The sequence below is a fragment of the Pristiophorus japonicus genome, chromosome 10 (genome assembly GCF_044704955.1).
Source record: "Pristiophorus japonicus isolate sPriJap1 chromosome 10, sPriJap1.hap1, whole genome shotgun sequence".
Taxonomy (NCBI): Eukaryota; Metazoa; Chordata; class Chondrichthyes; family Pristiophoridae; genus Pristiophorus; species Pristiophorus japonicus.
In genome coordinates, this window is record NC_091986.1 from 90343304 (window position 1) to 90487482 (window position 144179).

A 144179-nucleotide genomic window follows, 5' to 3' on the forward strand; every position below is an offset into this window, starting at 1 on the left:
TTCAGTGCTGGGACCCCAGCTCCTTACAATATATATTAATGATTTAGATGATGGAATTGAGTGTAATATCTCCAAGTTTGCAGATGACACTAAACTGGGTGGCAGTGTGAGCTGTGAGGAGGACGCTTAGAGGCTGCAGGGTGATTTGGACAGGTTAGGCAAGTGGGCAAATACATGGCAGATGCAGTATAATGTGGATAAATGTGAGGTTATCCACTTTGGTGGCAAAAACACGAAGGCAGAATATTATTTGAATGGCGGCAGATTAGGAAAAGGGGAGGTGCAGCGAGACCTGGGTATTCATCAGTCATTGAAAGTTGGCATGCAGGTACAGCAGGCGGTGAAGAAGGCAAATGGTATTTTGGCCTTCATAGCAAGGGGATTTGAATATAGGAGCAGGGAAGTCTTACTGCAGTTGTACAGGGTCTTGGTGAGGCCCCACCTGGAATATTGTGTTCGGTTTTGGTCTCCCTAATCTGAGGAAGGACGTTCTTGTTATTGAGGGAATGCAGCGAAGGTTCACCAGACTGATTCCAGGGATGGCTGGACTGACATATGAGGAGCAACTGGATCAACTGGGCCTTTATTCACTGGAGTTTAGAAGGATGAGAGGGAATCTCATAGAAACATATAAGATTCTGACGAGACTGGACAGGTTAGATGCGGGAAGAATGTTTCCGATGTTGGGGAAGTCCAGAACCAGGGGACACAGTCTTAGGATAAGGGGCAGGACATTTAGGACTGAGATGAGGAGAAACTTTTTCATTCAGAGAGTTGTTAACCTGTGGAATTCCCTACTGTAGAGAGTCGTTGATGCCAGTTCATTGGGAGTTAGATATGTCCCTTATGGCTAAAGGGATCAAGGGGTATGGAGAGAAAGCAGGAAAGGGGTACTGAGGGAATGATCAGCCATGATCTTATTGAATGGTGGTGCAGGCTCGAAGGGCCGAATGACCTACTCCTGCACCTATTTTCTATGTTTCTATGTTTCTATGTAAAGACTTTCTAGAATGTGCCTCTTACTGAGTTGTATCACTTCTTAATTCTGCCTCCAAAAAGCTAGGCTTCAGCTCGTCGAACAGGTCTAGGCATCAAACAGATATTTCCCCAGAATAGTTGGTGTTTCCAATCACCCTGTGCATTCTGTGCATGTGCAGTTTGTCGATTTTCTCAGCATGTATCAGTTGGTTTCTGAGTTCACGTCAAAGGCTAGCTTCCCTTATCTTGAGAGTTTCTTTGCTTTTTCCAAACAGACCTTGAAACAAACTAGCAAATTCTGAAAGTTTTATTTCAGGCAAATCTCAAATTTAACATATCAACAACTGTTCCTTTTCTATTATGACTGACAGTAAGATAATGGGACTAAAGGCAGATAAATCCCCTGGACCTAATGGCTTGCATCCTTGGGTCTTAAGAGAAGTAGCGGCAGGGATAGTGGATGCATTGGTTGTAATTTACCAAAATTCCCTGGATTCTGGGGAGGTCCCAGCAGATTGGAAAACTGCAAATGTAACGCCCCTATTTAAAAAAGGAGGCAGACAAAAAGGAGGAAACTATAGACCAGTTAACCTAACATCTGTGGTTGGGAAAATGTTGGAGTCCATTATTAAAGAAGCAGTAGCAGGACATTTGGAAAAGCAAAATTCAGTCAGGCAGAGTCAGCATGGATTTATGAAGGAGAAGTCACGTTTGACAAATTTGCTGGCATTCTTTGAGGATGTAACGAACAGGGTGGATAAAGGGGAACCAGTGGATGTGGTATATTTGGACTTCCAGAAGGCATTTGACAAGGTGCCACATAAAAGGTTACTGCACAAGATAAAAGTTCACGGGGTTGGGGGTAATATATTGGCATGGATAGAGGATTGGCTAACTAACAGACAACAGAGAGTCGGGATAAATGGTTCATTCTCTGGTTGGCAACCAGTAACTAGTGGGGTGCCGCAGGTATCAGTGCTGGGACCCCAACTATTTACAATCTATATTAATGACTTGGAAGAAGGGACTGAGTGTAATGTAGCCAAGTTTGCTGACGATACAAAGATGGGAGGAAAAGCAATGTGTGGGAGGACACAAAATATCTGCAAAAGGACATTGACAGGCTAAGTGAGTGGGCAAAAATTTGGCAGATGGAGTATAATGTTGGAAAGTGTGAGGTCATGCACTTTGGCAGAAAAAAAATCAAAGAGCAAGTTATTATTTAAATGGAGAAAGATTGCAAAGTACCGCAGTACAACGGGACCTGGGGGCACTTGTGCATGAAACACAAAAGGATAGTATGCAGGTACAGCAAGTGATCAGGAAGGCCAATTGAATCTTGACCTTTATTGCAAAGGGGATGGAGTATAAAAGCAGGGAAGTCTTACTTCAGCTATATAAGGTATTGGTGAGGCCACACCTGGAATACTGCGTGCAGTTTTGGTTTCCATATTTACGAAAGGGTACACTTGCTTTGGAGGCAGTTCAGAGAAGGTTCACTAGGTTGATTCCGTGGATGAGGAGGTTGACTTATGAGGAAAGGTTGAGTAGATTGGGCCTCTACTCATTGGAATTCAGAAGAATGAGAGGTGATCTTATCGAAACGTATAAGATTATGAGGGGGGAGCTTGACAAGGTGGATGCAGAGAGGATGTTTCACCGATGGGGGAGATTAGGACTAGAGGGCACGATCTTAGAATAAGGGCCTGACCATTTAAAACAGAGATGAGGAGAAATTTCTTCTCTCAGAGGGTTGTAAATCTGTGGAATTTGCTGCCTCAGAGAGCTGTGGAAGCTGGGACATTGAATAAATTTAAGACAAAAATAGATAGTTTCTTAAATGATAAGGGGATAAGGGGTTATGGGGAGCGGGCGGGGAAATGGAGCTGAGTCCATGATCAGATCAGCCATGATCATATTGAATGGCAGAGCAAGCTGGAGGGGCCGTATGGCCTACTCCTGTTCCTATTTCTTATGTTCTTATGTTCTTATAACCCCATAAGTGCTTAACACATATGGGGGTAATTTTTCATCTTCACCGTCTGGCATGAGAATCGGGCAGGTTGTACAACAGACGGGTGATCTATTCTAACAAACTCTGCCCAGGTGCTTAGGACAAAAGTTTCTTTGTTGATGTTTAGAAAACGAAACAAAGACTGTTTATTGAGAATAGACATTTTTTCAGTCAGAAAGTTGAAGAAGATTTCAGTTTATTTTTCCAAATGATTTAATCCCAGCTGATGCTGAATTTGGAATTTTTATTTATTCATTCATGGGATGTGGGCATCACTGGCAAGACCAGCATTTATTGTCCATCCCTAATTGCCCTCGAGAAGGCAGTGGTGAGCTGCCTTCTGGAACCGCTGTTGTTCGTGTGGTGAAGGTACTCCCACAATGCTGTTAGAGAGTATATAAGTGTTAATCACTTCTCCTGATTGGCTGCTATCCATGTCAATCGTAGGAAGCCACGTCCCTCTTGAATTTGTTTGAAATTTCAGTTTCAACAATCTTTCTTTTCTGAACCATTTTTGGGTCTTAAAAGTAGATTTTTTACGTAAGAACTTGCAAACTGCATTAAACAGTGAGAATACTGGGGTGATTTATGTTTATGAAGGCGGGCGAGAGGGAGAATTAGGAAGTGAAGGACAGGGAGAAGCGATGTGGAAAGGGAAGTGGCAAAGGGAAGGGAGAGTTTACCTCAATAGGGTCTGGGGTTTATGAGGAAGGAGCAGGGATGTGATTTTTTCCCATGAACTGGGGTGTCACCTTGTGAATTTTGCTTCAGAAAAGGTTTGCTGTGGTCCAATTTCTGTTTCAGTGGAACTGGGCCCGGGGCAAGGGGGTGGCAAGTAGGAATGCTGATGTTCTGTGAGGGGGTTGTTAGCCTTTTTGCTGTTTTACTGTTCTCTTCCTCAGCAGTTGGGTGGATTGGATTTCTCATTTCTACCTCACAGGAATGGAATGCTGTGGCCTGTCTATGTGTGCTTCATCAGGGATGATTTCTAGTACAGAAATTCTGCTTCAGTACGGAGCAGGGGAGAAGTGGCAAGTGGGAGGAGCAGAGAGCAGGGGCATACTGGTATGCTTCTTGGAGTTAGACAGTTCATTTCTGGTGTGAAGGGGTTTTAAAGATGGTCATTATTATCCTCTGTGAGATTGTTTTGCTGGTTTCACAGAAAGTAGATGAATAGTGACATTAAAAGGCCATGCCAGTTTAAACACATGTCCACCTTATCAGCTAAACATCAGAATCATGTTCTAGACTCTAAATTTCCTATGATTAGTGTCACAAGACATCACCTAAGGCTAGAAATGACTATTGCTGACGTTAATAGATATCTGGTTAATGTGTAGGTACGGCATCCCTTTGTCCACTATTTTAACACAGGTATTTTAAATGAGACAGCAGGCAAAGGAATGTCATACAAACATAATAAGCATGTGTCTGCGAATGTCAACAACAGTTTAAAAGTTTAACTTGCTGTCCCTGATTTAAGTGATCTTGTTTTTCCATTAGCAACTATGAGCCTGTATATTTCTTTGTAAAATTAACAGTAGAGGAATTTCATAGATTGTTAGAGCACAGTAATTTTCTCCATTGGAACATCTTTTAGTTTCCTGTTTTGCTGATAGTCAATAAAGAGATAACTGACTTAGAAAAGTCAAACTTTTGTTTGATAAGTGCTTTGTTAAATTAATGTTATATTGTACTGTTCTGGAATCTAAATTGCAAACTCCCATTATAGATTAGGACCTGACTGGAAACACATTATATCTCTAACATTATGATCATTATCTGCTAATATACAACTTCCTTATTATCTTATTGTTGTGCAGTGCTTTATTATAAGCATTGTGCCTCGCATTAAATAAAACTTTTCTGTTAAAAGATCAAACCAATAATAACGCAATGAAACCCCATGAGTAGCGAGTTATTAGAGAGTATTCAATAAATAACTTCGGAGAAAGCAGGAATAGCATTATCGGTTCTTGGAAGGTATTGGAAATGATCAGAAATGTATAGTGCATAGAATAGCACAGATGGTGTATCCAGTTAGGAGCCAGGAAACAGAACATGTGTGCATTGACAACAGTTAGCTGGAATAATGCATAGGAGATGGGGGAACAAGTCCTATGGTTATTACTTTACACAGGTTATAACTTTATAAGACATAAAAGGAGTGAAATCGATCTTTGGTGGCAATGAAAAATGAGCAATAACGAATCGGCAGCCCATTTCATACCCTGCCTGGTTTTCTTTTTCATTGACTTCAATAGAAAATAAATTTGGGCTGGGTGTAAAACTGGCTGATGATTCACTATCACCCATTTTGTGCCATCGGCAATGTCCAATTTGACGCCCATAAAATATTGGTCCTTGAGAAGTTTCTCCTCCCCCGCCCCCCCCCCCCCCCCCCCCGCCACCCCATGGATTAATGATTTAGCCAGGTTTATCCCTGTTACTCCTCCAAATTCTATAATGCAAGTTGAGCAACATGCAGTTTGACCCCAATAGAAAAGACAGCAGTTTATTCACCTGTGGAAAATTGCTATTAAGAAGGACTCATTTTTAGTATATGGTTTCTATTTCAGTCTTTCTGGCCTATTTCAAAGTATCACAGTATAAATGTTCTATGCCGCATTAAGTTGTATCATAACCGTTAAGAAGGATAAACGATCAGATGAGTGCATAATCCGTATCTGTACGATAAAAGCATTCAAGCTATCAGTGCCAGGTGCAAAGGAAAGGGCGGAGGGAATGGGAATGTTTGAGTTGTTGAGGAGAAGATTAGAGTACAGTGGATGGAACAAAGGTGGGTCAAACCTGTTATCAACAGGAAATTGCAAAAACTACCAGTAATTACAACAAAGAGAATCATGGAACAATGTAAATCATTTCAGGAGGGGAAATCCAAGTTTTGTGAGGAAATTAAAATTAGGAATGACACAGTTGATTTTTATTTAAAGGGAATTACATTCACCTGTATCACCACAAAATGTTATGAAGTGAAATATCTGTGTACCCTATTGCCCCTTACTTGCCAATTTTTACCATAATGTTTCCTTTAAAATTATTATTTAAAGATGCCTTAACAACAGACACTCTGTGGAGCTCCTGTGTTGTGACATTATGACATTCTGTTCCAGAGAAACCAGGAATAAGAGGTTTAGGCAGCACATTTTATGGGCGTGAAGAATTTAAATAAATATCATTCAGTGTTCAAATATCCTTTATAAAATTTATTATGTGAAAATTCATCAAAATACAACATATAATCCCTTTTAAAACTGGACTGTGCAGTGGGAAAAGTGATGATTGGGGCACACTGGTGCATCAACATAGAATGGTAAGACATCACTACATATGACAAGTTGAGTTCCCAATTTTGGTCAGGTTATTGGGTGGAGGTGTGAAAGGCAGCAGGGCCAGTGTTCCTGGGTGGACGCTGTTTAGGGGCAATGTGTATCGGAAGTGCGATGTGCCCTGGGCTGCACTGAAGTGCCTGGATTTCCTGGATGTACCCATTAGAATAGAGAGGACACACTTTGTTTCTTAGTGAAGGCACACAATTGGAGCAGGTCACTCAAATAACCGGACATTCAGGCCCCAGGCTGATTAAAGGAGCATGGAGCAACAAGAAGCAGGAGCAAGGAAGAGCAGCAGAAGAATTAATATTGATTGGCCCTGAGGTTTTTGCAAGAAGTTAATTGGACATCTTGTCTGCTCCTGAAAGTTTCAAAAGTTGAAGCTGTCTGAACGTTTAGTGTAAAAACATTTCAATATATTAGTGACTGATGTCTGCCCTGGAATGTAAATGTTCTTGCTGCTTTTCAGTTTCAATCCCTTGACATGGTTTTTATGTTTTTCTGGCAGGATAGGATGTCCAAAGCAGGAAAGGAAATGCAAAGGTCGCCACAGTTTAACAAGGTGAGCAAAGAAATGCTGCTGTAGGCTGTACAGTGGTGGAAAGCAATTCTTTACTCAACCTTGAGCAAGACATCTCAAAACACAAACAGCTTTCTCCCTCCTGTTTCCAGCATTTTCTCTTTTTATTTCAAAGTCTCAAAAACCGTGGCACTGTACAAAGCAACAGACAGCAGGGATACTGAAATCCGGCTCTTATAACACACTCGGATAGAGTGCTGGAAGATGTTCACTGACCTTATTCAAAGGGAAAAGGCAGTATATTGGAAGCCTATGCTTCTCACCAACTATAAGGTGTTCATCTCAATGCTATCCTTCACAATTGCTATTTTGCAAGTATGCGGAAAGCCTCTTGTCTTCATTCCTCTAAATCTTTCAACACCACTCACTCTCACATTAGCAAACCCATTTCTAGAAGCTCACAAGCTTGTATGTGTCTTCATCTGTATGAAATGTTTCTTCCTCATACCAGCCCCCTTCTGACATGGTCTTCTTCAATGTCACTTCTCAGTATATTATTACCATCATCCCTGTTTCATTTCTCACAGGAGAACTTAGGACACAACAGAAGACAGAACCTGGCAACAGGAGGAGGGGAAACCTCCATAAAGGACATTATCCCTTTGAGGAGCCATCCAAGGGAACAAAATCCTGGAGGTTGCGGGAGATAGAGGAGAGCATGTCCAACCAGTGGTTGGTATTCCAAGAGTCCTTCCAGAACAGTACAATATAACATCGGACCAGAAGGACTGTCACACAATTGAAATGCTTACCTATTTCACATTAATATGACCATTTTTAATTATTTGTAGTCACGCTGTCCATCTTGTATTTTTTGCAGTATCTTCACAGCCTTCCAGAGCTGGCCCCTCCAAGGCCATGTGTACATCAGCTCCTGGAGAAGTACATTGGAAAATAAAAATGGCTGATCTGTACTGCAACTTTACTTACACGCATTTGCTCCATATCCCTTGATACCATAGCTAACAATAGTCTATCGACCTCAGTCTTGAACATTTCAATTGACCAGCAACCACAGCCTTTTGGGGAGAGAGTTCCAGATTTCTATTATACTTTGTAAAAGTGCTTCCTGATTTCACTTCTAAGTGGTCTGTATCTAAATTTAAGATTATGCCCCATTGTTCTGCATTCCCCCACCCGAAGAAAGAGCTGTTCTGTATCTACCCTATTGAATCCCTTTATCATTTAAAACATATTAATTAGATTATTCCTCAATCTTCTAGGCTCAAGGAAATACAATCTGTCTTTGTAATGTAACCCTTTAAGTCCTGGTATCATTCTGGTGAATCAGCGATGTACCTCCTCCAAGGACAACATATCTTTCTTGAGGTTTGACCAAGGCTCTGAAAACTGAAGTATCACTTTTGTAATCAAAACCTTTTGAGATAAAAGCCAACATTCCTTTGACCTATTGGATTACATGTTGTACCTGTGCACTAGCTTTTAGTGACTTGTGTACCTGAATACTAAAGCCCTTTGCTCCTTCACAGTTCCTTGTCTCGATTCTGATTGGATGACCTTGCACTTCACCTACACTGAACTCCATCTGCTATATTTTGCTCATTCTGTCTAATTTCCTTCTCACATCTACACAACATACTATGCCTCCTATCTTAGTGTAATCTATAAACTTGAATATACAACTCTCTATATATATGGTGAAAAGTTGTAGTTCCAATAAAGATCCCTGAGGGTCAGATCCTGCCCATCAGAGAATATTCCCTTTATCTCTACTTTCTATCTCCTACCTCCCAACCAATTGCCACAAGGTTACCAAGAATTCCAGCTATGTCATCAGCTGTTGTCACCACAAATTTACCCAGACACTTTTTTCAGCAAGAATCATTGAATCAGGAGCAGGAATCCTGGCTGATATCTACCTTCCCTAGCTCAGAGGACAAATGTAGCATTTCCCTACTCCACCTTGGCTGCGATCAGCTACATCAACACAGAGCAGTGGAACATTCCATGTCTGTATAGTTCAGCTCCACATAATGTCAGAAATCTCTGACCCACAGAGCCAGTTTACTGGTTATTTAACAGTCATAAGTTAGTACTTGTGATTTCTCAGATCTGTCCTACTAGTAAAATAGGCTTTTTCAACAGTACCCAATTGTACATTTCCTATGTAACATTCTTAAAGCTCTTAATAAATCATGTTATATATGTAAACTTGTATTTACTCTGTATAGCCACCAGAGGGCTCATCCCCTGGAGTCCCAATGGATTCCATAATCCCTTGGGAGCACAGATATTTAAGGAGGCCTCACAGGTTGGAGAGGCACTCTGGAGACCTGCAATAAAAAACTAAGGTCACACTTTACTTTGAGCTCACAGTGTTCAGTCTGACTCTTTCTCCATACATAACAACTGGCGATGAGATACAAAGAGCGAACCTAAAGATGCAGAGAACAGTGGGCATCCTGGAGAAATTCTCGGAGGGAGATGATTGGAAAACTTTTGTGGAGCGACTCGACCAATACTTCGTGGCCAATGAGCTAGATGGGGAAGAGAGCGCTGCCAAACGAAGGGTGATCCTCCTCACCATCTGTGAGGCACCAACGTATGGCCTCATGAAGAATCTGCTCACTCCAGCGAAACCCACGGAGAAATCGTACGCCGATTTGTGCACACTGGTCCAAGAGCATTTGAACCCGAAGGAAAGCGTTCTGATGGTGAGGTACCGGTTCTACACCTACAAAAGGTCTGAAGGCCAGGAAGTGGCGAGTTATGTCGCGAGCTAAGACGCCTTGCAGGACATTGAAAATTTGAAGGACATTTGGAGCACATGCTCAGAGACTTTTTCGTACTTGGCATTGGCCACGAAACCATACTTCGCAAACCTTTGACTGTAGAGACCCCAACCTTGAATAAGGCCATAGCGATAGCCCAGGCATACATTGCCACCAGTGACAATATGAAGCAAATCTCTCAGCACACAAGTGTTGCTACAAGTACTGTGAACAAAGTGATGTTGTTTTCGAATCGTAACATACAGGGCAGGTCACACATACCTGCAGCTGCACGTCCGCAGATGTCTCAGAGTCCACCATCAAGGTTGATGAATGCAAGGCCATTAACACCTTGTTGGCGCTGCGGGGGGTGATCATCGTTTCCATTCAAGCCAATACAAAGGGTACGTTTGCAAGGGCTGTGGAACAATGGGACACCTCCAATGACTATGCAGGCGAGCTGCAAATCCTGTTAAACCTGCAAACCACCATATTACAGAGGAGGACAGATCCACGGAGGATCACGACGAACCAGTGCCTCAGACCGAGGAGGCAGAGGTACATGGGGTGCACACATTCACCACAAATTGTCCCTCGATAATGCTGAATGTTGAACTAAATGGACTCCCAGTGTCAATGGAGCTAGACACAGGCACGAGCCAGTCCATCATGGGCAAAAAGACTTTCGAAAGGTTGTGGTGCAACAAGGCCTCAAGGCCAGTCTTAACTCCAGTTTGCACGAAACTAAGAACTAACACAAGAGAACTGATTCCTGTAATCGGCAGTGCTACTGTAAAGCTCTCCTACGATGGAGCGGTGCACAAGCTACCAGTCTGAGTGGTACCAGGTTGTAATCCCACGCTGCTCGGCAGGAGTGGCTGGGAAAGATACGCTGGAACTGGGATGATGTCCAAGCGCTATCGCCCGCTGATGACACTTCATGTGCCCAGGTCCTAAACAAATTTCCTTCACTGTTCGAACCAAGCATCAGGAAATTCCAAAGAGCAAAAGCGCAGATCCACCTAATTCCAGGGGCGCAACCCATCCATCACAAGGCGAGAGCAGTACCGTATATGATGAGCGAAAGGGTAGAGATCGAGCTAGCCCGGCTGCAAAGAGAGGGCACCATTTCACCGATCGAGTTCAACGAGTGGGCCAGTCCTATCGTCCCACTATTCAAGGGAGATGGCACCATCAGAATCTGTGGTGATTACAAAGTAACTATCAATCGTTTCTCCCTGCAGGACCAATACCCACTACCAAAGACCGACGACCTCTTTGCAACGCTGGCGGGAGGAAAGATGTTCACGAAGCTGGATCTGACTTCAGCCTACATGATGCAGGAACTGGAGGAATCATCGAAGGCCCTCACCTGCATCAACATGCTGCAAAAACAGATACCCATTTGGAATCCGATCAGCGATGGCGATATTCCAGAGAAACATGGAAAGTTTACGGAAGTCGGTCCCCCACACCGTGGTCTTCCAGGACAACATCTTGGTCACAGGTCGGAAAACAGTCGAGCATCTGCAGAACCTGGAGGAGGTTCTTAGTCGACTCAACCACGTCGGGCTCAGATTAAAATGCTTGAAGTGCGTTTTCCTGGTGTCTGAAGTGGAGTTTTTGGGAAGGAGGATTGCGGCGGGTGGCATCAGGCCCACCAATGCGAAGACGGAGGCAATCGAGAACGCACCGAGGCCACAGAACGTGACGGAGCTGCGGCCGTTTCTGGGACTCCTGAACTACTTTGGTAACTTCTTACCGGGTCTCAGCACACTGTTAGAACCATTGCATGTCTTACTATGAAAAGGGGACGAATGGGTTTAGGGCAAAAGCCAAGAAAATGCCTTTGTAAAAGCGAGAAAATTGTTATGCTCAAACAAATTGCTTGCATTGTGTGATCCATGTAAGCATTTGGTACTAGCATTTGATGTGTCGTCATATTGCGTCAGGTGTGTTTTGCAACAAGCTAATGATTTCGGGAAACTGCAACCAGTTGCTTATGCATACAGGAGTCTGTCTAAGGCTGAGAGAGCCTACAGCTTGATTGAGAAAGAAGCGTTAGCGTGTGTCTATGAGATAAAGAAAATCAATACCTGTTTGGGCTAAAATTCGAATTGGAAACAAACCATAAGCCACTTATATCCCTGTTTTCGGAGAGAAAAGGGATAAATACTAACACGTCGGTCCGCATCCAGAGATGGGCGCTCACGTTGTCCACATACAACTACGCCATCCGCCACAGGCCAGGCACAGAAAACTGTGCCGATGCTCTCAGTAGGCTGCCATTTCCCACCACGGGGGTGGAAATGGCGCAGCCGGCAGATCTAGCCATGGTTATGCAAGCATTTGAGAGTGAGCAATCACCTGTCACTGCCCGGCAGATCAAAACCTGGATAAGCCAGGGCCCCTTATTATCTCTAGTCAAAAGCTGTGTGCTTCACGAGAGCTGGTCCAGTGTCCCAGTGGAAATGCAGGAAGAGATAAAGCCGTTCCAGCGGCGCAAAGATGAAATGACTATACAGGCAGACTGCCTTCTGTGGGGCAATCGAGTAGTGGTCCCCAAAAAGGGCAGAGACACCATCATCAATGACCTCCACAGTACCCACCCAGGCATCGTAATGATGAAAGCGATAGCCAGATCTCACGTGTGGTGGCCCGATATCGATGCGGACTTAGAGTCCTGCGTTCACAGATGTAATACATGCTCGCAGTTAAACAATGTACCCGGGGAGGCGCCACTAAGTTTATGGTCTTGGCCCTCCAAACCGTGGTCTAGGGTACATGTCGACTATGCAGGCCCGTTCTTGGGTAAAATGTTCCTTGTGGTTGTAGACGCGTACTCCAAGTGGATTGAATGTGAGATAATGTCGGCTAGCACGTCCGTTGCCACTACTGCAAGCCTGCGGGCTATGTTTGCCATTCACGGCTTACCCGATGTCCTGGTGAGCGACAGCGGGCCATGTTTTACCAGTGCTGATTTCAAAGAACTCATGATCCGTAACGGGATCAAACATGTCACATCTGCCTCGTTTAAACCAGTGTCCAATGGTCAGGCAGAGAGAGCAGTGCAAACTATCAAGCAAGGCTTGAAGAGGGTAACTGAAGGCTCACTGCAGACTCGCCTATCCCGAATCCTATTTAGCTACCGCACAAGACCCCACTCGCTCACTGGGATCCCACCTGCTGAACTGCTCATGAAAAGAGCACTTAAGACAAAGCTCTCGTTAGTTCACCCTGATCTATATGAACAGGTAGAGAACAGGCGGCTTCAACAAAGTGCATACCAAGATAGCGCAAATATGTCACGTGAGATTGAAATCAATGATCCTGTATTTGTATTGAATTATGGACAAGGTCCCAAAGAGGGGAGCAGGGTGTTTTGGGACAAACTTTCAAATGGACTCATTCACTGGAAACACTTGGACCAAATCAAACTCAGATTCACGGACTATCCTGAGCAACCCACCTTGGACCCTACCTTTTTTGATCCCCCAACATACACATCAGTGGCAACCGGCATCACGGTTGACCACGAAGCAGAACCCATCATCCACAGCAGCCAAGCAGGGCCCAACACACCAGGCAGGCCAGCAAGGCCAGCTGCACAGCAGCCCAGCGAGGGCCCAGCAAATGATTCAACAACACCAGCTTTCACACCGAGACGATCAACCAGGGCAAGAAGAGCCCCAGATCGACTCACATTGTAGATAGTTACACATTGACTTTGAGGGGGGGGGGGGGGAGTGTTGTTATATATGTAAACTTGTATTTGCTCTGTAATCCCTTGGGGACACAGGTATTTAAGGAGGCCTCACAGGTTGGGGAGGCACTCTGGAGACCTGCAATTAAAGACTAAGGTCACACTTTACTTTGAGCTCACAGTGTTCAGTCTGACTCTTTCTCCATACATAACAAATCACTTGTTTTTTTTATACTTCCAGAGACCTGCAAATCATTTGCGGTCAAATTAGTATCTTTATTGCAACAGTACTTGTTTAGACTGTTATCATCTTCCTCGGCTATAAAATCAACATTGATGTACTCTCTCCCCTTCCCTCCCACCCTCTCCCTAGCTCTTTCCCCTCCCTCTCCTTTCTTCCCCCCTCCCGCTCCCTTTCTCTCACCCTGCCCCTCCCTCTATCTCACTCCCTCCCACGCCCTCTCCCTTCCACCTTCGCTCTCCTAACACTCTCCCTGCTCCCCTCTGCTTCCCCCTCTCTCTCTCTCCCCTCTCTCTCCCTCTCCCTCTATCCCCCTCCCTCTCTTCCCCTCCCACTCTCTCTTCCCCCTCCATCATCTCTCTGTCCCCCCTCTCTCTCTCCCTCCTCCCTCTCTCTATCCCCCTCCCTCTCTCTCTCTATTCCCCCTCCCTCTCTCCCTCTTCCCCTCCCTCTCTCCCCCTCCCTCTCTCCCCCTCCCTATCTCTCTCTCCCTCTCTCTCGCTCTGCCCCCTCCCGCTCTCTCCACTCCATATCTCTCCCCCACCTCCCTCTCTCTCCCTTCCCTCTCTCTCTCTCTCTCCTCTCCCTCTTCCTCTCCCCCTTCCTCTCTCCCCCTCCTCCCTCCATCCATCTCTCTCTACCCCTTCCACTCTCTCTCCCTTCTCCCTCTTTCTCTCTTCCACCTCCCTCTCCCCCCTCCCTCTCTCTATCTTCCCCCCTCACTCTCTCCCTCTTCCCCCTCCCTCTCTCCCCCTCCCTCTCCATCGCCTCACCCCTCCCTTCCTCTCTCTCTCTCTCTCTCGCTCTATCCCCTCCCTCTCTTCTCCACTCCATATCTCTCCCCACCTCCCTCTCTCTCCCCATCTCCCTCTCTCTGCTCAACTCCCTCTCTCTGTCTCTCTCGCTCCCATCTCTCTCCCGCTCCCCCCTCCCCCCCTCTCCCTCTCTCTTCCTCTCTCCCTCTCGCTCCTCCTCTCACTCTCTCTCCTCCTTCTCCCCCTCCCTCTCTCTCTCTTCACCCTCCCTCTCTCTCTCCTTTTTCCCCCTCCCTCTCTGCCTCTCTCTCCCACTCCCTCTCTCCCCCATCCCTCTCCACCACCTCACCCCTCCCTCTCCACCACTTCCACCCTCCCTCTCTGCCTCTCTCTCCCCCCCCATCTCTCCGTCCCTCTCTCCCTCTCCCCCCCTCGCTTCTGCATCTCTCCCCCCTCCAACTCCCTCTCTCTCTCCCCCCCCCCTCCCTCTCTCTCTCCCACTCTGTAATGTCTGTAAGCTTGTAATGTTTGTAGCCCTACACTGTGGATGTGGACGTATTATGTACTGTAACTGCAGAGTTAATAATAAACAGAACCAGGCTGTTCCGGAGGCTTCCAACAGAGCTGCCTGCCATGTTAGGAGCTGTGTGTGCTGTGTTCTGTAAATATATCACATTTGGCAGCGAGATGGGATTTTTCGGATGATTTAAAGCTTAAATTTTGTTGGTGAAGAATTTAGCCAGCCAACAGAAAGACTTTGAAAGTTTCTGTCTTTGGAAAAAGCTACAAAAATCCAATCTAAAATACAGCACACGGTGTGAACAGCTAGAGATTAAAATGGCAGGAGTAATGGGTGAATATAGACACGACCGGGAACGTTTTAAAGTGTATGTGGATCGGCTAGAAATGTATTTCACTGCAAATAATATAATCGAAGTTCCAGACAATGCAGTCCAGAACCGGGCTGTGTTGGAACGTAAGAGAGTGATCTTTTTATCGGAGGCAGATCCGGCATTGTATGAAACGCTGGTAAATCTGCTTGTGCCTGACGAGCCAAAAGACACAACGCTGAAAGAGAATTTAATGAAACTGGAGCAGCACTATAACCCCAAACCATTAGAAATTGCTGAAAACTATCCTTTCGGGATTCGGAATCAAAAAGCTGATGAAATTATCAGTGATTACATCGTAGCATTAAAAAAGCTATCGATGCACTGTAACTTTGGAAACTTTCAAAACCGAGCATTACGGGATCGTTTTGTTTGTGGGGTGAAAAATGATGCGATCAGAAGGAAGTTATTGACGACAGTTGACTTGACTTTTGAGATTGCTTGTCAGACAGCGAGGTCGATGAGCATGGCCGAACAATATTCCCGAGAATTAAATAATAATTACAGTCGTCAGTCAACTGAGGTAAATCACCAGCAGGTTCAAAGTAAAAGACAGTGGGAGCCCAAAGTCTAAGAAACTGGAAATTCTAACAGAGCATCGAAGTTGTGCTGTTGGTGCCTGGGACAACACATTGCTCAAAGTTGTCCATATGTGAAGGCAGGGTGTTTCCCCTGCAGAAAGACTGGGCATCTTGCGAAGGCATGCCGACTGAAGGGTAAATCAGCTTTCAAAGCTATGAGTCCAGCGTTCAAAGCTATGAGTAGAAATCCCAAGAGACTACATAGCATGGAAGAACAACGACACGAGGTTAACGGACAGCGATTCGGAAAGTATCAAAATCCAAATAGCTGTTGCGGGATTCAAGATACCAATGGAAATCGACATGGGTGCATCCGTGAGTGTGGTACCGGAGTCACTATATCGCGACAAATTGCGTGATTTCCAACCAGAGAAATCCAAGATAGAGCTGCGAGGCTACTCGGGACAGAAGATTCCTGTGGTAGGTCGTATCACCGTACCGGTGAAATATAAAGATCAATTTCAGAACATGCCTCTAATAGTAGTGAAAGGAGACAAGCCTGCCTTACTAGGAAGAAATTGGTTAAGCTTACTGAAGCCGGATTGGAGTGAGATTTTCTGTGTGGCAGTGAGATTTTCAGCAACAGATGAGGTTATCAAGAAGTATCCGAAGGAGTTCTGCAAAACGGGCAGTCCGATCCAAGACTTCAAGGCGAGTGTCGGGGTACAGAAGGACACGAGATCGGTTTACTACAAGCCACGTTCCATACCATATGCACTCAAGGAGAAAGTTGAGAAAGTCAAAAGACTAGAGACTGAGAACATTATTTGTAAGATAGATCGATGTAATTGGGCTACACCCATTGTTGTTGTACCTAAGTCCAATGGTAAGGTAAGATTGTCTGGTAATTATAAAGTAACCATATACCAGGTTCTAGAGGGTAATACATTGCCAAATATAGAAGATTTGTTCACAACACTGATAGGTGGTCAGATCTTCTCAAAACTGGATCGACAAATGCTTAATTACAGCTTAAACTAGATGAGGAGTCTAAGTCATGTTTGATTATCAATACTCATCTAGGCTTATATCAATTTAATAGGCTACTGTTTGGAGTGTTTTCCGCCCCTGCCATTTTCCAAGGGGTGATGAACCAGATTTTGCAAGGTATTGACGGGATAGTATGTTATTTCGATGACATACTAATTTCAGCACCAAATAGGCAAATTCATAATAACATATTGGATGGAGTCCTCAAACGGCTAGAGAAGCACAGAGTACAAGAGTCTGCTCGTAAGTGTGAGTTATTTAAAAACTCAGTGGAGTACTTAGGGTACAGAGTAGACAAAGATGGTTTACATCCAACCATGGGAAAATTGGATGCAATCAGAAATGCACCCACTCCCAGGAATGTCACTGAACTTCATTCATTTTTGGGTCTTTTGAACTATTATGGGAAGTTCCTACCAAATTTGGCTACAGTATTACATCCACTGAGTTAATTCTTGAAAAAACAGGCCCATTGGAAGTGGTCAACAGAATGCGATACAACATTCAAGGAGTGTAAAAGCAAATTGGTAGAGAGCATCATGTTAGTTCACTATGACATATCTAAGGAGATTAAGCTAGCATGTGATACCTCTCCATATGGAGTTGGGGCAGTGATCTCTCACGTATCACGTTGTGTGAAGGAGAGACCAATTGCTTTTGCTTCACGCACTCTCAGTGCCAGTGAGAGAAATTATGCACAAATTGAAAGGGAAGCTTTGGCATTAATCTTTGGGGTCAAGAAGTTTCACAAATACTTGTATGGTCGTAAGTTACCATTGTTACGGACCATAAGCCCCTAACAGCAATCCTCCATCCAAAGTCCCCAGTTCCAACATTAGCTGCAGCCCGAATACAGAGATGGGCTTTGATTTTGTCAGCATATACATATGATATTGAATATAGACAATCAGCTGATCACAGTAATGCTGATGCAATGTCTAGATTGCCTTCCCCGACAGGTTACACCCGATAGGGAAGAAGTGTTTTATTTATCATACATTGATGAACTGCCTGTCACAGCTGAAGAGATTGATAGAGCAACCAAACGTGACCCAGTGATGTCAAAGGTGTATGATTATATTGTAAATGGATGGCCAAACCAGGTAACAGAAAAAGATACACTTCCATTCTTCATTCGTAGGAATGAATTATCAGTCGATAAAGATTGTATCATGTGGGGTGCAAGAATGGTTATACAAAATAAATTCAGGTCCAAATTATTAGGAGACCTCCATGACCAGCACCTGGGAATGTGCTTGACCAAGAGTTTTGCACGCAGTTATTTACGGTGGCCAGGTCTTGATAAAGATATAGAGTACATCGTGAGTCAGTGTACGACATGTCAATCGGTAAGCAAGCAACCATCATCAGTACCATTACAGCCATGGAAATGGCCTCCCAGGGTGTGGCAAAGGCTACATATTGATTTTGCTGAGTTAGAAGGACAACAATTGTTCATTGTGATTGATAGCCATTCGAAGTGGGTTGAGGTGTTTCCAATGTGGAAAATAACAACAAGTAAAACATTAGTCATTTTGCTTCATTATTTTCTTCATTTGGCCTCCCTGAAGAAATTGTTTTGGATAATGGATCACAATTTCGTTCAGAAGAATTTGCATAATTCACGAGCAAACATGGTGTGTAACATACCAAGGTTCCACGGTACCACCCTGCCTCAAATGGTGCAGCAGAGCGCACTGTACAAATTGTAAAACGTGCCCTCATAAAACAAATGTTAGATCCAAATCCAAAGAAACGACAGTTGTCATTGGATCACAAATTGGCAAATTTTCTGATTACATATTGTAATACTCCTCATGGTAGAACACCAGCAGAGTTGTTTCTCAAACGACAGCCACGAACCAGATTCTCGTTGTTAAAAGCAAATTATGGCACAGTCCGTAGAAGATACACAATTTAGACAGAAAGAGAATCATGATAGAGGTAGAGTAAAATAGGGAAGCGTGAAATTAAATCAGAAGGTGAGAGTGAAGAACCATCACCATAAATGGGTAAAGTGGTTACTAGGAAGAATGGTGAAGATATGTGGTCCTCGCACATATTTGGTGAAGATGTTTGATAATGGACAGGTTAGGTTTGTTCATATTGATCATATTTTACCTACAGACATGAAAGGAGTTGAAGGTGGGAATGATTCAATTATTTCTGATTCATCAGATAGTTTTGATACACCAGTAGCATATCCTACATCCAATGTACTGGGAACAAATCCAAGAGAAAATCAGAATGTAAGTCTGAGTCCGAGTCAGGAAAACAAAGAGTCTGAAGTTAGAGTGAGTTCAAATGAAAATCAAGGAAATTCCGTGGAGGAAAACGTTCCTCAGGATGAGCCTCGAATGAGTTTAGATTCAACACCATGTTTAGAAGGTTCTGTTCAAGAGCGAAGGTATCCTCTTCGAAACAGAAAACAAATGGTAAAGTTAAATTTGTAAATATGGAAAAAATAAGTCGATATCCTGTGTTATATATAAACATGCAAGTTATGTATGATGTTTGTTATAATGACTTCTTCCTTAAGGAGGGAGAAGTGTAATGTCTGTGAGCTTGTAATGTTTGTAGCTCCACACTGTGGATGTGGACGTATTGTGTACTGCAACTACAGAGTTAATAATAAACAGAAGCAGCAGGTTCCGGAGACTTCTGAGAGAGCTGTCTGCCATGTTAGACAGCTGTGTGTGCTTGTGCTCTGTGAATATATCACACTTCACTTGTCTGGAGTTTCAAGAGTTCATGAAACTCAATGGTATTAAACATGTGAGGTCAGTACCATTCAAACCTACATCCAATGGACAAGCAGAGCATGCGGTTAAACCATCAAACATAGTATGAAATGTGTAACTCAAGGTTCACTGCAAACTCACTTGTCACGCATATTGCTTAGTTACAGGACAACACCCCACATGCTTACCGGGGTCCCCCCTGCTGAACTATTGATTAAGAGAGGCTCTCTCTTGTCCGCCCTGACATGAACGATCATGTTGAGTACAGACGTCAAAGTCAGCAGTGGTATCATGATCGCGCTGCCGTGTCTCGCGACATTTCTGTTAACGATTCTGTTTATAAATAATGGTCAAGGTCCTAAGTGGATCGCCAGTACTGTTACGGCCAAGGAGGGTAACATAATGTTTATCGTCAAGCTCAAGAATGGGCAAACATACAGGAAACATGTCGATCAGATAAAGCTGTGGCACACGGATGAACTGGAACAGTCTGAGGAAAACACAATCAGTGACCAATCAACCTACCCTCAGTCATCAGAGGACTCCACTGTCCTCAATGAATCTGGACTTTCAATCCCTGATGTGGTCATTGCCACTTCCATCAGATCGGCTATCCAGCCCCCAGTCATAACAGACTCAGAACGCTCGCTCATTGCCACTACCATCAGATTAGCTACCCAGCCCCCAGTCAGAACAGACTCAGAACACTTGCCCAAAGCTGGAGTTAAACTGAGACGATCAACTTGTGAACGAAAAGCCCCGGAGCGTCTCAATTTGTAAAAAGACTATTACTAATATCTTAAAGAGGGATATTGTCATGTATGTATGTTTGGGGTTATTAGCCACCAGGTGGTGTCGGAGGTCATTGGGTTGTACGCATGTGTGTGCAGCCCAGGTATAAAAGGCAAGCCATCATGTACTGAAAGCACTTTGGGCCCTAATAAAGCAGAGCCAGGTTTGTACCTATGTTACTTTACAATATTCAGTCTATCGAGTTATTACATGCATAACAATCTCCCCCCTCCCTCTCTCTCTCTCCCTCCCTCCCTCTTCCCCCTCTCTGTCTCTCTCCCCCCCTCTCTCCCCGTCCCTCTCTCCCCCTCACTCTCTCTCTCCCTGGTCCCTCTCTTCCCCCCCCACCTCGCTCCCCCCCTCCCCCCTCCCTCCCCTCTTCCTCTCTCCCTCCTCTCTCCTCCCTCCATCCCCCTCTCTCTCCCTCCCTCTCTCCCCGCTCTCTCTCCCACCTCTCTCTCTCCACCCTCTCTCTCTCTCTCCCCCTCCCTCTCTCTCTCCCCCTCTCTCTCTCTCTCTATCTCTCTCCCCCTCCCTCTCTCTCCCCCTCCCTTTCTTCCTTCCCCTTCCCTCTTCTCTCTCTTTCTCTCTCTCTCCCCCCCTCCCTCTCCCTCTCTCTCCCCACTCCCTCACTCTCCCACCTCCCTCTCTCTCTCTCCCTCCCACCTCTCTCTCTCCACCCTCCCTCTCTCTCTCTCCCCCCCTCCCTCTCACCCGTCCATCTCTCACTCTCTCACCCCCCCCTCCCTTTCTCTCCACACCCCCTCTCTCCCCTCTCCCTCTCTCCCCCTTCCCTCCCCCTCCCTCTCTCTCTCCCCTCCCTCTCTCTTTCCCCTCGCTTGCCCTCCCTCTCCCCCTCCCTCTCTCAGCCTCACTCTCTCTCTCCCTAGTCCCTCTCTCCCCTCCTTGCTCCCAACCCCCTCTTCCCCCTCGCTTCCTCTCTCATTCCCTCTCTCCCCCCTCTCTCCCCCCTCCCTCCCCCTCTCTCCCCCTCGCTCTCTCTCCCCTCCCTCTCTCCCCCCTCTCTCTCCCCTCCCCCTCCCTCCCCCTCCCTCCCACCTCTCTCTCCACCCTCCCTCTCTCTCTCCCCCTCCCTCCCCTCCCTCACTCTCTCTCCCTCTCTCTCTCTCCCCCCCTCCTTCTCTATCCTCCTCCATCTCTCTCCCCCCTCTCTCACACCCCTCCCCCCCCAATTCTCTCTCCCACCTTGCTCTCCCCCGCTCCCTCCCCCTCCCTCTCTCTCTCCCCCCTCACTCTCTCTCCCCACCTCACTCTCTCTCCCCCTCCTCACTCTCTCTCCCTCTCCTCTTCCCTCCACCTCCTCCCTTTCTCTCTCCCGCCCTCCCCCTCTTCCCACCTCTCTCTCTCCCTCCCTCTCTCTCTCGCCTATCCCTCACTCTCTCCCCCTCTCTCTCTCTCCCCTTCCCTCTCTCTCCTCCCTCCTCTCTCTCTCCCCCTCCCTCTCTCTCCCACCTCCCTCCCTCCCTCTCTCTCCTCCCTCTCTCCCCCCTCCCTCCCTCCCTCGCCCCTCCCTCTCTCTCCCCTTTCCTCCCTCTTTCTCCCCCTCCCATGCTCTCCCCCGCTCTCTCTCCCCCCCTCCCGCTCTCTCTTCCTCCTCCCTCTCCCCCCTCTCTCTCACCCCTCCCCCCCACTCTCTCTCCCCACTCTCTCCCCCGCTCCCTCCCCCTTCCCTCTCTCTCCCCCCTCACTCTCTTTCCCCTCCTCACTCTCTCTCCCCCTCCCTCTCTCCCCTTCCCTCTCTCCCCCACCTCCCTCTCTCTCTCCCGCCCTCCCCCTTTCCCCCCACTCCCTCCCCCCTCTCTCTTCCCCCTCCCTCTCTCTCCCCTCCCTCTCTCTTCTCCTCTCTATCTCTCTCTCCCCTCTCCCTCTCTCTCCTCCCCTCCCTTTCTCTTTCCACCCTCCCTCCCTCCCTCTCTCTCCTCCCTCTCTCCCCCCTCCCTCCCTCCCTCTCTCTCCTCCCTCTCTCCCCCCTCCCTCCCTCTCTCGCCCCCCTCCCTCTCTCTCCCCTTTCCTCCCTCTTCCCCCCCCTCCCATGCTCTCCCCCACTCTCTCTCCCCCTCCCTCTCTCTCTTCCTCCTCCCTCTCCCCCCTCTCTCTCACCCCTCCCCCCCCACTCTCTCTCCCCACTCTCTCCCCCGCTCCCTCCCCCTTCCCTCTCTCTCCCCCCTCACTCTCTCTCCCCTCCTCGCTCTCTCTCTCCCTCTCTCTCTCCCCTTCCCTCTCTCCCCCACCTCCCTCTCTCTCTCCCGCCCTCCCCCTCTCCTCCCACTCCCTCCCCCCTCTCTCTTCCCCCTCCCTCGCTCTCCCCTCCCTCTCACTCCTCCTCTCTATCTCTCTCTCCCCTTTCCCTCTCTCTCCTCCCCTCCCTTTCTCTCTCCCCCCTCCCTTCCTCCCTCTCTCTCCCTCTCCCTCTCCCCTTCCCTCCCCCTTCTCCCTTTCTGTCTCCCGCCCTCCCTCCCTCCCCCTCTTCCTACCTCTCTCTCTCCCTCCCTCTCTCTCTCGCCTATCCCTCTCTCTCTCTCCCCTCTCTCTCTCTCTCCCCTTCCCTCTCTCTCCTCCCCCCTCTCTCTCTCCCCCTCCCTCTCTCTCCCTCCTCCCTCCCTCCCTCTCTCTCCTTCCTTTCTCCCCCCTCCCTCCCTCTCTCGCCCCCTCCCTCTCTCTCCCCTTCCCTCCCTCTTTCTCCCCCCTCCCATGCTCTCCCCGCTCTCTCGCCCCCTCCCTCTCTCTCTTCCTCCTCCCTCTCCCCTCTCTCTCTCACCCCTTCCCCCCACTCTCTCTCCCCACTCTCTCCCCCGCTCCCTCCCCCTTCCCTCTCTCTCCCCCCTCACTCTCTCTCCCCTCCTCGCTCTCTCTCCCCCTCCCTCTCTCCCCTTCCCTCTCTCCCCCACCTCCCTCTCTCTCTCCCGCCCTCCACCTCTCCCTCCACTCCCTCCCCCCTCTCTCTTCCCCCTCCCTCGCTCTCCCCTCCCTCTCTCTCCTCCTCTCTATCTCTCTCTCCCCTCTCCCTCTCTCTCATCCCCTCCCTTTCTCTTTCCCCCCTCCCTCCCTCCCTCTCTCTCCCCCCTCCCTCCCCTTTCCCTCATTCGTGCTCCCCCTCCCTCTCTCTCCCCCCTCTCCCCCCCTCCCTCTCCCCTCCCTCTCTCTCCCCCTCTCTCTCCGCCCCCCTCTCTCTCTCTCTCTCCCACTCTCTCTCCCCTCCCTCTTTCTCTCTCTCTCTCCCCTCCCTCTCTCTCTCTCTCCCCCTTCCCTCTCTCTCCTCCCTCACTCTCTCTCCCCTCCTCGCTCTCTCTCCCCCTCCCTCTCTCCCCTTCCCTCTGTCTCTCCACCCTCCCTCTCTCTCTCCCATCCCTCTCTCTCCCCCTCTCTCTCCGCCCCCCTCCCGCTTCCTCTCCTCCCTCCCGATTCCCACTCCCTTTCCCTGTCTCTTTCTCACCCGCCACTCCCACCACGCTCTGCTCTTGGCTCTAGAGCAATGCCCAGTGAGGTCCGCGCCCATTGGCCCCATCGCATCCACTGCCGCCTCCTCATTGGAGCAGACCCATCACTCCCCGCCCTGATTGGTTGCGAAGCCAATGGGCTCTGATTGTCCATTGGTTGGTGCAACTGTCACTCAGTCTAGACCACCTTCTCCCAGCCCCCTGTACCGCCCCACCCCAGGACAGATGGAAACTGTAATGTATGTACATAGGGTCTACCCACCACCAGGGGAGCACTACCGTCGGAGGTCCGAGGGTCACAGGTTCAGTTGTGCTGGGCCTGGTATATAAACTGAACTTCACCTTTGTATCTTCACTTCTGGAAGCCATTAAAGACTGACCAGGTTACACTGAGTCACTGGCTCACAGTACGGAGTTCATTGTATCATTTCATACACCACAACTGGCGACGAGGCAAATACGAACCCACACAAAAGTATGGCGAGCATAACATGGTCGAGTACTTTTGGAATTCTCAAGAGATTCAATGAGGGAGAGGATTGGGGAGATTTTACGGATTGTCTTGACCAGTATTTCGTGGCAAACGACCTAAACAAAGACGAGGAGCGCAGGGCAGTTCTTCTCACTGTCTGTGGCCCCACGATCTATGCACTCGTCAAGAATCTGCTCTCACCCACTCTTCCTACAGAATAGGATTACAAAGAACTGCGTGTTCTAGTTTGGGAACACCTTAAACCCACAGAAGGAATCCTCATATCCAGATATCACTTCTATACGCACGTTCGTCCAGAAGGCCAGGACATAGCGGCATTTGTTGCCGACCTGAGACGTCTTGCAGGGCCTTGCAAATTTGGGCCTGTGTTGGAAGACATGCTGCGTGACTTTTTCGTGATCGGGGTCAACCACGAGGCGATCTTAAATAAGCTGCTGGCTGCGGAGACACCAGACCTCAGCAAGGTCATCACCATCGCCCAGGCTTGCATGTCCACGCAGAAAAGCACGAAGCAGATATCGCGACAAAACAGGAACTCCACGGCAAGTACTGTGTACAAAATTGTATCGACGGCCGGCAGAGCTGCACATGGCAGGGCCTACTCGACTGCATCTGCAAGACCAGGAGCCGCTCAAAGTTCACCATCGAGGGCCTACTCGAGTGCGTATGCGAGAACTGGAGCCACCCAAAGCCTGCCATTGGGCGCAAATCCGAGCTCAATGTGTTGGAGTTGTGGGGGCAATCACCGACCTTGTATGCAGAGGGTGTGCGAAGACGGGGCATCTTCAGCGGACGTGTCCACAGCAGAGCAAGCGAGCTGCAACACACCACGTGGATGATGATCAATTCAGCTTGGATCTGACGATGCAGCCCAATGCATTTGAGAGCTCCGAGGAGGAAGCGTATAGCGTACGAGAATTCCTAACAAAGAGCCAACCGATAATGATGGAGGTAAAATTAAACGGCCTGCCGGTATCCATGGACACGGGTGCGAGTCAATCGATAATGAGCCAGAGGACTTTCGAAAAGCTGTGGGAGACCAAGGCAGAGAGACCCAAGCTGAGTCCGATAAATGCGAAGTTGTGTACCTACACCAAAGAGCTCATATCAGTGATCGGTAGTGCAGCAGTAAGAGTGTCGTATGAGGGAACAGTTCATGATCTACCGTTATGGATTTTCCCGGGCAACGGCCCATCGTTATTCGGCAGGAGTTGGTTCGAGAAAATAAAATGGAAATTATACAATATCAAAGCTTTGTCATCAGCGGATGATGATTTGTGTGCTCAAGTGCTGAGCAAATTTCCCTCACTGTTTGAATCGGGAATTGGCAGCTTCAAGGGAGCCAAGGTGCAGATTCACCTAGGCCCAGACGCAAGGCCCATCCATCACAAAGCCAGGGTTGTCCTGCACCTGATGAGAGAAAAGGTCGAGCTTGAATTGGACAGGCTACAATATGAGGGGATCATCTCACCGGTCGAATTTAATGAATGGGCCAGCCCCATTGTTCCGGTGTTAAAGAGCGACAGCACGGTCAGGATTTGTGGAGACTATAAGGTCACGATCAACCGAGTTTCGAAACAAGATCAGTACCTGCTATCGAAAGCTGATGCCCTGTTTGCAATGCTAGCCAGGGGAAAATCATTCACTAAATTGGATCTAATGTCGGCCTACGTGACACAGGAACTGGTTGAACCATCAAAGCAACTTACGTGCATCAACACACACAATGGACTGTTTATTTACAACAGGTGCTCTTTTGGCATTCGTTCGGCGGCAGCCATATTTCAGAGAAACATGGAGAGCCTATTGAAATCCGTCCCCAGGACTGTGGTATTCCAAGACGACATCCTAGTCACAGGTCGTGACACCGCCGAGCACCTGCACAATCTGGAAGAGGTTCTGCATCGTCTGGACAAAGCGGGACTCAGGCTGAAACATTCGAAGTGCATTTTCATGCGAAAACAGAGGCCATTAAAAATGCGCCCGGGCCCCAGACTGTGACGGAGCTCCGTTCGTTCCTGGGTCTTCTCAACTACTTCGGTAACTTCTTACCCAAATTGAGCACTGTTGTGTATGTATAATGCATGTACTGTAACACTAGACACTAATGCAGTACTGTAACACTGCACACTGCAGGTAACCATGTATAAAAGGGAGCTCACCTCATTGTGTCCTCATTCAAGGAGCTGCAATAAACGGACTAAGGTCAGCACTGTTCAAGTACAATACCCTTAACTCGTGGAGTAATTATTAGAGTGCTTGCATAAACTACAACTGGCGACGAGATTACGAATTTCCACACACAATATGTCTAACCTAAGCAACTTTCAACAATTCGCTGATGGGGAAGATTGGGATGCCTTTGTGGAAAGGCTCGAACACTTTTTCATTGCAAATGACCTGGCAGGAGATGACCCGACCTCGCTGGCTGATAAGCGCAGAGCTATCCTGCTCAGCAGTTGTGGCCTCGTCAGGGACTTGCTAACCCCAGCGAAGACGACAACCAAAACATACGTGGAGCTCGTAACAATAATACAGGAGCAGCTCAAACCTAAAGAGAGCATCCTCACAACCAGACACCGGTTCTACACCCACCGGGGGCCCGAAGGCCAAGAAATTACAAAATATGCTGCAGACCTGAGACGATTGGCTGCACCATGTGATTTTGGCGACTATGTCACCGAAGCACTGAGGGACATCTTTGTTATTGGAATCGGCCACAAGGGCCTCCTCCACAGGCTGCTCTCTGCAGACACTACGGTCACCCTGCAGAAGGCAATAAAAGTGAGCCAGGCATTCATGATTTCGGCCTGCGATTCCAAGAGGATGATGGCTCACCCCCAGGACTCTAACCCGACGAGTACAGTGAACCGAATGGCGCCTTTCAGAGGCAAGGCTGCTGCCCCGAGTCCCGCAATCCTGAGTCCGCCACATGGGGCCAACTGGCTAGCCCCGTGCTGGCACTGTGGAGGAAATCACAGGGCCCACCAGTGCCGATACAAAGACTATACCTGCAAAGGCTGTAACACTAAAGGTCATCTCCAGTGAATATATAGAAGAAATTTTACTCACCGAGTCACTGAAGAGTTGGCCAATCACCCAGGCTCCAGTGCTGATGAAGATGAAGCAGCTCAGCTCATGGAAGAGGTGCACGGAGTGTATACCTGCTCCACCGAGAGTTCCCCGTGGAAAATAATAGAAATCAACGGTGTTCCAGTCTCGATGGAGGTCGACACAGGGGCGAGCCAATCGCTGATGAACCAGACGGCCTTCGAGAAACTCTGGGACAATCCCGCCGAAAAACCCAAAATGCTTTCAATCCAGGCAAAGCTGCTCACTTACACAAACAACACCATCCCAATCGTTGGCAGCGTGGATGTCCAGTGTCCCATGGCGGCGCAATGCACAAGCTATCTTTGTGGATCGTTGCTGGTGATGGTCCAGCGCTGCTGGGAAGAAGATGGATGAAGCAAATCCAAATCTGTTGCAGCTGGGAAACTTCCAGGCCCTTGCGATCGATGTCCTACGCGGCCCCAAATTTGGATCCATCACATCCATCACAGCCATTGCAAAGATGAGCTTTCCTTCCAGTCCAACTGTTTACTGTGGGGTAATCGTGTTGTAATAGCCAAGAACAGCAGGGCGAGATTTGTACCGGAGTTACATAATATGCATCCCGGTATTGTCATGATGAAGGCCATCCCCAGGTCCCATGTTTGGTGGCCTGGCATTGACTCAGACTTAGAGTCATGCATGCACCAGTGCAGCACTTGCATGCAGTTAAGCAATGCTCCAAAGGAAGCTCTGCTCAGTCTATGGCCATGGCCATCCAAACCGTGGTCTAGAATCCACATCGACTTTGCGGGCCCCTTCCTCGGTAAAATGTTTTTTGTGGTGGTGGATGCATACTCCAAATGGATAGATCATGTCATCCAGCACTTCCACTGCCACCATTGAGAACCTGAGAGCCATGTTTGCACACATGGTCTGCCAGACATCGTTGTCAGCGACAACGGATCGTGTTTCACGAGCCTGGAGTGAAACTCAATGGCATAAAACACGTGAGGTCAGCCCCATTCAAACCCACATCAAGCAGAGCGGGCAGTTCAAACCATCAAGCGGAGCCTGAAACACGTAACTCAGGTTCCTTGCAGACACGCCTGTCACGCATACTGCTCAGTTACAGGACAAGGCCACACACGCTCACCGGGGTCCCGCCTGCAGAACTATTGATGGAGAGAGGCCTCAAAACCAGGCTCTCTCTAGTCCATCCTGACCTTAACGATCATGTCGAAACCCGACGTCAACGCCAGCAGTGGTATCACAACCGCGCCGCAGTGTCACGCGACATATCTGTAAATGACCCAGTCTATGTACTTAACCATGGTCAAGGGTCCAAGGGGCTCCCGGGCAATGTTACAGATAAGGAGGGTAACCGGGTGTATATGGTTAAGCTCAAGAATGGGCAGATGTGCAGGAAATACATTGATCAAATCAAGCTAAGACACACTGACGAACCGGAACAGTTGGAAGAAGACACCACGAGCTTAGACGACCAACCAACTCGCATCCAGCCATCAGAAGAACCCACTATGGTCAACGCCCAGCCCCAAGTCATGAGAGACTCGGAAAGCACTGAAATTGTACTGAGATGGTCAACCAGGGAGCGAAGGGCTCCGGACCGTCTGAACTTGTAATATGGACTTGTGCCAAGAACTGGGTGGGAAATGATTAATGTATGTACATATATTCTGCCCACCACCAGGGGACACTACCGTCAGAGGTCCTAGGGTCACAGGTATACTCGAGCTGGGCCCGGTATATAACCTGAACTTCATCTTTGTATCCTCACTTCTGGAAGCCATTAAAGACTGACCAGGTTACACCTGGTCACTGGCTCACAGTATCGAGTTCATTGTATCATTTCATACACTACAGAAACCAGGCAAAAAATGGCTATTTTTATTATATATACATCACTTCAAATCTCAAACAAATGGGAACAGATTGCACATCCATTCACAGCTGAAGTTATATGAAGATTCTCTTCGTCATTCACCAACAAGTAAACAATGTTGATCTCTTCACTACAGTTAGTGAATATAATTTATTTGTTCATGAAAACTAACTTTTTACATATTAGAGACATTTTTTTATCTCCCTCAGCTTTGCCTTTCAGTATGAATGTTGAAAAACAAACGCCGACTGACTGTCCAAGGCTCACTCAATATGATTTTCAAAGAGGCCTTGATTTAGGTGGCCAGAACTCCTGCAGAAACAGACGGGAACCGGATGAGTTTATTTAAATTGGGGTCCTATGACATATTGAGGAACTCAGTGTCATTTTAGAGTAAGTCAGCATTAGTGCTACTAATTCTTAAATCTGTCCAGTATTCATGGGCGATACAGGGTGGTAATGGTCAGTTTGAGCGCAACTTTAAGCTTCAGTGAAGGACAGCTGGAAGCATATCTAGGATTTAGTTTTCTTTGATTCTTTTGGTACTTTTGAGCTTTCAGCTAAACTCCTTACTCCTGGGGTTGTTGTTAAAATTTCTCTGACAGAAATAAGCATCTCTGTTGCTCTTTCCCCTCTGAAGTGCTGAAGGCCCATGATCAGTATCTGCTTTGCTGGATTTCCCACTCTCCCAAACTGTGAACTGCCTATAAGAAGAACAACAACTTGTATTTATATAGTGCCTTTAACGAAGTAAAATGTCCCAGGGTGCTTCACATGAGTATTATCAAACAAAATTTGACAGTGAGCCACATAAGGAGATATTAGAGCAGATGACCAAAAGCTTGGTGAAAGAGGTAGGAATTAAGGAGCACATTAAAGGAGGAAAGAGAGATAGAGAGGTGGAGAGCTTTAGAGAGGAAATTCCAGAGTTTAGGACCTAGGCAGCTGAAGGCAGGGCTGCCAATGGTAGAGCAATTAAAATCGGGGATGCTCAAGAGGCAAGAATAGAGGAGTGCAGATATCTCGGAGGGTTGTAGAGGTGTAGAAGTTTACTGAGATAGAAAGGGGCCAGGCCATGGAGGGATTTGAAAACAAGGATGAGAATTTTAATATCGAGGCGTTGCTTAACCAGGAGCCAAAGTAGGTCGGCAGGGGTGATGGGTGAACAGGACTTAGTGCAATTTAGGACATGGGCAGTAGAGTTTTGGATGACAAGTCTAGTCTAGTCTCCAGGTAACAAAGCCACGGATGAAGGTTTCAGCAGCAGATGAGCTGAGGCAGGTGTGGAGTCGGGCAATGTAAATTACATGCTGGTAGCTTGCCCATTAAATTTAATGAGGCCCAACGATCAAATTGCTTTTAGCCTTCCAGCAACATCATCACTCAGCCCACCCACTGCCCGCCCAATATACGGCCACACCAAAATCAGGGCTACTGACTTGCACAACTTTATGAAAGAGATAAATTCCATCTTGAGAAACTTGCTGCAGGACTAAACAGATCCACGATGATAACATTCACATTGTGTTTTTTGAGTCATATGCAGTGTGGTTATTGTGGTTTGGTCACTTCCCGAACATTGATTTATAAATCTCTGTGGATTACTGGCAAATATATATTTATTAAATATTGGTAAATTTTCAATGCAATGGGAAGTGTATTGCAGAAAGTGATGTGTTACTGTTACCCTGTAATTCACATACAGCCTGATGTTAGTTACACTGACCATTTATGCACTGAGTGAAGAAAACTGTTGCTGCAATTTCCATAGTTCTTTAACTTACAAAGCCAAAAGCAATACTGTTCGACCATGACTGGACTTTTTAATCATTTTGCTTCCACATTTATTTGAAGATTATGAAGAAAAATATGGAACCAAAAGAAAATTGTCATGAAAATACTTTACTGTTTATTTCGCTAAGCAGTAAGGTACAATAGTTATGTATGTTTGAGAGTGTCGTCATCCCATGAAGAAAAATATGGAACAAAAACATGAGAAAGCAACACTACACAGTACACACATGATACTTTTATTATCGGAGTTGTTAGTTTTATCAGTGCTCATTACTCCCTCTAATCCTGCTAAAAATCATTTACCACACTTCAGAGGAATTGTTAAACTGAGTGCAAATTGATTAAAAATTCTGTTGCACTCAGTGGTGGAGAAACTTTTAGAGACAATAATCCAAGACAAAATGAATTGGCATATGGACTAATAAATGAAAGTCAGCACGGATTAGTTAAAATCAACTTTTGTTTGGATAACTTTGGTCGAGTGCTTTGCTGGAATAACAGAGAGCATTGATGAGGATAGTGCAGTTGATGTTATGCATATGGACTTTCAATAAGTTTCAGATGAAGTACCACATATTAGACTTGTTAGCAAAATTAAAGCACATGGGATTAAAGGAACAGTGGCAGTGTGGATATGAAATTGGGTAAGGGACAAAAAGCAGACAGTCATGGTGAACGGTTGTTTTTCCGACTGGAGAGAAGTATACAGTGGGGTTCCCCAGGGTACCACTGCTCTTTTTCATATTTATTAATTACCTTCACTTGGGTAGACAGGGCATAATTTCAAAGTTTGCAAATGGCATGAAACTCGGAAATGTAGTAAACAAGGAGTAGGATAGTAACATACTTCAGGAGGACATGGACCGACTGGTGAAATAGGCAGACACATGGCAGATTAAATTTAACGGACAAAAGTGTGAATTGATACATTTTGGTAGGAAGAATGAGGAGAGGCAATATTAACAAAATGGTACAATTTGAAAGGGGGTGTAATGCTGTAGTGCCGCGGCTAAACTCTCGACAAATGTAACGGGAGTCATTAATAGCGCCATGCCGTTCACAAACTCATTTGCGCGGAAGGTGCAAAGTAGTTCAGTTTCTCCCCCTTATGTACATACGCCACCAAATCTCTCTGTTCCTGCACCCCCTTTCAAATTGTACCATTTTGTTAATATTGCCTCTCCTCATTCTTCCTACCAAAATGTATCAATTCACACTTTTGTCCGTTAAATTTAATCTGCCATGTGTCTGCCTATTTCACCAGTCGGTCCATGTCCTCCTGAAGTATGTTACTATCCTACTCCTTGTTTACTACATTTCCGAGTTTCATGCCATTTGCAAACTTTGAAATTATGCCCTGTCTACCCAAGTGAAGGTAATTAATAAATATGAAAAAGAGCAGTGGTACCCTGGGGAACCCCACTGTATACTTCTCTCCAGTCGGAAAAACAACCGTTCACCATGACTGTCTGCTTTTTGTCCCTTACCCAATTTCATATCCACACTGCCACTGTTCCTTTAATCCCATGTGCTTTAATTTTGCTAACAAGTCTAATATGTGGTACTTCATCTGAAACCTGTGCCCGGAGATTATGACATCATCACTGTACGCAGCATCCCGGCATCTAAATTGGGTTTCGCCCCCTGCGCCGAGCGATAACAGCGTCAGCTTCAGGCAGCTGGCTGCTACCGGAGTGAAAACTAAAAGGGAGGTGGCCGACTGCTGGAAAAAAACCTCATCTTTTCGTTGCCACTCTGGATGCAGTTTCTTCGCAGGATCGGGGCCGAGATCGTTCAGCGCAGCATTCTGCTTGAGTGTCAGGCTGATTGTGCAGCACCCCTGCTCCCCAGTGGTCCAGGTAGATGCCTTCTTCTTCGGCAGAGTATGCAGCGTGGGCACCTTCCTTTTAATTGAGGGAAGAGCCCCTCGGACGCGGCAGCGCTCACGGCCAAGTGCATAGCGCTGCTGAGGTGTCCACCCCATTAGCGCCCCAGAAGGAAATGGAGCATTCACACTCCACTTCCTTCCAGGGGCAGTAACCCAAATTTATTGAGAGGGGTGAGACTTCTGCGCCTGATGCAAAGTCTCACGCCTACCGAGTGTTACTGCCTCCAAATGGGGTGATACCAAATTTCTAGGCCTAAATCTTTGAAGGTGGCAGGACACGTTGAGAAGGCTGTTAACAATGCATATGGGATCCTTGGTTTTATTAATAGAGGCATAGAGTACAAAAGCAAAAACAGTATGCTTAACCTTTATAAAACACTGGTTAGGCCTCAGCTGGAAAATTGTGTTCAATTCTGGGAACAATACTTTAGGAAGGATGTCAAGGCCTTAGAGAGGGTGCAGACAGGATTCACTAGAATGCTACCTAGGATAAGGAATTTCAGTTATGTGGAGAGACTGGAGAAGCTGGGGTTGTTCTCCTTAGAGCAGAGAAGGTTAAGAGGAGATTTGTTAGAGGTGTTCAAAATCACAAATGGTTTTAATAGAGTAAATAAAGAGAAACTGTTTTCAGTGGCAGAAAGGTTGGTAACCAGAGGAAACAGATTTAAGGTGATTGGCAAAAGAACCAGAGGCAACATGAGGACACATTGTTTTACACAGTGAGTTGTAGTGATCTGGAATTCACTGCCTGAAAGGGTGGTGGAAGCAGATTCGATGGTAACTTTCAAAAGGAACATGGATAAATACTTGAAGGAAAAAATGTGTACGGCTATGGGGAAAGAGCAGGGGAGTGGAACTAGTTGGATAGCTCTGCCAAAGAGCTGACATAGGCATTTTGGGCCAAAATGGCCTCCTTCTGTGCTGTATCATTCTATGGTTCTATGAAAAAGAAAATCTCTCTATCGCCAACCTCCCTACCCATTGTCACAAGATTACCTCCAATTCCATGCACTTTCATTTTTGCAAATATAGGGATAGATTTAACACTTTTGTGCATATCGCCCAAAAATGGGCGTTATTTCCGGTGTGGGCGGTAAAAATGGGTTTTCAGATCGCCCATTCTCAAAGCACCTAGTCTACATTTTTGAAATTGTGCGTTACCGCGAGCGATATGAAATGGACGGGAGCATTAAATCTCTCTGACCTTCTGCCGTAAAGTGTCGCCGTCCTTAGCAACGGCATGGCAATGTTCAATTCCCACAATTCAGGATGTCAAGAGTCATCATGACATGCACAGAAGAGGAGACAGAGAGAGAGGGAGCTGAGAGGGACTGAAGATGTGTTTGGGTGTGGTGTGGCTGCTTTGGGAGGAAGGAGGGAGAGTTTAGAGCTTTAGAGCAAATAGGGAAACAAAAATTAGCTGTTACCAGCAACATATTTGCCCGAATTTGGCCTATAATGGAGGGAGAGGAGGAGGCATCACAGCACGCTATGGAGATTGATGCTGGTGAGAGCAGTGAGCTGGGAGAGGAGCACATTGGAGGGCGCAAAAGAGCAAGGAGGTTCTCGGACGAGGCAAATGCCCCTGTCCTGCAGGAGGTCGAGGTGATTTGACACAGGGAGGGCGTGGGAAGCCCACCTCAAAGGCCTACCAGAAGATATGGACCGAGATAACAGAGGTGGTTTCGTCAGCGACCAACGAGGTGTGTGAGGGCAACCAATGCCGCAAACGATGGAACGACCTTGTGGGATCCGCAACAGTAAGTATTACATTTATTTACATGTAGTTATGTATTTATATAATTTGATTTGTAACAGTCATGAGTGACTATCAGCAGATGTGAGGTCTTTCACTTTTACTGGAAATGTTGCACTCAAATCCTGCGGTCACGGTGTACGTCTTTAGGTAAAGAATGATAATCATCATAATAAGCATGATTACATCTGCCGATTATGTGTTGTATCAGTCTCTGTGACAGTACCTAGCAATGATAACACGCAATGATATCATGCCATGTCATCCTGTCACCTTTTACAGAAGAAGCTATCGATGATGAGGTCCATGCAGAGGCGAACGGGTGGGGGGGCCACCAGTCCCCAGCGACATCACTGAGATGGAGGAGCGGGTGCTCGCACTCGTGGGGAAGCACACCCAGACAGCCATGGAAGCATCTGCAGACCTTGAAGTGATGCCACGTGAGTAAAACTTACACCGTTGCGTGATGTAAAGTCAATAGATGCCACACTCACTCATATCCGAACAATCATATATGATAGAGGATTTCTAAAATTGTCCTAGAAATAATGCTGGCCTCATGAAAATCATTGCAATACAAATGTGTTGATGGTCATGAAATGTGATGTCTATGATGATTTTAATAGCGCTGGTGCTTCTGTCGTGCCTATGGTGTGTGTAGCGCTGGACTCACCTTGTGACCCTAGCACCCCCTTCTCCTCTAATAACCTCATTTGTGTTTTGCAGCTCAGCCAGCAGTGCGGCCCCAGGCAAGACCACAGAGGCCAGAAGGTGGGGGCGTGGGGCCCGACTCTCCGGACGATCCTACATCTGATGCTGAGGAGCTCCGATTCTCGCCCATCAATCCACTGGGTCTGTTCTCTAAGGATGACAGCGCGAACTTCAAGGAACCTGCATCACCATTCTACCCCAAGGCCATCTAGTGCTCCTCCAGTCATTCCCGCCTCCACTCTGGAGGTACTGGCCCCAAGCACCTCACCACAGGGTACCCCATTTGTCCCCAGGACGGCACCAATCCTTGTGGACGCGGCAGGTCTGTTCCACGAACGCCACATGAGAGCGGAGAGATGGTACAGTTGTCCAGGAGGACTGCAGAAATTGGCAACCAGCTCATCACAGCTGGCCACCATGACTGAGTATATTCCATGGATGGCGGAGGCCCTGGATGCGATAGCCAGGAACACTGCTGCCACAGGCCTCCCAGTGGTCGCAGAGCACGGCAGTCCACCCCTAGATTCCACACCACCACTGCGAACAACAGATGAGAGGCAGGACCAAGATCCTGCTTCTGCATCAGAGAATGTTGCCCCCTCGGTAGCTCCCGCTCCCGTACCCATGCAACCACCGCCTCTGCATTCATCCACCCCAATGAGGCACCACCTGAGGAGCTCCTCGGCCAGGCGCCATGGAGCGAGGAGGTGAAAGGGTAGAGGTGGGTAGAAGAAGGGGAGGGGGGAAGGAAAGTGAGGTGCATGTCCACAGGTGATGGCTGTGTTATATCTCCACCTGGGTGTGTGCAATTTGTTTTAATGTATGGGAGGAGTGGACCACCCTCCTGCTTTGCCTTTGTGTTCTGTATTGCTGGACATGTTGAACATTTGATTAATGTCAATGGTGGAAAAAGTGGGGTTTGGGCGGGGTTTGGGTGTTTTTGCCTGTGATACTTATGATTTCAAACCAATGTTGGTATAAAAAAAATTTTATTGAACATAACCTTGCTGCACATTGTCTCAGATAGCTGGGACATTACACACTGGTGATTCCTTAACATGAAAGGGTTAAATAAAATTTAACTTCAATCAATGTAAATTTTAACTGGTACCAAGGTGATGGGCACCATTGATGTCTGAGCTGCACACACACACACAGCAGTGTGTCAGCGTTGTCACTCACAGCAACGTTCTTTCAGGCAAATCGTTCAGATATCAGCTCCTCACGTAAGAGTCTTGCAGCTATGTAGCCACCACGGGCCCTTTCCTGCGGTCTGGAGGGGGTCGTGGGCATGGTTGTATAGCCATCTAATGTCTGGCCCTGGGTCAGCATCCAGCCCCTCGTCGTCCTCTTCCTCTCTCTCCTGAGGTGGAGCATCAGTGCCTTCTGGAAATTCTTGGCCCCTCCTGATAGCCAGGTTGTGCAGCATGGAGCACATGACCACGAATTTATCTACTTGCTCAGAGTTGGTTTGTAGCTCCCCTCCTGAGTGGTCCAGACATCTGAAGCGCTGCTTAAGCACAGTTATTGTTTTGTGGACCACATTGCGTGTATCTCTGTGGCTCTGATTGTATTGCTTCTCGGCCTCGGTGTGGGTGTCATGCAGGGGGGTCATCAGCCAAGTGGCTAGGCCATATCGGTTATCACCAAGCATCCAGCATTGTCCTTGTGGTTGACAGTTGTGTACTTAGATGCTCTAGTAATGACTCCACGAGACAATGTGTTGTACTTGAACTGTAGTGACCTTAATCATTTATTCATTAACTCCAGAGTGAGGATCACACCTAGTGGCTTGCCTTTTATACTAAGCCTGGCACAACTGTACAGGTAACCTACAAGTCTCCCACTGCTGTGCCCTCTGGTGGCACACCTTGTGATAGTACCAACAGTAGCCATGTAGGATACATGACGTCACTCTCCCCTGAACCTTTAGTGCAAATCGCCTCTGCAGTGATTGTGCTCTAGGCTTAGCTCTATGTGGGCTCTGTCTGATTGACCTTTGGCGAGTCATTTCAGTCTTGGGTGAGTGGTTGGTGCAATAGAGTGCTGGTAGGTGCTGTTGTCTGTGTCCCTGACCATTCCATTCTCCCCCCCCCCGAAACGCCCCCCCCCCCCACATTATGGCGGAGGCTCATAGCATTCACATCCATTCAAGTTCAGGAAAACAGGTTTGCATTACATTTGTGGTTCTGTTGTGAGACAAATATGTTTGACTGGTGAGATGCCTTATTGATACAGTGACCAGTGCTTGAAGCCAAACTAGTTCCAGAGCTGCTGGGTTGTGTCCCTGCAGTATGGTGGCGGCTCAGTGCCCGGTGCTGGCAGTGGGAGCCCAGTTGGCTCGAGTTCCCTGCTCTTGGGGCTGTTGCCGTGGTCCCCAGCGTCGGGCCAGTTCACAGGTGCCTAGGACCTCCCTGTCCTTTCATTGCGTCCTGGGCCACTGCTGCTTCCTGAGGAGCTGTCGCCTAGCAGTGCACAGGGGACTGCTGACTCGCTGGCCTGGGCGTTGTTTGGTTTGGGATCCTGGCTGGTCCCGATCCCCTTTGGGGGAACTGTGGTGGGTGACCCTTCATTTACAGGTATGGCCTTGGTGGCGATGGGGTCTGGGGACTGCGCATTGACACAGCCTGCTCCTTCAGGTTCGTGGCAATTGGTGCCATCGGGTGCCTGAGAGATGGAGCCAACTGGGGCATGGTATCGATACCGGTGCCATTGCTCTGCTGAGGTCACTTTCTCTGCAGCTCGTGTGTGTTGGCTGTTTGTGGCCACACTCCATGGTGCATGACTCTGGGCCCCGGGACTCAGGCTACAGCATTGGGTAGCTCGCTGGACCTCTGTGCTCCCGTTGGGTGTCTGCCCGCTGCATTGGCAGCGTGTAGTTGAAATCCTGCATCGCACAACTTTTCCTTATTTATGCTGGACACACTGGGGGTCCGATCATGATCGCGTGACTTTTCCTCACTGGTTGCATGTAAACAATTCAGATTATCAGTTACACATTTTACATGATCAGTTACACATTTTGTCTCTGACTTAGTTACTATTACATTGCTTGAGTGTGTGGAACTGTCCCTTTAATTGTAGTGGGTTGCGGGCCTTTTTTAAGAGAGCCTTGCTTTCTTTACCCCAATCCTCTTCTCCGTTTGGTGCTAGGTGTTGCTCCATCAGCACTGCACCTCGTGGTCTGGCCGTGACCATCTTTTTCTTCAGCGCCTAACCTCGTGGTTTGGGCGCCATCTTTCCTCCATCCACGATGTCGTCTGAGGTGATCTTCTTCTCCCCAGGTTCTGCCTCCGAAGTTGGGAAGTCGCCTTTAGATCCGATTTTCTTCCTCCGGAGTCCTGCCACTGGAGCCTGGAAGGTGCGTTCAGGTCGTCTCAGCTGGATCATCTCCACACAGTCGTGTTGAGCGGTCTGTGTCTCGGGTGCCGTGCTGCTCTGCTCTCCGGTGCCGGGTCCACCCTCAGGTGAGGGCTTGCTTTGCCTCTGACGTCAATCGCTGGAAGGGTGAAGTCTTCCCACTTCCAATGGATCTTCTCCATCCACCTTCTGCCGAGCAGCGTTGGTCCATCAGCTGCAACAATCCACAGAGGTAACTTGTGTACCGCGCCATCATGGAGTACCTTTACATTCGCGCTACCAATGACTGGGATGATTTCATCAGGTGTGGGTGTAGGTGCGCAGCTTTGCCTGAACCAGGACCAACTTGTTCAGCTTGATTGTCCCATAGCCTCTCAAAGGCTTCTTGATTCATCACAGACTGGCTCGCCGCCGTGCCCACTTCCATGAAGACTGGAACGCCATCTATCTCAACTTCCATCTTCAGTGGGGAACACTCGCTGGTGCAGGTAAACATGCTGTGTACCTCCCCGTGGGACTGGGCTGCCTCTCTGCCTATCGATTCATAATCCGCGCTGGATTCCTGGCCATCTGCAGACTCTTCATCGACACAGTGAGTCATATTTCTCTTGCACATTCGCTGGAGGTGGCCCTTTGTGCTGCAGCCTTGGCATACATAGTCTTTAAAGAGCCCTGTGATTCCCTCCGCAACGCCAGTATGGTGCAACAGGATTAGCCCCCCTCGGCGGACTCTGTTAGGGGACTCGGGGGCCTGTTCTCTCTTCCCTGAGAGGGTTCGCGCTCTACAGTCCAGCCTCTAAACGGCGCCACTCTGAGCACAGTACCTGCCGGGTTTGAGTCCTGAGGGTGAGTCATCTGCCTAGAGCTGCAGGTCGAGGTCATGAATGACTGGCTCACAGAGGTGGCTTTCTGCAGTGTGAGTGTGGTAGCCGCCGACAGTAGCTTATGAAGAAGGTGCTCATGGCCAATTCCAATGGCAAAGATGTCCCGCAGCACTTCGTTGAGGTGGGTGCCGAACTCACACGGTGCTGCCAGCCTTCTGAGGTCTGCGGCGTAGTTCGTGATTTTCTGGCCTTCGGGCCTTCGGTGGATATAGAACCGGTGTCTGGCTGTGAGGATGCTCTCCTTGGGCTTGATTTGCTCATGGATCAGGGTTACGAGCTCCTTGTACGTCTTGGTCGTTGTTTTCGTTGGTGCCAGCAAGTCGCTGACGAGGCCATAGACGGTGGACCCACAACTGGTTAGCAAGATAGCTCGCCGCTTATCAGCCAGTGTGGCCGGGTCGTCTCCTGCCAGGTCATTTGCTGTGAAGAAATTTCGAGCCTCTCCACAAAAGCGTCCCAATCATCACCATCGGCGAACTGCTGCAACGTACCAAGGGTAGCCATCTTCGTGTGAAAGTTCGTAATCTCATCATCAATTGTTGTATCCTTAGATGCTCTAGTAAAGACTCCACAAGGCAATGTGTTGTATTTGAACTGTAGTGACCTTAGTCCTTTATTCGTTAACTCCAGGGTGAGGATCACACCTGGTGGCCTGCCTTTTATACTAGGCCAGGCACACCTGTATAGGTAACCTACAAGTCTCCCACTGCTGTGCCCTCTGGTGGCACACCTTGATATAGTACCAACAGTAGCCATGTAGGACACATGACACTGATTCGTAAAGATGTCAGAGACAGCGCTGTCACGCAGAATGTGAGCCTCATCGAAGCTGCCCGGACATTTGGCATTCACTGCCTTTATGATCTGGTTGTGGTCGACAACTAGTTGGACCTTCAGGGAGTGAAATTCTTTTCTGTTACGAAAAAGCTCCGGGTCCTGAGAAGGTGGCTGCATGGCGATGCAAGTGCACTGTATAGCTCCCTGCACCCTGGGGAACTCAGCAATGCGGTATAATGCTCCAGCCCTGTCAATCTGAGCCTCCGTGGTCATGGGGAAGCTGATAAAGTCCATCCTTTGCGCGTACAGGGCCTCTGTGACCTGTCTAATGCAGTGATGGGTGGCATGGTGAGACAGAAGGCATATCTCGACTGCGGAGGCCGGAAAGGAACCGGACGCATAGAAAGACAGTGCCGCAGTCTAGGTAGTGTGCTGACGTGGATTGAGAACTGGTTGGCAGACATGAAGCAAAGAGTAGGAGTAAATGGGTACTTTTCAGAATGGCAGGCAGTGACTAGTGGGGTACCGCAAGGTTCTGTGCTGGGGCCCCAGCTGTTTACATTGTACATTAATGATTTAGACGAGGGGATTAAATGTAGTATCTCCAAATTTGCAGATGACACTAAGTTGGGTGGCAGTGTGATCTGCGAGGAGGATGCTATGAGGCTGCAGAGTGACTTGGATAGGTTAGGTGAGTGGGCAAATGCATGGGAGATGAAGTATAATGTGGATAAATGTGAGGTTATCTACTTTGGTAGTAAAAACAGAGAGACAGACTATTATTTGAATGGTGACAGATTAGGAAAAGGGGAGGTGCAACGAGACCTGGGTGTCATGGTACATCAGTCATTGAAGGCTGGCATGCAGGTACAGCAGGCGGTTAAGAAAGCAAATGGCATGTTAGCCTTCATAGCGAGGGGATTTGAGTACAGGGGCAGGGAGGTGTTACTACAGTTGTTCAGGGCCTTGGTGAGGCAACACCTGGAGTATTGTGTACAGTTTTGGTCTCCTAACTTGAGGAAGGATATTCTTGCTATTGAGGGAGTGCAGCGAAGGTTCACCAGACTGATTCCCGGGATGGCAGGACTGACATATCAAGAAAGATCAACTGGGCTTGTATTCACTGGAGTTCAGAAGAATGAGAGGGGATCTCATGGAAACGTTTAAAATTCTGACGGCTTTAGACAGGGTAGATGCAGGAAGAATGTTCCCAATGTTGGGGAATCCAGAACCAGGGGTCACAGTCTAAGGATAAGGGGTAAGCCATTTAGGACAGAGATGAGGAGAAACTTCTTCACCCAGAGAGTGGTGAACCTGTGGAATTCTCTACCACAGAAAGTTGTTGAGGCCAATTCACTAAATATATTCAAAAAGGAGTTAGATGTAGTCCTTACTACTAGGGGGATCAAGGGGTATGGCGAGAAAGCAGGAATGGGGTACTGAAGTTGCATGTTCAGCCATGAACTCGTTGAATGACGGTGCAGGCTCGAAGGACCGAATGGCCTACTCCTGCACCTATTTTCTATGTATCTATGTTGACCTCGACTGACACTGATGTTCTGATGGCGGGCTGCATATGTGGCCTGATGAGCTCACATATTTCATTGATCACCACCTCCGAAGGCAGGTGTAGTCGAACACGTCGAGGTAAGACCACTTTTCCCTGTACGTACGGGGTGTGTATGGTCTGGCCCTCCACCTCATTCTTGCATGTCTTAAATTGGGCACATAATGATATGCATCACACATTGATCCATCTGCACTCTGCAGCATCTGCGTATTAATCGATGCAGGCTGAGAAATGGCTGACCCCATTGCAATGAAAGTATAATAGCGATTGATCAGAAGCAATAATTTACTCACTAAAATATACCTACAGTAAACCCCCAATAGTCCAGAGTCTGAAAATATGTCGATTGAGATGGTCATTTCACCTGAGAAGAACTCCAGAGTCAATCCAAACTCCCCCGAGGTTGAAGCAGCCTTTTGAATGAAGCGACCTGCGATTTTAACAATGGCAGTCACACCGCTGGCTTTAGTTCAGAACAGTTCCACTTTTTCCGGGCGGTTTTTTGGACGAGCGATATTGTGGGCGATATATGTGCGAGGTAATGAAAGTGACGGTGGGCGATCTCCTGGGCGTTAGTTTCGCCAAAGGTGCTCTTTACGATAAAAAAAAATGGGAGGGCAGTATTATTGAATCTTGGCGTTAATTCCGTGCGGAAAGTAACGCTGGGCGATATTATGGGTGTTGATTTTGCCCATTCTAAGATTCCGCCCAAAAAAAGTGGGCGGGCGGTATTATTTTTTCCCAGCGTTACGCACATGGGGACAGTAACGCTTGGCAATAAGTTTCCAAAAAATGCCTGTCAATTTCCATTTTGTGGCTAAATGTCATTTCAGCGGTAAAATATACGTTAAGTGGGCGTTAAGCATGCAAAAAACGTGGAAAATCTAGGCCATAATCTTGAGCAAAACCTTACCAAGTGCCTTCTGAAAGTCCATATGAACAACATCTATAGACACTCCCCTAGCCACCATGCTAGTGACCACCTCAAAAAATTCAACTAGATTAGTCAGATACGAATCTACCCTTCACAAATTCATGTTGGTTCTCTCATCAGCTCATAATTATCCAGTCACTCTAATAAGCAGCACACCTACCACCATGTCACTGCACTTACCCTACCCACTCACCAATTCTGATAGATCCACCCAGATAGACAGTAGGAGAGCAGCACAAATAATGAGTCACAGATTATGGGTAGACGAGAGTAGGGTGCAGGAAAAGGATAAGGAGGTCTTCGCTGGAGGATGAGGTCATCTTCCTTCCCAGCTGTTGGGAACCAGATGTCCATGGTCCAGCTTTTAAGAGAAGGATGCTTTTTGTGCACAATAGGTTGGTGGGGCCATTGGTAGAGCTGCCTATAAGCTTCCAACAAATAACGGCTAGTATGGAGTAGTCCAGCTGTCGCATGAGTGGGAACTGAGGGTCATCTTATAGAACTAACATTCATTCTTGGATAGAGGGGCAATTCCAGGGCTTGATAACTGATGAGCTTGCCCAAATGAGTGTGAAGTGGGAACATGCTTCTGCTATGCCACTGAAGCTATCAGGTCAGTACAGTCACAGATCAGAAGTAACATGGAGACTCCAAGTAGGGTCAGGACAGATGTGGCCATGGAATGTGATGCTCTGTCTCAGGATAGCAATACTTTCACAGGACTCCTCTGCCTAATACCCATTGTCCAAGAGCCAGAAAGCAGATGGGGCCAAGATATCAGAGCTTCGGCAGAGAATTCACAGCCTGTAGTAGGATGATCTGGGGCTTATGCTCAAGTGGATTGAGGGCTGCTTCATTCCCAGTACCATGTTCCAGAGACATAGCTTAGCCCCCTCTCCCAGTTTCCTGCCAGTGGGAATTCAGTTAGAAGGGGCGCAAGGACACCGAGAAAACCACAATGGAAAAACTGGGTAAGACTTCAGAATAACTCCACAAGACTGTATACTGTAAGCTCAAACCGATGTGACCTTAGTCTCTTTAATCAAACTCCAGACTGCTGAAGCAGCATGGCAAATGACCTTTTATACTTGCTTATAATAGTGCAAGTGACCCTTGGGTCTCCAACAGGTGCGCCCTCTGGTGGCAAGTCTTACACTATTATAAAGTTTACATACATAACATCACTCCCCTCCAAAGTCTTAGATACAAGTTATTTACAAATTGAGGCGATCAGGGGCTCTTCGTTCCCAGGTTGATCGCCTGAGTTGAAGTCCTGGCATGGGTGCGTTGGTCAGATCATTGCTGCACTGCAGCGCGGCTGGTCTGATCGGACTGTCAGGCATGGTGGGTTCATCCTCGTGATTGACAGCGAGGTCGATTGCTGGTTGGGTGTGTGTTGGTGGATCAATTATGGTAATGTCCTCTTCAAATGTCCTTGGTTGTCAGTGAATCGCAGTTTGGTCTGATCCAAATGCTTTCTGCACGTTTGTTCATTCAAAAGTTTGACAACAAACTCTCTATTCCCCTCCTTGGCTAAAACAGTGCCAGCAACCCATTTGGGACCATGACCATAATTAAGAACAAACACAGGGTCATTCACCTCAATGTCACGCGATACAGTCGCGCGATCGTGGTACACGTTATGCCGGTGACGCTGGGTTTCTACATGATCATTGAGATCCGGGTGGACTAAGGAGAGCCTGGTTTTGAGTGCTCTCTTCATTAACAATTCTGCCGGGGGAACCCCAGTAAGCGAGTGGGGTCGTGTTTGATAGCTGAGCAGAACCCGAGATAACCGAGTCTGCAGGAAACCGTCCGTCACGCGTTTAAAGCTCTGCTTGATGGTTTGGACTGCCCGTTCCGCTTGGCCATTGGATGCGGGCTTAAATGACGCAGACCTGACATGCTTGATGTCATGGCGGGTCATGAACTCGTTGAATTCCGAGCTGGTGAAGCATGGTCCACTGTCACTAACAAGGACGTCGGGCAAACCATTGGTGACAAACATGGCCTGGAGGCTTTCAATGGTGGCAGTGGATGTACATGATGACATTATTACACATTTAATCCATTTAGAGTAAGCGTCCACTGCTACTAGGAACACCTTTCCTAGAAAGGGGCCAGCGAAATCTATGTGGATCCTGGACCACGGTTTGGAGGGCCATGACCAAAGACTCAGTGGGGCCTTCCTTGGTGCATTGCTCAACTAAGTGTTACATTGGTGTACGCATGACTCCAATTCCGAGTCAATGCCGGGCCACCAAATGTGCGACCTGGCGATAGCCTTCATCATGGCTATGCCTGGGTGGATACTGTATAAACGTATAAACGGCTCCCTGCCTTTTTTTGGCAAAACCACATGATTCCCCCATAGGAGACAATCCGATTGGATGGACATTTCATCCTTGTATCGGTAAAATGGCTTAATTTTGTCTTGCGTTTCCCCGGGAACAGCCGACCAGCTCCCATTAAGGATGCAGCTTTTTACTCGTGATAGCACAGGGTCCTGGCTAGTCCGGGTCCTGATCTGGCGAGCCATGATGGGTGACCTCTCGCTCTCAAAAACATGCATTACAAAAAGCAAGTCTGCAGGTTGCGCCATTTCCACCCCGGTGGTGGGCAATGGCAGCCGACTGAGGGCATCGGCCCAGTTCTCAGTTCCTGGTCTGTGGCGGATTACATAGTCATACGCAGATAATGTTAGTGTCTATCTTTGGATGCGGGACGAACCATTGGTGTTAATACCTTTGCTTTCTGAAAAAAGCAAAATGAGCGGTTTGTAGTTGGTTTCGAGCTCGAATCGGTGTCCAAATAGGTATTGGTGCATTTTCTTAACCCCATATACGCATGCTAATGCTTCTTTATCAACCATACTGTAGACTCTTTCAGCCTTAGATAAACTTCTGGATGCATATGCAACCGGTTGCAGTTTGCCTGACACATTGGCTTGCTGTAACACACAACTGACCCCATACGAAGATGCATCACAGGCTAATACTAAACGTTTACACGAGTCATACAATACAAGTAACTTGTTAGAACGTAGCAGGTTTCTGGCCTCATCGAAGGCTGTCTTTTGAGATTTACCCCAAACCCAGTTGTCACCCTTACATGGCAATAAATGCAAAGGTTCCAGCAAAGTGCTCAACCTGGGTAGAAAGTTACCAAAATAGTTGAGGAGTCCCAGGAATAAACGCAGCTCCGTCACATTCTGTGGTCTGGGTGCATTCTTGATGGCCTCCATCTTAGAGTCAGGGTCTGATGCCATCTGCCGCAATCTTTCTCCCCAAAAATTCAACCTCTGACGCAAGGAAAACACACTTGGAGCATTTCAGCCTGAGTCCCACTCTGTCCAGTCGCTTTAGAACATCTTCCAGGTTGTGCAAGTGTTCGGTGGTGTCACGTCCAGTGATCAGGATGTCGGCTTGAAACACAACGGTGCGCGGAACCGATTTCAGCAGACTCTCCATGTTCCTCTGGAAGATGGCAGCAGCCAAGCGAATCCCAAAAGGGCATCTGTGGTATATGAACGGTCTTTTGTGCATGTTTTCGTCAATCTTTTCGAAGATTTAGCCAGCACCTGTGTCATGTAAGCAGAGGTTAGATCCTGTTGATGCACGTCAATCTTTTCGAAGATTTAGCCAGCACCTGTGTCATGTAAGCAGAGGTTAGATCCAGCTTGGTGAACGACTTCCCCCCTGCTAACGTTGCGAACAAGTCCTCCGATTTGGGTAGTGGGTACTGGTCCTGTAACGAGACCTTGTAGTCTCCGCAGATTCTGACCATGCCATCGCTTTTCAACAGCAGAACAATTGGACTGGCCCACTCGTTTTACTCGACTGGCAATATAATTCCCTCAAGTTGAAGTCTGTCCAGTTCGATCTCGACTTTCTCCCGCATCATATATTGAACCGCTCGGGCCTTGTGATGAATGGGCCATGCATCAGGGACTAAATGGATCTGCACTTTGGCGCCTGTGAAGTTGCCGATGCCTGACTCAAATAGCAACGGGAATTTGTTTAGCACTTGAGCGCACGAGGCGTCATCCACCGGAGACAGTGCTTTGATGTCGTCCCAGTTCCATCGGATCTTTCTTAGCCAGCTTCTGCCGAACAGCATTGGGCCATCGCCTGGTACAATCCACAGTGATAAATCATACACAGCTCCATCGTACGATACATTCAATGCCGCACTGCCAATTACTGGTATGAGCTCTTTGGTGTAAGTGCGCAGCTTTGTATAAATCGGGTTTAGTTTTGACCTTTGTGCCTTGTTGCCCCACAGTTTCTCAAAGCCTTCTGGCTCATAATTGACTGATGCGCCCCCGTGTCCAATTCCATGGAAACTGGAATGCCGTTTAATTTGACTTTCAACATTATCGGAGAGCTTTTGGTGGTGAAGGTGTGTACCCCATACACTTCCTCTTCAGCCTCGGGTTGAGTTGCCTCTTACTCTTTCAGCGTGATCTGTGCCGGATCGGTCATCTTCTGCCGACTCTGCCACGTGGTGAGTCGCAGCATGTCTGCACATTCGCTGGAGGTGCCCCATTGTTCTGCAGCCTTTGCACATGTATTGTTGAATCGACATTGATGGGCTCTATGATTACCCCCGCAGTGCCAACATGGTGTTAATGGATTCGCATTCACGCCCCACGGCGGACTCTGAGTCATCCTAGGTCTGGTCTCTACAGGTGTGTAGGCCCTGCCATGTACAGTTCTGCCTGGTGAAGGCGTTATTTTAAGCACAGTACTTGCCGGTGAGCTTCGATGCTGAGAAGATATCTGCTTAGTGTTATCGTTGGTGGACATGAAAGCCTGGGCTATCGTGATGGCCTTGCTCAGATCTCGGGATTCGGCAGAAGAATGGCCTCATGGCCGATTCCAAGCATGAAAAAGTCCCGTAACATTTCCCCCAAAAATCCAGCAAATTCGCACGGTCCCGCAAGGTGTCTTAGCTCACCACGTTCTGGCCCTCAGAGCGATGATGCGTATAAAAGCGATACTTGGCCATTAAGATGCTCTCCTTCAGCTTGAGGTGTTCCCAAGCCAGCGTGCACAACTCTGCATATGTCTTGTCCATTGGTTTTGTCGGTGCTAACAGATTTTTGATGAGGCCATATATCATGGGCCCACAAACGGTGAGGAGAATCGCCTTGCGCTTGACCACGTTACTGTCCGTATCCAGCTCGTTGGCCACGAAGTACTGGTCAAGACGCTCAACGAAGGCTTCCCAATCATCATCCTCAACAAATCTCTCAAGAATACCAACGGCAACCATAATCGCATGAAAGTCCATGATCACTTACTCTTCGCCAATTGTTATGTTCAGAATAACTCCACAAGACTGTATGCTGTAAGCTCAAAATGACGTGACCTTAATCAAACTCCAGAGTGCTGAAGCAGCATGGCAGAGAACCTTTTATACTTGCTTGCACGGGGTGTGCAGGTGACCCTTGGGTCTCCATAGGTGCGCTCCCTGGTGGCAAGTCTTACACTGTTATAAAGTTTACATACAGAACAAAGACTGTGGTAAAAACATGATCCCTGTTTTTTAATAAATCAATGCTGTAACTCAATCAATATTCCATATGTAGAACAGGAAAACCAAAAGTGGGTGTGTGCACTGAAGGTTTGGGAATAGGAGGAGATTGCAGGCTTGACTGAAAGGATTCTGTTTATATTGAAAGTGGAAGGACTATATTTGCCCTTTCCTAGTGAAGCATTTGAGACTGTGGGGAGAGCCAGGTGAATATTTTCAGCAGCTGTCAAGGGATGGAGGGCATGGGGGGTTGCTGCTTGTTGCTTCTCTTCTTTCTCCAAATAAGCCATTTAACAAAAGGGGAGGAATCCCTTTCTTTTTAAATTCAAAATGCCCAAATGAAAGACCTTTCTTGACAAGAGCAACCTACTGCTTTAAGATAGAAGGGGGAGATATTTGGTCGCGCCATTGTTGCAGCATTGTCTCGGGCGGAGCGGTAAATTTTGCGCCGGCAAATTGTTTGAGTCTGCCGTTGTAAACTTCATCAGCTGGGCCCGGAGTTTGGAGCAGAGCAATAAGGGAGGCATTGCACACCTCTTATCAGGCGCTAGGCTGGCTGAGCAAATGAAAATCCCGAGCTAAACGGTTGGCCTCGGAACTCCCAAAGGGAGGCCTCGGGAGAAAAAAATACCTGCAGAAAAACCCACCAAAAACATTCCCAATAATAACACATGCAGTCACAACATAAATCACAAAAAAAACAATCACATTTAAATGAGGTTGACATTACTCCCCTCACTGCAGCCACTACAGCTTGGAACAGCAGCTTCTGCAGGCGTTCCCAGCAGGTCGCTCTCTGCAGTGCTACGGGTCAGGCGCGATCCAAATATCGAGCCGGTGTCACAACGAGGAGTGTTGCACACCGGCTCGCCACTTTCAGGCAGTAATGTTCCACGCCCCTTCGAAACTGGCACCGAATCTCCCAGCAGGGTGCTGGAAGCCGGCCGCCCACCCGGAAGTGCTTACCGCCGCCGCCATTGCCGTAGATCCGGGGCACTAACCGGGGCGGCAGAAGACCTAAAATCCAGCCCTGAAGTACCTAAGTGGCAACACTGGTAGCTGCAGTACCGTTGCCGAGAATTTCCTCGGGGCTCCTCCTGATCAGCTGCTGTAACTTTGGCAGAACAACAACAACTTGTATTTATATAACATCTTTAATGTAGTAAAACGTCCCGAAACACTTCACAGGAGGGTTATAAAGACAAAGAATTGATACCAAGCCACATAAGATTTTAGGGCAGCTGGCAAAAACGCTTGATCAAAGAGGTAGGTTTTAAGGAGCGTCTTAAAGGAGCAAAGAGAGGTAGAGAGGCAGAGAGGTTTAGGCAGGGATTTCCTGAGCTTAGGGCCTTGGCAGCTGAAGGCACGGCCACCGATGGTTGGGCAATTATAATCAGGGATGCTCAAGAGGGCAGAATTTGAGGAATGCAGATATCTCGGAGGGGTTGTGGGGCTGAAGGAGATTACAGAGATGGGGAGGGGTGAGGCCATGGAGGAATTTGAAAACAAGGATGAGAATTAAGAAATCAAGGCATTGCTTAACTGGGAGCCAATGTAGGTCAGCAAGCACAGGGGTGATGGGTGAGCTGGACTTGGTGCAAGTTAGGACATGGGCAGCCGAGTTTTAGATGACCTCAAGTTTATGTAAGGTAGAATATGGAAGGCCAGCCAGGTGTGCATTGGAATAGTCAAGTCTAGTTGTAACAAAGACGTGGATGAGGGTTTCAGTAGCAGAAGAGCTGAGGCAGGGGCAGAGATGGGCAATGTTACGGAGGTAGAAATAGGCGGTCTTAGTCATGCCATGAATATGTGGTTGGAAGCTCATTTCAGGGTCAAATATGACACCAAATTTACGAGCAGTCTGATTCTGCCTCAGGCAGATTCTAGGGCGCGGGTTGGAGTCAATGACAGAGGACGAAGACAATGGGGCCGAAATTCAGTTCCGCTCGCCCGAATTCAGGGGCGCACCGACTGTTTTTTGGCCATCATTACCGTCACAATGGTTGAGGCGGGAATCCGCCCGAAATTCAGTGATTTTTCCCAAGATTGGCCGGCGAGAATCGGCACTTTGCAGCGGTGTGGGTGGGGAGCTTGGAGCGGAGTTTCCACGGGAAAATTCACCTGCTGTTGATGAGGTCTTGACGAGCCAGCTGCTCCCTGGCCTTCTTAAAGGTCAGGGTTTGCAGCACGGCCCGGAGGAGGGAAGGCGCTGCAGTGAAGGCCATGGTTGCTGGACCTGCTGGACCTGTAGTGAGAAGGGCCAGCCATTTTTCAGATGCAGAAATGGGGACACTGATGCAGATTGTGGAGGGAAGGAGGCGAGTGCTGTTCCCCAACAGAGGCAGACCGACTTGCGAGGTCTTCACCAATGCCTGGTGAGACATTGCTCTGCAGGTGTCAGGGACCTCCATTCATGACTGGCTCGTCACCCAGTGCTGAAAAACAATGAACGACATCATCCGTCTGATGATAGTGAGTACCTGTTCCACCAACTGCTGACCTTCCATCAGCGAGCCTCTCCTTCATCTTTCTCTTATTTCCCACCTTCACTATATAGTCACTGAAGCAGCATTTCACTTTTGGGGCCTGTATATATCTATGTGTGTGCTCGCGCCATGGAGGCTCCCTTTCATGTCACAATTATAGCTGCATGTCAGGGACACACACTTGTGCACTAATTTCTGAGGCCTCATCACACAACTACTCAGCAACCATTCTTTGTTTTGCAGGCCAAGGTTGCACACAACCGGATGGAGAAAAGGAGGACTGGTGGTGGCGAGACCCAGCTTCAAATCCTGACACCTGTGGAGGAGAGGATAGAGGCGCTAGTGGGCAGACATGTTGCCTTCCCTGTGGCCACTGGTACTGACGATGCCGGTCCCCCTGTGGGCAGCATGGGTAAGTGAAGCCCTCCTTTAATGCCCTCTCTCCCTGAAAGCGCAGCGCCTACTGTGTCTGTCCTTCTGAAAGTGTGCTAGTTGCAGTCTCCATGTGTCAATCCCCTGCCTCTCCCTCATGGCATCCCTTGTGCCATTTATATTTACAGATGAGAGGTTGAGTGACAGCCAACGAGAGGGTCCTAGCGCTGCTGCGAGTGGGAGGGCAATTCAGGAGGAGAACCTTGAAAGCAGTGGCAGTCAAGGCCAGCCAAAGGATGAGATGGAGAGCGGGAGGCAAGGCCTGCACGACAGCCTTGAGGGCACTGAAAGCCATGGGAATCCTGACATCCTAGAGGACATTGGGGCCTCGAGCACAGATGAGACCCTAGAACCCCCTCCATCCGTTGGCCAGAACTCTGATGAGGCAGAGGACGAGGCGGACACTGCTGACAGCACCACGGCACTGCTTCCACTCACACGCGGCAGCTCAGACACTGGGAGTACACGGTTGGATCTAGTAGAGATAGCAGAGGGGTCTGCACTGGGTGTTGCATCGGGGCCTAGCAGGTTGCAGCATGGTGACGGGCAGAGGGAACCTCGGGTGCCATCTCTCCAGGGGGAGAGTTCTGCTGAGGAGGACTCAGATGACCGCATTGATGTTCGGGCTTATGAAAGAAGAGTGGAGGCCATGCATTCCCAGATGTTGGGGGCACTGGCAAGAGTGCCGGACAGCCTATCGGAAGTAATGAGGAGCATGGAGGAGTCTGCCTCCCGCATTGTCGACAGCTCTGCGCACTCCATGGAGCCCATCATTACCAGTGTGTAGGCGATGGTGGACTCCCAGAGAGGCCGTGCAGATCCAGCTTGATGCTGCAAGTCTTTGGTGATATGGCAGCTGCCATTGCAACACAGGCGCAAGGGAACGGGTGCATCGGTGCTGGTTTGGAGAGGATGTCCATGGCCCTGGAAGCTCAGCAGGCTCTTATGCACTCTGGGCAGTTGGCCACGGAGCGTCTAAGTCCTGTCATCTCTGGTGGCTTCGAACCTCTGGTTGCTCTCATGAAGTCTCAGCTCGATGCCACCTGACACCTTAGTGTTGCCTTCACAACTGGGTCCACCACAGGCCACGGGAGGACCTTCCGGTGTGGCTCCACAGCACTGACCTGAGCTCCCTCAGATTGGTGGTGCTGTTAATGCACCGCCCCCGGGGAGTGATGCAGACTCCTCGGACCAGGATCCAGATGATGTGCTCTCTCAGGATCACACTATTCCTGACCCCAGACCTGTCACTCCGCCATTGCCTCCAAACATGGAGTTACCCAAGACAAGGCCGACTGAACCCGCCAAGGAGGGTGTTGACCAGTCCCCAACCAGCCCTTCCAGGGCCAGAGCTGGTCGAGGTCATCCCGAGAAAGACATCTGTAGCTTCCACACAGGAAACACAGCAGCCTTCCCAGACCCAAAAGGCAGCCACAGGGGAGACACGGCGGCGTAGTAGTAGGATAGGTTCGCGCAAGAGGGGTTATAAGGAAATGCATAAGGGTGAGAAATGATGGGCTAGACATTCCACTATGATCGCTATTGCCCAAAAATGGGTGATATTTCCGGCCTTACTGATTTTTTATTTTTCAGGATCACTGGAATATCGCCCATTTTAAAGACCGCTAGTTTCGGCTTTTTATTTTGGGCGATAGCCTTAGCGATGTGAAATGGGCCTTAACGATGTATTCAGTCATACATAGCAGTGGCCGTTCTGCGCATGCCCTTTTATTTTTACAGGCAAAGAACTTTTCCCACAATTCGGGAGGTCAGCGGTCATCTGCACATGCTCAGAAGGCAAAGAGAGGGAGCGAGAGAAGGAAGCTTTTCAGCGAGGGTGGATTTTGAAGGAGTGCGGAACCTAAAATGATGGAGATGTCCCAGGTCGATTTGGAAGAGAGTCTGCAGGAGATTGCAGGGAGAAGGAGGGATACGCTCATAATAAACAATGAAACTGAGTACTGTGAACAATGAGCAAGTGTGACCTTAGCTCCTTTAATAAGACTCCAGAGTGCAGGTACTCGTGGGTAGCCTTGGGACTCCAACAGGTAGACCCTCTGGTGGTGGTGTGATACAGGTTGCAAGGCGTTAAATATATAACATCACTCCCTCGTAAAGTTAATAGTACACTTATTTACAAGGTGAGACGATCTGGGGCTTTTCGCTCCCTTGTCAATCGTCTCGGTACAAATGAGTGTGTGGGTGAGTTGGTCAGTTCTTCACTGGGCTGCTGGGCAGCCGGTCTTGCCAAGCTGCTGGGGATGTTGAGTTCGGCTTCGTGGTCAACCATGATGTCGGTTGTCACTTGTGTGTGTGTTGGAGGGTCAAAGTTGGTGGTGTCTTCTTCGGGTTGTTCGTAGCTGTTGGTGAACCACAATTTGACTTGGTCCAAATGTTTTCTGTACGTTTGTCCATTCGCCAATTTGACCTGAAACACCCTACTCCCCTCTTTGGCTGTGACCGTGCCAGTGAGCCATTTGGGACCAAGTCCATAATTAAACAGAAACACAGGATCATTGATCTCAATATCGTGTAACAAATTTGCGCGGTCATGGTACACACTTTGTTGATGCCACTTGCCCTCCACGTGGTCATGGAGATCAGGGTGGACAAGAGAGAGCCTTGTTTTTAGCAACCTTTTCATGAGCAGCTCGGCTGGGGGAACCCCGGTGAGTGAGTGGGGTCTGGTGCGGTAGCTGAGCAGCACTCAGGACAGCCGGGTCTGCAGGGAGGCTTCCGACACGCGTTTCAAGCTTTGCTTGATGGTCTGAATTGCCCGTTCTGCCTGACCGTTGGATGCAGGCTTGAACGGGGCAGATGTGACGTGTTTGATCCCGAAAAAAGGCCATGAGTTCCTTGAATTCAGCACTAGTAAAACACGGCCCATTGTCGCTGATTAGGACATCAGGCAGGCCGTGCGTGGCAAACATGGCTCGTAGGCTTTCAAAAGTGTCCGTGGACGTGCTTACTGACATTATTGCACATTCATTCCATTTTGATTAAGCGTCCACGACAACCAAAAACATTTTGCCTAGAAATGTGCCCGTATAGTCCACGTGGATTCTCGACCACGGTTTGGAGGGCCACAACCACAAACTTAGCGGCGCCTCTCTGGGTGCATTGCTCAGCTGAGAGCAAGTGTTGCACTGGCGCACGCATGACTCTAAATCTGAGTCGATGCCGGGCCACCACACATGGGATCTGGCTATGGCTTTCATCATTACAATGCCTGGGTGTGTGCTGTGCAGTTCACAAAAGAACATATCTCTGCCTTTCTTGGGCACGACCACACGATTGCCCCACAATAGGCAGTCCACCTGCAGGGACAACTCGTCTTTGCGTCTGTGGAATGGCTTAATCGCTTCCTGCATCTCCACTGGGACACTGGACCAGCTCCCATGGAGGACACAGTTTTTTACCAAGGACAGTAAAGGATCCTGGCTGGTCCAGGTCCTGATCTGGCGGGCTGTAACGGGAGACTTCTCGTTCTCGAATGCCTCCATGACCAGGAGCAAGTCCACTGGCTGTGCCATTTCCATTCTGATAGTGGGCAATGGCAGCCGACTAAGAGCATCTGCACAGTTCTCTGTGCCGGTCTGTAGCGGATTACATAGTTGTATGCCAACAGCGTGAGCGCCCATCTTTGGATGCGGGCAGAGTCTTTGGTATTAATCCCCTTGCTCCCAGAGAACAGCGATATGAGCGGCTTGTGGTCAGTTTCAAGATCAAACTTGAGGCCAACTAAGTACTGGTGCATTTTTTTCACCCCATAAACGCACGCCAGAGCCTCTTTTTCAATCATGCTGTAGGCCCTTTCGGCCTTGGACAAACTCCTGGATGCATAATCACAGTCATTAGCCTGTTGTAACACATACCCGACCCCGTATGACAATGCATCGCAAGCTAGCACTAATTGTTTACAAGGGTTATACAAGACAAGCAGTTTGTTTGAACACAACAGATTTCTGGCTTTCTTAAAGGCAGCCTCTTGTGAACTCCCCCATATCCAGTCGTCTCCCTTGCGCAGTAGCGCATGTAGGGGTTCTAGCAGGGTGCTTAACCCAGGTAGGAAATTGTCGAAAGGTTAAGGAGTACCAGGACCGACCGCAGCTCCTTCATGTTCTCGGCACATTCTTGATGGCCTCCGCTTGGCGTTGGTGGGTCTGAGGCTGTCTGCTGAGATTCTTCTTCCCAAGAACTCGACGTCCTGCACCAGGAAAACACACTTCGAGCACTTCAAACTGAGCCCCACGCGATCCAACCGACTAAGAACCTCTTCCAGGTTCTTCAATTGCTCAATTGTGTCTCGACCTGTAACCAGAATGTCGTTCTGGAAAACCACGGTGCAAGGAATCGACTTTAGCAGGCGCTCCATGTTCTGCTGGAAGATAGCCGCAGCCGACCAGGCACCGGTTACAGACCTTTGTGCGTGATGATGCAGGTGAGGCCTTTCGAAGACTCCTCCAGCTTCTGCGTCATGCAGGCCGAGGTCAGGTCGAGTTTCTACAGTCAACAGTTTGCGAAGGATTGTCTCATATCCAATGCCCAGTACAAAAAAGTCGCTGAGCATTTGTTCTAGGAATCCCTCAAACTCACAATGTCCTGCGAGGTGCCTTAGTTCGGCGACATAGCTCGCCACTTCCCGGTCCTCTGATCGTTGACACGTGTAGAACTGATATCTCGCCATCAAAATGCTTTCCTTTGGATTTAGATGCTCTCAGACCAGCGTACACAATTCTTCATAGGATTTCACTGTTGGTTTTGCCGGAGTCAGGGGATTCTTCATGAGGCCATAGGTTGTTGCCCCACAGACAGTTAGGAGGATCGCCCTTCGTTTGGTAGCGTTCTCGTACCCTTCCAGCTCGTTGGCCATGAAGTATTGGTTGAGTCTCTCCACGAAGGCCTCCCAATCATCCCTTCTGAGAACTTCTCCAGGATACCGACTGCTCTTTGCATTTTCGTGCGGTTGTTCGTTACCTCGTCGCCAATTGGTACACTCATAATAAAGGATGAAACTGAGTACTGTGTACAATGAGCAACTGTGACCTTAGCTCCTTTAATAAGACTCCAGAGTGCAGGTACACCGTGGGTGCTTATATACCGTGCTTGTATACCTTGCTCCTAAGGGATGCTGGAATCCCTTGGGACTCCAACAGGTTGGCCCCCTGGTGGTCAGGTGTCATACAGGTTACAAGGGGTTAAATACATAACAACTCAGGTCCTGGTGAATCAAATATCTAGGCCTGTAGAGAGGACTTTAAACTAAACAGTGAGGGCGGAGGGTACAGTTCAGAGAAAATGTAGAAAGTCAAAGAATAAGGAGAAGGCAATAGAGCAGGGTAGCACTGGGGAAATGAAAACCAGAGCGTGGCAGGAAGGGACAGAATGTATAAACATAAAAGTGAATCAGAAAGTGGGATCAAAGCAGGAAAGAAGGGTAAAAAAACAAATTTAAAAGCTCTTTATCTGAATGCACGCAGCATTCGTAACAAAATAGATGAATTGATGGCACAAATAGATAGAAATGGGTATGATCTGATAGCCATTAGAGAGACATGTTTGCAAGGTGACCAGGACTGGGAACTAAATATTCAGGGGTATTTGACAATTCGGAAGGGCAGACAGAAAGGAAAAGGAGGTGGGGTAGCACTGTTAATAAAGGATGAGATCAGTGCATTAGTGAGAAACGATATTGGGTCAGAAGATCAAGATGTTGAATCAGTTTCGGTGGAGATAAGGAATAATATGGGGAAAAAGTTACTGGTAGATGTAATCTATAGGCCCCCGAACAGTAGCTACACTGTTGCATCAAGTATAAATCAAGAAATTATGGAAGCTTGTAAAAAAGGAATGGCAATAATCATGGGCGATTTTAACCTTTACATTGATTGGACAAAGCAAATTGGCCAGGGTAGCCTTGAAGAAGAGTTCATAGAGTGTATCCGGGATAGTTTCCTTGAACAGTACGTTGCGAAACAACCAGCGAGCAGGCTATCTTAGATCTGGTACTGTGTATTGAGACAGGCTTAATAAACAATCTCCTCGTAAAGGATCCTCTAGGAATGAGTGACCATATCCTGATTGAATTTCAAATTCAGTTGGAGGGTAAGAAAGTTGGATTTCTAACCAGTGTCCTAAGCTTCAATAAAGGAGACTACAAAGGTATGAAGGCAGAGTTGGCTAAAGTGGACTGGGAAAATAGATTTAAGTGTGGAACGGTTGATGAGCAGTGGCAGACATTTAAGGAGATATTTCGTAACTCTCAGCAAAAATATATCCCAGTGAGAAGGAAAGGCTGTAAGAGAAGGGATAACAATTTTTGGCTAACTGAGAAAATAGGGGATGGTATCAAATTGAAAACAATGACATACAATGTGGCCAAGACAAGTGGGAAGCCAGAGGATTGGGGAAACTTTTAAAAGCCAGCAACGAACAAATAAAAAAATAATAAAGAGAGGGAAGATAGATTATGAAAGTAAATTAGCACAAAATACAAAAACAGATAATAAGAGTTTCTACAGGTACATAAAAAGAAAAAGAATGGCTAAAGTAAATGTTGGTCCCCGAGAGGTTGAGACTGGGGAATTAATAATGGGCAACAGGGAAATGGCAGAGACTTTGATCAAATATTTTGTATCAGTCTTCACAGTCGAAGACACTAAGAACATTCCAATAGTGGATAATCAAGTTGCTATAGGAAGGGAGGAACTTAATACAATCACTACCACTAAAGAAGTAGTGCTCAGTAAAATAATGGGACTAAAAGCAGACAAGTCCCCTGGACCTGATGGCTTGTATGCTAGGGTCCTAATAGAAGTGGCTGCAGAGATAGTGGACGCATTGGTTGTAATCTTCTAAAATTCCCTGGATTTTGGGGAGGCCCTAACAGATTGGAAATCCGTAAATGTAATGCCAATGTTTAAAAAAGGAGGCAGGCAGAAAGCAGGAAACTATAGACCAGTTAGCCTAACATCTGTCGTTGGGAAAATACTGGAGTCCATTATTAAAGAAGCAGTCGCAGGACATTTGGAAAAGCATAATTCAATCAAGCAGAGTCAGCATGGTTTTATGAAAGGGAAATCATGTTTGACAAATTTGCTTCGAGGATAAGGGGAGCCAGTGGATGTGGTGTATTTGGATTTCCAGAAGGCATTCGATAAGGTGCCACATAAAAGGCTACTGCACAAGATAAAAGTTCATGGAGTTGGGGGTAATATATTGGTATGGATTGAGGATTGGCTATCTAACAGAAAACAGAGAGTCGGGATAAATGGGTCATTTTCCGGTTGGCAAATAGTAACTAGTAGGGTGCCGCAGGGATCGGTGCTGGGGCCACAATTATCTACAATCTATATTAATGACTTGGATGAAGGGACCGAGTGTAATATAGCCAAGATTGCTGATGATACAAAGATGGGTGGGAAAACAAATTGTGAAGAGGACACAACAAATCTGCAAAGCGATATAGACCGGCTAAGTGATTGGGCAAAAATTTGGTGGATGGAGTATAATGTAACATAATGTGAGGTTATCCACTTTGGCAGGAAAAATAGAAAAGCAAATTATAATTTAAATGGAGAAAAATTGCAAAGTGCTTCAGTACAGAGGGACCTGGGGGATTCTTGCGCATGAAACACAACAAGTTAGTATGCAGGTACAGCAAGTAATCAGGAAGGCAAATGGAATGTTGGCCTTTATTGCACTTCAAGCATTTCAACCTGAGCCCCACGCGATCCAACCGACTAAGAACCTCTTCCAGGTTCTTCAATTGTTCAATTGTGTCCCGACCTGTAACCTGAATGTCGTCCTGGAAAACCACGGTGCAAGGAACTGTCTTTAGCAGGTTCTCCATGTTCCGCTGGCCGACCGGGCACCGGTTATAGATGAACAGACCTTTGTGCGTGTTGATGCAGGTGAGGCCTTTCGAAGACTCCTCCAGCTCCTGCGTCATGTAAGCCAAGGTCAGATCCAGCTTGGTGAACGTCTTCTCTCCAGCCAGGGTCGCAAATAGGTCGTCTGCCTTGGGTAGCGGGTACTGATCCTGCAGCGAAAAATGGTTAATCGTTACTTTATAGTCCCCACAAATTCTAACCGTGCCGTCCTCTTTAAACAATGGGACAATCGGACTAGCCCACTCATTGAATTCCACAAGCGCGATGATGCCTTCTCACTGCAGCCTGTCCAGCTCAATTTCCACTTTTCACGCATCATGTACAGTACCGCCCGCGCCTTGTGGTGGATGGGTCGTGTACCGGGAACCAAATGGATCTGCACTTTCGCCCCCGAGAAGCTTCCAATGCCTGGCTCAAACAACGATGGGAACTTGCTCAGAACCTGGGCACATGAGGCGTCATCAACAGATGAAAGCGCTCGGATGTTGTCCCAGTTCCAGCGGATTTTTCCCAGCCAGCTTCTGCCAAACAATGTGGGGACATCCCCTGGCACAATCCACAGCGGGAGATTGAGTACTGCTCCATCATAGGAGACTTTGACTTCTGCACTGATAATTACAGTGATTAGTACCTTGGTGTAAGTCCTTAGTTTGGTGTGAATGGGGCTGAGCTTGGGCCTGTGTGCCTTTTTGCCCCACAGCTTGTCGAAGGCCTTTTTACTCATTATGGACTGACTTGCACCTGTGTCCAGTTCCATCGATATTGGAATAACATTCAGTTCAACTTTCAACATTATTGGTGGATATTTCGTAGTGAATGTGTGTACCCCGTACACTTCTGCCTCCTCGGTACGAGTCTCCAATCCAGCGTGATCCACAGTGAATCGATCTTCCTCTGCAACGTGGTGGTTTGCAGGGTTTGCAGGGTTTGCAGCTCGCCTGCACATTCGCTGGAGGTGTCCCATTGTTCTGTAACCATTGCACACATAGTGGTTGAAGCGGCATTGATGGGGCCGATGATCACCTCCACTACACCAACAAGGTGTTAATTGCCTCGCATTAATGATTGATGGCGGACTGTGGGTCAACTGAGGTTGGGCAGCTGCAGCCGGCGTGTACGTTCTGCCATGTACATTTCTGCTCAAAACTGACGTTACTTTATGCACAGTACTGGCCGAAACTTCTTTACTTTGTGAAATCTGTTTGGTGTTGTCGCTGGTGGACATAAATGCCTGGGTTATCGTTATGGCTTTACTTAGATTCGGAGTTTCTACAGTCAACAGTTTGCGAAGGATTGTCTCATGTCCAATAAATCCCTCAAACTCACAATGTCCTGCCAGGTGCCTTAGTTCGGCGACATAGCTCGCCACTTCCCGGCCCACTGATCGTTGTCACGTGTAGAACCGATATCTCGCCATCAAAACGCATTCCTTTGGATTTAGGTGCTCTCGGACCAGCGTATACAATTCTTCGTAGGATTTCTCTGTTGGTTTTTCCGGAGTCAGGAGATTCTTCATGAGGCCATAGGTTGTTGCCCCACAGACAGTTAGGAGGATCGCCCTTCGTTTGGTAGCGTTCCAGCTCGTTGGCCACGAAGTATTGGTTGAGTCTCTCCACGAAGGCCTCCCAATCGTCCCCCTCTGAGAACTTCTCCAGGATACCGACTGTTCTTTGCATTTTCGTGCGGTTGTTTGTTATCTCGTCGCCAATTGGTACACTCATAATAAAGGACGAAACTGAGTACTGTGTACAATAAGCAAGTGTGACCTTAGCTCCTTTCATAAGACTCCAGAGTGCAGGTACCTCATGGGTGCCCTGTTTATATACTGTGCTCCCAAGGTGGGGCTGGGATCCCTTGGGACTCCAACAGGTTGGCCCCCTGGTGGTCAGGTGTCATACAGATTGCAAGGGGTTAAATATATAATAACTAGGGTCCTGGTGAATCACATAACTAGGCCTGTAGAGAGGGCTTTAAACTAAATAGTGAGGACGGAGGGTACAGCAGAGCGAAAATGTAAAAAGTCAAAGTATAAGGAGAAGGTAATAGAGCAGGGTAGCAGTGGGGGAAATATAAACCAGAGCGTGACAGGAAGGGACAGAATGTATAAACATAAAAATTAATCAGAAAGTGGGGTCAAAGCAGGAAAAAAGGGTAAAAAAACAAATTTAAAAGCTCTTTATCTGAATGCACGCAGCATTCGTAACAAAATAGATGAATTGATGGCACAAATAGATAGAAATGGGTATGATCTGATAGCCATTAGAGAGACATGTTTGCAAGGTGACCAAGGCTGGGATCTAAATGTTCAGGAAGGACAGACAGAAAGGAAAAGGAGGTGGGGTAGCACTGTTAATAAAGGATGAGATCAGTGCATTAGTGAGAAACGATATTGGCTCAGAAGATCAAGATGTTGAATCAGTTTCGGTGGAGATAAGGAATAATATGGGGAAAAAGTCACCGGTGGGTGTAGTCTATAAGCCTCCTAACAGTAGCTACACTGTTGGACGGAGTATAAATCAAGAAATAATGGAAGTTTGTAAAAAAGGAATGGCAATAATTATGGGCGATTTAAACCTTCACATCGATTGGACAAAGCAAATTGGCCAGGGTAGCCTTGAAGAAGAGTTCATAGAGTGTATCTGGGATAGTTTCCTTGAACAGTAATTTCCCTGAACCAACCAGTGAGTAGGCTATCTTAGATCTGTGTATTGAGACAGGATTAATAAACAATCTCCTCGTAAAGGATCCTCTAGGAATGAGTGACCATAACATGATTGAATTTCAAATTCAGTTGGAGGGTGAGAATGTTGGATTTCTAAACAGTGTCCGAAACTTAAACAAAGGAGTCACAAAGGTATGAAGGCAGAGTTGGCAAAAGTGGACTGGGAAAATAGATTTAAATGTGGGACGGTTGATGAGCAGTGGCAGACATTTAAGGAGATAGTTCATAACTCTCAGCAAAAATATATCCCAGTGAGAAGGAAAGGCTGTATGAGAAGGGATAACAATTTGTGACTAACTAAGGAAATAAGGGATGGTATCAAATTGAAAACAATGACATACAGAAAAGCAAATTATAATTTAAATGGAGAAAAATTGCAAAGTGTTTCAGTACAGAGGGACCTGTGGTCCTTGCGCATGAAACACAAGTTAGTATGCAGGTACAGCAAGTAATCAGGAAGGCAAATGGAATGTTGGCCTTTATTGCAAGGGGTATAGAGTATAAAAGCAGAGATGTCATGCTACAAAGGTAGAGGGTATTGGTGAGGCAACACCTGGAGTACTGCGTGCAGTTTTGGTCTCTGTATTTAAGAAAGTATATACGTGTATCGGAGACTGTTCAGAGAAGGTTTACTAGGTTGATTCCGGAGATGAGAGGGTTGACTTATGAAGATAGATTGAATAAGTTAGGTCAAACTCATTGGAGTTCTGAAAAATGAGAGATGATCTTATCGAAACATATAAGATAATGAGAGGACTGGACAAGATGGATGCAGCAAGTATATTTCCACTCATAGGAGAAACTAAAGCTAAGGGGCATAGTATCAGAGTAAGGGGCCTCCCATTTAAATTTGAAATGAGGAGGAATTTCTGCTCTCAGATGTTTTGCAAATCTGTGGAATTCTCTGCCCCAGAGAGCTGTGGCGCCTGGGTCATTGAATACATTTAAGGTGGGGATAGACAGATTTTTGAGCAATAAAGGGTTATGGGGAGTGGGAAGAGGAACTGAATCCATGATCAGATCAGCCATGATCTTATTAAATGGCAGAGCTGGTTCGAATGGTTAAATGGCTTACTCCTGCTCCTATTTCTTGTGTTCTTGTGTTTCCTCTGTCCACCTGGGGCTTACTTGCTGTGTCATAGCTCTGGGCGTGTAGTATCTTAGCTTAGGTATTGCTGAGCTAGCTGGGTGTGAGCCACAGACCATACATTTGAGGGTAGTAATATCCTTGCCATCCATTGGCACTGGCATCCTTATGTTGCAATTTGGCTGCCCGTGTACTTGATGGCAAAGCTCTGTAGCTGATTCCCTGCTGATTTGGAGTAAGATGAGATAAAATATCTTTGGTCATTGGCAGCTCACTGTACGAAGTTCCACAAACATAGGCTGGAATCTTGTGCTTTCCCTGGAAGGCCCTTTTTCATTTTGTATTACCTCAATCATGAAGTACTGTATTTGAGGCACTTTAAAAGCAAACACAGCTTAAGGAGTTCATAGAATCGTAGAATGGTTAAAGCACGGAAGAAGGCCATCCGGCTCATCGAGCCCGTGCTGACTCACAGCTAGTCCCACTCCTCGGCCCTTTCGCCATAGCCCTGTAAATATTTTTCCTTCAGATAGTTACCCACCTCCCTTTTGAAAGATAAGATTGCGTCTGCCTCCACCACTCTTTCAGGCAGTGCATTCCAGATCTTTTCCACTTGTTGCCTCAAAAAGTTTTTTCTTACGTCGCCTTTGGTTCTTTAGCCAATCACCTTAAATCTGTATCCTCTGGTTCTCGACCCTTCTGCCAAAGGGAACAGTTTCACTCTATCTACTCTGTCTAGACCCCTCATGATTTTGAACAGCTCTATCAAATCTCCTCTCAACCTTGTCTGCTCTAAGGAGAACAACTCCAGCTTCTCCAGCCTATAAATATAACTGAAGTCCTTCATCCTTGAAATCATTACTGTAAAACTTTTCTGCATCTTCTCTAAGGCCTTCATATCCTTCCTAAAATGTGGCGCCCAGAATTGGACATAAGACTCCAATTGGGGCTGAACCAGTGTTTTATACTGGTTCATCATAATTTCCACACTTCTGTACTCTATATCTCTATTCATGAAGCCCAGGATCCCGTAAGCTTTTTTTAACCATTTTCTCAACCTGCTCTACCACCTTCAATGATTTATGCACACATACCCCGAGGTCTCTTTGATTGAGCACCCCCTTGAAGATTGTACCATTTTGTTTATTTTTCCTCTCCTCATTCTTTCTATCAAAATGCATCACTTCACACTATTCTGCATTAAATTTCATCTGCCACGTGTCCACCCATTTTATCAGCCTGTCTATGTCCTCTTGAAGTTTATCACTATCCTCCTCACTGTTGACTATACTTCCAAGTTTTGTGTCATCTGCAAATTTTGAAATTGTGCCCTGCACACTCACATCCAAGTCATTAATAAAAAAACAATAAATATTTGTAAGAAAAATTTCATGAATATAGATAAAAGCATCTAAAATAACATTTTGCTAACAAAGGTATTAGGAAAAGTATAAAGACTGCAGCAGTTTAAGAGCTCCTTTGGCAATCTTCTCTGTCTCCCATTACAAATGGGCACACAGGAAATGAGAGCAAACCCAGGACAAATCCCACTGAATTACACAAGATATTCACATAATTTTGCATCATCGGGTGTTCAGATGTGTCTTCCATGATTTTCCATCCTTTAATGATTGAAATGTTGTGGGCTCACTGCTGTCTTGCTATCTCACAAGTCAAGATAGGGTTAAAAACAATAGCCTTTAAAATAAGCAGTCAGCCTTTGCCAACCCTCTATTATTGCTAGTAAGAGCTAGAGATATTAATCCATCGTAAGAACAGTATCACATTTAGGTAAAAAGATGGAAAGAAAGTAGAAAATAGCCACAGCTTCCTTTCCTCACCAAGTTTTCAGACACAGGACCACACCCAACATAAATTAGCTAACAAGTTAAACAAAACAGCCATCACATTATAAATAATGAGATGAAAATGAATGATTTCAAGTTCAAACCCCGTCAACTAATTAGAGTCACACAAATTATGTTTTCCTGGATGATACAATGAAATAAAAGGCCTAATTTTAGCCCAGGAAGGAGTTGGGTAGTTAAAGTGGCGGCCAGTTGCTTCACGCTGTGTTCCCAAGGCACTCACTCCCATTGCTACTTTAACCCCACCAATTACGGTCATGGTGAAGTCACCCACTTAGGGAGATGGGGGCCTCACCAATGTTTAAATGTCGGGGTTCAATGACCCAACCCGTTCGCGGCAGTGACACTCAATGTTGGACCCGCCGGTGAAACTTGGTGAGAGGCAGGATCGGCTCCAGCAGAGGCTAAAGTAAGTTAATTTTTAGATTATTTTAAGGTTTCCTTGTGGGTCAAGAGGAACAGAAATGCTCCTCCGTGTCCTGCAAGAAAATCTTGGTTCTCCCTTGCCCCAGGTTTCCCTCCCCCTCCCTCGACTACAATTGTCTCTGAATTCCCCCTCACTAATTAAGTTATGTTGAGACCCATTGACTTGGGTCCCAGCAGTGGCCTCCTCCCTCATGAAATATTGCTTCCACTTGCCACCCACCTATCATTCCCGGAATGGGGTGGAAGTCTGTGTTGGAATATGGTAATGAGGCCTGGGATTTAAATTTTTGTCCCTCACACCGGGTCTTGCCTCCCCTGGTTAAAATCGAGGCTAAAGATCATTGCAGTTCAGCTCATGTTGCAATGGTAATTCTGTTGACTTAGTAGTGGTAAGTGATGCAGATAACTAACAGGAAATAGAAGTTGTGGCAACAACCACAGAATGATTGAGTTTGATGTGGTTTGGGATTCAGCAATACTGAGGGCTGACAACCAGGATTACAGTTTTAAAAAAGAACAGCCTCAAAGGATTGAGGGAAAGGCTTAAGCAAATTGAAGGGCAAGGGATTATTTAATGACAATTCAGTAAGGGACAAATGGAATAACTTTAAAGTCATAATACTGATTATTCAGGATAAATACATACGTTGGCATGGCAAGTGTAGTCTGCTCATCAAATGGGACCCAAAATGGATCAATCAGACAATCAGAACTGAAATAAAGAAGAAAGAAAATCCTCCAATTTCTTATCTTTGAAGTTCAAAAACATCATAATCTGGGTGAACTGAGATCAAATTTGATACAGGTCCCAGTTGCACCTGTTAAAATTTCCACAGGGTTTGAGGATGAGCACATAATACGCCCACCCACATATCGGCAGGCACGTGAGTCTCCTAAATCCGAGTCTCTCCCAAATCCGAGTATCTTCCAAATCCGAATCTATCTTTCCTGCAACTCCACATTTGAATCTCTCCAATCAGGTTTCCATTCTTGCCACAGCACTGAAATGCCCCTAACCAAAGTCACAAATTATATCCTCTGTGACTGTGATCGTGTTGCATTATCCCTTTTCGTCCTCACAACCTCTCTTTGACACAGCTGACCACACCATCCTTCTCCAATGCCTTGTCTCTATTGATCAGCTCATTGGGATTGCCATTGCCTGGTTCTACTCTAATCCATTCAATCGTAGCCAGAGCATTTCCAGCAACGACTTCTCTTCCTGTCCCTGCACCATTGCCTCCAGTGTCCCAGAAGGATCTATCCTTGATCACCTCCTCTTCTTCATCTACAAGCTGCCCCTTACTAGCATTATTCACAGACATGGGGTCAGCTTCTATATGTACGTTGAAGACACCCAGCTCTAGCTCTCCATCACCTCAACAAAAGCAAAATATTGCAGCTGTTGGAAATCTAAACTACAAACAGACAATGCTGGAAATACTCAACAGGTCTGGCAGCATCTGTGGAGAGAAACATTATTAATGTTTCAAGTCGATGTTCTTATTCTAAGACTTGAAACGTTAACTCTGTTTCTCTCTCCACAGAAGCTGCCTGACATGCTGACTGCTTCTGTTTTTATTCCGACATCACCTCTCTTGATTCCTCCATTGCCCTGTCTTGTCAGACTGTTTGTCTGGGATCCAGTCTTGGATAGGTCACAAGTTCCTCATGGGCCACTGAGGAATCCTGAGTACTCAGGCCCAACACCTGCCCCACCCACCTGCCCCGCCCATTGGTGACTAAATTCTCAAAGGGGTCCTTTCATCGGTGTTAGGCCCATAAGTTACATATTCAAGGGGCCTAACATTGGGTTCAAGCATCTGTTTCAGTTGGTTAACAGAGGGGCTGCACAAATTTAGCAGTGGGACCAATACCTGCGCGGATTGAGCACAGGCCATCCCACTGCCACATTGCTGTACCAATTTCTATCCTGTACATGTTTTCTTTGGATATTTGCTGGGTTCACTGAATTTGTTTTTTTTATCAGTATCTATTTTGTGAGTCTATGTGAGCCTACTGTTCTCAGTACTTTCTATGAGAACCTATATAATCAGGGAACATTACTGTTTGTAATCACTTTCTGATATTGTGTATATAAAGGGTAGTTTTACAAGTCTGTGATGCTGGTGGGGACCTTGCTATACATTGATGGCAACACAAACTTGTAAAATTACCCATCAAAAATGTTTTTCTATAAACTTTGAATGATACACTATAAAGAGAAATTCTAAGTATGTATGGAACCACAAAGTGTAAATAACTAACAGCGTCCTTGGAATGAGTTGGATTGTACCAGTTCTGACGAAGAGTCATTGACCTGAAATGTTAACTCTGTTTTTCTCTCCACAGCTGCTGCCTGACCCGCTGAGATTTCCAGCATTTTCTATTTTTATTTCAGGTTCCAGTATTCGCAGTATTTTGCTTTTGGATTCTACTTTACTCTTCTCATTAAGTTTTGATACACAGAATCCTGCCACTCCCACACAGAACAGAAAGTGAGAAAATTAGTATTGAACACATCAAATATTATCAAAATTCATGGGGTACAACAAAGTGGAAATTTTGACAAATTTTAATGCCTGTGTGCCTTGTTGCACCACAGCCTGTCAAAGGCCTTTTTACTCATTATGGACTGGCTCGCACCCGTGTCCAGTTCCATAGATACTGGAATTCCATTCAGTTCAACTTTCAACATTATTGGTGGACATTTCATGGTGAATGTGTGTACCCCGTACACGTCTGCCTCCTTGGTACGAGTCTCCAATTCAGCCTGATCCACAGTGGATTGATCTTCCTCTGCAACGTGGTGGTTTGCAGGGTTTACAAGGTTTGCAGCTCGCCTGCACATTCGCTGGAGGTGTCCCATTGTTCTGCAGCCATTGCACGCATAGTGCTTGAAACGGCATTGATGGGCCTGATGATCACCTCCACAATGCCAACAAGGTGTTAACTGCCTCACATTAACGATTGATGGCGGACTCTGGGTCATCTGAGGTCGTGCAGCAGCCGGCGTGTGCGTTCTGCCATGTATATTCTTGCTCAAAAACGACGTTACTTTGTGCACAGTACTGGCCGAAACCTCTTTACTCTGCGAAATCTGTTTGTTGTTGTCGCTGGTGGACATAAATGCCTGGGCTATCGTTATGGCTTTACTTCGATTCAGAGTTTCAACAGTCAACAGTTTGCGAAGGATTGTCTCATGTCCAATGCCCAGTACAAAAAAGTCTCTAAGCATTTGTTCTAGGATTCCCTCAAATTCACAATGTCCTGTGACATAGTTCGCCACTTCCTGGCCCTCCGACCGTTGACACGTGTAGAACCGATATCTCGCCATCAAAACGCTTTCCTTAGGATTTAGGTGCTCCCGGACCAGCGTACACAATTCTTCATAGGATTTAGTTGTTGGTTTTACCGGAGCTCGAAGATTCTTCAAGAGGCCAAAAGTTGTTGCCCCACAGACAGTAAGGAGGATCGCCCTTCGTTTGGCAGCGTTCTCATCCCTTTCCAGCTCATTGACCACGAAGTATTGGTCAAGTCTCTCCATGAAGGCCTCCCAATCGTCCCCTTCTGAGAATTTTTCCAGGATACCAACTGTTCTTTGTATTTACGTGCGGTTATTCATTACCTCGTCACCAATTGATAAGCTCATAATAAAGGATGAAACTGAGTACTGTGAGCAATGAGCAACTGTGACCTTTGCTCCTTTAATAAGACTCCAGTGCCTCGTGGATGGCCTGCTTATATACAGTGCTCCCAAGGGTTGCTGGGATCCCTTGGGACTCCAACAGGTAGGCCCTCTGGTGGTAGAGTGATACAGGTTGCAAGGGGTTAAATACATTACAAGGAGGGCAAAAGTCTTCTCAGACGAGGCTAATGAGGCCTTAGTCAACAAGGTCGAGACTCAGTGGGGCCAATTAACCCAGGGTGGGTGTGGGAAACCTCCACCCCGTATTTATCAAAAAATATGGGGCGAGATTGCCGATATTGTTTTGTCAGTGTTCCACGATAGGCATAAGGCAGACCAGTGCCGCAAGAGGTGGAACAGCCTGGTTGCTTCGGCAAGAGCAAGTATTAAATTATGAGATTTTAAATTGTAATGATCCACTGAATTAATTAGAATTTAAATCTGCCAGATTATAATTCAGCTGGCTAATCTTGCGTAGCTTCCCTGCTAAGAGGGAGCCCCTGCAAGAACCCCTTTGCCGTTGTAGGTGGTCATCACCACGGGTGCAGAAGAGGAAACAACTGAGGAGGAGGATGATGAGCACCTGTCATCTGTGATGCCTGCGGCCGCGTCTTTACCGACAGATGAAGTAGCAGGGCCAAGCAGCTTGCAGCAGGCCACTCCAAGGCGCCCAGTGCCCACGCCGACCCCACGCAGGTTGAGTCGGCAAGGTAGGCATGCGCTGCGACGGGCAGATCCAAACGAGGACATGGTCGCTCTGTCAAGGGCGAGTGGCGACATAGGTCGAGAGCTCCTCCAGGCACTTGGTGGGTTGGTCAGAAACACTGCCACAATGTCCGCATGAATAACGGAGGGTGTGGAGCGGATAGTTGTAGCAATGGGGCAAACGACCGATGCTGTCCATGCATTGAGGCTTGCGATTGTGTCAGGACATGGCACTGCACCCCAAGGTGCCGTCCCACCAAGCACCAGGACAGATGCAAGACAGGAGGAAGAACTTTCTTCAGACTCGGAAAATGTTTCCTTGGAAACGTCTTCTCCTCCAGCCACTGAGGAGATTCTGCCGATGTCACCCACGCCCGCCACCCACCCACCCCCCCACCTCCCGCCCCGCCCCCCCCGCAGCAGCAGGCCTTGAGGTCTCCTGCTGTCAGACGTCTTGGACCCATTACTCAGGGAGTTAAACGGGGAGTTAATACAAGGGGCGGGTAAAGGTGCAGGAGGGAAGCATGGCCCCAGGTAGGGAGGAGGGCTGTTGTATATAGTTTGTAGTTCTTGTTAAAAATAATTTTTTGTTAAATGTTCACTGTTGGGGATGGTGGGAGGGTATTATATTATTGTTGTGTTAAAAATGTTGTTGACTATTCGGGGTTGGAGGGTGCAGTGGTGTTATACATGTTTGTTCTAAAAATTTTCAAATTTGTCTTTAATTATTAAACATTTTTATTTAACTTTACAATTGTCCTGAAGTGTCTTCTAATAACATAAGGTAAAAGATCAATACAATGGCCAGGCAAGGATGAAATGTAATGCAACTGTAACTGTCACCAATGTAAGTTTACGCAAAGCATTCATTTATGAGCTGCTGATGCAAGAGCTTTGCAGCTGCATAACTACCATGGGGCTTTTCCAATGTTGCGGGGGAGAATGGGGGCATGGGTTCATCGCCAAGCTGATTGTCCTCCCCGAGGTCCTCGTCATCCTCCTCCTCTTCCACCTCCCCTCTCTCCTGAGGTGGACCGGCGGTCCCATCTGGCAATTGTTGTCCTCTCCTCATAGCGAGGCTATGCAACATGCAGCACACCCACAGTGAACTCAGCAACTTGCTCAGGGTGGTATTGTAGGTTGCCTCCTGGGTGGTCCAGGCATCTGAAGTGCTGCTTAAGCACTCCAATTGTCTTTTCGATGACATTACGTGTGGCTATATGGCTTTCATTGTAGCGCGTCTCGCCTTCCTTCTGGGGCTTACGCAGAGGGGTCATGAGCCAGCTGGCAAGGCCATATCCTTTATCCCCCAGCATCCAACCGTGACCTTCTGCTGAACCTTAAACAGGTCAGAGACAGTGCTCTCACGCAAGATGTGCGCATCATGGATGCTGCCTGGAAAATTAGCATTTACTGCCATAATTATTTGCTTGTAATCAACAACGAGCTGTACATTCAGGGAGTGGAATCCTTTTCTATTAATAAACATGTCAGTATGGGTTGAGGCGCCCTCAGTCCGACATCTGTGCAGTCGATGGCTCCCTGCACCCTGGGGAACCCTGCACTCCGGACAAATCCGGCCTGTCGCTCCACCTGCTTCTCCCTGGTAATCGGGGACTAAATATATTGCACTCTTCTCCTGTACAGAGCATCTGTGACTTGATGGATAGAGCGATGGGTGGAGAACTGCAAGATATTAGAAATGACTGCAATTGCAGACTGGAAAGAGTCAGTTGCGTAGAAGTTTCATGCAATGGTGACTTTTGTTTCAACGCTAAGAGCTGTCCTCAGTCTTGTCTGAGGCTGCAGATCTGGCTGCAGGAGATTGCACAGGAGATTGCCCTGAATGTGCAGCTCGTTGTCGACCAGGATATCCTTCCTGAATCAGAGTCTTCACAGGTATTGCTCATCGGTTAGCTCCATGAAGGAAAACGGATGTCGGTACACCTTAGCACGGTAGGGCCTTCTTTCCCCCAGATCTGTGCTGGGCCTCTGCGATGACAGCTGGCTGAATGCCTTCTCCCTCATCCTCTTGATGCTCCTCAGCCTTTGCAGGCTGAAGCTGGCAAGCATCTGGCTCATTGTCCACTATCTGGTGTGGAGGGTCAGCATATCTGACCCTTCTCCTGACGCCAGCTGCTTCCTAGCCAACCTCTCTGCCTTGAAGTCTGCGGCCATCTCCAGGCCCTTCTCCATGTTGGGCAGCCATAAATGCTGTCTCCCTTTGCCCACTGCCTCTGGACCCATTGCTGATGGTGCCGCATTCTCCTGTGTGCCTCCCTGCCTCACACACTGTTGACGAGACATTCCCTGCTAACATTGAGCCCATTGCATCTGCAGACTCAGCCCTCACTATGAGGCCTCTGTGGAGTACAGAATGAGGTCCCCAGGCCACGAGTAATCACGGCGAGTGATAAACTTTTCAAAGTCCAAAAAAATTCTCACAAGTCCGCAAACGCTTTTGCAACTCCAAACAATTTTTACAACTCCGCAAAATTTAAGTGAACAAAAATCCCGAAGCCACCAACACTCCTTTCTCCTCCACTAGGGGTCTTGAACAGCCCGGATCAGAGCTCCAACACAAAAAGCTCGACTCCGCCGCCTTCCTGCCACTTTCCGGCATTAACCGGCCTTTTTGTGGAGCTGCATTTGGGTCTTCCCAATAGTTAGTTGGAGAAACTTTCTGCTCATCCAGTACTGGATGTCAGACAAGCAGTCTGACAATTTAGAGACCGTAGAAGGCTCAAGGTAGTGAGGTAGAGCTGAGTGTCATCAGTGTACATTTGGAAACTGACGTCGTGTTTTCAGATGATGTCAACAAGGGGCAGCAAATAGATGAGAAATAGGAGGGGGCCAAGGATAGATCCTTGGGCGACATCAGAGGTAATGATGAGGGAGTGGGAAGAGAAGTCATTGCAGGTAATATTCTGTCTATGATTAGATGGAGAAGAATGGAACCAAGCAAGTGCAGTCCCACCAAGCTGGACGATGGTGGGGTGGTGATGGAAGAGGATGGAGTTTCAACCATGTCAAAGGCTGCAGACAGGTTGACAAGGATGAGGAGGGATAGTTTAGCTTTGCCACAGTTGGCGACTTTGATGAGAGCCATTTCGGTACTGTGACAGGAGTGGAAACCGGATTGGAGGGATTCAAACATGGAGTTCTGGGAAAGATTGACATGGATTTGGGAGGCGACAACATATTCAAGGACTTTGAAGAGGAAAGGGAGGTTGGAGATGGGGTGGTGGTTTGCAAGGACAGAGAGGTCAAGGGTTGGTATTTTGAGAGGGGTGATGATGGCCGATTTGAAGGAGAGCGGGACAGTACCCGAGGAGAGAGAACCGGTAACAATGTCAGCTAACATGGGAGCCAGAAAAGGAAGTTAGGTGGTCAGCAGTTTAGTGAGAATAGGATCAAGGGAGCCGGAAGTGGGTTTCATGGACAAGAAGAGGTCAAGAGGGGAGATTGGAGAGGAAACGGAGAAAGAAGCGAGTTCAGAGCTAGAGCAGGAGAGAACCTTAGTGGAAGTTCAGCCAGTGGGCTAGTGGGAGGAAGGGAAGTGGCAGCGGCAGCTAATCAAATAGTCTCAATCTTAGAGACAAAGAAGTTCATGAGCTCGTTATAGCCAAGAAATGGGCAGAGTTTAGATTAAAAAATGTTAAGCTGCGCCACCTGAAAATCATCTAGGATTCATGCAAAAGTCGTCCTCACTCCCCATTAAAATGATTGTAGTCATGATTCTAGTCTAAAGGCTCAAGCTCATTAGCATTACACTGACAAGCTGGACCAATATCGGGGGCAGTCTAATAGCAGATCATGATTGCCAAAGGTTTTTCCACCACTTAAAGGGGAGCGCCTCATTGTCAGGACTGCTGGGTCTGCAGCTGCCCCAACAGCAAAGCAAACACCAGTCAGAAGATATCCGTAGGCACCATGGCAGACCGGAGACAGAGGCAGAGAGCCCGTAGGTGCTCCAATGAAGGTCCTCAGGCATTGGTTTTCGCAGTGGAGAGAAGGCGGGCGGCTCTATACCCGCCGACTGGCAGGAGGCCCTCGCCACAAGTCTGCCGCAAGATGTGGAGGGACATAGCAGACCACATCACGGGCAGCACTGTGGTCCCCAGGACTCACATCCAGTGTAGGAAGAAGTTTAACAATCTCACATAGGTGGTGAGTGAAGGCTTCAGCTAATGCCACATACCACCATCTGAACCACAGTCTTCATGCTCAATGCACCACACCCCAGCACTAACCCACCAAAAATTTCAACCTATCACCACTCACACCCACATCTCACACCATATACACATTGCACCACACTCACTGGCACACTTCTCTTGCTCTTGCAAACTAAGGTCACTCACAATTGCCGGGAGCTGGAGTAGACAGGTTGGGGACCAGGCCAACATTGAAGAGCTGAGCAAGCTGGAGACGAGAATGCTGGAGATCATTGGACACCAGGTTGGGGGCACCATAGCCACCGGTGACATTGACCCCCTTGGGAACAACAACGGTATGTTCATTCCTATTCCTTCATCTCACATCCCATTTCCCCATCAGCACACAACCTTTTTTCACTTTCAAACTACTCATGCTGTATGCAGGCATTTCTGGCTTCCTCACACCCCGACCCCTCACCATAACCGACTCTTGTGCCTTTCTGCTTTCAGATAATCAACAAGCATCTGAGCAGTCTGTCCATGAGGGGACCACAGAGAGCGAGGGGGGAGAAGAGAAGGAAGAGGAAGATACTGCGTCACTGGATCTCACTGGAGGAAAGGATAGCTCGGAACTTGGGGGCTAGCTCCTCCGAGGGTGAATTTGCACCCGAGTTCTGCTGCACAGGCCTCAGATGAGGACCTCGATGGGGAGGCCTTCAGAAGAAAGGCGATGGGGATGCACACCGAAACTATAGGTGTAATGGCAAGCCTGGCAGAGAGCCGCTCGCTAATGTTAAGAAGTGTGGAGGAGTCTGCCTCCAACATTGCACATGGTTCTGTGCAGAGCATGGAGCCCAGGATTTCCAGACTGGAAATGATGGTAGACCCCCAAAGAGACCATGTCGACCCAGATGTGATGCTGCACATGATGGGCGATGTCGCAGCTTCCATTGCAGCACAGGCTGGACCGACACAACTTCTAGTGCTGCAGCGGAAGCTCAGACTGCTCTCGTGCAGTTTCGGATTGAAGACGTCCAAGCTCTGACTGCTGCCATCGTGGCTGGGTTTATCAGTGTCGACCGCGGCTTTCACAGTGTCACAGCAGGCCAGCAATTCATTCTCCAACAGATGGCTAGGAATGCTGCTTCGCTGCCCCGGAGGACTGGCAGTTGCTCCATGGAGCAAGAACCTGCTAACCTCTCTCAGGATGGCAGCATTCCTGTTTCCACCACAGCCACTCCGCCATTGCCCTTGCCGCTGCCTGTCAGCCATCCAGCCCAGGCTGTTGCCGCATGTGCCAAGGTGGTGCAGTCTACAGCCGGGCCTTCTAGGTCCACAGCTGGTTGAGGTCATCCCCTGCAAGGCCATCTGAAGTGACCCGCAAGGAACCGCAGCATTTTCCACCAGCCGTACTGCAGCTAATGGTGGAGGACTGTGTAGGAGCATCAGATCAGGAAAGGCACACAAAAGACAGACACTAAGGGACTGCACAAGGTGATTAGTTAACAGTATTCATGTAAATATATGGCAGTTGATTTATAGATAAAATTATTCATTGTGTTTGGAATATTTTGTGGTTTCTCTCATTTCACCTTTGTGCCCAGGAGGGTGTTGTGATTTGGCGTGAGACAGGGCTGGTGTGATGGGGATGTGGTGAGCTCTGGGGATCTGGGGTTTCATTCATGTGAATCGGAGTCTGATGAGCCGGTCACAGACAGCCGTCCAGAAGGCAGATTGTCTCGCTGCCTCCTTTCTACCTCCTGTTTGTCCTCCTCCTCCTCATCCTCCACTCTCTCATCCTCCTCCTGAGGTGGTCCCACAATCCCTGATGGCAAGGGCTGTGCCCTCATGATGGCCAAGTTGTGGAGCATGCAGCAGACTGTCATGTTTGTAACCTTCACATAACTGTAACCTTTATGTAACAACACTGTACACTGTATACACCTGAGAAATGCACACCTTGACCACAGTGGGTGAACTTGTGGGAGACACTCCTCACCTGGTCATCCAGGTATATAAAGGGAGGTCCCACGCATGGTCATCACTTCTTGGTCCTGTGAATAAAGGTACAGGTCACAGAGTGACCTTGTCTCCAGTATGTGCCTCGTGTTGATTTGCTGTTGTGCGTAAGGACACAACACAGACCACCATGAAATGGGACACCCAAGTACTGGAGTGCTCCTCCCGAGTGGGCAAGGCAGCGGAACTGTTGCTTCAGTAGGCTGATGGTATGCTCGATGATGTTCCTGGTGGAAGCATGGTTCTCATTATACGAATGCTGGGGTTGCAAAGGGGAGTCATGAGCCAGGAGGAGAGCGGATAGCCCTTGTCTACGAGAAACCACCCTCGAGCTTGGCATAATGACTGGAAGAGAGCTGGCACACCGGTCTGGCGCAGAATGATCAAATACCAACGGCACAATAAGTGAGTAGTAGCCTTGGTAGTTACCTGCTCTCCGGTGGTGGTGCTCCCTCACAGGTCGCCTAATGTAGTCCCTTCTCCTGCTGTAGAGCGCTTCTATGACCTCCTGAATGCAGCGATGGACAACAAACTGAGATGTTAGCTATGTCTCCTGCTGAAGACTGGAAAGATCTGCTGGCGAAGAAACTGAGGGACATGGTGACCTTGACTGCCACTGGGAGAGCCGTGGTCCCTCTGGTCTGAGGCTGGAGGTCTGGTTGCAGGAGATGGCAGAGTTCTGTGACCATCTCCTTGGTGAAATGGAGCCTCTTTCAATTAAGCTCCTCACTTAATTGAAGGTAGGAGAACTGATCGGAAGACCCTAGGAGGGCATGGCCTCCTGTTGAGAGCCCTGATGGCCCTCCTCTGCGCACATGTTCCCGTATTTCTAACTGCCTACGCTCCCTCCGCCATAGATCCTAAAGGGCGAGGTCGACTGCTAGTACAGCCCCCATGACTTTTAGCAAATGTCTCAAGAATAATTAGGGAGTTTTGTACTTGCCAGAAAACTCCCTGATACCAAAGAACCTTGAAATGACTAAAGAAAACTCTTGCAGTTGCAGGACATAGCACACAGCCACTCAGACTGCAAAACCCTGTCAGGTGCGAGTGATTGGTGATGATCCCTTTAAATAGTATCGTTGAAGCCGGCTTCCTGCTGCTGCACACCACCTCAACCTGTCGTTGCTTTCCACAGCCAGTATCTGCAATGGCCAAAATGAAGTTGGGAGGTTGGGCGTCAAGTGAGCATTGCACACTTCCTGAAGTTATGATCTCTGTGATTGTGATGTCCCCGGCGAGCGGGTTTTGCAGCATTGCTACCGGTGGATGAGCGTACAAGTCCAGCTTACTGAACACTCCCAACCTAACGTTTGACATAACATGCAAAATTGCCCTATCTATGGAGATGGTGTCTAAGAATGCTAAGGAGCTCCGTCCAACTCAAGTTACTAGTGCAGCTGAGGTCTACAGTCACAAAGCCACCGCCAAATCTAAAGCTATGAGACCGAGTCAAAAGCATGTCAGTGAATTGTTATCGCTGCAATGGAAATCACTCATCACAGTCCTGCCAATACAGAAATGTGAAGTGCTTTCACTGCCAGAAGCAAAGCCATATTTCAACGGCTTGCAGAGCTAGATCTGAAGCAGGATGTGAGAACCATTCCAGTGGCAGTGCAAAGTAGCGACAACAAAAGGAAGGAATTCACAATATCGAAGTGAACACACCTGATGTTGAAGAACTAGGCATCTACAGTATCTCATAGGCAGTACCTCGAAGAGAGGATGACTTGCTTCCACGCCAAAAAAGGAATGAGTTCACAGGTGTTTCAATGAAGGAACTAATATTCCAGATCCCGAACTACATCTTGGAGGGTGGAAGATGCCTGTGCTTGGATTTTTTTAACGTGTAGTGGCTGTTGCACACCAGCCACCACACGGGCTTGACAGAGCTCGGCCTCTATCCAGTGGCCAGGGTTAACCAGGACGACTGGAGATCAGCTCTGCTGCATGGACCTAGCACGCACACATATCGCAGTGTGGACTGGCCCGTGCTGCTCCTGGGCCCTCGCCTCTTCTGGGCCCCAGATTCACGCTTCTCCTGGGCCCCAGTCACTTCCCTCTATGGACTCTTGCCGCTCCTTCACCCCTCCTGCTGTGCCTGCCTGCACTGCAATCAGTGACCTGGCTTCGCAGCCATCGCCCTCCTGCAGCAGCGCGCGCTGCTCCCTGCAGTGGTATCCCTCTAATGGCTCCGGCCTGCTGATGGCACTAGCGGCAACTAGCGGCAATGCTAGTAGTCATGAGAAAGACTTCTGGACAAAACTTTTGACCGGCAAGCAACATATTGATACGTGCATTGACACAGCAGCACATTGCTCTATCATGAGCAAGGACACATATGTGGGTAAGTTTTATCAAATACCACTTACAAACAATACCATAGAGTGAAAAGCCTATTCCAGAGAAATCCGAGAGAAATGTGGATAAATGGAATGTCCAGTTCATCACAATGGCCAGTCAGTAAAGTTATCTATTATTGTAACGAGCTACAAGAACAGGCCAACTTTCATGTGCAAAGACTGGTTGAGAAAGTTAAAACTAGACTGGAAAAACGTCTTCAGTGTAGATGCTTCAAAGAAGCAACTTGACACAATGCTGAACAAGTATGAAAGCATATTGACAGACGGTTATAACGGCATCACTGGTATGACGCGCATATCCGCATCAAGTCCAACATGAAGCTTGTCAATTGTAAGGCAAGACCGGTTTCCTATGTGTTGAAAAGTGAGGTAGAGCTAGTGCAGCTCAGAGAATGGAGCGCTAGTCAAAACTGACAAAAGTGAATGGGCTACCCTGATTGTAGTAGTGCCCAAAGCAGACAACTGGACACTTGTGCGGTGACTACAAAGTTACACTAAACCAAGCAGTACCCATTACCGACATCAACAATACAGCACTCTCAGGGTCAAAGGTTTTCTTCAAACTTGGGGGTACTTGTGCATGAAACACAAAAGGTGAGTATTATGTATGCAACCCTGTGTGATCTGTATCATACCGCCACCAGAGGGCATACCTGTTGGAGTCCCAAGGGATCCCAGCATCCCTTGGGAGCACTGAATATAAGCAGGCCTCCCATGTTGCACTAGCACTCCGGAATTTGAATAAAGAAGCTAAGGTCACACTTACTTCTGTCTACAGTACTCAGTTACATTACTTTATTATGAACGTAACAGTTAGTATGCAGGTATAGCAAGTGATCAGGAAGGCCAATGGAATATTGTCCTTTATTGCAAAGGGGATGGAGTATAAAAGCAGGGAAGTCTTGCTACAGCTATACAGGGTATTGGTGAGGCCACACCTGGAATACTGTGTACAGTTTTGGTTTCCATATTTACCAAAGGATATACTTGCTTTGGAGGCAGTTCAGAGAAGGTTCATTAGGTTGATTCCAGAGATGAGGGGTTTGACTTATGAGGAAAGGTTGAGGAGGTTGGGCCTCTACTCATTGGAATTCAGAAGATTGAGAGGTGATCTTATCGAAACGTATAAGATTATGAGAGGGGCTTAACAAGGTGGGGATGCAGAGTGGATGTTTCCACTGATAGGGGAGACTAGAACTAGGGGGGCATAACCTTAGAATAAGGAGCCACCCATTTAAACTGAGATGAGGAGGAATTTCTTCTCTGAGCATTGTAAATCTGTGGAATTCGTTGCCTCGGAGAGCTGTGGAAGCCAGGGCATTGAATAAATTTAAGACAGAGATAGACAGCTTCTTAACTGATAAGGGATTAAGGGTGTCATGCATGTAACCTACATGTAACAACACTGCAATACTGTATATACTTGAGAAATGCACACCTTGACCACAGGGGGTGAACTTGTGGGAGACACTCCTTACCTGGTCATCCAGGTATATAAAGGGAGGTCCCACGCAGGGTCATCACTTCTTGGTCCTGTGAATAAAGGTGCAGGTCACAGAGTGACCTTGTCCATAGAATGTGCCTCGAATGGATTTGTGGTATTGTGTAAGGACTTTACAGTGGCGACGAGAAACGGGAATCAACGACCCACGAGAATGGCCACCGGTAGCACAGAGGAACGGTACTGTGTTAGTGAGGACTGGGACGATTTCATTGAAAGGCTCCAGCAAAGCTTTGTCACAAAGGACTGGCTGGGAGATGCAGCGGCCGACAAGCGAAGGGTTCATCTACTGACCAGCTGTGGATCTAAGACTTACGCGCTCATGAAAGTCCTGCTAGCACCCGAGAAGCTGGCGGACAAAACCTTTGAAGAGCTCAGCAAGCTAATCAGTGAGCACCCCAAACTTGCGAGCAGCATACACATGGCCCGACACAGATTCTATGCCCACCGACGTCGGGAAGGACAGAGCATACCATACTTCGTTGCGGACCTCCAGCACTTGGCCAGCTTCTGTAAGTTCACAGACGCCTGCAGGGGGGAGATGCTAAGGGATTTCTTTATTGAGGGCATCAGTCATGCCGGAATTTTCAGAAAGTTAATCAAGACCAAGGACTTGACATTGGAAGCGGCGGCGTTGCTGGCTCAGACTTTTATGGCTGGGGAGGAGGAAACCAAGATAATATACGCACGCAACTCTGACTCCAACGTGGCGATGGATCAGGGGGTCAACATCATAAATGCGACTCAGAGCCCAGCAGCCAGGCAAGGGCAGTTCGACACACCCCAGGCAGCAATAGACTCCAGAACAGGTTTTCAACACAGACAATGGCAGGCTGAATGGATATTTACGCCATCCCAGTGGACAATGCGTTCTGGGATGGGGCCATTGACACTCACTAACAAGGTGCTCAAGAGCAGTCAAAGGGATAATCAGCGAGGAATGCCTGGTAACAGGCCTTAACCAATAAGGGAATTAAGGGTTTTGGGGAGTGGGCGGGTAAGTGGAGCTGAGTCCACGGCCAGATCAGCCATGATCTTTTTAAATGGCGGAGCAGGCTCGAGGGGCTAGATGGCCTACTCCTGTTCCTAATTCTTATGTTCTTATGTTCACAACAATGGGAATCTCAGTTCATGTTGGAGGTGTGGGGGTAGACATGCTGCCAGGACTTGCAGGTTTCAACAGTTCGCCTGCAGAAATTGTAACCTCACTGGCCATTTAGCCAGAATGTGCAGAAAGCCTGTGACCAGGCTAATTTATGAGGCGGATGGACCAGAAGAGGGGTCTGTGATGCAGGATGACGCGTGGGGCAAATCAATGGACGCTGAAGTTCAGCGGGTTCGTGTGGCAAACATTCACAGCTCATATACCAAAACACCACCTATGACGATGAAAGTCCTATTAAACGGCATCCCGGTACGCATGGAGCTGGACACGGGGGCCAGTCAGTCACTCATGAGCATTCAACAATTCGAAAATCTATGGCCACTCAAAGCCAGCAGACCCAAACTAGAACGCATTGAGACTCAATTACGGACGTACACCAAAGAAATCATTCCAGTGTTAGGCAGTGCAATGTTGGCTGTCACACACAATGGATCAGTGAGCCGGCTGCCGCTCTGGATTGTCCCGGGCAATGGTCCTGCACTGTTGGGGAGGAGCTGGTTAGCTGAGATGAACTTGAAATGGGGGGATGTGCACGCAGTGTCATCTGTGGAGCGAAGTTCATGCTCACAGGTCCTACAGCAATTTGAGTCGCTATTCCAACCTGGCATCGAGACGTTCAAAGATACCAAAGTAGTGATTCGCATCACCCCAGCCACCAGACCAGTGCACCACAAAGCCAGAGCTGTGCCGTATGTGATGCAGAGAAAATTGAAAGCGAATTGGACCGTTTGCTGAGAGAGAGCATCATCTCGCCCATTGAATTCAGCGACTGGACGAGCGCCATTGTTCCCGTCCTAAAAGCGGATGGCTCAGTCAGGATCTGTGGCAACTACAAGGCCACTATCAACCGGGTGTCACTACAAGACCAATACCCGCTCCCGAGAGTGGAGGATCTTTTTGCCACACTGGCAGGCGAACCTCACTTCAGCCTACCTGACCCAAGAACTGGCCGACGAATCCAAAGTACTGACCACAATCACCACGCACAAGATACTGTTAGTTTATAACAGGTGCCCGTTTGGCATTTGATCAGCGGCCGCGATCTTTCAAAGAAACATGGAAAACCTGCTCAAATCCATTCCTGGAACGATTGTATTCCAGGACAACATCTTCATCATAGGTCGGGACACCGAGGAACACCTCCACAACCTGGAAGAGGTGCTACGCCGACTGGACCGGGTAGGCCTGTGACTCAAGAAGCCTAAGTGTGTGTTTTTGGCTCCCGAAGTCGAGTTTCTGGGCAGGAGGGTTGCTGAAGATGGGATTCGGCATACCAAATCCAAAACAGAGACGATTCGACGAGCGCCCAGGCCCGGCAACACATCGGAGTTGCGTTCATTTCTGGGACTCTTGAACTATTTCTGGAACTTTCTGCCGAACTTAAGCACATTGTTGGAGCTGCTACACGTGCTCCTGTGTAAGGGTTGCAATTGGTTTTGGGGGTCTGTCAAGAGTGGGCTTTCAATTGGGCGCGTAACCTACTCTGTTCAAATAAGTTGTTGACCCTGTACAACCCCTGTAAGAAGTTGGTTCTGACATGTGATGCATCGTCCTATGGGGTTGGGTGCGTGTTGCAGCAGTACAATGCTGAGGGGCAACTCCAACCTGTGGCTTATGCCTCTCAAGCAGAATGTGGATATGGGATGGTCGAGAAGGAAGCACTCACATGTGTCTATGGGGCGAAAAAGATGCACCAGTACCTTTTTGGCAGGAGGTTCGAATTAGAAACGGACCACAAGCCGTTAACATCCCTGTTGTCAGACAGCAAGGCTATCAATGCCAATGCGTCAACTCACATACAGTGATGGGCTGTCACGCTGGCTGCCTATGACTACTCCATCCGGCACCGGCCCGGCACTGAAAATTGCGCTGATGCGCTCAGCAGGCTTCCACTGGTCACCACTGAGGGGGCAGCGGAGCAAAGCACCGAGATGGTCATGGCCGTTGATGCCTTTGACAGCGCAGGCTCCCCCATCAGCCCGCCAGATCAAAATCTGGACCAACAGAGATCCCCTCCTATCTTTGATTAAGAAATGTGTCCTGACTGGGGATTGGGCGCCCGCACACGGAGCATGCCCTGAGGAGGTCAGACCGTTTCACAGGCGGATGGATGAGCTCTCCATCCAAGCCGACTGCCTACTATGGGGCAGCCGGGTAGTCATGCCCCAGAGGTGCAGGGAAGCTTCCATCAAGGAACTCCACAGCAAGCACCCAGGCATCGTGCTGATTAAGGCCATTGCCCGGTCACACGTTTAGTGGCCGGGAATTGATTCAGACCTGAAATACTTTGTTCGCAGGTGCACGACGTGTGCTCAGCTGGGAAAATGCTCCCAGGGAGGCCCCGCTCAGCCCGTGGCCCTGGCCCACCAGGCCATGGTCACGCATTCACGTAGACTACGCGGGCCCATTCATGGGGAAAATGTTTCTCATTGTAGTTGATGCGTACTCGAAATGGATCGAGTGCATCATTTTGAATTCGTGCATGACCGTGGAGAGTCTATGTACGGTCTTTGTGACCCAAGGTTTGCCGGACATCCTTGTTAGTGATAATGGCCCATGTTTCACTAGCTACGAATTCCGGGAGTTCATGTCGGGTAATGACATCAACCATGTCAGGACAGCACCGTTCAAGCCGGCCTCCAATGGCCAGGCAGAACGTGCGGTCCAAATCATAAAACAAGGCATGCTCAGGATTCAAGGTCCCTCCCTTCAATGCCGTCTATCGCGCCTCCTGCTGGCCTATAGGTCCCGACCGCACTCGCTCATGAGGATCCCGCCTGCGAAGCTCCTTATGAAACATACACTTAAAACTCAGCTGTCTCTCATTCATGCTGTCTTGTCCAACATTGTTGAAGGCAAATGCCAGTCCCAAAATGAGTACCATGACCGTAATTCAAGGGGGAGATGTATAGAAATTGGTGACCCCGTATTTGTTCTCAATCACGCTTTGGGGCCCAAATGGCTTGAAGGTACTGTAATCGACAAAGAGGGGAATAGGGTCATCGTGATTAAACTTAACAATGGGCAGATATGCAGCAAGCATCTGGACCAGGTAAAAAAAATGTTCAGCATGGACACTGAGGAAGCTGAGGAAGATCATGAGATGGTATTCACACCACCGCCAGTGAACGAACAACAAAAACATTCAGCAGCATGCACAGTCCCTGCGGTCAGTCTGGACAGGCCGGAATCACCACAGGGGACAGACACGCAGGCCAAGGCTCAACAGCCAGAGCCCCAACTGCGGTGCTTCACGAGGGAGCGCAGATCATCCGAAAGACTTAACCTGTGATCCCAATAAGACGTTGGGGGGGGAGGTGATGTCATGTACGTAACCTTCATGTAACAACACTGCAATACTGTATATACTTGAGAAATGCACACCTTGACCACAGGGGGTGAACTTGTGGGAGACACTCCTCACCTGGTCATCCAGGTATATAAAGGGAGGTCCCACGCAGGGTCATCACTTCTTGGTCCTATGAATAAAGGTACAAGTCACAGAGTGACCTTGTCCATAGAATGTGCCTCGTGTGGAATTGTGGTATTGTGCAAGGACTTTACAAAGGGAGCGGGCAGGGAAGTGGACCTTAATCCATGATCGGATCAGCCATGATTGTGTTAAATGGCGAAGCAGGCTCGAGGGGCTGTATGGCCTACTCCTGCTCCTATCTCTTATGTTCTTATGTTCTTATGATCTATCACACGCTTACGCTCGGCTGAATATTGACAAAGAGAATCAACAGTATTTCACCATCAACACACACAAGGGACTGTACTTACACACCAAGCTGCCATATTGTGTAAAGTCCTCCCCCAAAATCTTCCAGGATACGATGGATAAGATTTTGCAAGCAGTTCCAAATTGCGAATGTAATCAAGAAGATATGCTGATTGCAACAAGCGGTGAGGAAGAAAATTTAGAAGTGTTAGGTATAGTGCTTCAAAGGTTGAATGCCCACAACGTCATGTTGAAACGGAGCAAATGTGCTTTTGTGCTGCCTGAGGTTGTGTAGCTTAGTCTGAATTTGATGCAAATGGTTTGCAACCTGTGAAGGAAAAGGTTAATGCTGTTATCAATGCTCCAAAGCCACAGAACGTGTCCGAGTTAAGATCTTTCCTTGGAATGGTCCAGTAATACGCACGTTTCTTACCTGAGTTAGCGACCATCGTAGCTCCATTGCACAAGTTCCTCAAGTAGGATGTCCAGTGGAAGTGGACCAAAGCACAACAGGAAGCTTACAACGCTTGGAAAAGTAATCTCTCTAGTGATGCTCTACTTCTGCATTACAACACAGAGCAGAGCTTCAGTTAGTGTGTGTGATGCTTCCAGCTATGGTGTGGGAGCTGTCGTGAGCCACATAATGGATAACGGCCAAGAGAAACCAATCATGTTCGCATCGTGAACCCTCACAAAGACGAAAAAAGTTCTGCCCAAATTGAAAAGGAAGCTGTCGCCATCGTGTTTGGAACCAAGAAATTCTAACAGTTCCTGATCGACAGAAAGATTACCCCAATAACCGATCACAAATCGCTCCTAGCAATATTTGGGACCAAATCTGTCATCTCTTCAATGGCCGCATCAAGAATGCAACGTTGGGCAGTGTTATCATCACAATATGACTACACAATTGAATATCACACTTCAAAGCAAAACGCAATCGCAGATGCCTTGTCCAGGTTGCCACATGAAGACTCATGTGTTGGGAGTGAAGGTTTGACTTTCACACTAGGTGCAGTTGACAAAGACTTTCCCGTGAATTTCAACTGAGATTGCAAATGAGACTCAAAAGAACTCAGTACTGAAAAGAGTGTATGAAAACACCTTGAATAGATCAACTGATCAGTGTATGGATGCAAAATTGAAACCATTCCATAACCATCATACCAAATTGTCCTGTGAGCATTGTCTTGTATCAAGTTCGGAAACTGAGTGGTGGTACCTACTTCTTTGAGAGTTAGAATTCTGGCCAAACTTCATACTGAACATCCAGGGATCGTCAGTATGAAATCACTTGCAAGAAGCTTTGTTTACTAGCCTGGATTGGACAGTGATCTTGACTCACTTATCAGCAAATGCAGCATTTCCCAAAATTGCAGAAACAAACCACCCAAAACTCCACTATAACCCTGGTCATGGCCAAGCAGACCTTTTCAGAGTGTAGACTTCTGTGAGAAAGCAAATGATTATTTCCTGGTACTTGCAGATAGTCAGTTAAAGTGGACTGAAGTGAAACATATAGGTTCAAACAAGACTGAGATAGAAACAGGATCATCTTTCAGTTCGGAATCAAAACAAAACAGCCCGAAAATTGGTTCAACACCAAAACTTTCTGTTAGGAAATTAGGAAGGCTCTGCAAACCTGTTATGAAACTGGATTTGTAGCTCATGTAAAATAAAAAGGCCAGGAGTTCTTGTTATGTGGTACATGTAATGCTAGGAAAGATGGGACCATAGTTTTGTTGTATTTGAGAGGGGAATACATCCTTTTTTTTAAAGGGGGAAAAGCAGTATTATCACGTGGTTTGGTATGAGCATGGTCAGTTAGCTTTGGCCTAATAAAGCAAGCACATGGATTAGCAACTCATTGTGACTCTGTCCTTCATTTGTTCTATCCACATATATTATAAGAGGTACCCAGTGTGCTACCTTGCCTGCCTTGCTGAGGATGTGGAATTTTTTGGGGTACTGTTCTGCAGTCTTGGGGATGAGAGAGTTGGCAGTCAGCGCGAGTGCAACCTCCAACAGGTTTTGGGTGATTTAGTGGCACCCACAGCCAGGAGTCAGTTCATCCTACCTTCTATGGTGGACTTAAAGGTCTCAATGAGTGAAGTTGCATGTTCTTCTCTTGATGTCATGCCATGCTGTCCTCTAGCCACAAATGATGCATGAGTGGTTACAATCCTGTACAAGAATAATAAAAATATTACTAAGAAATGCACTGTAATTATTAGAGAGTGAATTAAAGAGGCAAGCATTGTTCCTGTCTCATCTGTCTGTCCCCAAGTCTGCTGCTAAACAGTTCAGTTTTTTGTTAAAAGGCTGTACTGAAGTTTCTGTGTAGTTCAGTTGTTTTAAACTGGCTTCCCATTGGTTTTAGTGCAATGGCTGCAAATGAGCAGACCCAGGAAACTCATGTGTAGATCTCTTCAGCTGGCATTGGCAAGTGCAATTTTTTTAAAGGAGATACCGTAAAGTTATAAGAAAATGCTAGGCCATTCAATTTATTATGGTCTGGGGAAATGTTCTATACTCCTCTCAAAAGCAGTGGGTTCTGCTGGGGTTGTTCTATGGACAACGTCCTCCAGTGCCTCACACCATTCTTGATGCTGTAGGGAGAATCCCAGCTAAGCCATTATCTGTTCTCACCCAAACTTTACCCATACTAATATGTCCTTACTATACAATATAAATGCACATGAGGCCCATACTTGAGAGAAGGTCACTCTGTGACCAGTAACCTTTATTAGCCAGCACTGAAGTGAAGAAGGTGGATGGAGCTTCCCCTTTTATACCTGAAAGTCCAGGTTAGGAGTGTCTCCCACAAGTTCACCACCTAGTGGTCAGTGTTCTCACGGTGTACAACTTAGGTCAGTTTATATATGGGTTACAATGACAGTTGAATACATGACATCACCTTCCCCCTAAAGTCTTATTGGGATCGCAGGTTGAGTCTCTCTGGTGGTTTACACTCCCTTGTAGAGCGCCTGAGTTGGGGCTCCGGTTGTTGGGCGCTGGCCTGAGTGTCTGCTGTTTGCGGTGCCTCAGGCCTGTCCGGACTGCCCACAGTGACTGGGCTCTCCTCCGCTTGGTTCTTGTGTTCGGTCACCTGTGGAGGAGTGAACTCTACATCGTGTTCTTCCTCTGCTTCTTCTATGGGGTTGCTGAACCTCCTTTTTGTTTGATCCACGTGTTTGCGGCAGATTTGTCCATTGGTAAGTTTAACTACCAAAAACCTATTCTCCTTTTTGGCAATCACAGTGCCTGCAAGCCATTTGGACCCTGCAGCGTAATTGAGGACAAAAACAGGATCATTTACATCAATACATCGCGCCCTCGCATTCCTGTCATGGTAGTCACATTGTGACTGACGCCTGCTCTCAACAATTTATTTCATAGTGGGGTGTATAAGGGATAACCTGGTTTTAAGCGTCCTTTTCATTAGCAGCTCTACGGGTGGAACCCCTGTGAGCGAGTGTGGTCGGGATCTATTGGCCAACAGGAGGCGTGATAAGCGGCTTTGTAGGGAACCCCCTTGGATTCTGAGCATCTCCTGTTTGATTATCTGCACTGCTGGTTCCGCCTGGCAGTTTGAGGCCGGCTTGAACGGTGCTGTTCTGACATGGTTGATTCCATTGCCTGCCATGAAGTCCAGGAATTCAGTGCTTGTGAAGCACGGGCCATTGTCGCTGACCAAGACATCCAGTAGACCATGGCCGGCGAACATTGCCCGTAGACTTTCTACCGTGGCAGAGGATGTGCTTGAATTTAAAATGTCACACTCAATCCATTTGGAGTAGGCGTCTACTACAACCAAAAACATTTTTCCCATGAAAGGACCTACGTAGTCCACATGGATGCATGACCATAGTTTGGAGGGCCAGGACCAGGGGCTAAGGGGGGCTTCCCTGGGTGCGTTGCCCAGCTGAGCACACGTGTTGCACCTGCGAACACAAAGTTCCAGGTCTGCATCTATCCCTGGCCACCAAACGTGTGACCTGGCAATTGCCTTCATCATGATAATGCCCGGGTGCTCATTGTGAAGTTCTCTGATAAACACCTCTCTGTCCATCTGGGGCATGACTACTCGGTTTCCCCACAGTTGGCAATCGGCCTGATTCGAGAGTTCATCCTTGCGCCTATGAAACGGTGTAAATTCCACACGGCATGCCCCGTACGTGGCTGCCCAGTCCCCATTCAGGACACTTTTCTTAACTAAAGACAGTAGCGGGTCTTTATTTGTCCAGACTTTAATCTGACGGGCTGTCACAGGTGAGCCTTCACTTTTGAAAGCTTCAACAGCCATGACCATCTCAGCATCATGCTCAGTTGCCCTCTCCGTGGTGGCTAGTGGGAGCCTGCTGAGTGCATCGGCGCAGTTTTCAGTGCCCGGTCTGTGCCGAATTGTGTAGTCATAGGCGGCTAACGTGAGTGCCCACCTCTGTATGCAGGCTGATGCATTCGCATTTATGGCCTTGTTGTCGGCCAAAAGGGACGTTAGGGTTTGTGATCTGTCTCCAGCTCAAATTTCCTGCCAAACAGATCCTGGTGCATTTTTTTTTTACTGCATAGACACATGCTAGCGCTTCCTGTTCTACCATCCCATGGCCCCTTTCTGCCTGGGACAGACTTCTGGAGGCATAAGCTACTGGCTGTAACTGATCATTGGCATTCACATGCTGCAACACACACCCAACCCCATAGGCTCACACATCGCACGTTAAAACAAGTTTCTTACATGGGTCATATAACATTAACAGTTTGTTGGAGCATAACAAATTGCGTGCTCTATCAAAAGCCCTTTCCTGGCTGTCCCCCCAGACCCAATCGCGACCTTTGCATAGGAGCACATGTAGCAGCTCTAACTGCATGCTCAATTTGGGAAGAAAGTTACCAAAATAGTTCATGAGCCCCAGGAACGAACGCAGCTCCGTCGTGTTACGGGGTCTGGGTGCTCTCTGGATCGCTTCCGTTTTGGACGCAGTAGGTCTGATCCCGTCTGCTGCTACCATCCTCCCCAGGAATTCTACCTCTGCAGCTAAGAAGACACAATTCGCCTTTTTCAGTCGCAGCCCTACATGGTCCAGTCTGCGTAGCACCTCCTCCAGGTTGTGGAGGTGTTCTTCAGTACCGTGGCCCATGATGAGGATGTTGTCTTGAAAAACCGCTGTCCTTGGAATCGACTTGAGGAGGCTTTCTATATTTCGCTGAAAGATTGCGGCGGCCGAACGAATCCCGAACGGACATCTGTTATATTCAAACAACCCCTTGTGTGTCGTGATGGTGGTCAGCTTCTTCAACTCACTCGCCAGCTCCTGGGTCATGTAAGCTGAGGTCAGGTCCAATTTTGAAAAAAGTTTGCCACCGGATAGCGTCGCAAAGAGGTCCTCCGCTCTCGGTAGCGGGTACTGGTCTTGGAGTGACACCCGATTGATGGTGGCCTTGTTAGCACCACATATCCTGACCGACCCATCCGCCTTGAGCACCGGCACGATCGGGCTCGCCCAGTCACTGAATTCGACTGGCGAGATGATGCCTTCCCTCATCAGCGGTCCAATTTGCATTCTATCTTTTCCCACATCACGTACGGCACCGCTCTGGCCTTGTGGTGTATTGGCCTGGCGTGCAGGTTTATGTCAATCACTACCTTGGCCCCCATGAAAATGTCGATGCCGGGTTGAAATAATGAGTCAAATTTGTCCAGGACCTGTGAGCATGATACTCGCTCCACAGAAGAAATTGCATTGACATCGCCCCATTTCCATTTCATGACAGCAAGCCAACTCCTCCAGAGTAATGTGGGACTGTCCCCCAGGACAATCCAGAGTAGCAACCTGTTCTCCGAATCTTTGTGGGTCACAACTACCGTGGTGCTGCCTCGCACCGGAATGATCTCCTTTGTATAGGTCCGTAGTTGTGCGTCAATCGGCAATAACTTTGACCTCCTGGCCTTGGACACCCACAACCTTTCGAACTGTTTGATACTCACCGGGGACTGGCTGGCCCCCATGTCTAGCTCCATTAATACTGGGTTGCCATTAAGGAGCACTTTCATCATTATCGGTGGCGTCCTAGTATATGAACTGTATATGTGCTCCACATGAACTCGCTGAACTTCAGCTTCCAGCGATTTCCCCCAGTATTCGTTTGGCCTTGTAAGGCTTACATCGGGCCCGTCCTCCTTGTACATCAACCTGGCTGCAGGCTTCCTGCACATACATGCCAAGTGACCGCTGACGTTGCAGTTTCTGCAGGTATATTGCTGATACCGGCAAGCTCTGGCTGGGTGTTTGCCTCCACACCTCCAGTATGAGCTGGAGGCCCCATTGTTGGAAACAAAAGGCCCATTACCAGTCGATCATCTCTGACTGTCTCTGTAACTATCCTTAAGCGCACCATTAATAGGTGTTGATGGCCCCATTACTGGCCGCATTGTCCATTGTGATGGCATGAATTGCCGTTCAGCTAACCATTGTCTCTGTTGAATTCCCCCTTTGGGTTCGACTATATGCTGGGGCATGTCCGATTGCCCTTGTCTGCCTAGAGAACTGTGTGCCGCATTAACAATGTCGACTCTCTAGTCGTTTGCCGCATTTGAGCCAAGATTTTTGTCATACATCATTCTGGTCTCTTCCTCCCCTGAGATAAATATCTGGGCTATCAGAGCCGCCGCTTCCAAGGTCAAGTCTTTGGTCTCAGTCAGTTTCCTGAAAACACCAGTGTGCCCAATGCCCTCAATAAAAAAGTCTCACAGCATCTCCGCTCTGCATGCATCTGGTAACTTACATAGGCTCGTCAGTCGCTGGAGATCTGCCACGAAGTCTGGAACGCTTTGCCCTTCTCGCCGCCGGTGCATGTAAAACCGGTGTCTCGCCATGTGCATGCTGCTCGCCGGTTTAAAGTGTTCCCCGATCAACTTACTGAGCTCTTCGAACGTCTTGTCCGCCGGCTTCTCTGGTGCTAGAAGGTCCTTCATCAAGGAGTACGTTCTGGATCCACAAACCATCAGGAGATGAGCCCTGCGTTTGTCAGCCGAATCCTGTCCCAACCATTCCTTAGTGACAAAACTTTGCTGTAATCTCTCAATAAAGTCGTCCCAATCATCACCAACACAGTACCTTTCTTCTGTGCTGCTAGTGGCCATGCTCGCGTAGTTTAAATCCCAGTTTCTCGTCGCCAATTATATGTCCTTACTATACAGTATAAATGCACACGAGGGCAATACTTGAGAGAAGGTCATTCTGTGACCAGTTACCTTTATTACCAAGACCTCAAGAGATGAAGGTGGGTGGAGCTTCCCCTTTTATACCTGGAAGTCCAGGTTAGGAGTGTCTCCCACAAGTTCACCCCCTTGTGGTCAATGTTCTCAAGGTGTACAACTTAGGTCAGCTTATACATGGATTACAATGATAGTTGAATACATGATAGTGTTGAAGGCCCATGATCAGTATCTGCTTTGCTGGATTTCCAAATGGTGAACTGCCTATAAAGCAGTGCATTTCACGCTGGTAGTTTGTCCATTAAATTTAATGAGGCCCAATGATCAAAATGGTTTTGGCCTTCCAACAACATCATCACTCAGCCCACCCACTGCCCACCCCAATACATGGCCACATCAAAATCAGGGTACTGTCTTGCACAACTTTATGAAAGGATAAATTTCCAACATGATGGAACAGCTCCACGATGATTACATTCAAATTGTTTTTATTGAGTCATATGCAGTGTGTTTATCATGGTTTGGCCACTTCCCGAACATTGATTTATAAATCTCTGTGGATTACTGGCAGATATATATTTACTAAATATTTGTCAATTTTCAATGTAATGGGAAGTGTATTGCAGAAAGTGATGTGTTACTGTTACCCTGTAATAAAGCTTGATGTTCGTTACACTGTCCATTTATGCACTGAGTGAAGAAAGCTGTTTTACAATTTCCATAATTATAATAAGAAGAACATAATAAGAATTAGGAACAGGAGTAGGCCATCTAGCCCCTCGAGCCTGCTCCGCCACTCAACAAGATCATGGCTGATCTGGACGTGGACTCAGCTCCACTTATCCGCCCGCTCCCCATAACCCTTAATTCCCTTATTGGTTAAAAATCTATCTATCAGTGACATGAATACATTCAATGAGCTAGCCTCAACTGCTTCCCTGGGCAGAGAATTCCACAGATTCACAACCCTCTGGGAGAAGAAATTCAACTCGGTTTTAAATTGGCTCCCCCGTATTTTGAGGCTGTGCCCCCTAGTTCTAGTCTCCCCGACCAGTGGAAACAACCTCTCTGCCTCTATCTTGTCTATCCCTTTCATTATTTTAACTGTTTCTATAAGATCACCCCTTATCCTTCTGAACTCCAACGAGTAAAGACCCAGTCTCCTCAATCTATCATCATAAGGTAACCCCCTCATCTCCAGAATCAGCCGAGTGAATCTGTGCCCCCTCCAAAGCTAGAATATCCTTCCTTAAATAAGGTGACCAAAACTGAACGCAGTACTCCAGGTGCGGCCTCACCAATACCCTATACAGTTGCAGAAGGACCTCATTGCTTTTGTACTCCATCCCTCTTGCAATGAAGGCCAACATTCCATTCGCCTTCCTGATTACCTGCTGCACCTGCAAACTAACTTTTTGGGATTCATGCACAAGGACCCCCAGGTCCCTCTGCACCGCAGCATGTTGTAATTTCTCCCCATTCAAATAATATTCCCGTTTACTGTTTTTTTTCCCATTGTGGATGACCTCACATTTTCCGACATTATATTCCATCTGCCAAACCTTAGCCCATTCGCTTAACCTATCTAAATCTTTTTGCAGCCTCTCTGTGTCCTCTACGCAACCCGCTTTCCCACTAATCTTTGTGTCATCTGCAAATTTTGTTATGCAACACTCTGTCCCCTCTTCCAGGTCATCTATGTATATTGTAAACAGTTGTGGTCCCAGCACCGATCCCTGTGGCACACCACTAACCACCGATTTCCAACCCGAAAAGGACCCATTTATCCCGACTTTCTGCTTTCTGTTAGCCAGCCAATTCTCGATCCATGCTAATACATTTCCTCTGACTCCACATACCTTTATCTTCTGCAGTAACCTTTTGTGTGGCACCTTATCGAATGCCTTTTGGAAAATCTAAATACACCACATCCATCGGTACACCTCTATCCACCATGCTCATTATATCCTCAAAGAATTCTAGTAAATTAGTTAAACATGATTTTCCCTTCATGAATCCATGTTGCGTCTGCTTGATTGCACTATTCCTATCTAGATGTCCCGCTATTTCTTCCTTAATGGTAGCTTCAAGCATTTTCCCCACTACAGATGTTAAACTAACCGGCCTATAGTTACCTGCCTTTTGTCTGCCCCCTTTTTTAAACAGAGGTGTTACATTGACAAATCTTCTAGAATTTTTTGAGGATGTTTCCAGTAGAGTGGACAAGGAAGAACCAGTTGATGTGGTGTATTTGGACTTTCAGAAGGCTTTCGACAAGGTCCCACACAAGAGATTAATGTGCAAAATTAAAGCACATGGGATTGGGGGTAGTGTGCTGACGTGGATTGAGAACTGGTTGGCAGACAGGAAGCAAAGAGTAGGAGTAAATGGGTACTTTTCAAAATGGCAGGCCGTGACTAATGGGTTACCACAAGGTTCTGTGCTAGGGCCCCAGCTGTTTACATTGTACATTAATGATTTAGACGAGGAGATTAAATGTAGTATCTCCAAATTTGCGGATGACACTAAGTTGGGTGGCAGTGTGAGCTGCGAGGAGGATGCTATAAGGCTGCAGAGTAACTTGGATAGGTTAGGTGAGTGGGCAAATGCATGGCAGATGAAGTATAATGTGGATAAATGTGAGGTTATCCACTTTGGTGGTAAAAACAGAGAGACAGACTATTATCTGAATGGTGACAGATTAGGAAAAGGGGAGGTGCAACGAGACCTGGGTGTCATGGTACATCAGTCATTGAAGGTTGGCATGCAGGTACAGCAGGTGGTTAAGAAGGCAAATGGCATGTTGGCCTTCATAGCGAGGGGATTTGAGTACAGGGGCAGGGAGGTGTTGCTACAGTTGTACAGGGCCTTGGTGAGGCCACACCTGGAGTATTGTGTACAGTTTTGGTCTCCTATCTTGAGGAAGGACATTCTTGTTATTGGGGGAGTGCAACGAAGGTTCATCAGACTGATTCCCGGGATGGTGGGACTGACCTATCAAGAAAGACTGGATCAACCGGGCTTGTATTCGCTGGAGTTCAGAAGAATGAGAGGGGATCTCATAGAAACGTTTAAAATTCTGATGGGTTTAGACAGGCTAGATGCAGGAAGAATGTTCCCAATGTTGGGGAAGTCTAGAACCAGGGGTCACAGTCTAAGGATAAGGGGTAAGCCATTTAGGACTGAGATGAGGAGAAACTTCTTCACCCAGAGAATGGTGAACCTGTGGAATTCTCTACCACAGAAAGTTGTTGAGGCCAATTCACTAAATATATTCAAAAAGGAGTTAGATGTAGTCCTTACTACAAGGGGGATCAAGGGGTATGGCGAGAAATCAGGAATGGGGTACTGAAGTTGCATGTTCAGCCATGAACTCATTGAATGGCAGTGCAGGCTCGAAGGGCCGAATGGCCTACTCCTGCGCCTATTTTCTATGTTTCTATTAGCTGCTTTCCAATCCGATGGTACTTCCCCAGAGTCCAGAGAATTTTGGTATATTATAACGAATGCATCTGCTATAACTTCCGCCGTCTCTTTTAATACCCTGGGATGCATTTCATCAGGACCAGGGGACTTGTCTACCTTGAGTCCCATTAGTCTGTCCAGCACTACCCCCCTAGTGATAGTGATTATCTCAAGGTCCTCCCTTCCCACATTCCCGTGACCAGCAATTTTTGGCATGGTTTTTGTGTCTTCCACTGTGAAGACCGAAGCAAAATTTTTGTTTAAGGTCTCAGCCATTTCCACATTTCCCATTATTAAATCCCCCTTCTCATCTTCTAAGGGACCAACATTTACTTTAGTCACTCTTTTCCGTTTTATATATCGGTAAAAGCTTTTACTATCTGTTTTTATGTTTTGCGCAAGTTTACTTTCGCAATCTATCTTTCCTTTCCGTTCTTTCACTTACAAAGCCAAAAGCAATACCGTTCGACTATGACTGGACTTTTTAATCATTTTGCTTCTGCATTTATTTGAAGATTATGAGTAAAAATGTGGAATAAAAATAAAATTGTGATGAAAATACTTTATTGTTTATGTTGCTAAGCAGTAAGGTACAATAGTTATGCATGATTGAGAGTGTTGTCATCCCATTTCCGAGCATTGAAAATTGCTAACGTCGTGACATCTGCTTATATCTCAATGAGTCTGTACATATCCTGTCTGCCAGGTTTTATACCCAGATTAAAACCATATGACAAATATTTATGTTCAAACTTTGTCTCGAGATGTTCTTCTGAGGTTAGGGTTAAATAGAGTTGCCAACTCTGGTTGGAGGCATCCCTGGTGGTTTAGTTATGTGACATTCTGACCACATGACATCTGACCATGTGATGCCCGATCATATGATATCTGAATACAAGACTTCTACAAATGTTTATTGCAGTTACCTTATAACGGTTCAGACCTCTGAAGTTGAGTATTTCTCCACGTGGTTTTGCGGCAGCAGCTATTGTACAGCAAGTTCCAAGAACCAGGAGACCAGGAGAGCAGGCAAAGAGGGGAACCGGAAGTGGGGAATAGGGGGAACTGGGGTCGGGGAATGGGGGAACTGAGAGCGAGGAATAAGGGGAACTGGGGTCGGAGAATGGGGGAACTAAGAGCGGGGAATTGGCGGAACTGGGGTCGGGGAATAGGGGGAACTGGGGTCGCGGAATAGTGGAAAATGGGGGCAGGGAAGAGGGGGAACTGAGGGAGAGGAAGCGGGGGATCCGAGGGTGAGGAAGAGGGGGAATTGAGGGTGAGGAAGAGGGGGCGCTGAGGGAGGGGGATAGGGGGATCCGAGGGTGAGAAAGAGGGGGAATTGAGGGTGGAGAAGAGGGAGAACCGAGGGCAAAAAAGAGGGGGAGCTGAGGGCGGGGAATCTGAAGGTGAGGAATGATTCACAGAGGGGGAACCAGAGGTTGGGGAACTTTGATTTGACCAGTAACTAACAATAACTCACTGAAATTGCATTGACAACTAATAGTAAAGTGGTAACACTGAGATTTCCCATATAACCAGCAATAATGCAATAACTCAGTAGAGAAAAAAGATCTTAGCTCTAAAAATCAAGAAATAGAATCAGTTTGGGTGGAGCTAAGAAACAGCAAGGGGCAGAAAACATTGATGGGAGCTATTTACAGGCCCCCAAATAGTAATGGTAATGTAGGGCACAGTATAAATCAGGAAATTAGAGGTGTATGTAACAAAGGTAATACAATAATCTTGGGAGACTTTAATCTATATATAGACTGGGCAAACCAAATTTGCAGTAATAGGCAGGTACTGCTGCTCCGAGTCATCAATGCCGCGCTGATCAGGGCCACTGCAAGCTCTGCAGCCACTTTAGTTGCACCCATTTGCAGGGTTTCGGCCGGACCAGCGGCCCGGTACTCAAGAGAGGGTGCCGGGCTGTCTGTTGGCGACTCAGCTGAACCCGTGGGTGTCATTGTCGGGTTGACTTCGGAGTCGGACGACAATTAAATAAAAAGACGGCCATGACAGTGCGCCCTCCCCTTTAAGGGCGAGCCCGCCGCCCAGTGACAACAAGCTTCCTGCTGGAGAAAGCGGCTGATCCACTCCCGCGGGGCAATTTCCGATGGGGCAATTTCCCACGCGGGATGAAAAAGGGGTCACCGCCAGTCGGGAAGGGGTCGGCACATGCCCAACAGGGTGGGAAGACGGCCAGGGCAGTCCCGTACACCGCTACAAATATGATGGAGGGCAATTTTCAAAATGGCGGCCCTTCTGTTCTGACCGAGCAGTGAGTGCTCTTTGAGGCAGTCACGGCTCTTATAGAAAGGGGCAATTTTGGCCGCTTTGTGGCTGTCTTCACAGAGGAAGACACAAAAAACCTCCCAGAAGTAGTGGAGTATCAGGGGTCTTACGAGAATGAGGAATTGAAAAAAATTAGTATTGGTAAAAAAATAGTACCGGAGAAATTAATGGGACTGAAAGCCAATAAATCCCCTGGACCTGATGGCTTATATTCTCGGGTTTTGAAAGAGGCAGCTGTAGAGATACTGGATGCATTGGTTGTCATCTTCCAAAATTCCCTAGATTCTAGAACGGTCCCACAGGTTGGAAGGTAGCTAATGTAATCCCGCTATTTAAGAAAGGAGGGAGAGAGAAAATAGGAAACTACAGACCAGTTAGCCTGATGTTATTAGTAGGGAAAATGCTAGAATCTGTTTTTAAGGATATGGTAAAAGGGCACTTAGAAAAGAATAATAGGATTGGGCAGAGTCAACAATGATCATTGCTTGGACCCCAGCTATTCACAATCTATATCAATGATTTGGATGAGAGGACCAAATGTAATATATCCAAGTTTGCTGATACAAAGCTAGGTTAGAATGTAAGTCGTGAGGACGATGCAAATAGACTTCAAGGGGATATAGACAGGCTAAGTGAGTGGGCAAGAACATGGCAAATGGAATATAATGTGGAGAAATGTTATCCACTTTCGTAGAAAAAAATAGAAAAGCAGAGTATTTTTTAAATGGTGATAGATTGGGAAGTGTTCAGAGGGGACCTGGGTGTCTTTGTACACGAATCCCTGAAAGGTAAAATGCAAATACAACAAGCAATTAAGAAAGCACATGGAATGTGCTGTTTATTACAAGAGGATTTGAGTATAAGAGTAAAGACGCCTTACTGCAATTATGTATGGCCCTGGTGAGACCACACCTGGAGTATTGTGCACAGTTTTGGTCTCCTTACTGAAGGAAGGATATACTTGCCATTGAGAGAGTGCAATGAAGGTTCACCAGACTGATTCCTAGGGTGGGGGCATTGTCCCATGAGGAGAGATTGAGTAGACTAAGCCTATATTCTCTAGAGTTTAGAAGAATGAGCGGTGATCTCATTAAAACATACAGATTTCTTACAGGGCTTGACAGGGTAGATGCAGGGAGGATGTTTCCTCTGGCTGAGGAGCCTAGAACCTAGGGTCACAGTCTCAGAATAAGGGTTGGCCAATTAGGACTGAAATTAGGAGAAACCTCTTCGTTCAGAGGGTCGTGAATCTCTGAAATTCTCTACCCCAGAGGGTTGTGGAGGCTTAAAGGGCTCAATTTTCTCCAGTAATTTACGCCGTTTTTTTGGCGCAGGCCACGTTTTTCCCCGATCAATTTGCTCCAGTGTAACCCAGTTAGTTACGATTTTTTTAGGCAAGTTTTATTTTCAGCCAAAGGGGGCGTAACCTGCCACCCGCACCAATTCTGGCCAGTTAGGCAAGTTTGGCCAGCTGAGAGTTACTCCAATTTTTAGACCAGCATATATGGCCTCTGTAGAAAAACCTTCTGGAGAGTTAAGGAAATCGGTGCAGGTAAGGAAATCAGCACAGGTAAGTGCAGCAGATGCCCGGACAGCAGCAGCAGAAGAAGTAAGAGAGAGGGGGAGAGAGGGGGGGAAGCTATTTGGGTATAGTTAGGTGCGGGGACTGGAAGGGAGGAGACCATTCGGCCTGGGATAAGTGCGGGGGAGCGGACCGGGAGGCCACTTGGCCAGGGCTAAGTGCGGGGGAGTGGACCGAGGTGCCACTTGGCCAGGTACGAGGGAGCAGACAGAGAGGCCACTTGGCCAGGGCTAGGTGCGGGGACTGGGAGGGAAGAGGCCACTCGGCCAGGGCTAGGTGCAGGACTGGGAGGGAGGAGGTCACTTGGCCAGGGCTTGGGAGGGAGGAGGTCACTTGGCCAGGGCTAGGTGTGGGGACTGAGAGGGAAGAGGCCACTCGGCCAGGGCTAGGTGCAGGACTGGGAGGGAGGAGGTCACTTGGCCAGGGCTAGGTGCAGGACTGGGAGGGAGGAGGTCACTTGGCCAGGGCTAGGTGCGGGGACTGGGAGGGAGGAGGTCACTTGGCCAGGGCTAGGTGCGGGGACTGGGAGGGAGGAGGTCACTTGGCCAGGGCTCGGTGCAGGGACTGGGAGGGAGGAGGCCACTCGGCCAGGGCTAGGTGCAGGGACTGGGAGGGAGGAGGCCACTGGGCCAGGGCTAGGTGCAGGACTGGGAGGGAGGAGGTCACTTGGCCAGGGCTAGGTGCGGGGACTGGGAGGGAGGAGGTCACTCAGCCAGAGCTATGTGTGGGAGAGTGGACCGGGAGGCCCTTTGGCCTGGGATATGAGCGGGGGTCGGCACCGGCATCGGGAGGGAACTTTAATAATTTAATGGAGGTAAGTTGCTGCAATGTATTTTAATGTGCTTTGATAGAGTATTCAAACAGGCTCATTTAGATAGAAAATTCACAGACCCCCCAAGTCAAGGCTGCTACATGCAGTTCGGCATGTTGCATTAACTCATCAATCAACTTGACATTTTAGGACCCTTAGGTAGTGAGCCAATAAGGTCAAAGAAGGTGAACTCTTTTCTGTAAATTGATCCAGGCATAAATACAGCCATTTTGACCATGTGTCTCAGTAGAACAAAGACCTGGCTTGAAGCCAAGCAGTTTGTTGCTCTCTGCCAAGATTAAAAAGTTAAAACTACCATCGGAGTTCGTATTTCATTGGAAATTAAGAGATCGAACAGCTTGTACAGGTTGCGAGCTGGCTGTATGCTTCACTTTCCAGCCTCAGCCTGCATTGTGTCCTGGTTACTGTGGCAACCTGATCTTTTTGGCACAGATCAAGGCTCCACCCCCAAAACTAAAGAACAGGTTAGTCTGCCAAAATGAAGAAATCAAACAGGGAAACTTGGAACATTTTTTTTTGGCGTACTTGGGCCCAAAAAAAAACAGGCGTAACTCTTCAAATACACAAAAAAAAAACTTTGGGGAAAATTGAGCCCTCAGTCTTTGAGTATATTCAAGACTGAGATCAATAGATTTTGAATATAATCAGGGAATCAAGGGATATGGGGATAGTGCAGGAAAGTGGAGTTGAGGTGGAAGATCAGCCATGATCTCATTGAATGGCAGACCAGGCTCAGGGGGCCAAATGACCTACTCCTGCTCCTAATTCTTTTGTTTTTATGTTCATAACTCACTGATAATCCATATATAACTGGTAGTAATAGGTGTAATGCCCCGATATCCTGCAACTAGTCGTAATCCTGTAACCTGCTGATATTCACCCTGATACCATAGCCAGGATCCCCCAGCACTGCACTGCGCATGGTGCTGTCAGGCTCCCCAGTCGATGCCACGTTTAACAGGCCCGATCTCTCCTCCATCTCCAACACTGGATAATACAGACTGATCTGAACCAAACCAAGAGGTTGTACACAAGACAGCAGGCTCAGTGTTTGGGGCACTTCTCACAGGGCACATCCTGCTAAACTCAGCTTAACACCAACATTTTTAAACCATTCCCTGAGCTCGGACTAAATAAAAGGAGGGTTTGGTAAGAATCGGCGGAAACATCGACAGCAGCAGCGTAAACTGTTGGACTTTAAGTTTTGGACTTTGTTTTTCCATATTTTCTGTTACTGCAGAAGAGCAGACAGTGAGCTGGGAATAGGTCCAAACATGTTCCACAGGAATACACACAGGTGGGCGGGGATGAGTCAATGGCTGAAATCGCAGGAAGATGGTTGATGAAGGACCCTTTGTCATGTAATGGGAACCCATCAGTGAGAGATCAGGTAAATTGGCCAGTGTTCAAGCCATTGAAATGACTGAGAGCCCCAGAGTGCGGGAACCTCAGGACAAAGGAAACTATTTGGCCACCCAGACTCGTTGGAGCCTATATCCCCAGGAACAGCCCAGTAACAAAGACACAGACCGAAGATGTGAGTCATTACTCTTTAGTTGGACTGCCTCAGGCAAAGGACTGGTTTTTGGCGTGAAGAATTGAAGCATTTTTCAGGTATAAGAGAATGACAGTTTGCAGCCATCTCTCTCTCCTCTTCTACGCTTGCTTGCTTTGTTCAACACACTCGAGAAGAAACCACCATCTACAAGCAAAGAGAGCCTCGCTCATCGGGAGAAGCAGAGAATAAGCCAGAGGGGTAACTGGTGAGCATTATCCCAGCCCACGCATCTTTAAGACCACCGCATAGTCTGAAGGGGTGTCGTGTGTCCCAACCAAGCCTTGGGGGTTTAGTGGAGAGGTTTCTGCACAGATCATAGATGTATGCACAGTCTGTTGGACAGATTCGGTGGTGCCCTATTGAACCAAGCAGGGGTGATTTAGTCATGGGTACTTCATGATAGGGGCCTGTTCAGATGGGCCAGTGTTGTGTGTTATACTGTGTTTGTTTATTTCACACCACTAGGGTGTGTTTTGCTGGAAGCAGGCGTATGCTTTAATGTGAATAAAAGATAATCTAAAACTGTGTATTCTGTTCACCACTATAATTCCCGGGTCCAGAACTGTTGTAAGGGAGGTGATTCGAAACCACCAAGGGCAAAACCACTTACGGTTTTCATAGAATTATAGATATTACAGCACAGGAGGAGGCCATTCAGCCCCAGTGCTTGCGTTCTCTCCTGTAACCGCATTTCCACACCCCACCCGAGATCTTCTTATATTCCTCCTTTTCAAATATATATCCCTTTGAAATGAAGTTTGAGGGCTGGACTTTCCATTAGTTTTGTATCGCTACCGCCCACTTAACATCCATTTTAATGCTGTGATGAGGTATACCGCCCAGATATCACCCATTTCACTAAAAGATGGAAACTAATGCCCATTTATCGCTCACTTATCGGCCAGCGTTACATTTGGCATTTAGTTAAAGCCGGGAATTAATAATACTGCCCATCCATTTTTTCCTGCCGTAAACGTCAGAAAATGCAAAATAACGCCCATACTATTGCTGAGCGTTACTTTCGGCATCTCGACAACATATCACCGAAAATATCGCTCGCCAAAACAAACGCTGAGAAAAAGTTGCTCTCACCTGGCAGTATGGACACCATTTTGTAAATCGGAGGTTGGTTTGTATAAAAGGTTGCTTCAACTTCTGGGGAGTTTTGATGTACTCTGGAGTTGTTTTAAGGTGATTTGAACATCTGAACAAATATCTTATCATACTGTGGACGATTTGAATTTATTTTAGGTGTTTTATTATTGTTTGTGAACAATAACTGATAGTTATTGTAATGGGGCCTGTAATTTCTCAGCCGGTTTTGATGACTATGCATATGCTGCAGACTAGAGATGGCAGAAGGTATATTCAAGAGCATTATGTGCCCAATCAAAGAGGTGGCAGACTGAGGAGGACGAGAACTTACACCCCATGCACTTACAGGGAGAAGCAGTCTTACCTGAACTTGTCTGATAACATGTGCCTTTGGAGACTGCGCTTCCGGAAAGAGGTTATCAGTGAGATATGCCAGCTCATCAGGGGGGATGTGCAGCCTGCCAGCACCATCAGGACCGCACAGTCTGTTGAGGTCAAGGTCACCGCGGCACTTTCTTTCTACACATCGGGTTCCTTTCAGGCCTCAGCTGGCAAAATTTGCGCTATATCTCAGCATGCCACACATTGCTGCATTCGACAGGTGACTGAAGCCCTTTATGCACGCGGGATGGACTTTATCAGCTTCCCTATGACCAGGGAGGCACAGACTGAGAGGGCTCTAGGATTCTCCAGAATTGAAAACTTCCCCAAGGTACAGGGAACAATAGACTGTTCGCACATTGCCATGCGGGCACCTTTTCAGGATGCAGAGGTTTTTCGGAACCGAAAGGGATTTCACTCCCTGAATGTGCAACTCGTGTCGACCACCAGCAAATTATAATGACAGTAAATGCAAAATTTCCGCGCAGCATCCATGATGCTCACATCCTGCATCAGAGCACTGTATCTGACATGTTTGACAAGGTGCCATATAAAAGGTTACTGCACAAGATAAAAGTTCACGGGGTTGGGGGCAATATATTAGCATGGATAGAGGATTGGCTAACTAACAGAAAACAGAGAGTTGGGATAAATGAGTCATTCTCGGGTTGCCAATCAGTAACTAGTCGGGTTGCCGCAGGGATCAGTGCTGGGACCCCAACTATTTACAATCTCTATTAACGACTTGGAAGAAGGGACCGAGTGTAACGTAGCCAAGTTTGCTGATGATATAAAGATGGGAGGAAAAGCAATGTGTGAGGAGGACACAGAAAATCTGCAAAAGGACATAGACAGTCTAAGTGAGTGGGCAAAAATTTGGCAGATGGAGTATAATGTTGGAAAGTGTGAGGTCATGCACTTTGGCAGAATAAATCAAAGAGCAAGTTATTATTTAAATGGAGAAAAATTGCAAAGTGCTGCAGTACAGCAGGACCTGGGGGTACTTGTGCATGAAACACAAAAGGTTAGTATGCAAGTACAGCAAGTAATCAGAAAGGCCAATGGAATCTTGGCCTTTATTGCAAAGGGGATAGAGTATAAAAGCAGGTAAGTCTTGCTGCAGTTGTACAGGGTATTGGTGAGGCCACACCTGGAATACTGCGTGCAGTTTTGGTTTCCATATTTACGAAAGGATATACTTGCTTTGGAGGCAGTTCAAAGAAGGTTCACTAGGTTGAATCCAGAGATGAGGGGGTTGACCTATGATGAAAGGTTGAGTAGGTTGGGCCTCTACTCATTGGAATTCAGAAGATTGAGAGGTGATCTTATCAAAACATAAAAGATTATGAGGGGGCTTGACAAAGTGGATGCAGAGAAAATGTTTCTACTGATGGAGGAGACTAGAACTAGGGGGCATAATCTTAGAATAAGGGGCCGCCCATTTAAAACTGAGACGAGGAGTAATTTCTTTTCTCAGAAGGTTGTAAATCTGTGGAATTCGCTGTCTCAAAGAGCTGTGAAAGTTGGGTCATTGAATAAAAAATTTAAGACAGAGATAGACAGTTTCTTAACTGATAAGGGAATAATGGGGAGCGGGCAGGGAAGTGGACCTGAGTCCCTGATCGGATCAGCCAAGATCGCATAAAATGGCGGAGCAGGCTCGAGGGACCATAAGGCCTACTCCTGCTCCTATTTCTTATGTTCTTATGTTTACCACTCAGCCACAAGGTCAATGCTGGATGCTTGGTGACAAAGGATATGGCCTCGCCACCTGGCTGATGACCCTCCCTGCATAACACCCAGACAGAAGCCGAGAAGCAATATAATGAGAGCCACATAGCTCCACACAATATCATCGAGAATATCATTGGAGTGCTTAAGCAGCACTTTAGATGCCTGGACTACTCAGGAGGTGAGTTACAATACCACCCTGATCAGGTAGCTCAATTCGTGGTGGTGTGCTGCATGCTGCACAACTTGACTATCAGGAGAAGACAAGAATTGCCAGTAGGGACTGCCGGTCCACCTCAGGAGAGAGGAAGAGGAGGACGAGGAGGTGGACGCTGACCTCGGGGCAGACAATCAGGCTGATGATGAAACCATGCCCCCGCCCCCCCCCCCCCCTGTAGGCTGCGGGAAAGGGGGCCCTGGTGGCTACACAGCTGCAAGACTCTTACGTCAGCAGCTCATAAATGAGCGCTTTGCTTGAAGTAACGTTAGTGGTATTTACAAAGCTGCAAGACTGCTGTGTCTGCAGCTCATACTTCAAGTGACGTTGAATTGTCCCCTTTCATGTTAAGGAATCACCAGTGTGTAATGGTGCTGCTATCTGAGACAATGCGCAACAATGTTATGTGAAAAAAACATTCAATGAGAACATTTGTATAAATCATAATTATAACTGTAAAAAACACCCCACCTCACCCACACCCCAAAACAAATTTATAACATTTATATCTCATTAAATTTTTAACATTTCCAACAAAACTTCATAAACATAGAACACAAACCTCCCAACAAAATAGCAACAACATAAATTTACAGTGACCAATACAACTCCGCTAGCCATGCACCTCATTTTCCTTTTCCCCTCGCTTCTCCGCCCCATCTCTATCCCTTCCCCTTCCCCTCCCGACTCCAAGCCGCCTTGCCGAAGTACTCCTCAGGCGCTGCTTCATTGGGGGGGATGACGGCAGATCCGCTGGTTGGCCGGATACTGGAGAGGATGGTCCCAAGGAGGGAACGGCCTCCGAGCCAGAAGCAAGACCTTCCTCCTGGCTCACATGTGTCGTTGGCAATGGGGGTGTAGCATGTTGGGGTCCATTGCCACGCTCCAGGACCACTGGGAGGCCTCTGTCACCAGTGTTCCTGGCTATCATCTCCAGGGCCTCCGCCATATGCGGCACGTACTCGGTCATGGTGGCGGACATGCTGGCCAGCTGTTGGGATATGCCCCCCATTGTCTGGAGGACCTGCTGACCTACGTCAACACTCCTCCTGGACAAGTGTACCATGTCCCCGCTCAGATCTGCCGCTCGTGGAGCAGTCCTGCTGCGTCGAACCAACCTCCGTGTGGTCGGCGCCGTCATGGAGACACCTGGGGTGCCCTGCGGCAAAGTGCTTGGGCCTGTTACCTCCACGGTGGAAGAGGACATGGCCACAGGAGCACTAGATGACATCGGCGTTGCATAGATGATGAAGCTTGTCGATGCAGGCTCCTCAAAGTCGGCACTGTCATCAGTGGAGAAGGCACCCTGCAGCTCCACGGGCAAGATTCAGGGCTCCTCAGCACTGTCGGATCCACACCTTCTTGGCTCGGTGGTGTTGCATGGAGCCGTGCTGCTGGCTGAGCTACAAAACATAAATGACGTTATTAGAGGAGAAAGGGGGTGCAAGGTCACAGGATGATTCAAACGCTACACACAGCATATGCACAACAAAGGCACCACTGCTATCAAAATCATCACAGACATCACATTTCATGACCATGACCAAATTCTGCATTATAATGATTTTCATGAGGCTATCATTATTTATATAACACTTTCATCAATCATCTATTATATATTATTGTTCGGATATGAGTGGGTGTGGCATCTATTGACTTTACATCACGCAATGATGTATACTTTACCCACGTGGCATCACATCAGGTTCTGCAGCTGCTTGCGTGGCCGACCAATGTGGCTCCCCACTAGTGCCAGCACCCGCTCCTCGAGGTCTGTCAGCTCTCTCGTGACTGGTGGCCCCCCACCCGTGTGCCGCTGCTCGGCCCTATTCCTCGAAAGCTTCTTCTGCAAAAGGTAACAACAGCACGACATGGCATGAGATCATTGCATAAGATCATTGCTAGGTACTGTCACAGAGACTGATGCAACACATAACCGACAGATGTAATCATTATTATTATGATAATTATCATTATTAACCTAAAGACATACAGGCTTTGAGTAAAACATTCCCAGTATCACAATTGATTTTAATCACTCATTACACTTACAATTCAAATTATATAAATATATAAGTATATGTAAATAAATGTAATAATTACTTTGGCGGATCTGACAAGGTCATTCCAGCGCTTGTGGCACTGGTTGCCCTCATGCACCTCATGCGACGCCGACGAGACTACCTCGGCTATGTCGGCCCATATTTTCTGGTAAATCTTTGGGGTGGGCTTCCCACGCCCACCCCGGATCAATTGACCCTAGCGTGACTCCACTTCCTGGAGGAGGGAGACATTTGCCTTGTCGGAGACTCTCAGAGCTCGTTTTCCTCCTCCCACTTCCAGTTCCTCTCCTACTTCATTGCTTTCACCAGCGTCCTCACCCTCCAAATCATGCTGACTCGCCTCCTCCATGCCTTCCATTTTAATTTTTTTTCCGCAAAATCTCCGTGCAAACAAAGCTATTTGTGCCCTCAATTTTTTTTACTGCAGCTAAATCTCTTTCCTACTTCACACAATAGCCAAACAACCACACAACACACCCACACACACTTTCAGTTGCTCTCTGCTCCCTCTCTCTCCTCTTCTGCGCATGTATTGATGATCCCTGACCTCCTGAAACGTGGGAAACAACCATTGCCATGGCGTTGCTATAGATGCCAACATTTTTTACGGCAGAAGGGCAAAAAATATACCGCTAACGCCCATTTCATATCACTCCCGCTAACGCCCATATTATAAAGTGGAAACTAGGTGTTGTGTATGGAGGAAGAGTCAGACTGAACACTGTGAGCTCAAAGTAAAGTGTGACCTTAGTCTTTTTTTGCAGGTCTCCAGAGTGCCTCTCCAGCCTGTGAAGCCTCCTTACATACCTGTGCTCCCAAGGGATTATGGGATCTCTTGGGACTCCAGGGGATGTGCCCTCTGGCGGCTGTACAGAGTAAATACAAGTCCACATATATAACACTAGGGGTTTGAAAATGGGAGATAATCCGGCGATCTCAAAACCCATAATAAACACCAACGCTGGAAATAACGTCCATTTTTTGGCGATCTGCACAATAATGGAAAGTCTATCCCTGATTCTCTACCTTAATCAGCACATGTGGTGAATTGTCCCATGTTCTACTAGTCGTCAATTCAAGAACTTTTCTCCTCTCTTTCCCCTTCTATCTTCCAGTGGGAATCATTGCTTTCCTTTCACTAGTCTCCTATTCGCCCACCAATGGAAATAGTCTTTCACTATTTACCCACAGTAAGGTCTCCGGGTTTCATTCACCCCTATACTGGATACTCCTCTCTCATTCTGCTCCCACTCACCACCTTGTTGCTGCTGTTCCCAGCTCTGTGGGAAATGCCAGGCCCCATGCTCATTGCCAAATCATTTCCTCCCCTCACTCGATTGAGCCCCAATCCCCCAATCCCCTTGGCTCCCACAACCTCCCATCTCCTAATTCCCCATCTCTAGTCCAAGCCCCCATTCCCCAGTCTCCATCTCTCCCCCAAGCCCCCATTCCCCAGTCTCCCCGAGCCCCCATTCCCCAGTCTCCATCTCTACCCCCAGCCCCCATTCCCCAGTCTCCATCTCTCCCCAAGCTCCCATTCCCCAGTCTCCCCAAGCCCCCATTCCCCAGTCTCCATCTCTCCCCCAAGCCCCCATTCCCCAGTCTCCATCTCTCCCCGAGCCCCCATTCCCCAGTCTCCATCTCTCCCCCAAGCCCCCATTCCCCAGTCTCCATCTCTCCCCCCAGCCCCCATCTCTCCCCAAGCCCCCATTCCCCAGTCTCCCCAAGCCCCCATTCCCCAGTCTCCATCTCTCCCCCAAGCCCCCATTCCCCAGTCTCCATCTCTCCCCGAGCCCCCATTCCCCAGTCTCCATCTCTCCCCCAAGGCCCCATTCCCCAGTCTCCCCGAGCCCCCATTCCCCAGTCTCCATCTCTCCCCAAGCCCCCATTCCCCAGTCTCTATCTCTCCCCCGAGCCCCCATTCCCCAGTCTCCATCTCTCCCCCAAGCCCCCATTCCCCAGTCTCCATCTCTCCCCCGAGCCCCCATTCCCCAGTTTCTCCGAGCCCCCATTCCCCATCTTTCCATCTCGCCTCCACTCTCAAGTCCCACTGTTTTCAGCGCCCTCACAAGTTCAGAGACTCCTCTGAATGGTCACGTACGATTCCCGAGCCTCTCGACTCGTCAATCCCTGCCAACTGCGCTCCACGTGATCACGGCTCTCTGCGGCAGTGGTCAGGTGATGTCATCAGCCTGAGGCTTTGACTGCAGCCGGTGACATCACGGAGCGGGGGTGGGGAGCAGGTGTACTACGGCGGGAAATTTAAATAACTGATCTCCCAGGCTAGAGGAGGCACAGCTCAGGAGAGGTACCCTTGATTCCAGGAAACTGCTCAAACAAGCAGGGGCAGAAAGCTCCTTGCTTAAACCTTCTGGAGTAAATCACAACATCTTCTGTGACATTTTCCAGGGACACCCCTGGGTGGACACCAGTCTCGAAGAAATCAGCTGTAGGAGTTGTAGGACTACATCTTTAGATCAGAGAATCTGAAAGGGCAGCAATATTTTCTATTTACCTTAGCTGGTCCATGTTTCCAGCTCCTCAGTGCAGCAGGGCTGTATCATACAGGTGCAGACTATGTGGCTGCTGTTTCTGACAGTTGGTACCAGGCCAAAATTCCTTTGGGATTATATGCTGCTATATGACTTCAAGGCTTGCAGTAGCACACAACTTCCTGCCTCCTTTTTGGAGTGATGCAGTGATCCAAATAGGCGCTCACCCAACACATGCAATTGAGCTAAACCCAGAAAAAGCAGCTGGGTTCAACAGATGTCAAGTTGCGCATGTACGAAAAGCACACTAGCCAACTGATGCTGGGTCAAGGAGGAGGCAGCTAATGGGTCCCGTTACATCCACAGATTTATTTATTCATGCAACTGTGCTGCATGTTGAGCATAAATTTATTTCTTCATTTATCTACCTGCAGTGGGCGAGAAGAATACTATTGATCTGGATTCTAAGGAGATTCCTAAAGTAGTCAAGGGAGGTGGAGAGGTGGGGGGGTTTAAGTAGGGAATATTTATATAACTTAGGTTGACCATACATCCCTGTTTTCTGGGGACAGTCCCTGGATGAGGTACTGTGTGCTCAGGCAAACAATGTCCCCAGAAGAGTTCCCGGTGCACGGAAGCCGTCCCTGAAGTGTCCCCTGGACATTGAGTGTACTCTTGCCCATCTACCCCCACTCCTCCCTCCGGAGCTGTCAATTTGCGACTCTAAGGCCAAGTTAAACAACAACTTGTTCAATGGTCAGAGTGGCGCACTGCGCTCGACTGGGCGATCTTTCTGCACGTGTGCCGGTTATTGTTTCTGAGTTTCTTGTTGGGCTTGTGCTGCTGCATTGTTGGCATCGGAAGTTCCTGGAAGCACGGCAACTGGAGCAGGTGAGGGAGAGGCCGTGGGGAGGGCCCAGTCACAGTCACCAGGGGAAGGGGAGCAGACTAATCTTACACATTGTGGGGAGAGGGGTGGGGGGGTGTCAGGTGTGACTTCAGTCACTGTGGAGAGGGGGGGTCAGGTGTGACCTCAATCACTTGGTGGGGGGGGAAATCAGGTGTCTGAATGCGCTTCAATAGTGTAACGTCACATCCACGGTAATTATATGCACATTCGTTTTGCATTTGTAGTGTATATGTGCAACTGTTAAAATATAGACTGCTAAATAAAATTGCCTCGCTATGCTGTGCAACCTACATTTTCCATCCAGGCTACTTTGCTGTGCTCCCGCCCTGTGTATCCCTGGATTCGTCTTAGAAAATATGATCACCCTACAACACATTGAGGTCAATTTTCTAGTCCCATACGATTGCAGTGGGCTCTACCAGAATGGATGTAAACCTGGGCAGAACCTGGATACAGTGGATCCCAGTATTAGAAGAGAATTCCATCTAGGCATTGTAAGACCCTGAGCTTCCAGGCTTTATCAGACCAATGATGATGAGAGGGCAGAGCTGTGGCCAGGGACCTGGGAGGTTGAAGTTCCTGTGCTCCGCACCTCAGTCAGGACTCAGCACATAGTCGGTGCTGGCTCACCAGGGAGGCTGACCAAAATAAAAACACTTCAGGCACACACTTCAAAGTGCCAATAACATAAAAAGATGGAAAGACAGTCATTTCGTGCTGCTCCCTTCTGATCTTGAGCCAGAAATATATCAGCACTGCCAATGCTTAAGCAACAAGCAATCTGTAATTGACCTAAGGACATGTCTATTTGCGTTCAAGACTTTGTGACCTTAAGTAGATGAGTCATGTTGAAAGCAGCTGCACCTTAGCAGCAGAACATTACATTGTATATTAAATGGTATACTGCTTCTGTTGTGATAAGAGTGTACTTTACAACTTAGGATCATACATGGTGAAATTCCGTGGGTGTACTCCCACTTGCATTGCGTAACTTTGACAGAAGAGCTGCAGAAACCCCAGAACCATGGCATAAACAGAGTTTGTGGCAATTTATTACAATAGCCACACCTCCTCTGCTAAAGTTCTGGCAGATAGTAGGAGCACCCGTCTGGAAACTCTTCCCCATAATCACAGAATTATAGGGGGTCTTTGTGACCTAGGGTGATAGTGTAAAAATGAAGTCCCTGGACTTCATTTCCATTGAAGCCAATGGAAAAGAAAATGGGGAGATAAGTATAAAAGCGACTGAATTGCTATAACTCATTTTACTCTGTCGCCCAAAGTCGGAATGAGGGCTGGACTTTCCATTGACATCTCTATCACCCCAAAATTTTCACAGTTGGGATAGGGTTGCGGGGGAGATGGGTGTTTATATTCACAAGTATGTTTGTTTAAAAAATAATAATTTTGTAATCATTAAATATTTTTATTTAACTTAACATTGTTGTGCAGTGTCTTCCAATAACAGAAAGGTTAAACATCAATACAAGGTTTGCAAATAATGGCGAGGCCAGGCCAGGCAAGGATGAAATGTAACGGAACGCAACTGTAACTGTCACCAACGTAACTTCACACAAAGCGTTCATTTATGAGCTGCTGACGCAACAGTCTTGCAGCTGCTTAACTACCCCAGGGCTTTTCCTGCGGTCTAGGGTGGGGTGGGGGCATGGCTTCAACGCCAGACTGATTGTCCTCCCCAAGGCCCTCGTCCACCTCCTTGTCCTCCTCTTCGGCCTCCCATCTCTCCTGAGGTGGACCAGCAGTCCCATCTGGCAATTCTTGTCCCCTCCTGATAGCTAAGTTATGCAACATGCAGCAAACCACAATTAACTCAGCGACCTGCGCAGGGTGGTGTTGTAAGTCACCTCTTGAGTGGTCCAGGCATCTGAAGTGCTGCTTAAGCACTCCAATTGTTATTTTGACGATATTGCGTGTGGCTATATGGCTTTCATTGGAGCGCTTCTTGGCTTCCATTTGGGGCTTACACAGTGGGGTCATGAGCCAGCTGGCAAGGCCATATCCTTTATCCCCCAGCATCCAACCGTGACCTTGTGGCTGATTCTTAAACAGGTCAGAGACAGTGTTCTCACACAAAATGTACGGATCGTGGATACTCCCTGGATATTATACATTTTCTGCCATGATTATTTGCTTGTGGTCGACAACGAGTTGTACATTCAGGGAGTGAATCCCTTTCAGTTCCGAAGCACCTCTGCATCCTGTAAAGGTGCTCGCAGGGCGATGTGCGTACAGTCTATTGCTCCCTGCACCTGAGGGAAGTTTGCTATTCTCGAGAAACCCAAAGCCCTCTCAGTCTGTGCCTCATAGGGAAGTTGATAAAGTCCATCCTGCAAGCGTAATGGGCTTCAATCACCTGTCGAATGCAGCAATATGTGACGTACTGAGAGATACCGCAAATGTCGCCAGCTGAGGCCTGAAAGGAGCCTGATGCATAGAAGGAAAGTGCCACAGTAACCTCAACCTCAACGGGCAGTGTGGTCCTAATGGTGCTGGTACGCTGCAGATCTCCCTTAATTAGATGGCATATTTCACTGCTGATCTCCTTTCGGAATCGCTGCCTTCTAACACATGTTATCGGACAAGTCCAGGTATGATCGCGTATCCCTGGAAATGCATTGGGTGTAAGGTCTCCTCCTCCTCAGCAGTCTGTTATCTCTTTGATTGGGCACATAATGCTCTTCAATAAACTTTCTCCCATCTCTAGTCTGCAGCATGTGAGTAGTCATCAATACTGACTGAGAAATTACAGGCCCCATTACTATAAATGCCCTATTATGTCTTCAAAGTTATTAAATTGTCCTCTAAAAACGCAATAGAAACTCAAAATTCACCACAATGTGATTGGATGGTTGTCAAGAGATTTTAAAACGACCTTAAAAGCATTTACCAATTACTTCAATGCTACTATGAACTTGAAGCAGTCTTATATGAAAAGTCCTCTGAATTACAAAATGGCGTCCATACCGCTGGGTTAAGGTCAAGTGAGTGCAGCTTTTCTTGAGCGTCTTTTTGGGCGAGCGATCAATTGGGCGGTATATGGGCGAGATGCCAACTGTAACGCTCGGCAATAATCTGGGCGGTATTTGGGCATTAGTTTCCATTATAAACAGTCTTCTGGGCAGCGCACGAGTGATGACATTATATTTTATTTAAAAAATATGGGTGGGCTGTTCAGCTAATTCCCGGCATTAATTGTGTGCCGAAATTTACGCCAGCGATAAATGGGCGATAATTAGGCGTTAGTTCCCATTTATAATCAAATATGGCCGTTAAGCTCAATCTCAGCGGTTAAATGGGTGGTAACTGGGCAGTTACAGCACAGAAAGAGGTCTATCATCTGAATGCATTTGCACTTTCTGTCTAAAAGAACTACCTGCTTAGTCCCATTGTGTCTGCGCCAGCCAAAAAAGAGCTATCCAGCCTAATCCCACATTCCAGCTCTAGTCCATAATTCCTGTGGGTTACGATACTTCAAGTGCATAGCCAAGTACTTTTTAAATACGATGAGGGTTTCTGCCTCTACCACTCTTTTTGGTAGTGATGATGATGGACATTGAAATCGCCCACCCAGAAATGTACTCTGGGTGGGGTCGTCAATGTCCATCATCAAAAGTGGCTCGGCAGCAGCACCTTAGACAAAGCTTGCCGAGTCCTGAAGGACAGAGCTACCAGACTGGACTTGCAGTAGGTGGTGAGAGAACCAACAGAAGGGAAAAACCTACTTAACCTCGTCCTCACCAATCTAAGTGTCACAGATGCATCTGTCCAGGACAGTATTGGTATGAGTGACCACCACACAGTCCTTGTGGAGACAGACTTCTGTCTTCACAATTCAACAACTAATGGGAGGGGTAGATTCCATGAACATCCCCATCCTCAATGATGAAGAAACCCAGCACGTGAGTGCAAAAGACAAGGCTAAAAAGTCAGTTTGGGTTTCGCCAGACCACTTGGCTCCAAAGCCCATTACAGCATTGGTCCAAATCTGGACAAAAGAGTTGAGTTCCAGAAGTGAGGGAAGAATAACTGTCCTTGATATCAAGGCAGCATTTTACCAAGTGTGGCATCAAGGAGACTGATAAAATTTAAGTCAATGGGAATCAGGGAGAAAACTCTCCACTGGCTGGAGTCATATCTACCACAAAGGAAGATGGCTGTGGTTGTTGGAGGCCAATTAGCTCAGCCGCAGAACATCGCTGCAGGAGTTCCTCAGGGCAGGGTACTCGACCCAACCATCTTCAGCTGTTTTGTCAATGACCTTCCCTCAATCATAAGATCAGCAGTGGGGATGTTCGCTGATGTTCAGTGCCATTCGGAACTCCTCAGATAATGAAGCAATCCGTGCCAGCATGCAGCAAGACCTGGACAACATTCAGGCTTGGACTGATAAATGGCAAGTAACATTCGCGCCACTCAAGTGCCAGGTAATAATCATCTCCAACAAGAAAGAGTCTAACAACCTCCCCTTAATATTCAACGGCATTACCATCACCGAAACCCCCACCATCAACATCCTGGGGGTCACCATTGACCAGAAACGTAACTGGACCAGCCACATAAAGAGCAGGTCAGAGGCTGGGTATTCTGTGGCGAGTGACTCATCTCCTGATTGCCCCAAGCCTTTCCATCACCGACACGGCACGTCAGGAGTGTGATGGAATACTCTCCACTTGCCTGGATGAGTGCAGCTCTAACAACACTCAAGAAGCTCATTACCATCCAGGACAAAGCAGCCCACTTGATCGCCACCCCATCCACCACCTTCAACATTCACTCCATCCACCACTGGCGCACCGTGGCTGCAGTGTGTACCATCTAAAAGATGCATTGCAGCAACTCACTAGCAACTCACCAAGGCACCTCCCAAACCTGCAACCTCTACTACCTAGAAGGACAAGGGCACCAGGCAACTGCGAACACCACACCTCCATGTTCCCTCCAAGTTACACACTATTCTGACTTGCAAATATATCACTATCCCTTCTTCATCGTTAGGTCAAAATAAGGGAGCAGCAATGTAGGAGCGTCACCACACGGACTGAAGCAGTTCAAGTAGGGAGCTCACCACCCATCTTCTCAAGGGCAATTAGGGATGGACAATAAATGCTAGCCTTCAGCTACGTCCACATTCCATGAATGAATAAAAAAGTCAAGAAAAAGTCCTCTGCTCTTTTCTCATATCCTTTTAAATTTCTATCCACCACTGTTTCTGGTAGGGTATTGGATGACCGAACAAATTTCTGGAGAAAACATTACATTTTCCTAACTGTCATGTATGTATGCTTGGGTTTACTAGACACCAGGTGGCGCCACTGTCGGAGGTCACGTATGTGCGACACAGGTATAAAAGACCAGCCATCTTGTAATGTAATCACTTTGGGCCCTAATAAAATAGAGCCAGGATTGTACCTGCTCGGAGTTTACAGGTATTTAGTCTATTGAGTTATTGCATACACAACATTTGGCGACGAGGTAACAAGAACCTTCGCATGCAAAAATCATCACAATTGGAATTCTGGAGTGATTCGTGGAGGGAGAAGATTGGGCAGACTTTGTAGCCGCTTGAACCAGTACTTCATGAGCAACAAAAGGGAGAAAGAGGCAGATGCAGTTCGGCGCTGGGGCGTCCTCCTCATGGTTTGCGGTCCGAAAATCTATGGACTCATAAAGAATCTCCTCTTGCCCTTAAGTCCAACGGACAAGGACTATGAAACATTGTGTGCTCTGGTTCGTGACCATCTCAAACCAGACGAAGGCATCATCATCTCGATTCTATATTCATGTTCATTCTGAGGGACAGGATGTACCAGAATTCATTGCCGACCTAAGACGTCTAGCTGGACCGTGTAAGTTCAAAACTGCATTGGCAGACATGCTGCGGGACTTCTTTGTAATCGGCATCAACCATGAGGTGATCCTGCGTAAGCTACTGGTGGCAGAGACGCTGGGATTTGAGCAAGGCCATCACGATTGCCCAATCATGCATGACGACGGACAAAAGCTTAAAGCAGATATCATTGAAAAATCGGAAGTACTGTAAACAAGATAGTTTCGTTGTTTGGCAGAGCTGCATATGGCAGGGCCTACCCGACTGCGTACGCGAAACCTGTGGCTGCTCAAAGTCCGCCAACGGGAATGAATCCGATATCACCGTGTTGGCATTGTGGGGGAAATCATTGGCATCATCAGTGTCGGTTTAAACAGTATATTTATATAGGCTGTTCGAGAGTGAGGCATCTCCAGCACATGTGTCCACAACTGAGCAAGCGTGCTGCGACACATCATGTGGAGGATGATGACCAGTCTAGCGCGGATCCAGATATGCAATCTGAGATACCAGAGGAGGAAGTGTATGGATTGTATTCATTCCTAATAAAGAGCCAACCAATATGATTAATGTAAAACTTAATGGTGTACTGGTATCAATAGAATTGAACACGGATGCGAGCAAGAGGACATTCGACAGGCCATGTGATTCTAAGGCTGTGAGGCCTAAGCTGAGTCCAGTCAATGCCAATTTGCGTATGTACACTAAAGAACTCATAGCGGTGATTGGCAGTGCAGTAATCAAGGTGTCGTATGATGGTGCGGTTCACGATTTACCGTTATGGATTGTTCCAGGCAATGGTCCAACGCTGTTCGGCAGGAACTGGTTAGAAAAAATCAAATGGAACTGGAACGAGATCAAAGTGTTGTTGTCGGAGGAGGAGGATACTCCATCTGCTCAAGTGCTGAGCAAGTTCCCCTCGCTGTTTGAACCCGGCATCGGCAATTTCACTGGAGCCAAGGTGCAGATCCACATGGACTCGGATGCATGACCCGTCCTTCATAAAGCTCGGGCAGTTCCGTATATGATGAGGGAGAAGGTCGAAATCGAACTGGACAGACTCCAGTGTGAAGGGATCATATCACCGGTCGAATTTAACGAATGGGCCAGCCCCATTGTTCCTGTGTTGAAAAGTGATGGCACTGTCAGGATTTGTGGAGATTACAAGGTTACGATCAACCGAGTTTCGAAACAGGATCAATACACATTACCGAAGGCTGATGACCTGTTTGCAACGCTAGCCAGGGGAAAGTCGTTCACAAAACTGGATCTGACGTCAGCCTGCATAACACAGGAGCTCGTCGACATGTCGAAGAAACTTACATGCATAAACACTCATAAAGGACTGTTTATCTACAAAAGGGGCCCTTTTGAAATTCGCTCAGCTGCAGCCATATTTCAGAGGAACATAGAGAGTCTACTGAAGTCTGTCCCCAGAACCATCGTGTTCCAAGATGACATACTGGTCACAGGTCATGAATCCGCCGAACATCTGACAACCTGGAAGAGGTTCTACATCGTCTGGACAAAGTGGGACTCAGGCTAAAATGCTCGAAGTGTGTTTCATGACACAGGAAGATAAAGTGCAACCTCCCCACTGACACCTGGGAGTCCATGGCCAAAGACTACCCCACGTGGAGGAAGTGCATCCGGGAGGCGCTGAGCATCTCGAGTCTCGTTGCCGAGCGCATGCAGAAATCAAGCGCAGGCAGCGTAAAGAGCACGCGACAATCTAGTCCCACCCACCCCTTCCCTCAACAACTATTTGTCCCACCTGTGACAGAGACTGTGGTTCTTGTATTGGACTTTACAGCCACTTAAGAACTCATGTTAAGAGTGGAAGCAAGTCTTCCTCGATTCCAAGGGACTGCCTATGATGATGATGATTCCACTGAAACATACTTCTATTAGGGAGGAAGCTCATGTGGAGCATAAACGCAGGCATAGATCTATTGGGCAGAATGGCCTGTTTCCGTGCTGTAAAATTCAATGTAATTCTATGTAATATTAAGTACACATGATGTTATGGGGAGTTTTTTAAGTATATAGCTTACATAAAGTTGCACTTCTGGTCAAGTTTAAAACAGGGCAGAGAGCAGGATAGACAAAGCAGGATCATGGCTTGGGTTCTGGTCCTAAAAATTCAATTAGGTATGAAAACGGGCATGGGGATCTCAATTGGCCAGCGCCCGTTCAAAGTGCTGCCTGCTAATTACCATGATTGCTGCATTTCAGCATCATGGCCAAGAAGATACTGTTCTGTGACAGAATGTGGTAAGGTGGGGAATTGTTGAGCAATGGGAATGTGGGGTTGCATTCAGTGGAACCAGAGTCTGAAGATGCACTCATGGACAGCCCATCTGGAACATGGATATGCAGGCTGCCTCCTCCCTTCCTCCTTCTTCTCTTCCTCCACCCACCTCCTCCTGAGGTGGTCATGGAACCCATCGTGACAAGGACTGGGCCCTCATGATAGCTGTTGTGTATGTATAATATAAGTATACTCCCTGTGCACTCAATGTACATTTACATAAGACTACTGGATGTACCTTCACACTGTATACACTATACTTGTACCACCAGAGGGTCCAACTGGTGGAGACTTAGGGGTCACCTGTACACGACAGGCGTAAACGGGAGCTCACCAGGCTGTGGTCTCACTCAGGAGCTGTAATAAATGGACTAAGGTCACAACAGTTCAAGTACAATACCTTACCTCGTGGTGTCATTACTAGAGTGCATACAGACACAATAACTGGCGACAAGATTATGAATTTCCACGTGAAAATGGCTAACCTTGTCACGTTTCAACAATTCGCTGCTGGAGAAGATTGGGAGGCCTTTGTGGAAAGGTTCGAACACTTTTTCATTGCGAACAACCTGGCGGGAGACAACCCGACCTCGCTGGCTGATAAGCGCAGAGTCATCCTGCTCAGCAATTGTGGACCCGCCATCTATGGCCTCGTCAGGGACTTGCTAACCCCAGAGAAGACAACAACCAATACATATGCGGAGCTTGTAACGATGATACAGGAACAGCTCAAACCTAAAGAGAGCATCCTCACAGCCAGACACCGGTTCTACACCCACCGGCGGCCCGAAGGCCAAGAAATCGCAAAATATGCTGCAGACCTGAGATGATTGGCTGCACCGTGTGATTTTGGCGACTACCTCACTGAAGCACTGTGGGACATTTTTGTTATTGGAATCGGCCACGAGGGCCTTCTCCACAGGCTACTCTCTGCGGACACCACGGTCACCCTGCAGAAGGCAATTAATGTGAGCCAGGCGTTCATGGTCTCGGCCTGCGATTCCAAGCGGATGACTCACCCCAGGACTCTAACCCGGCAAGTTACGTGAAATGACTGGTGCCTTTCAGCAGCAAGGCTGCTGCTAGCAGCCTCTCTCAGGGGAGAGAGAACAGAACCCCGAATCCCGCAATCCTGAGTCCGCCACATGGGGCCAACTGGCCAACCCCATGCTGACGCTGTGGAGGAAATCACAGAGCCCACCAGTGCCGCTACAAAGACTATACTTGCAAAGGCTGTAACATGAAGGGCCACCTCCAGAGAATGTGCAAGAGAAATTGTACTCACCGAGTCGATGAAGAGTCGACCGATCATCTGGACTCCAGCGACGATGAAGAGAGTCCATGAGGCAGCTCAGCCCCACGATGAGGTGTACGGAGTGTTTACCTGCACCACCGAGAGTTCCCCGTTGAAAATGGAAGTCGAACTCAATGATGTTCCAGTCACGCTGGAGGTAGACACAGGGGCGAGCCAGTCACTGATGAATCAGGCGGCCTTTGAGAAACTCTGGGACAATCCAATCGAACGACCTAAAATGATCCCTATCCAAGAGAAGCTGCTCATTTACACAAACAACACAATCCCAGTCGTTGGCAGCGTGGATGTCCAGGTGTCCCATGACGGCGCGATGCACAAGTTACTTTTGTGGATCGTTGCTGGTGATGGTCCAACGCTGCTAGAAAGAAGATGGATGAAAAAGATCCGTTGGAGCTGGGAACACCTCCAGCCTCCGGCGATCGACGTCCTCCGTGGCCCCAAAGTTGGATCCAGTACAACACCTGAGAAACCAGCCACTCAACTCGACTACGTGGAGATGACACAGACCGCTCAACCCAACTGCGAGATGATCCAGCTGAAACGACCCGACCTCACCTTCCAGGCTCCAGTGGCAGGATTCCGGAGGAAGAAAATCAGCGCAGAAGGCAACTTCCCTGCTTCCATGGCAGAACCTGGGGAGAAAAGGATCACCACAGCCTACCTCGTGGAGATAAAGAAGATGGCGCCCGCACGACGATGTGAAGCGTCTGAAGTAAAGATGGCGGCGGACAGACCACGAGGAGCAGCGTTGATGGAGCAACACGTGATGCCGAGCAGCGAACCGGATTGGGGTAAAGATTGCAAGGCCCTCTAAAAGGAGACCGGCAACCCATCACAATTAAAGGGACGGTTCCACTCTTTATACAGCGATGCCGGTGATACTCATGTAAACGATGTAATTGACAAATGCAAGTATGGAAATGTAACTAACCATGGTAAGTCAGGCGATTGCGGTCGTAACCAATGTAACATGACTTTAAATGAAGTAATGATATACGACGCTGGGTTCTACATGTATGCCGACAATTACAAGGGCAACCTCCCATCAGAAGCACCCAGGTCCAGCGAGCTACCCGATCATGTAGCCTGCGCCTCCGGGACCAATGTGATGCCCTGGGGAACGTAGCCACACACAGAGGGAGCATACCAGCTGCAGGGCCAGCGATCAGCAGATGACAAAGGCACCACTATCGGTACCCTGCCCCTGATCGGCTCTACCTCTCTGGCCACCAGTGCCAGTACCGGGAGCAAGAGGCTAGCACCCTCCAGCTTTCCCAATGGGACCTGGGATGACCAGGCCCCCACCATTGCTGAAGGGCAGCAGGGAGACACCGCAGCCCTCAAAGGAGGACAGGGAGGCCACACACTCCTGTGGCTCTGCCCACCACTAGATAACGACAAAGGCCCTGAGACTCAGCCAGGTGAGCGATCCCAGCCCACCCAGCTGGCAGGAGGCACAGCGCCGCCATCAGACAACCTGGACACAGTCCGGTCACTCTGGAACTAGCGTCCTCACCCACCTGCACCTACACAACCCAGGGGCAAGACTGTGATACCACGTATGTACCTTACCTGTAAAATGTACTTGTCCCACTACTGCAGAACCCAAACAATGATGTAATTATTCCTATGTTTTTTTTTAATCTTTCTTTCTGAAAACGTATGAACATGCAGGTGTTGAGTCGCACACATGTCTATGTATGGGGGGGGTGGGGAATGGATGTATGTAGCCATGGGCACACATTGATCGCACCCAGAACCCACTCAACCCCCACTGCAACCTCAAACCATCCATTGCTGACCATTTCCCAATGTTGTGGCAATAAGGACTTGGGGGTCAACAGGGAGAGAGCCAAGCCAAAGCATAGACAAGGTGCAAGGGCTTTGGGCACTTAAGTCTAGGGCCAGAGCACGCAATGCAAAGGCCAGTGGCACAAGACTTAGGGGCGAGTGATGTTGTCTATGTATAATACAAGTATGCTCCCTATAGTTACATAAGACTACTGGATGTACCTTCACACTGTATACACTATACTTGTACCACCAGAGGGTGCAAATGGTGGAGACCTCGGGGTCACCTGTACACGACAGGTAACCAGGTATATAAGGGAGCTCACCATGCTGTACCCTCACTCAGGAGCTGCAATAAATGGACTAAGGTCATCACAGTTCAAGTACAATACCTTGCCTCGTGGAGTCATTACTAGAGTGCTTATAGACACAATAATGGTCAAGTTGTGGAGGATGCAGCAGACTACCACAACATGGGACACCCGCTCTGGCGAGTACTGGAGGGCTCCTCCCGAGTGGTCAACGCAATAGAAATGTTGTTTCAGCACCCCGATTGTCTGCTTGATGACGTTACTCTTTCCTTCCCTTCCTCGACTTTTCCGTCTCCATCTCTGGAGGTAGGCTTTCGACCAGTATCCACTATAATCCCACTGACTCCCATAACTACCTTGACTACACTTCCTCCCACCACTTCCTTTAAGGATTCTATTCCATTCTCCGAGCTTGTCCGTCTCTGTCGCATTTGTTCTGATGACGCCATCTACCATACCAGTGCTTCCGATATGTCTTTGTTTTTCCTCCATCAAGGATTCCCCTTGACTGTGGTTGACAGGGCCCTTGACTGTGTCTGTTCCATTGCCCACACTTCTTCTCTCACCCTTTCCCCTCCCTCCCAGAAACACGATAGGGTTCCCCTTGTCCTCACCTTCCTCCCCACCAGCCTCCACAGTCAATGGATCATCCTCCGCCATAACCGCCACCTCCAACATGATCCCATCACCAAACACATCTTCCCCCCTCCTCCTCTTTCAGCATTCTGAGGCACCATTCCCTCCACGTCACCCTGGCCCACACCTCAGTCACCTCCAACAACCCCTCCCCTTCCCACGGCACCTTTTCATGCAAGCACAGGAGATGCAACACCTGCCCTTTTACTGTCTCCCTTCCCACCATCCAGGGCTGCAAACACTCCTTCCAGGTGAAACAGCGATTTACTTGTACTTCTTTCAATTTAGTATACTGTATTCGCTGCTCACGATGTAGTCTCCTCTACATTGGGGAAATCAAGCGCAGATTGGGTGACCGCTTTGCTGAACACATTGTTTCAGTCCACAAGTGTGACCCGAGTTTCCAATCGCCTGTGACTTACATTCCGCTCCACTCCCATTCTAACCTCTCTTCTCGACTTCTTACACTGTTTTAATGAAGCTCAAGATAGCTTGAGGAACAGCAACTCATCTTTCGATTAGGGTTTTTACAGACTTCCGGACTCAACTCTGAATTCAACAATTTCAGACCATAACCACTACCCCCATGTTTTCGGACGGCAGCTGTTGATGATTCTGTTATTCCCATTTCCACCTCCTCTGGGCTCATCATTTGTTTCTTTACTTGTCCAATTATCATGCATCATCATTCTTTTTGTCATTTAATGTCTCTGCCTTCTACCCTATCACAGATCTTCCCTTATGTTCTTCCCTCCCCCTACACTTGCTTAAAATCTGCTATATCTCTAACTTTTTTCAGTTCTGATGAGTGGTCATTGACCTGAAACGTTGACTCTGTTTCTCTCTCCACATATACTGCCTGACCTGTTGAGTATTTCCAGCAGATTCTGTTTTCATATTTCATTCTATGAGTGTTGAACACGAGTGGTGGGTTTGCAGAGGTGAGTCATCAGCCAAGTGTAGAGCGGATGGCGCTTGTCTCCAAGCAGCTACCCTTGGTTTCAAAGTGGGGGCTGGAAGATTGCTGGCACAGCGGACTAGTGCAGGATAAACTACTATTTATAACTACTTGTACATTGTAACTACTGCCGGGATAGCGGGCTTGATGTGCTGGGCGTGGTCACACACCGACTGCACATTACGTAAGTGTTACTCTTTGTGGTTACAGTACATCTCACCATTGAGATACGGCACCCACAAAGTCATATGTGTGCAGTCGATGGCACCTTGCACCATGGGGAAGCCTGATATCCTGGCAAAGCCATATTTGCATTCCTCCTGCTGCTCTCTGTTTAGAGAGAAGACAATGAAGTCCCCTCCCCTAGTATACAGCGCCTCTGTGACCTCCCAGATGCAGCGATGGACAGCAAACTGAGAGGTTTCTGCTTTGACACTGGTTCCAGCCTGGAAGGATCAGCTGGCGAAATAATTCAGGACCATGGTGACCTTGAGAACCACTGGCAGAGCCATCGTCATCTTGCTCTGAGTCTGCAGGTCTGGTTCCAAGAGGTGGCACAGTCCTGTGACCACCTCCCTGGTGAAGCAGAACTGCGGAACACACTGCTCCTGCTTAGGTGCAGGTTGGAGAAGAGCTCCCTGAAGATCCTAGGTGGATAAAGTCCCCTACTGAAAGCCCTCTTCCCTCTCCTCCTCCTCCCTCTACAAGCAGCTTGTCTTTGCTGCCTCTGCTCCATCTCTCTGTCAAGCTACAGCATGAGGGGGACTACAAGTAGAGCCCCCATGACTGGGAGCAAGTGATGTAGTCAGACGCCTTCCAGTAGCAGCCAAGGCCTTCCCAACATCCAGCAGCACTCCTTGCACACTTTAACAACTTTTGAAATTTCCTAGAGCAATCCAGTACTCCTACAAACTCTGCAAGAGCCAGTATTTACCTGCAACTTGGATGTATCTCTTTGAGTAGTGCTGGTGGGGAGATCCTTCGTGCAACTGAATGCACATTTGGCTGTGTGTGTTTAGGAGAGGGCACTGAATGGAGCGGCGATGTCGAAAATGGCAGGTTGTGCGTTAACTCAGCATTACGCGCTGACTGAGGTTACAATCTGCCTACTCTGCATGCTGCCAGTGCACACACACGCGCTACTGCACTCACGAAGCTGGCAAACAGCACGGGCTGTGTGGAGGCCAAAAGTACCGTCGTTACGGAGCCTCATTTCGCGCCACTGATGTTTGCTGATGTTGCACATTCACTATTCAAAAACTGGAGTTGCCCTAAACTTGTAGTCCATACTCCAATTCTCACTGTTGTAGATGATAATTTGATAGATGTTCATCCAGCTGATGGCCAGCTTAACGGTTACTTAAAATTACATAGAATGTACAGTGCAGAAATAGGCCATTCAAACCAACTGGCCTATGTGGGTGTTTATACTCTACACATGCCTCCTCCCACTCTAAATATCTCTTCCCTCCCTGCCCCCTATCTTCTATTCCCTTCTCCCTCATGCATGCGTCAAGCCACACTTTAAATGAATCAACGCTATCTGCAGACAGTTCCGCTTTCTCACTACTCTCCATGTAAAGAAATTCCTCCCAAGTTTTTTGTTTAATCTATTAGTGGCTATCTTATATTTATGTCCCCTTGTTCTGGAATCACCCACATGTGGAAACAGTTTCTCTACATCCACCCTACCAAATGCCGTCATAATTTTAAACACCTCTATTAAATCTCTTCGTAGTCTTCTCTTTTCAATTTTTCCTGATAGTTGCAGTCTCTAAATTCTGGCAGCATCCTTGTAAATCTTGTCTGCAGTATCTCCAGTGCTTCAATATCCTTCCTGTAGTATGAAGATCAGAACTGCATACTGTACTCCAAGTGTGGTCGAACCAAGGTTCGATATAAATTTAACGTTACCTTACTCTATTGTATTCCATTCCTCTAGAAATGAACCCCAGTACTTATTTGCACTCTGTATGGCCTTATCAACTTGTCTTGCTACTTTTAACAATTTATGAGTTCAATTTTCCCCAGTTATCTGCACCGTTTTTTTTGGAGGGCGTGCTTTTTTTGCTGTAAATTAAAATATCAAAGTTTCCTGAAAGTTTCTGCGCCAGATCAGTTAATTACGATTAGTTTCGTTTTTATTTGCATCATCGGGGGTGTAACGTGATGTCTGCGCCAGTTTTTCACATTTCGCCTGGGATGGCATATGTGACCACTCCCGAAAAACCTTCTGGGCACTTAAGGAAAAGCAACGCGCATTACAAAATCGGTGCAGAAAGACGCCATTGTTTTTATGCAAAGTTTTGGAGGGAGTCAAGAACACATTAAATATGTATCATGAAGCTTAATTTTTTCAAACTTAAAATGGAGAAAATGGAGATCTAATGCAATTCTTTACTTTTGGATTTTTTCCAAAGTGCCACACCACCACCGAACGTCTCCTCGCCGGGCTCAAGGGTCGAGGGGTTGGGCAGTGGGTGTTTGCCGAGCACCTGTGTCCGGGCAAAGGAGCGATTCTGCCGGCCAACCCTCGTGCCTGGTGAGGAGACGTTCGGTGGTGGTGGGGTGGTACTTTGAAAAAAATCTAGAATTAAAGAATTGCATTTGACTTTGTTGCCTCAAATGTCCTCATTTGAATGCCTAGCTTCCCGTTCTAAGCAAGCCTATTGCGCATGTGCAGACCTGGGTGTGGTCCATAGGGCGTCGACCTTGGGGAGCGAGAGAGAGAACAAAGAAGGCAATATTGAAAATGCCATACCTCATGCAAGCCTTCTGCATGATGGTGCTGCAGAGAAGATTGATTCAACATCATTGCATGAGGAACCTCAGAGCACATAGGATGATGGGCAGGAGGCCTTACCCACGTCGAGTATATTGAGACAGGCATTCATACCTGCACCTGAGTGATGCAGACTATGTGACAAAGCTACATTTCCACAAAGAAGTTGTAACCGAGATCTGTGAGTTAGTAAAAGCAGACCTGCAACCTAGAAGCGTCAGGAGGACTGCTTTGTCAGTTGAAGTGAAAGTTACAGCTACACTTTCATTCTATGCATTTGGATCATTCCAGGCCGCAACTGGGGAAGTGTGCGCCATTTCTCAACATGCAACACATATCTGCATTCGCAGGTGACTGTTGTACTATATGTCCAGAGGAATGACTACATAAAGTTCCCCATGACCGCCCAGGCAATGTGTGAAAGGGCTGTTGGCTTCTCCAGGATTGTTGGCTTCCCAAAGGTACAGGGTTGCAATGGTGGTACCCAGATCGCCTTGCAAGCACCTTTGGAGGATTCTGAGATGTACAGGAACAGAAAAGGCTTCCACTCCATTAATGTGCAGCTCGTATGTGATAACATGCATCTCATCATGTCAGTTGATGCGAGATACCCTGGGAGCACACATAATGCGTTCATCCTACGCAAGAGTGCCAAATCTGCCATGTTTCAGCAGCAGCCGGAAGGGCAGAGCTGCCTGCTGGGAGACAAAGGGTATGGCCTCGCCACCTGGCTCATGATGCCCCTACGCATTACCCGGACGGAAGCTGACCGGGAATACAACATGTCACACATTGTGACACGCAGCTTTATAGGGAGGACCATTGGCATTTTGAAACAGTGTTTCCGATGCCTGGACCATTCCAGAGACTACTTGCAATACTCCCCTAAGATTGGCGGTCAAATCACTGTTGTGTGCTGCATGCTGCATAACTTAGCCACCATGACGCAGCAGCAGCTGGTAGTAGAAGACCCACCTGAGGTGAGAGTGGCTGATGATAAGGAGGAGGAGGAGGATAAGGACGAGGAAGCCATGCAACTACCTGAACGCAGAGCACGACGGTGGAGGAGGGCGGACCATCGTGCCCCTTCATCTGTGAACGCTTTGCTGCCTGAAGGCTCAGCGACAACTATTCCAAATGGACCATGTTTACTGTTTGGACCTATTCTGTAATGTTGTATTGTGTTAATGGAACAACTAATGGAAATTATTCTTCTTTACTTCAAAAGGTTGTGTTAATAATGGAACAAATTTAATTTAAAATATATTTTATTCAAAAGTTTAACACTTGTTTGTACTTAACTTAATTTTAATAAAAATATTCTTGTATCGAACTTTAAAGTTTTCAGTTAAGATCACTTTATCACTTACAAACTTTTAAATTTACATAACTTACCAAAAACTTTTAATGCATTCATTGCCATCATCTAAACCAGATCTGCTGCAACAGTAACAACAATAATAACAACAACAGCAGCAGCAGCAGCAGCAAAGAAAGGCTGCACCCAGTTCTCCTCCACCTTATTTAAGACCACCCGCTGCGCTTGGCCTTGTTGTCTCCACCCCTGCCCGCAGGCGGTGGCGCAGCGTTTCTCGGGTTGGTACCAAGCTTAGTCTTTCGAACATCTCGGGTAATGAGCACTTCTTGATTGGGGGGGGAGGGGGGGTGGCGGCGGGGGCGCAGGCGGTAATGTGGAAGTCCCACTTGGGCCTCTTCATAACCTGGTCTGGGGATTGGAGTGGGAGCGGCAATTGATTCTGTAAATGGACGCGGAGTCTGGGCGCATTCCCTTATTGCAGCAGCTAACTCCGACATTCCCTCCCTCATGTGCCCTGACAGTGTCTCAACTACCTGCAACATTCCCTCCCTCATGTTCACCGACAGCGTATGAACTACTAGCAACATTCCCTCCCACATGTTCACCAACAGCGTATGAACTACTAGCAACATTCCCTCCCTCATGTTCACCAACAGCGTATGAACTACTAGCAACATTCCCTCCCTCATGTTCACCAACAGCGTATGAACTACTAGCAACATTCCCTCCCTCATGTGCCCTGACAGTGTCTCAACTACCTGCAACATTCCCTCCCTCATGTTCACCGACAGCGTATGAACTACTAGCAACATTCCCTCCCTCATGTTCACCAACAGCGTATGAACTACTAGCAACATTCCCTCCCTCATGTGCCCTGACAGTGTCTCAACTACCTGCAACATTCCCTCCCTCATGTTCACCGACAGCGTATGAACTACTAGCAACATTCCCTCCCTCATGTTCACCAACAGCGTATGAACTACTAGCAACATTCCCTCCCTCATGTGCCCTGACAGTGTCTCAACTACCGGCAACATTCCCTCCCTTATGTTCACCAACAGTGTATGAACTACTAGCAACATTCCCTCCCTCATGTGCCCAGACAGTGTACCCATTTTTCGATGAGTGTTGTTACTTCTCCCGGCAGTCCCAATACTTTATCACACACCCCACTGATGGTGTCCAGGAGTGATTGTGTAAAGTCAATGCTCTCCGCACTCATTGGCATCATCTGAACCACATCTGTTAGATCCTACACCTCAGGAGAGTGCTGTCGAGCTCTCCTTCCCCTCCTCACCCTGGGTGTGGCTCACTGCATCCCACTGGGACCCGCAGCCTCGGATGGTGGGGCCCTGGGTGTGCCTTGCTGCACCCCACTGAGAACCGCAGCCTTGGACGGTGGGGCTCTGGGTGTGCCTCACTGCATCCCACTGGAATCTCCAGCCTCGCACTGTGAGAAACCATGGAATGTCCCAACACTCATACCACTCATTAAAAGGGCTGGCATCTCAATGGGCGGCACCTGCACCACCTCCAGAGTGAGTACAACAGTGGGGGCTTCATCCATTCCCTCCCCCTCTCCTCTCCCCCTCCCTCTCTCCCCCCCTCTCTCCCCCTCTCCCCCTTCCCCCCCTCTTCTCCCCCCCTCTCTCTCCCTCCCTCCCCCCCTCTCCCTCCTCCCCTCTCCTCTCCCCCACCCCCTCCTCTCTCCCCCTCCCCCTCCCTCCTCTCTCCCCCTCCCCCTCTCCCTCCCTCCTCTCTCCCCCTCCTCTCCCCCCTCTCTCCTCCTCTCCCCCCTCTCCCCCCTCCCTCCTCTCTCCTCCCCCCCTCTCTCCTCCTCTCCCCCCTCCCTCCTCTCTCCTCCCCCCCTCCCCCTCCTCCCCCTCTCCCCCCCTTCCTCCTCTCTCCTCCCCCCCCTCCCCCTCTCCCCCTCTCCCCCCTCCCTCCTCTCTCCTCCCCCCCCTCCCCCTCCCCCTCTCCCCCCCCCTCCCCCTCCCCCCTCCCCCCTCCCTCCTCTCTCCTCCCCCCCCTCCCCCTCTCCCTCCTCTCTCCTCCCCCCCCTCCCCCTCTCCCCCTCTCCCCCTCTCCCCCCCCCTTCCTCCTCTCTCCCCCTCTCCCCCCTCCCTCCCTCTCCCCCCTCCCTCCTCTCTCCTCCCCCCCTCCCCCTCTCCCCTCCCCCTCTCCCCCTCCCCCTCTCCCCCCCCTCCCTCCTCTCTCCTCCCCCCCCTCCCCCTCTCCCCCTCTCCCCCCTCCCTCCTCTCCCCTCCCCCTCTCCCCCTCTCCTCTCCCCCCCCTCCCTCCTCTCTCCTCCCCCCCCCACTCCCCCTCTCCCCCCCCCCTCCCTCCTCTCTCCTTCCCCCCCCCCCCCCTCCCCCTCTCCCCCTCTCCCCCCATGCTCTTGGTCTGGAAGGACAGATTAGAAGATGTTCTCCTCGACAGGTTTGTCTGCGTCTGAATCTTCTGCATCGGCTTCGGCTTCGTCCGGGTTGGCCTCAAGTTCTGCAAAATATAACAGAACAGACAAATGGTTAGCAGCAGGGGAGGGGACAGGGTGGGTGGCATGAGTAGGCTCACACAGCGCAGGCAACAGGCTCATTTGAAGGATCACGATGAATGATAGCACATTGCATCAACCGAAGCGTAGCTGAGGGAGACATCCCCATGAACTGAAGCATGGCTAGCCCGCGCAGTACTTAACTATTAGCAAAGCCAGACTGTGGAATTTGCAGGACTTACCCTCTCCCTCGAGTGTGGGCCCAGCTTGTGCAGTGGCGGTTGCTTTTCTCCAGGCAGGACCCATCAAAGCAGCGACCCTGTCTTCCAAGGGTGTCAGTGGCTGCAGATTTGCTGGGCCTCCTCCTGTTCGAGTTCTTTCTCTTTTGTTGTGTGCCACTTTCCTCTGCAAAGATAAAAATATAACTTTTTACAGAGGGTGTCTTTCTGCTGAGTGGGATATATGCAGATGATCACATTTACAATTGCAATTCCATTGAATAAATGAAAATATTCCTTCACTAACTACTTGACCAAGGTCCTGCCTTGCACTGGCCTCCAGACCTCGGGGTGATCACCATTGCACAGTAATCTTCTGCAGATTGGTTCCAGTGTTTCTTTATTTCTTTTGGTGAAACTTTTGTGTGACCTCTGCTGGTGTCAAGCTCGTGCCATCTGGCCTCAATTACAGTAACCAGTGCCTCCACTTAATCCTGTGAGAAATTCTTGGTCCTTGAGCCGCTTTGCAAATTGTATTGCAGCTTTGATTTTTCCACTGGGAATTAAAGTTCTCACACACAACTGGCTCTTTAAAAATGGCCGAATGGAGACCGGGAGCTGTACTGGGCATGCGCGCCCATAGCAGTCACATCAAAAACGTAATTTTTTTTTCATGTATGCGCAGAAGAGGGGGCATTGTTTTTTCGCGCAGACATTAGGCTCGACCCCCCCGAAGCTAAAGGACAAGCTGCGCGGTGCCAATTACAAAAAATAGAACAGGGAAACTTGCAAGTTATTTTTTTGGAGTATTCGGAGCCAAAAAAAAGGCGTAACTCTGGCAATACACAAAAAAATGGCATTGGGGAAAATTGAGCCCTATATATCTATTCCCAGACTTTTTGCTCCTCTACCCCATTTAGCTTTTTACCTTCCATGAAATAAGTGGCCTCCTCAATGAATTGATTTCAACAATGAATTGATTTTTCAACTATCTGTCAAAGTGTAAATGGTGTAAAGCTAAATATAAGCAATTCAAATAACCCACAGTTGCCCTATCTGTACCTTCCAATTTTAATGCATTTGCACTCTACATGCAAAAGGAAGATTGCAGTTTACAAGGTGAACTAAAGTAGTCAACAAGCAATAAAAAGAGTATTTCCAGCTTTTTCTCTTTTTATTTCAGATTTCCAGTATCCGCAGTATTTTTGTTTTGTACTAGAACAAGAATTTGAATTGAAAGTGTTATGTCAGTTCCAATATAGTTAGCATACAAGTTTAAATAATTTTGTGAACAATGGAAGCGATTCATATTCCGCTCAACAGGAGGTTTCTGTCATCCCTGAGCTATCCTTAGGACACCTGTGTTTCCTGCTATCATTATTTTGGTTTCTGGTGATGGTGTTCGGACCCCTAGTGCTCATTCTTTTATAAATGTCATTGCATTCCATCCACTTCTGCCCAACAGATGATATATGGAGAGTGGGATGTCAATTTTCTATTGTTTTTCTCATTTGCAGTTTTCTGTCTCTTCGTCAAACGGATAGTTTTCTTTTTAAGAGAATTGTCCCCCAAAACTTTTGGCCGGAGCCGGAGGAATAAATAGTCAGTACGGACAGTATGTAAAAACTTACAGATTTATTGACAGCATGTACTATATTCTGTCTCGGATTTTGAGTCTTAGCCGCGAGGGGAATCTGACTACCATTTCTTAACTTCCATACAACTGCTTTTGTCCATCTTCTGATTGGCTATCTGTTCTAAAGCTACTCATAAAATAGATTAGGTCAATGTGAATAGCAGGGTAGGAAAGGTTCAATTGAACAGGCAGGATTATTGTAGAAGTTTATGAAAAAAGCTAAAAGTTGTTTGAATAGCATAAAATTTCAAAAAGTAAAATGGGAACCCGAAGCAAATCAATGGTGGAAACATTACAACCTTTCAAAGTTAGGTGGATAAACATTGGAAAAATAAATTTGTAAAATGATATGAAAAATAATGAGATTACAGTCATTTAAAAAAATGTAAATGCTTTATTAAATCTAAAAAGGTGTTAAAAATAAAATCTGCACAATTTACTTAAAGCTCAGAAGCTTAACAGACCTTAACATAGGAAGTCACATGAAAGCAGAGTGTAGGCTGTGTTTTTCAATTCAGTAAAAGTACTTGAATTTCCGACATAGCCACTTTAACCCCAACAGACTTCTTAGGTGCTAATGGGTGTTGTTGTGTTTGCAATAACTCAATAGACTGAATACTGTAAACTCCGAACAGGTACAAACCTGGCTCTACTTTATTAGGGCCCAAAGTGATTACATTACAAGATGGCTGGCCTTTTATACCTGGGCCGCACACACGTGCGCACAGCCCAATGACCTCCGACAGTGGTGCCACCTGGTGGCTAGTAAACCCAACATACATACATGACAATATCCCCCTTTATTAGTAACGGTCTTTTTACAAATTGAGACGGTCTGGGGCTTTCCGCTCCCATTTGAACGTCTCAGTTCATCTCCAGTGTTGGGCGAGCGTTCTGAATCTGTTAGGACTGGGGGCTGGGTAGCTGATCTGATGGGAGTGGCAATGACCACGTCAGGGATTGAAAGACCAGATTCATTGACTATGTCAGTGATTGAAAGTCCAGATTCATTGATGACAGCGGATTCCTCTGATGACTGAGGGTAGGTTGGTTGGTCACTGATTGTGCCTTCCTCAGGCTGTTCCGATTCATCCGTGTGCCGCAGCTTTATCTGATCATAGAAACATAGAAAATAGATGCAGGAGTCGACCATTCGGCCCTTCGAGCCTGCACTGCCATTCAATAAGATCCGGCTGGGGACCTCGGATGACGCACTTAATAGTGCTGGCCAGCAGTGCGGCAGAAGTGGAGGGAAGCGGTCCAGTGATGGTCACCAGCAGGAAACCGCTGCAGGGCAACTGGGCGAGCCACAGCCATTACATGAAAAGTCCACTCCACAGTGTGGCCTGATGGGAAGGGGCAATTTCAGCCTCAAGGAATGCTAATGTTAGGAAGAAAGGGATAGACTGAGTAATTACAGGCCAGTCAGCCTAACCTCGGTGGTGGGAAAATTATTGGAAAAAATTCTGAGGGAAAGGATAGATCTTCATTTAGAAAGTCATGGATTAATCAAGAACAGTCAACATGGATTTGTTAAGGGACGGTCAGTTCTGACTAAATTGATTGAATTTTTTGAGGAGGTTACAAGGAGGGTCGATGAGGGTAGTGTGTTTCATGTAGTCGATATGGATTTTAGCAAGGCTTTTGATAAGGTTCCACATGGCAGACTGGTCACAAAAGTAAAAGCTCATGTCCAAGGCAAAGTAGCAAGTTGGATCCAAAATTGGCTCAGAGGCAAGAATAATGGTCGACGGGCATTTTTGTGACTAGAAGGCAGTTTCCACTGGGGTTCCGCAGGGCTCAGTACCGGGTCCCTTGCTTTTGGTGGTATATATCAATGATTTTGACTTGAATGTAGGGGATATGCTTAAGAAGTTTGTATATGATACAAAAATTGGCTGTGTGGTTGATAAAGAAAAAAGCTGTAGACTGCAGGAAGACATCAATGGATTGATCAGGTGGACAGAACAGTGGCAAATGGAATTCAATCTGGAGAAATGTGAGGTAGTGCATTTGGGGAGGGCTAATAAGGCAAGAGAATACACAATAAATGGTGGGACTCTGAGCAGTATAAAGGAACAGTGGGTCCTTGGAGTGAATGTCCACAGATCCGTGAAGGTAGCAGGACAGGTAGATAAGGAGGTTAAGAAGGCATACGGAATACTTGCCTTTATTAGCCGAGGCATAGAATATAAGCGCAGGGAGGTTATGATTGAAGTATAGAAAACACTAGTTAGGCCACAGCTAGAGTACTGCGTGCAGTTCTGGTCACCACTTTACAGGAAAGGTGGTGATTGCACTGTAAAGGGTACAGAGGAGATTTACGAGGATGTTGCCTGGATTGGTGAATTTTAGCAATGAGTAAAGATTGGATAGGCTGGAGTTGTTTTCTTTGGAACAGAGGAGGCTGAGGGGAGACCTAATTGAGATGCATAAAATTATGAGGGGCCTAGATAGAGTGGACAGGAAGGACCTATTTTCCTTAGGAGAGCAGACAATAACCAGGGGCTTAGATTTAAAGTAATTGGTAAAAGGTTTAGAGGGGATTTGTGGAGAATTTTTTCACCTAGAGTGTGGTGGGGGTTTGGAACTCATTGCCTGAAAGGGTGGTAGAGGCAAAAACCCTCATAGCATTTAAAAAGTACTTGGATATGCACTTGAAGTGCCATAGCCAACAAGGCAATGGACCAAGAGCTGGCAAGTGGGATTAGGCTGGATAGCTCTTTGTCAGCCGGCACGGACACGATGGGCCGAAATGGCCTCCTTCTGTGCTGTAAACTTCTATGATTCTATTCTTTGATTCAAATATGGACAAAAGAGCTGAATTCCAGAGGTGAGGTGAGAGTGACTACCCTTGACGTCAAGGCAGCATTTGACTGAGTATAGCATCAAAGAGCCCTACTAAAATTGAAGTCAATGGGAATCATGGGAAAGACTCTCCACTGGTTGGAGTCATACTTAGTAGAAAGGAAGATAGTTGTGGTTGTTGGAGGCCAATCATCGCAGCCCCCGGACATTGCTGCAGAGGTTTCTCAACACAGTGTCCTCGGCCCAAACCTCTTCAGCTGCTACATGAATGACCATCCCTCCATCAGATGTTCAGAAGTGGGGATGTTCGCTGATGATTGAACAGTATTCAGTTCCATTCACACCTCCTCAGATAATGAAGCCATCTGTACCCGCCTGCAGCAAGACCTGGAAGACATTTAGGCTTGGGCTGAAAAGTGACAAGTAACATTCACGCCACACAAGTACAACATAATGACTGTCTCCAAGAAGAGAACCTCCAACCGTTACATATTAAACTTGTATACACTCTGTACAGCCACCAGAGGGCTCATCCCCTGGAGTTCCAAGGGATCCCATAATCCCTTGGGAGCACAGGTATTTAAGGAGGCCTCACAGGTTGGAGAGGCACTCTGGAGACCTGCAATAAAAGAATAAGGTCACATTTTACTTTGAGCTCACAGTGTTCAGTCTGACTCTTTCTCCATACATAACAACTGGCGACGAGATACAGATAGCGAACCCAAAGATGCAGAGAACAGTGGGCATCCTGGAGAAATTCTCAGAGGGAGATGATTGGGAAACTTTTGTGGAGTGATTCAATCAATACCTCGTAGCCAACGACTTAGATGGAGAAGAGAACGCTGCCAAACGAAGGGCGATTCTCCTCACCGTCTGTGGGGCGCCAATGTATGGCCTCATTAAAAATCTGCTTACTCCAGCGAAACCCACGGAGAAAACATATGATGATTCGTGCACACTGGTCCGGGAGCATTTGAACCCGAAGCAAAGCGTTCTGATGGCGAGGTATCAGTTCTACAAAAGGTCTGAAGGACAGGAAGTGGCAAGATATGTCGCCGAGCTAAGATGCCTTGCAGGACATTGTGAATTTGAAGGACATTTGGAGCACATGCTCAGAGACTTTTTCGTACTTGGCATTGGCCACGAAGTCATGCTTCGCAAACTTTCGACTGTAGAGACACCAACCTTGAGTAAGGCCATAGCGATAGCCCAGGCGTTCATTGCCACCAGTGACAATACTAAGCAAATCTCTCAGCACACAAGTGCTGCTACAAGTACTGTGAACAAAGTGTTGTTGTTTTCAAATTGCAACATACAGGGCAGGTCACACATGCCCGTAGCTGCACATCCGCAGATGTCTCAGAGTCCACCATCAAGGGTGATGAATGCAAGGCCATTAATACCTTGTTGGAGCTGCGGGGGTGATCATCATTTCCATTCATGCCGCTTCAAAGCATACATTTGCAAGGGCTGTGGAACAATGGGATACCTCCAACATATGTGCAGGCGAGCTGCAAATCCTGTTAATCCTGCAAACCACCATGTTGCAGAGGAGGACAGATCCACGGAGGATCACGGCGAACCAGAGCCTCAGACTGAGGAGGCAGAGGTACATGGGGTGCACACATTCACCACAAATTGTCCCCCAATAATGCTGAATGTTGAACTAAATGGACTCCCAGTGTCAATGGAGCTGGATACGGGCGCGAGCCAGCCCATCATGGGAAAAAGACGCTCAAGAAATTTTGGTGCAGCAAGGCCTCAAGGCCAGTCTTAACTCCAATTCACACGAAACTAAGAACTTACACAAAGGAACTGATTCCCGTAATCGGCAGTGCTACCGTAAAGGTCTGCTATGATGGAGCAGTGCACAAGCTACCACTCTGGGTGGTACCGGGCAATGGTTCCACGCTGCTCGGCAGGAGCTGGCTGGGAAAGATACGCTGGAACTGGGACGACGTCCGAGCGCTATCGCCTGCTGACGACACTTCGGGCGCCCAGGTCTAAAACAAGTTCCCTTCGCTGTTCGAACCAGGCATCGGGAAATTCCAAGGAGCAAAAGAGCAGATCCACCTAATTCCGGGGGCATGACCCATCCATCACAAGGCGAGAGCAGTACCGTACATGATGAGAGAAAGGGTAGAGATCGAGCTAGACCGGCTGCAAAGAGAGGGCATCATCTCACCAATTGAGTTCAACGAGTGGGCCTATTGTCCCAGTCCTCAAGGAAGATGGCACCGTCAGATTCTGTGGCAATTACAAAGTAACTATCTATCGTTTCTCCCTGCAGGACCAATACCCACTACCAAAAGCCGACGACCTCTTTGCAACACTGGCGGGAGGAAAAATGTTCTCGAAGCTGGATTTGACTTCAGCCTACATGACGCAGGAACTGGAGGAATCATGGAAGGGCCTCACCTGCATCAACATGCACAAAGGTCTTTTCATTTATAACAGATGCCCGTTTGGAATTCGATCAGCGGCGGCGATATTCCAGAGAAACATGGAAAGCTTACTGAAGTCGGTCCCGTGCACTATGGTCTTCCAGGACGACATCTTTGTTACAGGTCGGGACATAATCGAGCATCTGCAGAACCTGGAGGAGGTTCTTAGTCGACTCAACCACGTGGGGCTCAGGTTAAAATGCTTGAAATGCATTTTCCTGGTGCCTGAAGTGGAGTTCCTGGGAAGGAGGATGGCGGCGGACGGCATCAGGCCCACCTATTTGAAGACGGAGGCAATCGAGAACACACCGAGGCCACAGAACATGATGGAGCCGTGGTCGTTTCTAGGACTCCTGAACTACTTTGGTAACTTCTTACTGGGTCTCAGCACACTGTTAGAACCACTGCATGTCTTAATGCATAAAGGGTACGAATGGGCATGGGGCAAAAGCCAAGAAAATGCTTTTGTAAAAGCTAGAAAATTGTTATGCTCAAACAAATTGCTTGTGTTGTATGATCCATGTAAGCGTTTGGTACTAGCATGTGATGCATCGTCATATGGCGTTGGGTGTGAATTGCAACAAGCTAATGATTTTGGGAAATTGCAACCAGTTGCTTATGCATCCAGGAGTCTGTCTAAGGCTGAGAGAGCCTACAGCTTGATTGAAAAAGAAGCGTTAGCATGTGTCTATGGGGTAAAGAAAATGCATCAATATCTGTTTGGGCTAAAATTCGAATTGGAAACTGACCACAAGCCACTTATATCACTGTTTTCCGAGAGTAAGGGGATAAATACTAATGCATCGGCCTGCATCCAGAGATGGGCGTTCACGTTGTCCGCATACAACTACGCCATCCGCCACAGGCCAGGTACAGAAAACTGTGCCGATGCTCTCAGTAGGCTGCCATTGCCCACCACGGGGGTGGAAATGGTGCAGCCCGCAGATCTAGCCATGGTTATGGAACCATTTGAGAGTGAGCAATCACCCGTCACTGCCTGGCAGATCAAAACCTGGACAAGCCAGGACCCCTTATTATCTCTAGTCAAAAGCTGTGTGCTTCATGGGAGCTGGTCCAGAGTCCCAGTGGAAATACAGGAAGAGATAAAGCCGTTCCAGCGGCGCAAAGATGAAATGTCCATACAGGCAGACTGCCTTCTGTGGAGCAATCGAGCAGTGGTCCCCAAGAAGGGCAGAGACACCTTCATCAATGATCTCCACAGTACCCACCCAAGCATCGTAATGATGAAAGCGATAGCCAGATCCAACGTGTGGTGGCCTGGTATCAATGTGGACTTAGAGTCCTGCATTCACAGATGTAATACGTGCTCGCAGCTAAGCAATGTACCCAGGGAGGCGCCGCTAAGTTTATGGTCTTGGCCCTCCAAACTGTGGTCTAGGGTACACGTCGACTATGCAGGCCCGTTCTTGGATAAAATGTTCCTTGTGGTTGGAGATGCGTACTCCAAGTGGATTGAATGTGATATAATGTCGGCTAGCATGTCCGCTGCCACTACTGAAAGCCTGCGGGCCATGTTTGCTACTCACGGCTTACCCGATGTTCTGGTGAGCAACAACGGGCCATGTTTTACCAGTGCTGAGTTCAAAGAATCCATGATCCATAACGGGATCAAACATGTCACATCTGCCCCATTTAAACCAGTGTCCAATGGTCATGTAGAGGGAGCAGTGCAAACCATCAAGCAAGGCTTGAAGAGGGTAACTGAAGGCTCATTGCACACTCGCCTATCCCAAGTCCTGCTTAGCTACCGCACGAGACCCCACTCACTCACTGGGATCCCACCTGCTGAACTGCTCATGAAAAGAGCACGTAAGACAAGGCTCTCGTTAGTTCACCCTGATCTACATGAACAGGTAGAGAGCAGGCAGCTTCAACAAAGTGCATACCATGATGCGTGACACATTTGCGCTGAGATTGAAGTCAATGATCCTTTATTTGTATTAAATTATGGACAAGGTCCCAAATGGCTTCCCGGCACTGTCGTGGCCAAAGAGGGGAGCAGGGTGTTTTGGGTCAAACTTTCAAATGGACTCATTCACCGGAAACACTTGGACTAAATCAAACTCAGATTCACAGACTACCCTGAGCAATCCACCTTGGACCCTACCTTTTTTGATCCCCCAACACACACACCAATGGCAACCGACACCACGGTTAAACACGAAGCAGAACCCATCATCCACAGCAGCCCTGCAGGGCCCAACACACCAGGCAGCCCAGCAAGGCCAGCTGCACAGCAGCCCAGCGAGGTGTGGAAAGTATTTTTATCTAAGCTGATACCATACGGTATTTGTGTGCCTTTTGATTAAAATGGAGTCCTGGCCCTTCCAGAACTTTCTGTATTTTAGCAGTCAGCTTGCATAAACAGCTAAACCTGCTGTTAGATGGCTGATGGCCATCAGACAGCTAGGAGACAAGTCATGCTGAGACAAGTAACCCCCCATGGTGCTCTCCTATTGTCTACACTACAGGAGTTCCATGTCACCCCACCCTTATCTTCTAGCCATTATCTCTTTCCGAGACCTCATCCATTTGATGCAAACAGATAAACTGACCAGGAAATTGAAACAATCCTGACACAATACAAGACAGGTGATAGCCCATTACCTATGACTCATGGAGTAATGGCCGTTTGGCTTTCTGATAACCCTGACAAAAGGAAATATCTGGATACCATGTCAGGACCAGGATATAGTAATTAACTCTTTATCTGTATTCACTGACTGTGAGACAGAGCAATACACAGGGAGAGGCCAGAACTTTGGTTTTACTGCATAAATATCTTGTTAAACTGAACCATTTCGGAGGTGTTCACTTAGCCCTTGACTGAGTGTGACCTACCCCTTGCGAGCAAGTAAATTAAAGAATCTTCTACCGGAGCTGTAAGTGTCGGAGTCATTCTTTTCGGAGGTCGAGATTTCGACAGTTATAACTTGGAGGTTCCACCAAGATGCATACTCTCTGTCCTGTGAGTAAAACGGATACAGGCATAGTGCCTCTCCAGTGAAAGGCTTCAGTGGCCAAACAAGGTGAGCCTTTTGCTCACAAGAGGTTTCTTCACTGTTGAATCGCATATGTAATCTGTTGTCCACAGCGGAGATACTGCATCTACAAGAATCGGCATTTAAAAGCTAAAGGTATTTTTTATAACCATTTCTTTCTCAGCTCGCCAGCAGAAGAGAACAGGTTCTGGAAAAATCTCGAAACAGCCCGGGGAAGGTTTTAGTAGGTAAGGGAGCACTAGTCAATCGAAAAGGGTTCCAGGTTCTTATGTGATAAGATTTTTATTGTTTTTAATTCGGAAGGGGTTCTTATGTGATAAGACTATAAAAAAAAAAGAAAGCGCTGATCGATCGAAGGTTCTTATGTGATATGATTTTTATTGTTTTTAATTCGGAAGGGGTTCTTATGTGATAAGACTATAAAAAAAAAAGAAAGCGCAATCGATCAAAGAGTTTGGGTACGGAACCTTAAGTTTTATCAGTTTTTATTAGGATAAGTTAAGGACTCGGTCTGTAGTGGCGTACAACGCAGACTGAGAATTTGTTTAGAGGTTATGATTTGTGTACTCGCGGGAATATTGTTTGTTGTCCTTGTATTACTGTCGTGTGCAATACCTTTGTGAGTCATTGCCATTAGAGAAACGGGAAGAGTCACTAGGGAAAGTTGTGATTCGGGAAAAAAAAAACACAAGGATTGATTAGGAAAAGAAACAGTAACTGATTGATCAACTACGATTGGTTCGTGCCAACATATCTCACACACCCAGACGGAGCCCGAATTAAGAGCCTTTTCAGGCCACGTAACGGCCAGGAGAAGTGGGCGTAGAGAACTCGGTTGGCCGAAAGGATTGTGAGATCAGAAACTGTGGAAAAATCTTAAATCATCCAGAATGGGGGCTGGAGCAAGTAAACCACCACCAAAAGGGACCCCAACCCATTTTATGCTCCAGAATTGTGGTCAGTCTTCAATTGACCACCTAAGAGAATGGGTAAAATGGACTAAGGGTGAAAACAGGCCATTTCCACCCGATGGTTCATTCAATTTAGAGAGAATAACCTGTCTAGAAGAATGCCTTATAGACAGAGATCCAGGTAGAAGAGGGGAAAAAAAAAAAAGTGAATTGGTCAGCATTTGGAGATTGGAAAAGGGAAGCTGAGGAACGACACGAGAAGAGCCTAAGAGTTAGCAAGCAGTGTACTAGAGGGAGAAAGCAGGGGGATGAACGGGTAGAGCAGGTGAATCGCCCTCGACATAACAAACACCCATCCGTTATGGTTGCTAAAGAGAAAGACACACTCACCTAGGGCTTCTGAGGGTTGGGATAAGGATGAGGATGAGGACTGGGATGAGGATTGGACTCCCTACAGCCATCGACCACCGCCGTATGTTCCATCCCCGGGGGGTGCTCCAGGCCAAGGAGGAGACGATCCTCGGGCCGGAGTACAGGGAAACGGGGTAACACCCGCTCCCAACAATACAGGTGCGGCTGCAGGAAATATAAGTCAGTCACAAGGGAATCAATACCGTGACGGCCCTGCAGGGGGCACACGAAGTCTTACCCGTGGACCAGAGCCCGTTGCCCTGGAGCCATCATCATCTGCATACCCAGTAAGACTTTTTCCCAGTCCACTCTCTGGGGGGGCTCCAGTCCCTATTTATCGACCATGGTCACCAAGTGAATTAAGAATAATTGTGGAAGGATTGGCAGACCCCAAAACCAATATTGAAAAGGCCATAGACCAGTTAAAAGTAATCATCTTGTGCCACGAACCCAGTATATTAGATGGTCAAATCTTACTGAAAGCATGGTTAAAGGACACAAAATTTGCCGAACTTGAGATAAAATTCAAAGATTTTAAAACCCATCGAGAGGCTCCGGATGCAGATCCCAGCACGAAGCCAGGAGAGGGGTTCTGGGGAAGATGTTGGGAAGCCTTACATTCGGTGTTCCCGAGGAAAACGAATTGGTCCAAAATTATGGAAACTACACAAAGAAAGGAGGAGGATGTTGAGGATTATGTAGAAAGAGTGCGAGAGATCATGAACCAATGTTCAGGCATGAAAATGGAGGAGGTAGAAGCTCCTATGATCAGCGCCGTGGTAAACGGGCTACGACCCGAACTCAGAGATCCCTTTAAACTAGTTTGTCTCGGATGGCGACAGGAATCGCTATCTAAGGTTGTATCTATGTTAAAGGACATACAAGAGCGAAATAGAGAATCTAGAAGCAAGGTCACCATGTTTGTAGGACAAGCAGCTCCAATAACACCCACCCCGGTGACACCGTCCTACGCCCCCCCCCAGGGTAGAGGAAGAGGGCGAGCCAGAGGAGGATATTACAGGGGAAGAGGGAGAGGAGGTGCAGGGCAGGAACAATATGATACCTGTCACAATTGTGGTCAGATTGGACACTGGGCTAGAACTTGCCGGGCAAAACAGCAACAACCAAATCATGATTGGACTCAACAGGCAGGTAATAGAGCACACCCTCCCCCTTCAGAACCCAACCCGTATGCGACCCAAGTCCAGGTACATGCTAGACCTCAGACTAATTTCTCTGTGCAAGATCCATTTGGATCACAGAATCAAAAGCAATTTGGCCAACCACCAAATTGCCTGTATAATGATCAATGACGCCCAATCCCAGACCCGAGTGCTGCGAACAAACAGCTACCCGTCGTTTCGTTAAATGCCATAGGAGAACCTGAAGTAAAAATACGAATACAAGGAAAGGATATCCCATTCCTAGTGGATACTGGTGCCACCTATTCGGTCCTTTCAAGGGAGGATACGAGGGGAATTCCCACTTCCACTAATCAAATCTCAGTGATTGGACTATCTGGACACGCACAGCAAATGTTTTTCTCCAACCCTATCAATGTACAATTAGAGGATTACGAAGATAATCATTCATTCCTACTGTCGAAGGAGGTTCCAGTGAATCTGTGTGGACGTGACCTGTTATGTAAAATGAATGCCACGATCCTCTGTTCCCCAGCTGGTATGGAGGTTCGAGTCCCCATAGATAAATGTGGCGCATATCCACTACTTCAACCCACAACTCCCATATTGTATGCCTGGAAAAATTTGGACCCCACACTAAGCAAAACCCTATCCTATTTGGTTGGTTCATATTGGTGTGTAACAAGGTTAATCACAGACTACCTCAAATCTCAAACCTTGGGAAATTGGTACGAAACATTACACTGCACAGCATATTGTGACAACACGGGATCAGACGCTACAGCACAAATCTTTTATCAACCATTCCTGCACCAGAAACATCAACTGATGATCGAAAAAATCTTTATCGGACCCGAAGGGATAGCGGCAGGGGTTGAATTATCCTCCCACAGTCAGAGTTTGTTTAGGGTTAAAGGGAGCGTTCCACACTGCACCCTTGCGATTGCAGGCACACATAAACCCCAGGATTTAGGACGAATGGTTAAAAGAATGCAAGGATCCCCAGTACAAGAGGAATGGCACACACGTAATGGAACTTTGGGGCAACATGAAAGGGGGGGAGGCTATTCTGTCAAGTTGAATGGGAAAATATACTTCGATACTGTCTTAGAAGAAAGGATGCTCTCAGCCACTAGCTTCCCAGTACGACAAAGCACAGCAGAGCTTCTTGCTAAAGTTCCAGAACAACTATGGTCTACACACGCTAATGAAGTAGGAAGGATGCTCACCGCACAACCCTATAAGGTAGCGATCAATTCAACCGCCCCGCTCCCCAA